The 144,179-nt window shown below is 39.0% G+C and overlaps 1 long non-coding RNA gene and 1 pseudogene across 2 annotated transcripts; one reads left to right on the top strand and one right to left on the bottom strand.

The window, feature by feature from the left end:
- Positions 1–54,376: 54,376 nt before the first annotated feature.
- On the bottom strand, positions 54,377–116,179 carry LOC140501812 (uncharacterized). Of its 2 annotated transcripts, XR_011966364.1 has the most exons (5): positions 116,008–116,112; positions 112,804–112,857; positions 59,437–59,606; positions 58,102–58,141; positions 54,377–54,488 (listed from the first exon to the last, which is right to left on the bottom strand). It is a non-coding gene; the product is annotated as an uncharacterized lncRNA (long non-coding RNA). The 2 variants fall into 2 exon arrangements; XR_011966366.1 differs by lacking the exon at positions 112,804–112,857 and having other exon boundaries at positions 116,008–116,179.
- LOC140498774 (isocitrate dehydrogenase [NAD] subunit alpha, mitochondrial-like) lies at positions 67,003–101,826 on the top strand (annotated as a pseudogene).
- Positions 116,180–144,179: the final 28,000 nt, after the last annotated feature.

Here is a 144,179-nt window from a genome sequence, read left to right on the forward strand (position 1 = left end):
TGTAAGCCATATCTTCTCTTCAGATCGGGATTTTTCCTCAAAAATAACTGAAAGTTCTTTAATTCATTAAATATCCATTTTTTTTCCTATAGAATTGCACTCCACTTTGCTGGGTATATTATTCTTGGTTGTAAGCCCAGCTCCTTTGCTCTTCAGAATATCATATTTCATGCCCTTCAGTTCCTTAATGTAGAAGCTGCTAAATCTTATGTTATCCTGACTGTAGCTCCACAAGAGTTAAACTGCTTCTTTCTATTTTCTTTCTCACCTGAGACTTTGAAACTCAGCTTATAATTTTCTTGTAAGCTTTCATTTTGGGATTTCTTTCAGGAAGTAACTAGTGGATGTTTTTCTATTTCTATTTTTCCCTCTAGGTCTAAAACTTCAGTTGATTTTCCTTAATAATTTCTTGAAATATTCTGGTTTTGGTCAGAACTTTATCTCTCCTAGGTTTATTTTCCAGATCAGTTGTCATTCTAATGTGATATTTCATATTCTTTTCTATTTTTTCATTCTTTTGGTTTTGTTCTGTTATTTTCTGATGTCTTATGAGGTCATCAGCTTCCCTATGACCAATTCTAATTTTTAAAGAGTTATTTTCTTCAGTAAGTTTTTGGATCTCTTTTTCTAATTGGTTGCTTTCTTTTTGTAATTTTCTTACATTACTCATTTCTTTTTCCAGTTTTCCTCAACCTCTCTTGTTTGATTTGTAAAGTCCTTTTTAAATTCTTCTAAGAACTCTTTTTGGGCTTGTGATAATTTTACATTTTTCTTTGAAGCTTTACAGGTAGCTGTTTTTACTTCATTGTTTTCTAAGTTTGAAGACTGATCTCTATCCTCATAATAGTTACCTATGGTCGGTTCTTTCTCTGTTGTTTATTCATTTTTTAAACAGCGTATTTCTTGGTTGTTAACTTTATGTTAGAATTGGACTCTGCTCCTAGGGTGTGGGGCATAACGTTTTGGTCTTTAAGTTTTTTGTACTGTTGTTTTCTGAGCTCTACCTAGGGGCCTTTGACTTTTTGGTTCTTGCAATGTTCTATAATCCAAGGTCAAGTGTGATCACTGTCTTGGTCTATGAGTGATCTCAGGTACTTCTTTACACCCCTGAATCCTGACCAGGACTCCCTGCACCACTGCCACTGAAAGTTTTTATTTCTTATGGTCCCTCAGGCAGCTGCAAGTGTCAGCTCTCCCCTCTGCCCTGAAACTGAAACTAGGGATTCTGATCTCCACAAATGACCATAACCAGCAGGGCCTTTGCCCCTCTGTAACCACACTCACCTTGCTTTGCCTCATTCACAGCCACAAACAGGGCCTGCATCTGGTCAGCACCCCTTGGAGGAACCTGCAATCTTCCCCTGATCAACTTTCTGACCCCCACAATGTGGGGTGAAATTTCCAAAGCTGAGACTGCTGCTAACAGAGTTGTCCTCCCCTCCCCCCAAGACTTGCTGTTTGTTGACTCAGTAATATCTACCCTGAGGTATCTGCATTTCAGTTAGTCTAGACCATCACCTTGGGAGTTCCCATCTTTCCTACTGTTTTCCCAAGTTGTCTTAGGATGGATGACTGTTTTAGGCTTATTTTTAATTATTTCTGCTTTTTAAAATTCACTTTGAGGCATTACTTTATTTGGGAGAACCATCTAATTTCCTACCTTATTCTGCCATCTCTCCTTAATTCCCTCTCCCAATATATTATTTATATATTATATAAATATATTTATATCTTATATTTAAGAAACTTGGACTCAGAGAATTGCCATGATTTGCCTAAGCTAACATTATAGGTGAGAGAATCAGGAGTCAAATTCAGATTTTTCGACTCAAAGTCCAGGTTGGTCACTTTCTATCCCATGAGAAAGGTATGTATACACATTAAGTTTACATCAAAAGCATAATCCCTAGTATTTTATATGTATAGTATCAAGCAGGAAGTCATGGTCCTCTTTAAGAACAAAGTACAAATACAAAGAAATGTTAAATTTCTCTGACAAATGAATAAGCACAAACTTAATCTCCAAGTTCAATAGCCATCTCCACTTGGTTGTCCAACTGTCACCTCATACTTGAAAGTTCCAACTAAATTTGTTATGTTCTTGGAAAGTCATCTTCAATCTTCCCTGTCAATATAAATGACTGTTACTTACTTTTATGGGGTGATCTGCCCCACCCCATGGTACACAGAAGTTTAATTCACAGAAAAACTCAGCAATAAACAGGGTCACGTCTAAACCAAACGAAATAGATGCAAGAAAGCCATCAGTATGTTAGCAAATCTAGATAAGGAAAGGCCGAAAATGAATTTAAATAATACTATGGGATCGTAGTAGCATTATATTCAAAGAACTCGAAATATATGAATCTATATTAGGGTGCTAGGGCATACCATAGTGCACAGAAGACTCACCTTCTTGAGTTCAAATCTGGCCTCAGACACTTACTAGCTATGTGACCATGGACAAGGCTCAGTTGCCTCAGTTTCTTCATCTGTAAAAATGAGGTGGAGAAGGAAATGACAAACTGCCAAGAAAACTCTAAATGGGGTCATGAAGAATCAGATACAACTGAACAACATCAACATTTTGAGTACTGGGTCAAATGATAGAACATTTCTGGGTAAATTCTGGGAAAATGTTATAACTTTAGGTTTCTCCACATGTAGATATTGGAATGACCCTTTTTCTTTTCATAAAAGCATCAACCCCAAAGTGTGACAAGTTAAAACATACCATTGAAAACTGTTAAAGTTTTATTTTCACATTCCTGGTTCAACGAGACAGCTGAACATTAACTCAGGGAGGGAGCTTTATCAGATAAAAAGTCTAAAAAAGATCTGAAAGTCTTCCCTTCTTATGACAAGCAAAGCAGGACTGTGTCCCCCACTTCCACACCCTGTGGCCAACAGAATGCCCTTTTGTGACTTCTGTTCCCTTTCAGGCTGCCCTTGATGTTTATATTAGCATGATTTGGCTTGAACAAAAAATGTTGAGGGGGGTAGTCTCTGAATGGGTTTTAAGCTGATACTACGACCTGCTCAGGAGAGTCCTAAGTCTCATATCCCAGTAGGCATCTCCTAAAGGGAGCCAGGAGTTCCATGAGTCAGACAAGGAAGTGGGAGAACATTCCAGTTTAACTTTGTGATTTTAAACCAGGATGATTGAACAGGTGATGGTGCTGTCCCACAGTGGGCAAGACATTCATGATGAAGCTACATAGCAGACCAAATAGAAAAAGAATCATGGCACAACAGTGTCATAAAAACCCAAAGAATAATAATGATGATAATGGCTAGCATTTATATAGTACCTGCTATATGCCAGGTAATGCACTAAGTGCTTTACAAAATTATCTCATTTAATCCTCACAACAACCTTGGGAGGTAAATGCTATAATTATCCCTGCTTTACATATAAAGAAACTAAGGTAAATAGAGGTTAAGTGACTTGCCCAGGATCACACAGTTAAAATGAGTCTAGAGCTGGGATTTGAACTCAGGTCTTCCTGACTCCAGGCTCAGCATTCTATCCACTGTACTTTCTAGCTACCTCTAAAAAGAAGAGAAAATGTTCAGAGAGTAAGCAGGAGAAGGTGTGGTCAGCAATGTCAGATGGTACATGGAGATCAACACAGATTGAAGTCTGAGAAAAAGACTGTTGAGTTTAGCAGTAAAAAGATATTGGAGAGAGAAGCTTTGGTCATGTGATGGGTTCAGAAGCCAAACTTCAAGGATTGATAGGTTGGTAGGAGGTAAGAGAGAAGAAGCAATGTATATAGATGGCTTTTCCTGAGTTTGGTGGTAAAAAGAAGGAAATATAGGATGATGGCTTGAGGGGATAAAAGGGCAAATGAGGATTTTTAAAGGTTACATCTACCCAGGGGCAGGCTTATGACTGACCCCTAAACTATGACAAAGATGACCTCCTTTCTAGAACACAATGCTTTTTAGGGGATTGGTCCACACAGGAGCTCTGGATGAAACTTATTCATCCATTCTACAATCTCAGGATCACTCTTCGTCAATCAGGAAGCTTCCTAATCACTGGAAGGCTTTTATTGATCCACTTACAGATGTCCTTGGGAATTGAATCACCTCTTTCTCCACCACAGAGAAGAAAGAAAAGACTTCATAGATAGATGTTATTCTTACATATTTCCTATCCTTTTTCCTATTTCCTTTTCAAGGCTACTCATCCACCTTTGCTGTCGACCTGGCACTAAACTCTCACTTGTGGCTCCGAGAAACTGTAGCATGCATAGTAGCCACCTCCTATAAGCTGTTTTAGTCAATGGGCTAAACCAGGGTAAGGGTAACTCATGGATGGTAAATCTACCACAAGCATGTGAAGACTTGCCCCAGTGGAATGGGCGGATGAGAACAATTTGTTCCAAATTTGTTCCATGAAGGCAGCTGAATTAGGGTCTGTGGAGTGCTTACAGCTTGGTCAGATGTTGGAGATGCCAAGGTCATCCACTGCATCTTAGGACATCACCAATCAGTGTGACTTTTGTCTTGCCCCTAGACTTCAATGACTCTGGAAGAAAGAGTAGGGCTGACAACTTTGTGTAGCTCTGCTTCACTTAAATCCATTTGCCCTTAATTGGTCCTCTTTGAAAACAAAGGACAAACAACAACATATTTCCTATCACCTAGAAAAAGAAGTAATTCAGCATATAATCCAATTCATCCTTACAATGAAGTTCACAAAAGATAAGCCTTTTTTTCACAAGCACTCCTCTAGGCATGCCCAGGACCTTAAATTTCTTAGGCAAGGTGCAAGTTTCATATACTTCCTTCTCCCTATATCCAGAAGCCCAGAAATGCCTGAACAATTAAAGGGAAATGAGGAGTGCAGCTATCCCAACTCTTCCTTGGGCAGAGTGAACAACACAATCATTGCTGCTTTCTGTGTTCTCCAACTCCATTTGGGTTTCCTCAGTTCGAATGGCTGATCCGATTTCCTTTCTCTCCTTCATATTTGTCCCTTTGATATGGGTCATCCTGTGAACTCTAGATCAATTCTATATAAAACTGTTTACTCTCCAGGAGCATGAATTAGACCCCAGAATGTCTTTTCCCATGGGTTTTTATTTTTCCCTTCAGGTACTTTGTGAATCCCCTCTACTCACCAATATTCATAGATCCCATTCCTTCTTGGGAATGGGGAATTCCATATACTCTTGGCACTGATAAGAGAAATGAATACCTAGGAACAAAGGGACACCATAAGGGAAGAAAAGGGCAAAAAGACAGTAACATCACAATTTCTTAAGGTCTCTCTCCTCAAATTAGCAAAAAAAAGTCTAGTTAGCCCTAATGGAATGGAAAGAAAACCATTAATGTCCCCTTAAGGTCTTGACCTTGTCAGTATACGTATTCTCAACTTCTCATGCCTTCTTAAAAGGGACAGCTCCAGAATCTGAAAGCATTTTTTTTTTTTACCAAATGTCCAAAATCACAAAATCTTAGAAGTGACCTCAGCAGCCACAGAATCTAACCCATATGTGAAAAGAAGACAGATAACCACTAAAAGTCCTAAAGGCTGCCAGTTCTTTCAGGCTGTTGGTACCATCACCCTAGATTGCAATGGTGTAATAAGATGTAGACTTCCTACATTGATGATTAATAAAGACATTACTTCATTGGACTTTGATGAAGACCCACCTGAGTTTGTGACAAGAGGACAAGTAGACCTCAGGAGGTGGCTTCCTGAACAGAATGTGATGGCAACTCTCTAGACAGAATCACTAGAAATTCTAGGCAGCCTAGGCATATGGAGTCTCCACTATGGCAATAATGCACTGACACTCTGCAGTGGGGGAGCTCCCATGCTATAATTAAGCCAGAAGACATGACCAGCAGGGCATTTCTGAGAGAGTGTTCTTACATGCCTGCTTGATAGTGTAAGGTATGTGGTCAAATTTAGACCAGCTTGAAAGCACCCAAAAAGGTGCAATAATCCTTCCATGTAAATGTCCTGCCCCAAGGGTTTGGCTGCTATTTATAAATCATGTTTAAGAGGAGAAAATGCCCTTACCTTTGTTTTACAGGTCATTTCTGCTCCAAAGGACCTGGCCAATCAGGAGGGCTGCTTCCTGGGTGACCACGATTTTTCTGGCATTTCAGTGTTTGGTCTGCTGTTCTCTTCCCATCAGGACTGAGAGAGAAATCAGGGGAGGGACTGTTTGACTATGTCCATGGCATCAGCTCTTTGCTATGCCCTGATCTCTGATCCAAGGAGAGATTTACAGAGTGGTAAGCCTAGTAGCGCAAGTTGGAAGAACAAGAGGTTTGCTTTGAATTACAACATTGGGTCCTAGAAAGCAATTACAGACTGAAATTTAATGTCTTAAGGCAAGAGAGGCAGAACTACCAAAGAAATAATGATAATTCATAATTATAATAACAATAATAAAAAAGATAACATCTATAGAGTACTTTAAGGTTTGCAAAATGCTTTACATAAATCATCTCATTAAATGCTTTCAATAACCCCATCAGATACTCTTACCTCCATTTTGCAAATGAGGAAACTGAGGCTGAGGGAAGTTAAGTGATTTAAGCAAGTGCTCAAGGTTACACAGCTAGTAAGCTGAGGCAGCATTTGAACTCAGGTCTTTCTGACTCCCAAATTCAGCACCCTATTCACTATAGTCATCTAACTACTCATTCACTTTGTGCTGTACCTCATAAGGGAACCCAGACTGAGCAGGAAGTATCCTCCAACTAGTGAAAAATAATGGTTTAGATTTGCTTTAGAAAAGAAAAAATACCCTTCTGTGGAAAGCTTCCCAGACCACCCCTACTCATCTGTGTCAGAACTACAGGGAGCCATCAGTGTAGAAACTCCCTCTACCAATGCAGGTAAAAATCTCCTCTATAACTTATGGTCCCAGATATTTGTTTAGGGCACTAAGGGGTTAAGGGGCTTACCCAAGGTCACATAATTAGCATTTGTCACAGGCAAAATAGGAAACCATGTTTTCCTAACTTCAAAGCTGGCCCTCTATCCATCAAACCCCTATCTGAAAAAGCCATAGGGGAGAATTAATCATCACAACTGGCCCTGAGAGATGAAGTGGTTTTCCCAAATGTAGCAGGTAGTGAGCAGCAAAGCTTGAATTCTAAGCCAGGTCCACTGATTCCCCACACAGCCCTCTCTGCACTGAACCAAGTCACCTTCAAGCACCACCCAGAAAACTCAATTAGACTTGTTGAGAACCAGAACATACTTATTATTGTTCCAGTGTGGGTTTTCGAAACATGCCTCCAGGAGCATTTTAATTCTTTTCCAAGGACAAAACAGTTGATAAAAGAAAAGAATAAAGCAGAAAGACTGGAATGAGAAACTGGAATTGAACTACAGAGAGAACCTCATGCATGGGACTAGATAAACAACATATTCGAGCTTCTTCTGGTTAAATTGAAAAGAAAGCTCCCATAAAAGGAGGTGAGGATCTTCTGTCTCCTTCCTGAGGTTGACTGGGTCTGTTGTCCAGGGATCCAGGTGAGGTATCTAGGTATCTTAGTAAATAGAGCACTTGACCCTGAGTCAGAAAACCTGAGTTCAAATCTAGCTGCCAACACTCATTAGCAGTGTGACATTGGGCAAGTTGCTTAATCTCAGTTTTGGTGGCAGTGGGTAGAACACTGGACCTGGGATCAAGAAGGCTCACCTTACTGAGTTCAAATCTGGCCTCAGACACTTACTAGCTGTATGATCCTGGGCAAGTCCCTTAATCCTGCTTGCCTCAGTTTCTTCTATAAAACAAACTAGAGAAGGAAATGGCAAACTACTCCTGCAACTTTGCCAAGAAAATCTTAAATGAGGTCATGAAGGGTAAGACATGACTGAAATGATTAAACAACAAAATAGAGATTATAATAACACTTATCTCCCAAGGTTGTTATAAGGATCAAATGAGATAATATTTACAAAGTGTTTAGCACTGTGCCTGGAACATAGCAAGTATTATACAAATGTTAACTCTTGTTATTATTATTAAACCCATGGTACACTTGTAAGCCAATATCTCCGGACTTTCTGTCAGCAGCTGTTCTCAGCCACAGTGGTGAACATTGGGTTAGGGTAGTTTCATTGGTTCAATCACAGTTCAGGTCAAGTCACTGGAATTCTGAACTTTTCTTAAAACCAGAATAAAGTCCTAGTGACAGTAAAATCCCTTCCTTTTCTACCCCCATCATCCCGCTACTCCCCTTCTGCCGCGCCCCCCCCCCCCAATCAAAATTCTACTCCCTCTGTTTCTACATGGGTCTAGAATGGATCTAGAGGGAAGGATTGCTATTTTATTGGGATCTTTTGGTTAGAAAATGTAGACTAGGGAGATGAAGATCTAGACTGGGTCTTGTCATGGCCACCTCTCTTATAGGACCTTCTAACATTTACCTACTCTTACAACCACTCAGTGAGATAAATAATAATAATAAAGATAGGGAAAAGAGCAGGGATTTCATTGATATAGAAGACTCCCAGGGGAGAAAACTCCCTCTACAGATAGGCATATTCTCTCTAACTCAGAGTATGAAAGAATTGACCAGAGAGCTGAGAGGACAAATGAACTGCCCTCAGGCATAGAGTCAGTATGTGGGAGAGAGTATTTGGCCCCAGGATTTCCTGACTCTGAGCCCAGCTCTTCCCTCAACCCTTGGCCTTGATATTTAGTTCTTTAGGATTTGCAAAACACTTTATATATTCTCTACCATTTGATCCTTTCAACAAGCCTATGAGGTAGGTTCTATCATGGTGGTCATTCAGTCATTTCTGACTCTTTGTGACCCTTTTTAGGGTTTTTTTGGCAAAGATATTGGAGTGGTTTGCCATTTTCTTCTCCAACTCATTCTACAGATGAGGAAACTGAGGCAAACGGGGTTAAGTGACTTGCCCAGGGTCATACAGCTAGTAAGTATCTGAAGCCAGATGTGAACTATAAAGATGAGTCTTCCTGACTCCCGGCATTCTTTTGGGGCACTACCTAGCTGCCCAAGGTGCTTTTATGATGTTTATTGAACTGATAAAGAAACTGATTTCACACAACTAGATATTTGAACTCTTTATCTTCTTGATTAGAAGTCTGGCATTCTATTACTAAGGCATGCTATATCCTGTAATTCAATTTCTGTCTTTGTAGGGAGCCAGGTAGCACAATGGATAGCCCAACGTACCTGGAGTCAGAAAGACCCAAACTTAAACCCAGCCTCTGTAATCCTGGACAAGCTACTTAACTTCTTTCTGCCTCAGTTTTCCCATCTGTAAAATGAGTATGATAATAATAATAGCCTCTACCTTTCAGGGTTTTTGTGGGAATATAATGAGACAATAGTTGTGAAATGCTTTGTAAACCTTAAGGTAGTTTACAAATGCTAGCTATAATTATGTAGTTTAGAGTCAGAAGAGACCTAAAGATCATTTAGTGAGAGCCCTTTATTTTATTTATGAGGGAAATGAGACCCAGAGAGGTGACCCAGGAATTCAGTTTCACCAGGTGAAGGAATAGTGTATCCTGCACTTTTTTTCTGGTAGACTGAGACCCAGTTCTTACCACCTTCCCTAAGGCTTGACTTGGAAAGAAGGGTGATAGAGGGTGATACAGGCCAGCCAAGGACCACAAAGTGTGGGGATGGCAGTCTCTGGGCTGTAATGAGAAGAAGTATCTCCCCTCCAATGGAGGAAGAATGTCGCCCAGCTATCAGTGCCTAGAGCTAGTTAGTGCAGCAGATAGAGTGCCACCTGGACAGAAGTTAGGAAGACTAATCCTACGTTCAAATCAGGCTTCAGATACTTACTAGCTGTTTCACTCTGGGCAAATCCCTTAACCCTGTTTGCTTCAGTTTCCTCATCTGTAAAATGAGCTGAAGAAGGAAAGGGCAAACCACTCCAGATACTCTTTGGTCTTTATGTTAATTGCTGAAGACATTCTAGAATTCACATTGCTCAACTTAGATCTTAAATATCCTTCCAGGAGCTAGAAGGAACCAACCTCTTCTGTGTCTAAAAGGCTAATGAGTAATGAAACTAGAAAATGGCAGCACTTCTATCGTTGTGCCCTCCAAAGCTGCTGAATTCTTTGTTCAGCTGAGAGCCATTGGTTACCCTCTTTTTACATACTATCCACTTTGTTCAAATCAATCTGATGATTTTTTGAAGTCTTTTGAAAGTCTCATTTCAAATGATTTCACCATTCATCCAAGTTCCCTTGAGACACTATGTTCCTTTTTATATAACATTTGGACAATTGCTAACATGATTTAATAAAACAGTCCAAGTTCACGAACAGTACTGCAAATGGTAATAATGGATGAAACCGAGCAAAGATTTACACACACAAATGCTTGAGTTTGAGTCAACATTCCCTCCAAAATTCATAAGATCATAGATCTCTAGCTACACATGACTTTAGCCGCTAACTCATCCAACCCCCTCATTTTATATATGAGGAAATTGAGATATAAAATGACTTGCCCAAGATCACAGAGATCATAAGTAGCAGAGTCAAGGTTTGGATTCAAGTCCTATTATTCTAAGGTAATTGTGCCACTTGTACTAATTATCCACAAATAATGGTACCAATTGTACCATTGAGTCATAGGATTCATAGAGCTAGAGTTGGAAGGGGTCTTAGATGTTAGACTTCATCTAATTCTCTTATTTTGTGAATTAAAAAATCAATTCAATCAATAAATATTTATCAAGAGCCTGATATATGCCAGGCCCTATGCTAAGTGCTAGGGATATAAAAAGAAGAAAAGATTGTCCTTTCCCTCAAGGAGCTTTTAATCTAACTGGGGAAGAGAATGTGCAATTACAAGAAATGCAAGCTATATTCAGGATAAATAGGAAATAGGGAGGGCAATGGAGTTCAGAAGGTTGAGGAAGGTTTCCTGGGGGAGGTGGGATTTTAACTGGAACTTAAGGGAAGCTAGGGAACTGAAGATGGGTCAAGTGACTTTCCAAGTTCACCTAGATAATAAGTAGAAAAGCCATAATCTGAATCTAAGTTCTCTGACTCCAAATGTAGTGTATCAATTAACAAGCATTTATTAGGCATTTGCTAAGTTCTCAGGATACAAAGGCAAAAATAAAATGGTCCTCATCCTCTGGAAGTCTGCATTCTGTCAAGGAGGGTACAACGGGTATAGACGCAAGTATTTTCAAAAGTATGTGCTCTTTCCATTGCATTATACAATCCATTACTTAATCAATCAAGTCATGAGCTCTCATAGCTCCCCGGAGAAGAGTTCCTCTAATGTGTGGAGGGGAAGTGAGAAAATAATTGAAGGGAAAAACTTCCAAAGAGTAACTTTTCTCAACTTTTTCAAAAATTATGTAATAGGCTGCTGATTTAGCTTTGGTAACCAAATACAAAAGGTAAAAAATGTGTCTTAAAATTCAAGAAAGCCTCATTAAGTGGACAAAAGGGACCAGTTTAATAACAACCTGATTTTAGTGCTCTGGCCCTAAAGAGCAGGGCAAAGAATTGTAGCAGCTTGCCAGGGAGTGCAGATGCAGGTGTGCATGTATTTTAGCGGTTCCCTTAGGAACCTGTTCTGTACGTTCTAAGCCAGTAGGATTAGGAAAACTAATTTTCAAGCTATAAAAGTAAAATTGAATTCTCAGGATGCTTCAAAAATGCTTATTTCAAGCTAAGAACTGTTTAGTCCCTGAAGACTTCTTTTTTGTAAAATGTAACTTCTTAACATAGCCCCAGTAAGCTTTAAGGATCTTTATTCCAACTCGTCTCCTCATAAAGGAGACTCTAATCCAGAGCAAGGCTTCCCCGCAGGGTTCTAGAGTCAGCTCTGAGGAGTTTGAGGGAGATACTCTAATACCCTTGGCTCAATCCCTCACTGATGTACTTCCTCTAATCATTTAGTAAGAATCATTTTAGTAAGACATCCTTTAGTAGCTTTTAGATTATAGGTGGAGTATAAATAGCAATTGTTTCTGCTCTGGCCAGAAACCCTGAGGGTCTCCCCACCTCCCAGATTGATGTTGGGTTTTTTTTATAATAGACAAAAGAGGCTTTTTTTTGCCTCGTTTCTTACCTAGCCTTAATCACTGAATGGGCTTTGCCTCAAACAAACTAAGACCCAGGAAAGTCTCAGTTTAGCTTAAAAAGATCAAGGCATCCCACTTCATTGGGGGTCATCTCCAATTGTCCTGATCTATATCTTGCCACTGGACCCAGATGGCTCCAGAGGAGAGAGTGAGGCTGGTGACTTTACACAGCCCTGCCTCACTTAGATCCAATTTACTTTCAAGGCATCGCCTTCCTGATGTGTTGGTCTTCTTCAAGAACAAAAGACAAACAACAGATACAAGTGTATGCTAAGAGGTAAAGAAAGGACCATCAGTATCAGCATCTCCCCCCCACACCTCCCTAGTTTGTAATTTACTCTTCTATGAGTCCACAGAGTAGAGGGGAAACTGTCCTCACCCTTGGCAAGTACAAATGGCAAAGGGCTAACTCACAACTCCTGATTTCTGGGAATCTTTCTCTCCCATTAGTGGGGTTCTCGAGAATTTTCCCTTAGGCTTGTTGAAATTCTTTGCTAATCTCCTTGTAAAGTCATGATCGTGATTAATTGATTAGGCATCTTTCAATTACTTCAAATAGACTGGGCAGCTGTGGTCTGGTTGAGTAAATCAACTCCACCCTTGTACTCTTTTGAGAAGAAGAAAACCACTCAAAATCTCCAGACTTGTGTTGATCAAAAGCAGAGTCTAACTCTGGAGCCCAAACTGGGGACTTCACTAAAGCCATAGTGAAGGTGAAGAAGAGCCAGTGCCAGTCAGATGGGATCCCTAGGCACAAGTTTTTCCTATTCCACATGGGATGGGGAGCATGGCTCCCCTGAGAAATGGCTAATTATGATAAGGTAGGGAAAAGCCAGAGGAAACTAATGGAAGTCCTGATGGATACTGATATATGAACTAGTCTTCAGAGCATAGCAACAAGGCAAGCCTAATCAAACACTCTATTAGCTGGTCCCTTAGAAATTTTCTTTAAAATAATTGATGTTCTTCCTCCACTAGAGGCAGAGGGTAGGGATTGACTTGTACTGTCTGTTTCTTCCCCTTACTCAGAGGAGTTGGGATATCCCCCTCACAATCTCCTCACATATGTGCCCCACTCCCAGGAATGAAGGAGATAGCAAGGGGGAAGGGACAGTTGTTCACTCAGAGAGCAGCAAACAGCAAAAAGCCTGGGCCTCCTGATCTCCAGAAGTTTCTTATAGAACGCTTGGAGAAGTCTTATAGAATTTAGAAGGTGTGAGAGATGAGAGGATGCAAGAAAGTTTTTGCCCAGCCAGGAAATCGCTGCTCTTCATCCTACTGGGAAAATGGGTGCCTTTTTCAGTCACCCTCTGAACTAGCATGAAAGAAGAGACTCTCTCTTAGATTCATGCCTCTTTGTTGCTGGGAAATTGTCGCGAGAAAAGTGATTTGCCCAAGGACATATAGTTAGTTAGTGGAAGAGTGAGTCCCTGCCATGACTCTTTCTGCTATAGCATTCTGCTAAATTTCTCTCACTATTACATGAACTTCCTGACTAAGGAACATAAACTGCTCTATCATGCTGGACAACAGGAAACTAACTTTATTGCAGGGGGGATGAACTACTCTTTGTTTCATTAAAATCTTGAAATCACCATTCCTTGGCTTCCCAGAAAACCTTGCAGATAGGGCCAAGGCAGAGAGCAGGAATGATAGAAAAGTGGGTATGATGACTAACACCAATTTGGAGATGGAGCAACAAATACTTCCAAATATACTCTGGGATTCAGCTCCCTGAGCTGGGATATATTTCTTCAGTTTTTTAATTTCACAAACAAGATGAGAGAGATGTGGTAGAAGGCAGCTCCTATGAATAGGATATAAGGGTCTTATATTGGACTACAAGCTCAATATGAGTTAATATTGTACCAACTCAGTCAAAAAAAGCTAACACAGTCTCAAATTACATTTAAGGGAAGCATGGGTATTTAGAACTAAGGTGGTGATAAATGCCCCTATGTTCTGTCCATGCCAGGGCACATTTGGAATACAGCACTTAATTCTGGTCAAAATAATTTTGAAAGAACATTGATAAGCACTGATCAGAGCAACCAGGATGGAGGAGGGCATCAAGATCAGGAGAGGGACACCTTGGTGGCATAGTGGATAGAGTATCACTCCTGAAGTCAGGAGGATCTGAGTTCAAATATGGCCTCAGATACTTACTAGCTGTGTGATGCTGGGCAAGTCACTTAATCCCAGTTGTCTAAGGGAAAAAAAGATCAGGAGATATGAGTTATTTATTGAAGGCAATAGGGATGTTTAACTTGGAGAAAAGAAAGACTTGGGGAACATGATAGTTCTTTTTAAAAATTTGAAGGTCTCTCTTGTGGTAAAGAGGGAGACAGGTGAGGAAGTGAATACAGCACTGGGCCTAAAGTCAGGAAGACCTGAGTTCAAATCTAGCTGTGTGATTTTGAGCAAGTTACTTAACCCTGTTTGCCTCAGTTTCCACATCTATAAAATGAGCTAGAGAAGGAAATGACAAACCATTCCAGTATCCTTGCCAAGAAAATCCCAGATGGGGTTACAAAGAGTTAGACAGGATTGAAACAACTGAACAACATGTGGTAAAGGGATAAGACCTGCTCTGCTTTGCCCCCCAGAGAGAAGAACTAGGAATAATGGGTAGAAGTTGCAGAGAGGTAGGTTGAGGATGACTATTAAGAACTACCTAACCATTTAAGTCAGCCAAGAATGCTATGGGGTTGCCCCAAGAGGTAGTGGTTTGCCCTTCACTGGAGGTTTCCAGGCAGAGGCAAAATATCTTAACCAATAATTAAGTATGATGCAAAGGAGATTCTTCCTCAGGTATAGACTAGATTAGATGGTATTTGATCTCTCTTCCAGCTCTGACCTTCAATGATTCCATGATTCAATAAATCCAAGACTGCATGACTGTGAGTACCCTATACAAACATAAGAGTCACAGCCCATTCATGCCTTCTCATTCTCTGCAGTTTGTGGCCCTGTTTTCTCATAGCCACATATCCCATATTCTACAGAGGATTTACTCAATGTACTGGTAACCTTCCTCCAGGTCTTGTTGCACTGGGGGAGATGTCTATGCAGTGCCAGGGTTTTCTATATATTATTTCTTGATCTAACTATGTGACTGGCCCCCTACTTTCTCTAATAGTATATTTCCCATAGGATATCTTTTACATAGGTGGTACTTAAGTCTTTTTATATTCTTAAATGTTATCTTAAAAGTTTCAGATGGTTTATACTATATTAGAAATGAAAAGATCTTAGCATTATTATGAAAATAGTTTTGACCTTGCAGACTTGATAAAGGAGTTCTCTGGGAATTCTAAGGGTCCTTGGACCACACTTCGAGAACCACTGCTTTATATCATCCCTTGCACTCTAGCCATCATTGGTAATATGTCTTAATCTATTTACAACCACCATGAATCTGTCTATTGTTCTCTGGATCATTTATAACTATGATTTTTTGGAAATTGCGTTGTTTCCTGATTCACAGTCATACATCACTGGGTTAAGGAACAGAGGAAGCAGAGAAATGTTTGGGCATTAATAATATCAAGTCTATGACAGGTATTCACCCCATGGTCCACTCTAAGCTAGACTGGATACGACCCAGGTGTTTTCATGAAAGGAACCGACTACACAAGAAAGATCCAATCAGACATAGAAAAGATTGTTTTGTCTATGGGGGGTACTCAGGTAGAAGGGTGACAAGGAAAGATAAGGAAAGAGCCTTTATTGGCCCTGGACTGTCAAAGTTGCCTTAATTTCCTTATACTTTCAGTACATACAATAGACAAAAGGGCAAAATTTATTCTGAAATGAACATAATCTTGTTGCTGAAATTTGTCATAAAGTTATTATTATTGTTAAAGAGTTAAATTTATTGTTAATGAGAAAATTGGTGTGAGAAATATGGGTTTCTGTGTCAGGGAATAGAGTGATATAATTGAAAAAGCCATACAATCTCTCCATTGGTAGGGCTTGGTTGACCCTCTCTCTTCCTCCTGTTCATTTCTGGGCCCATTTCATTGCCTGTCTTCAGTGGAAGTCCAAGATGAGCTACCTTAATGGGCTGCCCACCCCATTGCATATCATTTTCTGGACAGTAAACATTCATTTCCTGTTTCCTTTTTCCTGCCTGAATTGTAAAACTGATTTCTTTAGAGTGTTCTTGGATCCCTTCTGGGTCTTGATTTGGTCAGTACAAGAATCGCCATAATGAGGAGCACCTGGAGGACCTCATCATCTGCCACCATTCCCTCTTTCACTGGGACACTGTGCAGAGGACCCTCTGCAGCAGTAACTTGTTTGTTACTTTGGCAAGCATCTGTTTGATGCTTTGTTTGATCTCTCTTATTATATCCAACAAAGATTTTTGTCTGATCTTAACATTCACAGGAGAGATCACGTTGAAGATCTTTTAAAGCTGAATTCTGCTTCGTCAAATCAAATGTTTTTTCCTAAACAATAAACACAGCAGAATCTTCTCTTCTCCACACTTTTCAGTCAGTTTTTGAGTAGGTATCTTCAAAATCTTTAACTATAAATTGATTGGAAATATATAGAAGACATTTCCCCTAAAAGGTCAATTTATGAAGAGGTTAAGATCAAGGAGTTCTTATTTTGTGTTATCGACCCTTTAGCAGCCTGGTAAAGCCTATGGGCAGCTAGGTGGCACAGTAGATAGACCACCAGCCCTGGAGTCAGGGGGACCTGAGTTCAAATTCACCCTCAGACACCTATTATAGCTATGTGATCCTAAGTCACTTAATCCTGTTTGCCTCAGTTACGCCATTTCCAAAATGAACTGGAGAAAGAAATGACAAATCACTCCAGTATCTTTGCCAGGAAAACCCCAAATGGAATCACCAAGAGTCAGACAAGACTGAAATGACTGAACAAGAAAGTCTATGGACCTATCTCAGAATAATGTGTTAAATGAATTATCTAAAAATAGGATTGAAAAAAAGGATCATATTGAGATACAGTTCTCAAAATACTTTATAAAAAAGTTCACAAAACCCAGTTAAGAACCCTTGGAATAGATAGGTCCTTTGTAGTTCTTAAATCCTATGATTCTGAATAGCTGAGTAGGCAACACAGTATATAGTAGTGCTAGGCTTAAGAGGCAGGCAGACCTGAGTTCAAATCCCACCTCAGATATTTAATAGCTAGGTGATTTTGCACAAGTTACTTAAACTCTAGGCCTCATCTTCCCCATTGGAAAAATGGAGGGGGTAGAGCCAAGATGGCAGAGTACACATCTACTCTAGCTCTTCCCCCATAGTCCATAAAATACCTGTAAAAAATGACTTTAAACAAATTCTAGAGCAGCAGAAGCCACAAAACAACAGAGTGAAAGAGATTTCCAGCCCAAGGTAGCATGGAAGGCCAACAGGAAAGGTCTATCAGATGGGGCATGGAGCGGAACACAGCCCACAGAGACCAGTCCAGCCTTGGTCATGCGACACTGGCAGGAACAGGACTAGAACAGGCCTTGGGGGTGGAATCCCCAACAGCAGCAGTATCCCTCAACCCACTAATGCCAAAGACAACTTCAAAGGTCAGTGAGAAAGCTTTTTCACCTGAATGAGAAGGAAGCAGTGTCCTCCCTTAGACTCAGCTCCAGGCAGTGGCTGCAACTGCTTTGGAGCCCTCAGCCTAAAATCCCTGGGGGAATTGAGCCCCGGATCTGAGTCTCAGTTGTGAGTTGCAGTCCAGTGGTGAGGAAGAGTGCTGCTTGGCTTGGTGGAACTGGTGGATGGTCTGGAAAGGGAATTCTACTTGCAGATCCTGGGCAGAAAAGCTTTAGTAACTCCCAGACCAAAATGCAAGCCAGGAGAGGAGTAAACTCCTCTCCCTTGATTGTGCCATCTTGGAGGTACTGAAAACTTACAGGTCCCCATTGTATACCCCGCTCTTGACAAAAGATTCAAAAGTCAAGTAATTGACTGGGAAAATGGCCAAAAAGGGGGAAAAAAATATAAGACTATAGAAGGTTACTTTCTTGGGGAATAGGTATCTCATTCCATCCTTTTGGATGAGGAAGAACAATGCTTACCATCAGATGCCTCCAAAATAAATATGCAGTGGTCTCAGGCCAGGGAAGAGCTCAAAAAGGATTTTGAAAATCAAGTAATAGAGGTGGAGGAAAAATTGGGAAGAGAAATGAGAGCAATGTAAGAAAATCATGAAAAGTGAGTCAATAGCTTGCTAAAGGAGACCCAAAAAAATGCTGAAGAAAATAACACCTTGAAAAATAGGCTAACTCAATTGGTAAAAGAGGTCCAAGAAGCCAATGAGGATATGAATGCTTTGAAAAGCCGAATTAGCCAAATGAAAAAGGAGGTTCAAAAATTCACTGAAGAAAATAGTTATTTCAAGATTAGAATGGTACAGATGGAAGCTAATGACTTTATGAGAAACTAAGAAATTACAAAACAAAACCAAAAGAATGAAAAAATGGAAGATAATGTGAAATATCTCATTGGAAAAACAACTGACCTGGAAAATTGATCCAGGAGAGACAATTGAAAAATTATGGGACTACCTGAAAGTCATGATCAGAAAAAGATCCAAGATATTATCTTTCATGAAATTATCAAGGAAAACTGCCCTGATATTCTAGAACCAGTGGGCAAAATAAATATTGAAAGAATGCACTGATCACCTCTTGAAAGAGATCTGAAAAGAGAAACTCCTAGGAATATTGTAGCCAAATTCCAGAGTTCCCAGGTCAAGGAGAAAATATTGCAAGCAATAAGAAAAAAATAATTTGAGTATTGTGGAAATACAATCAGGATAACACAAGATTTACCAGCTTCTACATTAAGAGATCGAAGGGCTTGGAATAGGATGTTCCAGAAGTCAAAGGAACTAGGACTAAAACCAAGAATCACCTACTCAGCAAAACTGAGAAAAAATATTTCAGAGGAAAAAATGGTCATTCAAAGAAATAGAGGACTTTCAAGCATCCTTGATGAAAAGACCAGAGCTCAATAGAAAATTTGACTTTCAAACACAAGAATCAAGAGAAGTATGAAAAGGTAAACAGGAAAGAAAATCTTGAGGGACTTACTAAAGTTGAACTGTTTACATTCCTACATGAAAAGATAATATTTGTAACTCTTGAAACTTTTTTTCAGTATTTAGATAGTTGGAGGGATTACACACACACACACACACACACACACACACACACGCACACACATATACAGAAAGCACAGAATGAATTGAATAGGAAGGGATCATATCTAAACAAATAAAATTAAGGGGTGAGTGAGGAATATATTGGGAGGAGAAAGAGAGAAATGGAATGGGGCAAATTATCTCTCATAAAAGAGGCAAAAAAAAGCTTTTTTTAATGGAGGGGAAAAGGGGGAGGTGAGAGGGAAAAAGTGAAGCTTACTCTCATCACATTTGGCTTAAGGAAAGAATAATATGCACACTCAATTTGCTATGAAAATCTATCTTACACTACAGGAAAGTAGGGGAGAAGGGGATAAGTGGGGTATGGGGGGATGATAGAAGGGAGGGCAAATGGGAGGAGGAAGGAATTAGAAGTAAACACTTTTGGGGAGGGACAAGATCTAAAGAGAGAATAGAATAAGAAGCAGAATAGGATGGAGGGAAATATAGTTAGTCATATACACATGAGTATTATGGAAGTTGTTTGCAAAACTACACATATATAGCCTGTATTGAATTGCTTGCTTTCTCAGTGGGGATGGGTGGGGAGGGAGGAAGGGAAAGAAGTTGGAATTCAAAGTATTAGGAATAAATGTTGAGAACTGTTTTTGCATACAACTTGGAAATAAGAAATACAGGTAATGGGGTATATTTATCTTGCCCTACAAGACAAGAGTGAAGATAGGGATAAGGAAAGAGAGGGGGTGTTAGAAGGGAGGGCAGATTGGGGGAAGGGGTAATCAGAATGCACAGTGTTTGGGGGTGGAGAGGGGAAAGATGGGGAGAAAATTTGGAACTCAAAATTTTGTGGAAATTAATGTTGAAAACTAAAAATAAGCAAATAAACATTTAAAACTGAAGGTGATAATAAGACCTACCTCTCAGGGTTGTTGTGGGAAATCAATGCAATAATATTCATGAAGTGCTTTGCAAAATTTAAATACTATTTAAACTTTAAAACTATTAAATACTAGCTATTATTATATTATAATATGCAAGCTACATGGAATGAAGTAACTCAGTCTAGTTATGGTAACTCCTCCAGAGGACTTAAGCAAGAACACATACCTCACAAGTCGGGAATCAATTACCTTTCTTTCTGAGGAATATACTAGATAAAAGCCCCTCCATCACTATAACATTATGAAAGGAGATTGCTAAATAGATGCTTTGGCATTCCCATCACTATAATTATGTTTGGTGGTTAGGCTACTTCTGAGTCAAGACGTCATAACCACTTTTACGTCTGCTTGGTTATTATCATTGTTAATAGTTGTAAGTACCCATTGAAAAGCAGACGTAGCACTGAGCGTATAAAAATAGAGCTATTCAACACACTGTAAGAAGACAAGACAAATTGACTAAGTAATCCATGCCTGACAGATCCCTTCCGTGGACTATTCTACTCAACGTCTGACTCCAGATGTCAGAAATATTTAAGACCGATATAGTTTGCCATGCTCTTCTATCTGGGCCATTTTTCAAATCTTGAAGAATGTAGAAATTTCAATTTGTCCAGTTAATCTATTGGTATTTCCAAGTTCAAAGGAAATGGTATCTAACCACTAAGTCATAGAACACATGTTGCCTAAAGTCAAGTGCTCTTCCAAAAGGCCATCATTTTAAGCAACTGCTAATCCTTTCTTTCTGGAATCTATCTGGGATTGTATCGGAAGATAACAGCAACACTATTCTTTTGGGATACTGTGCTAGTCCTGGTTTTTTTGTCCAGAATTTTAGAGGACTCTGCAGTTTATATCAACTCTCCAGTTGCTGAACTGAAACTCTGGTGCAGATTTAATCTAAATGAGGCAATTTCATTGTAACTCAATAGAACTCAACAGCTGCTTGTGTTTTCCCTCTTAAAGGTACTTTCCAACTTCCCTGTATATCTTGTACATACCTCTTTATGAGGCAGCTAGTGGTGTAGTGGATAGAGTGCAGCCAGGCCTGGAGTCAAAAAGACCTGAGTTCAAATGTGACCTTCGTCACTTACTAGCTGTGTGACCCCGGGCAAGTCCCTTAATCCCTATTTGCGTCAGTTTCCTCAACTGTAAAAATGAGAATTGTAATAGCACTTACCTCCCAGGGTTCTTGTGAGGATCAAATGAGATAATAACTGTAAAGTGCTTAGCACAGGGCCTGATATGTAAATGCTAGCTACAGTTATTTACATATGTGCTATCTCCTTCATTGGAATAGAAAGTCCTTAAGGACAGTGATTGTCTTATTACTCTTTTATTGTATACTTAGTATATAGTACAGACGCTGGCAATAGGAAGTGCGCAATAAATGCTTGCTCATTGATTACCTTTTGTATGCTGGAAATGCATTGACGAAAGCAAAAATTCTCAATTTGTCCACCAAAGGACACACTTTTTAAAATGTATATGTGTGTATTGCTAAGTATATTCAACAACAGTAACACCTAGAAATATTAGGATTTGAATAAGTCATACATAGCTTTGATTAAATTTTTTTTTGGAGGAGGGAAGGTGAGGCAATTGGGGTTCGGTGACTTGCCCAAAGTCACATAGCTAGTAAGTATGACAAGTGTCTGAGGATGAATTTGAACTCGGGTCCTCCTGACTCCAGGGCTAATACTCTATTCACTGTGCCACCTAGCTGCCCCACTTTGGATTGATATTAAGGTGTGTTGGGGGTGTAAGCTCAGTTCCATGTGGACAGTCTCGGACGGGTAAAGGTGGGAGCTTCTAAATCTTAGAGTTCTCATGAGGCCCCCCAGGAAACAGCAGGGAATTGAGGAGTGAGATCTCGTGTATTTCCGCCTCTTCCCGTGAGAACGTGATGGGAGAGAGCATCCCCGCCCTCGAGACTGGCCCGGATCTGGGCACACCTATTGTTATCTAACAGGCACGGTATTCAGGTGCAAACTACGCGGCAGGAGAGCTTAAGTAGGGTCAGGAAAGCCTGAAGGCTCCCTTAGCGCTGAGGGGCCCTGACAGGACAGAAGGCCCCTTTTCCTCTCTTCGCTCTTCCCTCCCCCCTCTCTCCCCACTTCCACTTCTGCTTTCATTCTCTTACTGTAAGATCTTTGCCTCCTTGGGAGATTTCTCTCTCTCTCCTACGGAAGAGTTCCCCCTGCACATGTAACCAAGACCCTGAATAAAGCCTAACCCTCGTTCGACTCTGGAAAGTCTCTTCTCTCATACGTTTATCTGGTTTGGCCAGCCGAAGACCTGTGATAGGTAAGGTAAGACTCGGGTAGCCCTCAGGCCTCCAGGCCTGGCAAAGGTGCCTCTTTTTTCAAGAGTCTATAAGCAGTAACTAACCAGCCAAGTTCCAACCAGCACCTTTTCTCTTGATAATGTTTCTTTCTAGGGCATGAAAAATTCTGCAGAGAATTTTGATGGGTGATGTAAGGTCATTTAATTCTCACTGGTTAATTTTTCCTGATTAGTCAGAGACAAGTCGTGCCAACTTGGAACCTGTACCCTGGAAGCTCCAAGGCAGGATGCCTTTCAGAATCTTTCTGTCAAGGCTATATCTGAGAGAAAGGCATTGTCAAAGTCAAATTCCACCCTCCAGTATGTGGCTGAAGCTCTAGATTTAAGTCAATGGAACCACACCTCCAGCCCAATGGCAGAGACTTCACTCATTTCTTTGTCATCTTTTTCCTCTCCTTCTACTCTTCTGCTTCCCCAGAATTATATGGATAGAGTATGGGGTCCAGAGTCAGGAAGACCTAGACTTAAATCTGGCCTCAGATACTTCTAGCTGTATGACCTTGGGCAAGTTACTCACCCTCTGATTGCCTCATTTTCCTCAACTTTAAAATAGGGATAATAATAGCACCTATCTCCCAGGGTTGTCATGAGGACCAAAAGAGGGGATTGAAAAGCACTTCACACAGGACCTGGCCTATAAAAGGCACTTAATAAATACTTGTTTCCTTCTTTTCCCCTGTGGCTCTTCATCCAAGCAAAGGACCACTGTCCCTTTCAAGACCCCTGGATTCTCCAGAAAAAGAGAAAGAGTTCTCTAAGTCTCAATGAAACAGAAAGGATAAATAATTCTCAGCATGTATTGAAATTCAGGCCTTGAAGTCTTCACACTAATTTTTCTAAATGTTAATGGGCTCCTCAGACAAAACATAAGCAGACATCTCATTTAGATAGTTAACTCAGCATCTCCCTGCTATATAGTAGCAGACTGGATGAGTGCACACCCAATTGGTCACATTTAGGGGCAGGTAGGTGACTCAGTAGGCAGCTTCAGGCCTTAAGTTAGGAAGACTTAAATTCAAATCCAGCCTCAGACACTTACTAGCTGTGTGACCCTAAGTAAGTCACTTGTCCCCATTTGCCTCAGTTTCCACATCTGTAAAATGAGCTGGAGAAGGAAATGGCAAACCACTCTAGTATCGTTGCCAAAAAACAAAAAACACCTAAACGGTGCGAAGAGTCAGATATGACTGAACGACTGAACAGGTAACTCAGTGGATCAAACAATGAGCCCAAACTCCTTAGGTGGTAGATGAGGAAACTGAGACCCAGAAAAAAATCACTCAAGGAGGAAAGCCAGGATCTTATTTAGGGTAATTTAAAGAAATTGGATTGTTTTCCAGGATCCAAGAATAATCAAAGTAATTTTTATCCCTGTGGAAATACCTAATACTATCCCTCAAGACACATGAGGGTTTGTTGTCCTGCTTTAGATTTTTCAGACTTCTCTCAGAAAGAGGTTCAGTCAAAAAGTCCCTGTCATATGACCTCCAAGAAATCCATCAATACCATATATCCAGGTGAGCCAACTCACATCCCCCAAGACTGAATGCAAATGCTTTTCTTCCTCTGTCCTGTGGCAAAAAGTCAACAAACTCCATCCTGTACTCAATGATTCCGTCCTTTCCAGGATAAAGATAATCTTATTTTAAAAGTCCTGTTTGTAACATGCCTCTGTCTTTTCTTTGCTGGGACACCTTAAAGCTATTTGGCAAACTCCTGCCATTACCTATGAATAAGATATTTCCAATAAACTAAGTACATACTCCTTTTCAAGGGATGTTGCCATGGTAGCTAACTGCGCTGAACTAATCTTCTGGTATTATCTAAACTCTAAGTACCTCTACTCTTAGATATATATATTTTTTTTAAATAAGAGTAATATAAAAATTTAAGAAGCCAGGAGGCGTAAGAACATCATCTATTTTTGTTCAAATGCAGAATTGGTCATCAAGAACTTCCTGTCTCTTCTAGAATCAAATATTTATATATATTTGGCCCTCTTTACAATTTCTCTATGAGCTGGCCCCTTCCTATTTCTCCAGTCATCTTACACATTACTCCTTTCTATACATGCTACAACGCAACTATAACAGTCTGGTTGCTATTTCTCGCACATAACTATCTCCCACTTCTGGGCCTTTGCACTGGTTGGTGCCCCTGCCTAAAATAACCTCACCTCTGCCTCTTAAGATTTCCTGGCTTCCTTCAAGACTCAATTCAAATACTACCCACTCCAAGAGGCCTTTTCTGGTTCCCCAACAGCTTGTGCCTTCCTCTTCAACATTACCTTGCATTCCTGAGCTCTTACTATGCACCAGGCCTTGTCTTATGTTGAGGGTGAAGACAGCCCCTCCCCTCAAGGATCTTACAGGAAGGGAGATAACATGTACCTAAAGAGATTCATACAGGATTCATAATAAAGTAGATGCAAGAAGAAAATTTAGTCTTTGTGTTTGGAAAAACAAAAAAGAAACTAAAAATAAATAAATAAAACTTCGTATTCTTTAGATCTTTTCTGAAATTGAATGGGTTACCTCTAGGAGTTCCTCCTCCTTAGAAGCCCTTGAGTAGAGGCTGGATGACCATTTATTTGGTATATTATAGTGAGGGAGGGGTGGCACCATTGAGCAGAGTATTGGACCTGGAGTTAGGAAGACTCATTTTTCTGAGTTCACATTTGGCCTCAGACACTGACTAGCTGTGTGATCCTGGACAAGTCACTTAACCCCATCTTCTTCATCGGTAAAATGAGCTGGAAGAAAAAAAAATGGCAAACCATCCCAATACCTTCCCCAAGAAAATCCTAAATGGGTCATGAAAAGTTAGACATGACTGAAACAACCAAAAATCAACAAAAACAAGTTTTTATAAAGGAACGTTTAATGAAAAGATATAGCAGGAACTAAAGTACAGAAATATTCCCCCCAAATCAGGGCACACTTTTCCCTCTACCGTTCTCCAAAAACAGAGAGGGTTGAAACTTAAAGTGGTTGTCCCAATGGTAGTCTCACCAAGTTTACCTCCCCATCTCAGGTCTGTAGTGTTTGGTGTCTCTGCTGCCTTGTAGGTTAACTGGTGGCTGAATCCCACAGCTTTGGCTCTGTACCTCTCTCCAGACTTGGCTACCAGAAAACTCTGTCATAGACTCCAGTTCCAGGTCGTTCTTTTGGTGCTTAAAAAAAGACAACAGTTTTGTCTCCTACACTCATTCTCCTAAGAGCAGGAAAAAATGAAATACAGCAGAAACAAAAACTGACAGACATTTGCCAATACCATATAGTAGTTCTAGTTGGAAGGTCCCAAGGCCTCTATCACCACCTGGAGGATTAGAGCATTTTTTTCCCTCAATCATCATCAGAAAAAGAATGAGATTTGGCCTATTTGTGTCCCTTTCTATGCATGCTCAGATCCATTCCATCAGTCAAAGGTTTGTTTTTAACAGGCAGTAAATAGACAGGACCTAGTCACCCCCTCCAGGAAAAAGTCATCATTCATTTTCAGAAACAGGTTTACCAACCCCTTAACAGAGAGTGGCTGCAAACCAGGACCCCTGCATGTAATCCCAGTCCTGAGCCCCCACTGGCCAGTCCTCCCCCCTATTTTCACATCCAATTTAAAAATTTTACTTTCATAGGCAAATTGGCTGGGGTGCATTTTGATCATATGGCCCATCATCCTCATCTAAACCAGTCCTCTGGGTCATGAGACAGAAGCACTGTCCTATCTCTTATTTAGCCCATTGCAAAATAGGAAACAGTCTCAAAATGGTCACCATGGCACCAGTGATGTCCAGATCCACTTGCAGATACAAATCACAATCCCAAGAAGCCCTCTTGTTGATGTCTGAAGGAAAGTCTGCCCTAGTTTATGTAAAGTGGTGAGTAGGCTTTTTGAAGTATACTTCCATTAGCTGAATTTAGCTAGATGGAGCTTCAGGGATTGGATGTCACCATTATCAACATGCATCATTGGCTGGCCATGCCTGATGGGTAGGATCAGAAGTAGATGTAATTAGAACTCATTCAGCACACATTGCTGTCTCATCTCAGGTTGCACACTTGCACATAAAAGACTGAAGGATGGGAATCCTGGGGGGAGGAGGAAAGCTTTAAGATGATATTAGAATGATTAACCTTGGGTATTGTCAAGTGTTAGTGCTCAAAGACAAAGTTATTACTATTCTTATGGAAGTGGAAACATCTCTTGATATTCTGGAAATGTCCACTGTCACATGGAGTTTGCCAGAATTCAGAGAATCCAACCAGCCAGTCAATACCATCTGAACTGTTCCTTGAAGGGAGGTCATATGCCAGTTATGAAAGAAGTGCGAGATTTAGAGTCAGAGGCCTTGGGGTCACATTCTAGCTTTGCTTCAGTTTCCTTATCTATAAAAATATAGATCATTCCTGTGGCCCCTATCTCACAGTTGTAAGGAGCAAATGAGATAAGGGACCAGAGATGGGGGATTGCATCTGTGATTTCATTGATATTAGGAACTCACAATGAGGAAATTTTCCATGTCAAGGCAAGTCAGCACCTTCTCTCCAGTTCATATACTTAGAGTTGCCCAGAGCACTGAGAGGTAAGATGACTTACTGAGAATGACACAGCCTGTGGGCATCAGAGGCATGACTTGAACTCAGATCTTCCTGATTCTGAGGACAGTTTTCCATCCAAACAACTCAGCCTGCCTCTTTTTGAAAGCACCATATAAATATCAGTTAGCATCACTGACACAAGTTAAAGTTGCACTTTTCCTTCTTTAGACTTGAATTAACAACAGAAGAGGTTTATTTTTTTTCCCTCATGCTCAAAGATTTACACAAAACTGAGGTCGACTGCATCCTGCCCTAAAATCTCTTTAAGAACACAAATACACTTGACTTAAAAGGCTTAGGAAAACAGAATGGCTGTTAAATGTGGGGGAATTACCTCTTTGTTTGTTTTCATCTCCTCAGTTTCCCCCAGGAACCAGATTGAAAATTCCCTCCTGAGCCTTGAAACAGTCTGAGCAGTGCCCAATTGTTGACCCAGAATGAGCCGACCACACAATGGAAAGGAAGCTGCTTTGTCCCGGCTGTTCTGTTTACTATCAAGGGTGAGTGGGTAAAATGATACACTTGGAGCTGTGGAACTTGTGCCCTTCTCATTAAAAATCTCTGAGAAATCCTCCTAAGTTAGAGCAAATCCAGCTTCTTTCTGTTTTTCCTCTGGTTGAGTATAGGTTTTGGTGATTATGTATAATTTCCCAAGTCTGTCTTTATGAACCAAGGAGCTAACCAATTTCCACTGAAAGTCTCCACCAAATCAGATGAATATAGGGTCAGCGGAAAGCCAGCAACCTGAAAATATGCAGTTAAGATCTCCATACTTTCATTTCAGCCAAATGATGATCCGATTGCCTCTAAAAAAAAAATTCTATGCTCTGACAAGGCAGTGATAGGAAACCAAGGCATCTTGTGACTCCTTTGAAAATGAAACCATTTCAAAAACGAGTGGGGCAATTGAATTCAACTGGTTTTCAAACAGATAATGGGAAAAGCATATTATGCTAAGTTTGACCTTGTGAGGTTTATGTTTCAAACCAAGCTGAAACTTTTTGGTACCTTTTTAGTCAGCATGAAAAAAATTGTATATGTGTTTATGTGTGTGTATACATACCCATATATATGTCTTTTTAAATATATTTAAATAAATGCATTATATATAATATACATATATGTGTATATATATGTGTGTATATCTATATATCTATAAACATATGTATATAGATATATATCTTAAGAAAAAGAAATTTATTCATTTGGAAAACAACTCTTAAAACGAGACTCCAAAGGCTTTTTGGATGTCAGCCGGCTTTTACAAAACTATGCTAACAAGCTAAGTGTAAATGAATCAGAAACATATGGATTCTATTTCCCTTTAAGTAAATGGGTGTTTGGAAACCAGAGGAAAAAGTACTGGGTAATACACATTGCGTGTAGTATCTAAGCCACAAAGCCATGGGAGCTGGAGAGACATCTGTTGAGTTTCAAATGGGCCCAAGTTCCCAACACTTGACCTAGAGGGAAACTCCCTCAGCCATTTTACCCAAGAACCCATTTACCTATCAGAAACCTGTCCTTAGTGTCCTGCTAGTCTCCTATGCAAAGGAAAAACTCTTCATGACCTTACTGGAAATGACTTCCTTTGAGTAGTTTATTAGAAAAAAAGAAAAAGCCCTTATCAATAGAATAAGCTCCTCCGGGGCCAGGACAGTCTTACTTTGTCTTTGATTTCCTAGGCATTTTGTACAGCATCTGGCATAAAGTGGAAGCTTAAAAAATATTTGTTAGTTGATTGATCAGATTAGAGTGCAGGGGCAGGTGTAATATAATAATTAATAGGCTTATTTGATCAGACTTTTATCATATGGAATTCAGTCAGGGAGAGGATTTGACCTGTGGTCTGTCTGAATACAGGCAATAGCCAGCTGTTTTGCAAGGGTTACAGATGGATAGCAATGTCATTCTTGGCTTGCAGCAAGTAAAAATAAAATAAAAAACCAAATTGGTTAGTATCTACCCATAAATACACCTAAATACAAGTACAACAAAGATATGTGATTTCCTGACTATGAATAAGTCTAAATCCTAGGGATCTGCTTAAGTCACAGAGAGAAGTTGCGACTTGTTCAAGGTGCAGGGTGGGGGATGATGGAGAACACCTTTAATACGTGTGGAAAATGGGATTCTGAGCAGAAAGCCTTCCTGACTCCAATTCCAGCATGCTACCCATTGGACAACACTGCCTCTGCAACTAAAATGAAGAGAAAATACAATGTCACTGAAATGTTATGGATAAAAATCTGTTGTTCGGTCTTCTTAGTCATATCAGACTCTTCATTGTCCCATTTGGGATTTTCTTGGTAAAGATACTGGAGTGGTTTGCCATTTCCTTCTCCAACTCATTTTACAGATGAGGAAACTAAGACAAACAGGGTGAAGTGACTTGCCCAGAGTCACACAACCAGGAAGGGTCTGAGATCCCATTTGAACTCAGGTCTTCTTGTCTCCAGGCCTGGAGTTCTAGCCACTATACCACCTAAGCGTCCCAATACAAGTTTAAGAAGATTCTGTTCCCTAAGAGAATTGGCCTTCTCTGCTTAAATGGGAATAAGTATGTCAAGCTATACTTCTATATGTTCATTTAGACAGTTATTCATAAAAAACCTTCTACGTATAAGGCATAGTGGGGAATATAACGCTAAATAAGACATAGTTCTTGCACTAAAGGAACTCACAATATATTGTATGAATGAGTGAATGAATAAATGAATGAGTGACAAGACACTTGTTAAGCACCTGTTGTCTACTAAGCACTCTGTAGTCTTTACCAAAGTAGGGAACGCCCCTCAAGACCACCTGTGGCCCCTTTGGTCCTTAAGTGCAGCCTTTTGACTGAATCCAAACTTCACATAACAAATCCCCTTAATATAAGGATCTGTTCTGTAAAATAGATCAAAAGGCTGCACCTGAGGACCTAGAAGGCCACATGTGGCCCCTGGTCTATAACATACCACCAGATATTTATTTAGTTAAGGCCTTTTTTTTTTTTTTAAAGCCTTCTGCTACTCTTTATCTTTTCAAGTATACTGACTATTTGCTATTGCCCTGGTGATAAATACCTTCCCTTTCTCCTACTCCCTTAAGAACAGGTTAACATCTCTGAAATACAAGGGGAGGAATGGGACACTTCTGATGGATCTTCATTCACAAAACTGGAGAACTGAAAAAGACCTCAGAGGGACTGGTTAGTCCAATTCCCTCATTCCACAAAACAGCAAAGAAGACAGTGAAGCAAAAGTGAAATGACTTGTTTAATGTCCATCAGTCAAAAGACCTGTGATTAGAGCAGGTCTCTTGCTGTCTTGTGCCTTTCTCCTGAGAAAAGAGGCCACCATGGGAGTAAGGAGGATAAAAGCTGGGTTGGGCATCAAATTAATCAACCCAACAACCTATCGACAAAATGGCGACAAGGCACAGCTTATGAAGAAAATAGCCTAAGAGCCTCCTTGTTGCCTTTGGGTACTCTTCTCTGTCCCAGGATGTCCCTAAGCCAGTTCAGTTGCTTGTTTACTTGTGTCCTTGCTCCTTCAAGTATTTCCTATCTCCAAACCCTGCATCTGAATCCCTCTGTTCTTTGAATGGCATCTCGGTTCAGATTTGACATCAGCAAGCTTGGCTTTCACTTCACCCAAAGTACTTGCAAGACTATCCTCTCTTGTCTCTTCAAGGGAAATTTTAAAAAGCAATAAAGCATAAAACAAAGAAACCCAACTGGGTATTTGACCCCTCCAGCCACTGAGCTACGGCTCAGTAAAATTTCACAGGCCCCAGGAGACTGGCCCCTAAACCTCCCTCCCTTCCCCAGTTCAGCTAAACAAATACTTCCTCCAAGTCTTAGGAATGCAATCAGAAAGGGAGCTTCTCTAGTGAACTCCTTTGAAAATCTGTCCGGAGCTCCTGGAGGGGAAAAGCAGATGAAAGAAAAAAAAAGTTATGGATGACCAATGAGGCGGTCACCCCCAAAGGCCTGCTCTTACCTCCTCAGTTAGCAGGCTCCAGGGACTGATGAGAACCATGAGTTCACAAGGAAGTACTTATCGCACAATTTGTCACCACAATTTCCTAATGGCTTAAGACCAATGTGGAATCTTTCATCTTAGCAGAGCTAAGGAAACACTCTCAAGTTCCTTAATTGGTGGAGGCCAGTATGTTTAGAATTCACTGTTTCCCTGTATTTCCAATATGGGCCAATTTAACCTTCAGGTCACAAGGTAGATTCTAGAAAATAAACAAAGACTAGAAAGATCCTTGGAGGAGGGGAGATGGAGATGAGAAAGGGATAGAATCCTCCTCCTTCAAAGAAAAAAAAAGAAGGTCCATTTAATCTCTGGAAATGTATTTGTTTTCCTTAGCAGCAAGTTTAGTGATCTCTTCCAGCTCATTAGTAGTAACTCCACTCAGACAACAGCTTGACCTAGGAAAAATCAGGGAGTTTGAGGAATGAAGGCTAAGCTGGATTTTGCCCTGCAGTTACTAGTTGGCCTTATTTGCAGGAAGCCCAAGTCTAGACTGTTAAGAAAAGCAATGTTAATATCCTCCCCAATCAGTTGTGTTCTGAACATTGGAAGGCTGGGGCATGCTTGTGTGTGTGTAAGCTCTTAGAGCTCCAAACTCAAAGCAGATATGGGGCCAAGATGAGCTCCAACAACCCTGCTTTCTCTTCAGGGCTCCTGGAGGTCCTCTAGGCTTCCACAGAACAGTTAGCAATCCACCATTCTGGATCTCCTCCTGCCTTGTATTCTCCTGTGGGCCTCCAGGTATTTCACTGAACTCCTTCAGAAAGGGTGAATTTTTTGCAGATAAGAAGTTGGGGGTGGTCATCAAACAAAATGGCTCATCTTAGGGAAATGATCTATTACTTATCTAAAAATAGACCTCCTACATTTCTATCCCCATGGACCTACCCTACAAGAGAAGAAGAAAGGACCCCAACAGGCACTATATCTGAAAGAAAAACAAAGATGACCACATGTTTTATATGTTTTATCAATGACCTTTAAGACCCGTTCTCCCCCCTCTCCCAATTCCCCACTGGCTCCCCCAGTGCTAATAGAACTGTGTCTTGTAACCAAGTAGTACACTTAAGCAAAACAAATCAGCATTGGCTGATTCTGCACCAGTAGTTTACCACCTCTCTTCCAAGAGATAAGTGATTATTTGACTACTATATTAATAACCAATTATTAAATTAGAATTAAGGATTTTTCCTCTCTATTTCCTTATTTAGCAACCAGCCCCAGAAAGTCAGTCATTCTCTGAAGGACATTGCTGATAGATAAGATTGCCTAAGTCTTAAATGCACTTCTTGATCTTGAGCAGGACCCCACCCAATTAGAAGACCTTACTTCTATTTAGAGTGATCTATAGAATCTAATCTAGGTGAATTCTTGCCCTTAGGAAATAAGTCTATGTCATTGTACCCCTCCATTGGAGTCTAGGGGAACCCAGTTTATGAAGGAGAAAACCAAGCAGAGTGATCTTGGTAGAGGTGGATTCCTTTGTCCAGATTGCTGGAAAAAGCTGAGTCTCATCTTTAAGTCATACTCTCAGCAGGAGAAGTTGAGGACTTGTAGCCCACCTCCTCATTAATATGTGCACCCCCTCATTTAATTGTTCACCAATTAGGGTTGATTTTCACCTGTCAGAGGTACCTTCTTTTCTAAAAGGCTTTTAAGTGTTCAGGAGGGATCTCCATGGTTTTGTCTTTGATTACCAAGAGAAACCACTGACCATCAATTCATTGATTATGAGCTAGCCTAATTAATAAATTGATTTTTAATTAACCAGAAATTCTGTTTCTCAGGCTTTTCATTCCTCTCAGAGGCAAGAGGCATATGTCACTATTAGTCATAGAACTTCAACACAAATCACGTGGCATGATAGGATTTGTTTGTTTATTTGTTCTTGGTTTTGGAAGAGGACCAAAATGATATTATGGGTCATGTTTTGATTTGTGGGTGAACTGGATTTATGTGAAGCACAATTACACAAAATTATCAGCCTCACTCTCTCTTCCAGGGTCATCAAAGTCCAGTGTTAGGACAAAAGTCAGGATGACTGGCAATGGCCTGGAACACAGTGGATGAACTTGGTGTCCTCCATGAGTGACTAAGCTTTAAAGTCTCCATAGCATCTGCTTCAGCCACCTTCATGGGCATTGGAAGAAAGTGTTCTCTGGTCATTCCATCAGGGGAAGTCTTCACATGCTTGGGGTAGACACCCCCTCCCCAACTCATTGAGGGTTTCAGATCCACTGGTTACCCTTATCTCATGCCCATCAGAGACTCAGAGCAGGGGAGGATGTAGTTCATGAGAGGCAGTTTGGTCTAAAGGAAAGAAGTAACTTGGGAGTCAGGAGGCATGTGAGGTTGAATATATCCTCTGACACCTACTATTGGAGTCTGACCACAGGTGAAACTGATCCTCAGTTTTCTCATCTGTAAAATGAGCATAATACCCCTCATTTGTGAATGTTGCTGAATGTTTTGAGAAAAAAATGATATGTAAATGACTTGCAAACCTAAAAGTGCTATATCAGCATCAAGTATCATTACTACCCAACATCACACAAGTAATGAGTAACAGCATTGAGACTTGAACCTTCTTCACATTCAGGGCTCTTTCTACAATGTCGACATGTTTGACACGACATGTAGTCTGCACCATATATTGAAGAATAAGAAACCAGTCCCTCAAGATAGATGACCAAATGAAGTCAGTCAGTCAAGATTTGATTGAGGGCTTCTAAGATACCAGACGCTGTGCTAGGTTCTAGTGACATAAAGAAAGATAAAAGCACAGTTCCTGACCTCAAGGGGCTGAGAGAAGTTACTGTATCTATTATGTTAATAATCAATTATTAAATTAGGATTAAGGTTTTTTTTTCCTTTCTATTTCCTTTTTCAGGAGCTGTAAATCATTCAGCCAGTCTCTAAAGGACAAGACTGATAGAAGAGATTGGTCTAATCCTCAGGTACTTGCTCCAAGATCTTGAATGGATCCCACACAACTAGGAGACCTTACTTTTGTTTATAGTTTAAACAGAATCTAATCTAGGTGAATTTCAGCCCTGAAGCCTCAAGTCTATGCCCTTACACCCCTCCAGTGTAGTTTGTGGTAACCCAACTCATAAAGGAGAAAACCAACCCAAGTGGTCCGGGTAGAAATGGATTCCTTTGTCCAGATTCCTGGATGCAGTTGAGTCTCGTGATCAAGCCATGTTCTCAGCAGGAGAGGCTGAGGGATTTCAGCCCACCTCCTCATTAATATGTCTACCCTCTCATTAATTGTTCACCAATCAGGGTTGATTTACACCTGTCAGGAGCACCCCACCCTTTTCTAAAGGTATTTAAGCATTCAGGGATCTCTGCGGTTTTGTTTTTGGTTACCAAGAGAATCCAATGACCATCAATTTATTGATTATCAGCTAGCCTAATTAATAATTTGATTATTAATTACCCTGAAACTCTGTCTCTCAGGTTTTTCATTCATCTCAGGGCTCACATTCTAATGGGGTAGAAAACATGAATACTATTGACTAGAGAAATGCAAATTAAAACAGCTCTGAGGTATCATACACCTCACATCTATCAGATTGACTAATATGATAGAAAAACTGATACATGTTGGGGGGGTAATGGGAAAATTGAGACATTAATGCACTATTGGTGGAATTGTGAACTGATCTAACCATTCTGGAGAGCAATTTGGAAATATACCCAATGGGCTATAAAATTGTATGTACCTTTTGATTCAGTAATACCACCACTAGGTCTCTATCCCAGAGAGATTTTTAAAATGGGGGGAGGGTGGGGGTAGGAGAGAGGACTTATTTGTACAAAAATATTTATAACAGTTCTTTTCTATGGTGCTAAGAATTAGAAACCAAGAGGATGGCTAAACAGGTTGTGATATATGACTGCGATCGAATATTATTGTGCTATAGGAAATGATGAGCAGGATGATTTCAGAAAAACCTAGAAAGACTTACATGAACTGATGCAGAGTGAAGTGAGCAGAACCAGGAGAACATTGTACACAACAGCAACATTATACAATAAACAACTGTGAATAACTTAGCTACTCTCAGCAATACAATGATCTAAGATAATTCTAAAGAACTCATGATGAAGAAAGAGAAAGAACTAATAACATCAGAATGCAGACCAAAACATACTATTTTTCACTTTCTTTTTTAGCTCATTTTCTTCCACAAAATGACTAACATGGAAATATGTTTTACATGATTGCACATGTATAAACTAGATCAGATTTCTTACCATCTCAGAGAGTAGGGAGGGATAGAATTGGAACTCAAAACTTAAAAAAAACAAAGTTAAAAATTATTTTTACATGTAATTGGGTTATAAAAATATTAATCATTTTGTACATACAAACTATAAATATCTATGTACATGCACACACAAACATATACACACATTTATATATGTATGTATGTATATATATACACGTATCTCACAAATGGAAGTTTATCTCAGAGGGAAGGCACTAGCTTGGGGGGGGAAGCAGGGGGAAGGGAAGAGACCAGGACCTGCTCAGAAGTGTTAGCATTGTCAAGAATCTTGGTACTAATTTATTCTCCATTCCTTATGTTTTAGGAGGTTTTAAAACCCAAACAAAAGGAAATTATTTTGGCCCAAATTTAATCTTTGATCATGGCATTTGCTATATAAGGCCAATATTAAGTACATAGAACGAAAGATCCTCAAAAGTAAACTCAGTTTCATTTTCAGCTTTGTATAGAAATTGTCGAGGTAGATGAGTCTGAGCAAACCTTAGGAGTCTGTTTTCTTAAACTCAAGTGACTGATACGAGGAATGAATTTTTTATTTTTTTAAGAAAATTCATTTGCTTTTTTTTATTATTTAAGAAATATTATTTATTCATTATTATTATTTAAGAAAAACTGGTGATCCCTTCAAATGAATGGGAAGAATGCTTCCTCTTGAGTCATGTGAGGACTGGACCAGCAAACATCTCACAAATCAGCCAGAAAATATGCAAACCTAGATGAACATTCAGTAAGCATTTATTAAGTACCTGCTACCCTGTGCTAGGTACTGAGGAATCAGACAAAAGTAAGCCCAGTCCCCGCCTTCCTGTAGATGGTATTCCCCTTATTTTGCATCACTAACTTGCCCACAGAAAGACAGCTAACTTTCAAAGTTTTAAAAATTTATTATTTATTTATGACTTTCTTTTTTAAATTAAATTTTTAATTTCTAATCCTCTTCCTCCCTCTAGCCCCTCTCCTACCCATTAAGAAAGTAAGCAATTTTGTATCAATTACACATGTGAAATCATGTAAAATATATTTCCATATTGGCCATGTCTCCAAGAAAAGGCAAAAGAAAAATAAAGAATATGAAGCGATTATACTTTGTTGTGTACTCAGAGTTCATCAGCTCTTTCTCTGGTGGGGGATCACATTTTTCATCATGAGTCTTTCAGAACTGTCTTGGATCAGTGTTTTGGTCTAAGAGTATTTAAGTCTTCCACAGTTTATCATAGTTACACTATCGCTGTGACTATGTACAAGGTTCTCCTGATTCTGCTTACTTCACTTAGCAACAGTTCATATAAGACTTCCAAGATTTTTCAGGCAAAGAAAAACCTCTAGTCATTTCCTCTAGCACAATAATAGTCCATCACAATCACGTACCACAACTTGTTCAGTCATTTCCCAACTAATGGATGTCCCCTCAATTTCCATTTCTTTGCCACCACACAAAGAACTGCTACAAATAATTTTGTACATACTCGTGCTTCTCTGTTTCTCACATCTCACTTTCAAATTTTTTGAAAGAGAAGAAGCCAGACAGAGATACAACAGTAACAATCAGGCCAGTTGGGGATAATGGGAACACTGCTCCACTTCCCACACAAGTTCAAATTTAAGTTATTCCTCTGCAAACAGGACAATCCTTGAAGGTACAATTGGTTTTTGGTTCTCATACGCATAGACCATAATGGGTCTACAGACTAAGGTCTGGACACATTAGCCAACAGTGATCTTGCTAACACACTGTAAGAAGCTAGATTAAAAACTGAAAGCCCTAAAGCAAACTCTAACAGAAACAATAAGCAAACAAATAAATAAAAGTTTGAGTGAGCCAGAAAAAAAATTGTCTATCTGCAAACTTAGCCAAAATACCTAATATTTCTTAAACACAAATGATATTCAAGTCATTCATGGCAGAAACTCCAAAGAGTTCAATATTGCCGTTCTCAACAAAAAATGAGGAAAGAGGACCAATCAAGCATCCAACAGAGGGTCAGGGAGAGCCAGTCCTAGGAGATGATGTGGCTGATGAGCCCTGTCACGCTATTCAGGAAGATGGCTTTAGTCCTGGCTGGTACCAGTGCATCATTTTCCCCTTGTTCCTCCTTCATCACAAGAATTTATCATGTTCTCTTCTGCTAATTACAGCTCATATGAAAGACAGAATGACAAGTGCTTCTAGATTCTCCCAAAGCCTCTTGAAGTGTTCCAAAATGCTTCAGACCAAACTAGCTTTTTTTCTTCCTCCTGATGTTGTAGAAAGGAGATGCCATGCCTATCCTGCCCAGGAGAAAAGAACAATGTGGTTTCTTCACCCCCTTCTCTTCTTCCTCTCCTCTCCCTTCACACTCTAAGCAAAAATATAAAAATAGTAAAATTCTGTCCTCCATCTATACTACTTTGCACCCACTAGTTGGTAAAGTCTCCCCAAAGTGGGATTATAGTAACAACTCTCATTTATATAATATGTATACAAAACATTGTCCTTACAAGAATGCTATAAGGTGGGTACCACATATTACATTCCCATTTTGTAAATAAACTGACCTTCAGAGAGGTTGTAACTTTCCCATTGTAACAAGGCTGTTAAGAGTCAGAACTAACATTGGAGCCCAGATGTTCTTCATTTCTCTCTGGGATCATTCTTCCAAACCTACACTGGCTGTGGTAGGTTGAATCCCCAGAAAGGCGGCTGCTACTTTTCCCAGGGTTCTAGAAGTATCCTCATGGGTTCTTCTTAGCCTTTAGCTTACAAGTCCCTACTGGTGGCTTTCTCCTTAACAATTAGCCAGTAGATTCTGTTAGTTCTTTAGTAAAGACATTTAGTCATAATAGTTCTATTGTATTTTAAAATGTAAGGAACATTCTTAGCTCAAGGTCTGTATATCCTTCAACGCTTTACCTGCATCTTTGCAAATCTGAAACTAGAGTATTACAATGTTCTTTTCAACTGGAGAGCTACTATGCTCTATCAACAAGGGTCATGACCGTTAGCCTAGAAGCTTTCCTGTTGGTTGAAACCTTTGTATTTTGATGCTCTGTAGTTTGTCATCTCTAGGAAGGGGACTAGAAAGGTCTGGCCTCTCCTATTCAATGATCATTTCAGGGTCAGAACAAATTCGCTTAATGACGGACACCCATCTTTTCTTACAGAGATCATCTCTCATCAGCTATCTATTATTGAAATCTTACACAGATCAGTATGAAAAAATCTATGTCCTAGAGACAAATCTATCATTTCATTTTTTATTGTAACGACAATCATTTTTAGTCCTGTCCAATTCTTCGTGAGCTCATTTGGGGTTTTCTTGGCTAAGATACTTGAGTGGTTTACCACTTCCTTCTCCAGCTAATTTTATAAATGAGGAAATTGAGGCAAACAGAGTTAAGTGACTTGCCCCAGATCATACTGTTAACAATTATCTGAAGCCAGATTTGAACTCAGGAAGATGAGTCTTACTGGCTCTAGGCTTGATACTCTATCCACTGCACTATCCAGTAGGCCCATCATTTTGTTGCTCTTTTCATATATAATTGAGCTATTGAAACACGACACTTTTTAAAGTATGAAATACTTTTCTTACATCTGAAAGACCTTCCCCATTACAAGTTAATGATGGTTTTTGCTTCTGACATTCAACTTTACTAAGTCTTGAGGGGGCAGACTATTACGATTGTTTCTTACCTTTACCAAATGGAATATAAGATCCTTGAAGTCAAGGACCATTTTAATTTTGTCTGTGTATACCCAATGTCTAGCATAGTACTTGGTATATAATAAGCACTTAAGCAGTGCTTGTTGATTGATTTATTACTTACAAACTGCATACCATTCCCTCTCTTGTTTGTGCCCTAGTTTCCAGTCTTTTAGGAATAAGCTATACATGTTTGGCAAGGGGTAAAAGAGGGGGAAAAAATCCACCTTAGCAAGATTCTGGACCTGAATATCCTGCCATCACTTCAAACTATGTCCAAACCTAAACTTATAAACCTCTAATTCCACCTTCCAATTTCTGTTGGAGATGCCACTATCCTCCCAGTTACCCAGAAGTGACGTGTTAGAGACATCTTTGACTCTTGTCTGTCCCTGATGCCAAAATCTAATCCACTTTGAAGTCCTATCAACTCTCCCTGTGTTATATATCTATCATCTGTCCCTCCTTTCTTTTCATATCACCACTACCTTAGCCCAGGTCCTCATTTCTTTTCCCCTACACTAACGTAATAGTTTCCTAACTAATATCTATGACTACAATTTCTCCTCATTTCCAATTTGTTCTTTATGTAAGCAATTTTCCTAATGCAATTCTCTCTTAAAAACCTTCATTGACTTGATGTTATATATGAAATAAAATTCCTTCCAGTTTAAATTCTGTGAATACACAATCTGTAACCTGGTATTCAAGGCTCTCCCCAATTTGACTTCAACCTATCTTTTCAACCTTGTTTCACGGTATTTCCCTGAATACTTTCTATGAGCCACCATGGAATACTTACTTGATCTCAACTCTCTCTCTCTCCAGTCTTCATACCTTTATACATATGGTCTTCCATGCCAAGGATGGTCTTCTTTAATTTCTTCACGTGTTAAAACCATTCCTTTTTTTCAAATCCGAAATCAGATGGCATTTCTTTCATGTGACTTTCAAGAATACCTCTCTAATCATCTGTACCAACTAGGAATGTTCACTTCCTTTTCTAATTTCCCATATCACTCTATTTGAATATCTCCTATACGTTTATCTTATTATAACTTGTATTATAAATATTTGCTACTTCTCTTAACAAGCCTACTCTCAACTGTAGGATCATTGAATTTTTCGTTGAAAGGGACCTTAAAGATCACCTCAGTTTAAGTCTCTCATTTTGCAGATGAGGAAACTGAGGTCCACAGAGTTTGAATAACTTGTTTAATGTCACACAGGTACTAGACTATGAGTTCCTTGTGGGTTAACACCCTGTTATTATCCATCTTTGTAGCCTTAGCACCTCGAACAATGTTTTGGGCACAGGTTTTTAATAAATGTTAGTTAGGTTGGATTGGATTAGACTGGATGACTTGACTCACCACTCATTTTACAATTTGAAAGTATAGCAAGTTCTGCTCTGGTTCTGGTTTTGAAAATACAAATTTGTTCCAACTCGATTGTTATACTTGAGCCTGACTTGAATTTCATGTTTGCTTATGTGAGAATTCTTCCCCCAGAAACAGCGAGAATACAGAAAACTATACAACTTCATAGCAATTCCCAAGCTGCCATCCTTCCAACATTCACTTCCACAACCAAATTTCAGGTCTTTTTCAAGGTAAAGTACTATTGTACTTTATAAATATAAATATATTGTATATCTTCTAATGCAGTAGGCCAATGAGGGCTGGTCCATACACCCCTCTACCACCACCACTACCACCTTTCTCCATGTCTTCAGACTCCAATGACCCCAGAGTTGCCACCAGCCCAACCTGTGGGAGACTTTGCTATCCCAGGCCTATGGGAACTAGGGAACAGGCTTAGCAGCATTTGGAAGCTACAAAGCTGCCTCTATCTGTTGTAGTATTTATGTATTTCTTAAGTATTTAATATGTATTAAAAACTACCATTTTTATTAGGTTTCTATCTTGTTTTTAACATGTCAGTGACTAAGTTTTTGAGGATTGTGCCCCAACCCCCTTTTATCCTAAGCCCTATAGTTTTTATTGAGTGATTTTTACATAGTGTGGTACTTTGAGGGAACCCATCTATAGAGTTATAGCAGAACTGACCTTAGCTCACAAAGGGAGGTAAGATTGGGTAAGATTGGTAAACTCACATGATCTTCTTGGGAGGCTAGGAGACTTAGTGTGGGTGACCACATTTGGCTTTTGTGTAAATTGAGTGTACTTGCATTTATCAAGTGTGCCCAGAAGCACACAGTGGATGTTGTTTATTTAGCGTGACACATGTGGTTGAATTTACTCTCTCCAGTAATTCTGCTTGGGAAAAGGGTGCATATTCAGTTGCAGGCTTTGTTAAAAGTTAATGAAGTCTCGGAAAAGGAATACAATACTCTTCCCGGCTCTCTGGGGCTGGGTATTTGTAAACAGCAGGGCAAAGCTGCCCAGTTGCTGTGAGAATTATAGGAATTGGCAACTGGCAGAGCAAACGTTTGCTTCTGCTCTGGCCTCATAAAGCTGAGTTGATAGTACTGTTCCTCTCTTAAAAGAAAATAAGTTATAGAAAACAGTGAAGGAATGAAAACTGTTTCTTTTTGGTGACAGATTGTCATCCTGATGTAATTTCAAAGCAAGAATGAAAAAAAGATGATTTACCTCTACATGCATTTGGTTCTAGGACAAGGGTAAATTCCTTCAAGCCTCAATTTCCCCATCTGTGAAACAGGGATAATGATATTGCTTTATATACTCCTGAATAAGGAAAGTATTTTTGAAGACTTTAGAATACTGTGAAAGTGTGAATTGCATCAAGGTCCTTATTCTTATACATGGTACAGTTCTAACCCTAATCTGTAAAGTATGCCCTTTGGGATGATTTTCCAGTGGAGCAGATAAAGGTACCCTGTACATCCACATTCTATCATCATTTTTCCTTTGTGACCCAGGGTCTTCACAGAGCAATGGAATGGAAAGGGGAGGTGGGGCAGTCTGTGGCCATAGAACAAAGTTTTCCCTCTGTTCTAAGCTAGCTGGCTAGCAAAGGAATGAAACCCATGACCTTGGACTCATTAGAAAGCTGCTCTAACCAACTGAGTTGACCAAAGTAGTGAGAGCCAGGCTCAGTGACTGAAGAAAATACAGGGATTGTTAAAGGCTTTTTTCTTTAATAAATGCTATTTTGCCAAATAAAGTGTATCATCAACAAAAGAAGAAAACAGGGTCACCAAAGTCCGAAAATTTAGATTGGGCCTTGAGGAGAAGACACAACCAGTAGTGGTTTCAAGGGTCAAAACATTGTGGTGTTCATGTCATTTAACATCCTGGGAATGGAGGTAAGTAATTAAATATACTTAAATATAACAACCGGCGCTACACAGGACTTAAGCAACTGGCTCGTAGCTAGTCATCAGACCACATTCTTCCACAGTTCCTGGGAAGAAGAAGGGAGAAAAAGATGGATAGAGATATGTGCCCACTGAGAACCCTGTTGTACAATCCTTGGAACATGTAAATCTCCAAATCAGTTTACAGGATAAAAGCTACAGCTTCACGGAGTGATCTTTTTTTAGCCAGGCCAGCAGGGAATTGACCCAGAAGCTGTTCCTGCAAGCAACCCATCGAGCAGCCTTACCATACCTAGAAGTGAACGAGGAGTTGAATGTTCATAACAGCCATTTTCAGGTTCAGCCTCCTCTCCACCAGATCCTACATGGTAGAGGGGAGAGTATGTCCCAGGTTCAGGGAATGTACTTGTATTTCTGTTTTTCCTATATCTTCTCATTAGATATCCCCTAGTAAAAGCTGATGAAGATTTTCTGTTTCTCAATGAAATTGAGGAATTCACAACTGTTTAGCTGATACTGGGGAGTTACTAACTGTTATTGGAAAATTGTATTGGGACAGGAATCACTGATGATTGGTATTATGGAATAACTCAAGGCAACAGCATTAGAAGAATCCCATAGCTCCTCAAAAGTACTCCTAGAACTGTAGAGGAAGATGGAGCAGTAGCATGGTTCAAGGGACCTGTCAAGAGATTTTTGGTTGGAAGAGTGAAGCCAGAGCTTATATGTGTATCTATTTTGTGTGGGGGTACCCACATACATACATGCTACACTTCAGTGGATTTCATCAAGGTATGTATTCTCTCCTACAATGCAAACTATACCTGCCTGTACTGTATGAATGAGTCTCATTCATTCTTCACTACAGGGGATATACCCAAACTGCCTACAGCTTTCCTCCAGGAACATACATATATATAAAAGATTTCTTCCTCAAGAAGCTTTCAATCCAGAAGAGGACATAAGTAATTGTGTCTCAGTAAAAATTTACTGATTTGTTAATTTGAGGGTATTTTAATTGGATACCTTGTTTCTAATAATATAAAAAAAAATACTTTGTCCCTGCCAGTTAAATTAATTTTAAGCATCAAGAAAAGAGGATCAGAAGGTTCCTCCTAAGATTCCAATGTCATACCTCGTACTCAGCCTACCTGTTTAACTGGACTTACTATATCTGAGAGTCCTTTCCTTTGTCCAAAAATTAAAAGACAACCTTTTGTGTTACTAGAAAGAAAGGAAATACTCAACAAAATTCTGAAAAGTAAACTCTATTATAGCCTAGAAATCATGAGTCCAACTGTAGAAACACTGATCACAATGGAAATCAATATATTCTGCAATGATGAGTCTCACGACAGCATTTTGTAATCATGGCTAATCTATGGAGAACGTACATTTTTATCTATGCAGGCCCATTCCCACCTCATCTGTGAGGAGACTTTCTTTAGTGGATCAAACAATAAATCAACCAATCAGCAAGCAGGTACTGTGTGCCAGGCACAGGGGATCCAAAGATAAATATAAAACAGGCTCTGCCCACAAGGGAGCTCACAAACTACCCAAGAAGTCAACATGTACATATGTAAGTGCATATGAAATATCAACAAAGTCCCAGGTAATTTGGTACGAAAGATGCCCTGACACCTGGAAGGTAATGAAATGCTTCCTGTCTAAAGAGCACAGGGGCTGTCTTTGAAGGAAACAAGTCTCTTTGGGCCTCACAGGGAAGCAACAGCAGAGATGTGATCAGAATACTGTAGCGCCTTTGTCATTTAATATCCTAGGACTGGAGGTAAGTAATTCAACAGACCTAAATTTAACAACCAACACTCCCTGGGACTGCAATGGAGACCCACACTGGTCTAATCCTTCGACTTTACCCATGGGCACTCCATATATGCTGATTTCCTAACAGGGCCTGTCTAAAAAGAAAAATGTTAAGCTTATAAGCCTATAGATTTGGCTTGGGTATTTAGATGAGTATAAAGGCCTCTTGAGTGTGCCTGCTTCAATGGAATCATGTTTTCTTTAAAAGCTTGAGGGGGTTGGCAGGGACTTTTGGGGAGACTTTAAAAGCAATCTGATGACTTGAAAGGTTTGCACAGTCTCTTAGTAAAAAGAAATTATGAAAGGACTTCTGAACAATTGTACAGGTAAAGCTAAAAATATTTCAGAAGCAAAGTGATTACAGGATGATAGTCCAACTGATGATGAGATTGGAAAGAATGGGAAGGAAAGGAGGCAGCATTCACCAGGAATAGGATTTTGTTTGAAGCAATCAATGAAGCAGCCTGATAGTTCTCGAATCAAGAAGACCTGTGTTCAAGACCTAACCCGATATATAATAGCTTCAAGATTATGGACAAGTGATTAAACCTCTCATTGCCCCACCTAGGCAGTTCTCTGAAACTTTAAATTGGTGATGTGCATCAGTGAAGGGAATTTCTCTACTGGGAGAACCTATATCAAGGGGCCAAAAATAAAGCAAAACAGAAAGAGGAGAGGATGGAGAGGAATAGACATTTTGTCAAACTGGTCATTTGCCTCACCACTAAAAGCTGAAATCTAAAATCTTTCCGCCTGGATCTCATTCATTTGCCCCATCTATGCCTCTCCCAAGGCAGCTGGGTGGGGCAGTGGATAGAGTGATAGGCTTGGAACAAGGAAGACTCATCTTCATGAGTTCACATCCAGCCTCAGACACTTTAGTAGCTATGTAACCCTGGGCAAGTCACTTAACCCCATTTGTCTCAGTTTCCTCATCTGTAAAATGAACTGGAGAAGCAAATGGAAAACCTCTCCAAGATCTTTGCCAAGAAAACTCCAAATGAGGTCATGAAGAGTCAGAAACCACTCAACAACGACAAAATACCTTTTCCACTGTGTTGAAACCAACAAGCTAAGCCAATAATTTACCACCAAAGTAATCCTCTCTATTCGCTTCTGTTCAAGTCACACAGTAGAGAATTTTGCTGAATGAAAGAGTTTGTGTTTTGAGTGTTCCCACCCCCACTCACAACCCCAAAACACACCCAGTTGGATTTTTTTTTTTAATTTAAAACTGATGATTTGTCTCCTTACCCTGTCAGTGTTACAAATGATTATCCTGTAACCGTGTTGGGAAAATGTCAAACTCTGGACAGGGGGAAGAAAAACTTCTGAATTATTCATCTAAATGTATTCTCCATACAAAAGGGCTCCAGTGCAGACTTGTTAGAGTTAGGTTCCAAGGGCCAAATGCTGGCCCTCATCATCGTCGGGACAAAAGCAAGCATACATTACTCCAGCAAAAGCCCCTTGCAAGGCCCCCATCAGGCACACCATTCATACCAAGACTATGGAATTTTCCTGTCATGTAAAGCCATGAGGGGGTCAAGATGCAGATATACTAACAAAGTAACATATAGAACCCTTAGGATGTTCCACCCTCCCTTCCCAGGGAAGGGAAATTGAACTAGTGTCTCTTACTTATTTTAATAGGATGTAAAATCAAGGCAGATTAACTCCACTCCATCTAGTTCCTTCATCTTTCTCCAAAAGAACAATCAATCGACAAATTCACTTTTATTGAATATATATTCTGCTCTAGGCAAGATATCCTATGCCAGCCAAATGGGGCTTCTAAACCCATCCTGTGCTCCCCATGATTGTTCCTCATGCCCCAGAGTATGCTGATACCAGCTCAAACTGGTCAATGTGAGCATTCACACCTTGACATTGGCAAATAGACTTTGTAACTGGCACTTCAGCTGGGTTTTTGAAGAAACAGAGGTATTTCAACAAAACCTGGAAGCAGGGCATGTCTTTTTTTATGAAGTTATCTCATTCAACTTTTCATTTTTTCTATTTCTGTTTTATTTCTCTTATTTAGAGCACAACCTCCTTGAAGGCAGGCACTGTATCTGATCTATTTTTATACTCCCCTTAGTCCTTTTTACCTACTAGTCACTCATTAACTGAGGAAGACTGGCAGAAAAGTAAAGAAGAAAATAGAAAGATATGTAATAGTCCTGCCCTTGAGTGATAACATAAAAATAATTATATATAATTATATACAATAATTAAAAATATATTATTAGGTATCATAATAATATATTATGATACATAATAATATAGAATAATAAATATATAAGATAAAAATAACTCATAAAAATAATTAACATTGATATAGTGTATTTAAATTGCCAAATGAATAGTATAGACAATAGATGTTAAACTCATTCTGAAAGCTCCTTTAGTTCATAATGAAGAAATGGAGTCTGTAGAATTTGAATTAGGTTTTAGAGGATGAGGAGGATTTCAATGGGGGTAAATGGAGGGCATTCCAAGAGAGAGGACATTCCATGGAGGGAAGAAGACCCAAGGGACACCAGTGGTGCACAGGTAGATCAGTTCCACTGGAATAGGTTTGTGTTAAAATTAGGATTAAAACATATCATATCCTAGAATGTTTACATTCCATTTTTCCAGGTAAAGGAACTGAGGTTCAGAGAGAGATGGAAAGACGTAACTAAATCTAGATCACGGTCTTCTGACTCCTGATTCTCAACTTGTCTTAGAGCAAGTTTCAATCGTGGTGGTTGCTATTTAATTCAATGTGTTTGCCATCCTGATTGTATGAATTTAAAACCACCTTATCCCAGTTGTTAGTTTCAGGATTAAAGATATTGAAGAGGGAATGGGGAATTTCCTTCATGTCTTCAAAACACTAAACCAAAACAGTGACAGTTATGACAACACTGAGGTATTCTGACAGAGATATGAAACCAAAAGACGTTTTCTCCATATTCATTATGTTGTGGCCAAATTATGTGGGACCTTAAATAGCAGGCTATGATGTGCTTATCACATGGGCAAATGGGAGGCATTAAAGGGTTTTGATAAGGGGAATCATCTGCTGAGAGAGGTGTTTTAGGAAGATTAATTTAGAGACATCTTGGAAGGTGGATTGGACTGGTGAGACTAGAGACAGAGAGTCTAGTGTTAGGCTACTACAAATGCACAGGAGTCAAAAGTCCCTTCTAGGCTACTGAAGTTCTCATCCCAAAGCCAAGGAATGAGAATAACTAACCACAACGTATTTGCCATAACCCACAATTCCTCTGCCTTGTTGAGGAGAAGATCAGCAAAGTTGCCCTTCAAATTCTATTACCCTGGTCATCTAAACAGTCTACAACAACAAATATTGATTAAGCACCTACTATAAATAAAACCCTGTGCTAAGGATAAAAGTTAAAAAAAAAACCTGCCTTTAAAAATTACATTTTAATAAATAGGGAAGCCAAGAAGGAAATGAATAATTTGTTTACCCAGCAAAGAAAGTATTTACACTGCAATGAAAATTAGGGAACTATTAGATCTTCTTCAGTTTATCAAGCAGAGGATCACATAAACAGTTTCTCTAAAAGTCAAATATCTAGATGAGTAACGGCAGCCAGACTCAGGGCCAGGAGGACAGGACACGTTTGATACACTTGAGAACCCTGCTTTACTATTGCCAGAACTCCAGAAGAAATTGCCTATATCTTGCACCTCTAAAGAACAGACATCATGCCAGAAAATATCACAGGAATACAGGCTGATGAGCATTCCAAATTAAGCAAATTTAAGTGACTTTACTTAGAGTAACAAATGCTGCCATTTTGGATCTTCTCAAGGATGGAGGCCAGCAGGAAGTAGTGGCAAATCGTGGTCCCACTTGAAATTTTCACTTTCTTTGGAATGTTGCTTTATCAAACAAGGAAAAATATCTCACAATCACAGAATGGGAGATTTGGAAAGTCATATAGTGCATGGAGCAGTCATATAGTGCGTGGAACAGTCATATAATGCAATCCATACCGCAAAAGAATCTCTAGTACAACATGACTGACAAGCTTCTGACCAAAGACTTTTCTATGAAGAGGAGGCCAACATTCCTTGAGGCAATCCATTACATTTATGGTCAATTCCAAAGATTAGGAAGGTTATTTTTATTTGCTTTAGCCCTAAAAATGATCTTGATCTTGCTTCTTTGTAACTCATTTTCTCTTGTTCATCCTTCCGAGGGCTATGGAATCAAGCCTGATACCTCTTTTAGATATCTGAAGACAACTGTCACATCCTCTCAAAATCTCCTCTTCTCAAGGCTAGATATATCCCCAGATCCTTAAGATGATGCTAATGTGAGCCAGCTTCGAACAATAGACTTTACAAAATTTCTACTTAGGTCTGTTTCCCCACCCATAATTCATTCTACTCAGATATCATGATGAGAAGCAGCTACATGACTGGCTCCCATAAGGGGACTGGAGTGTATCTGTGGCTTATGGCCACTAGGATTTCCATGATAAGACAGTGTTATAACTCCCGTATCCATCAGTCATTTCCAAAGTAATAAGCCTTATTTTGTCGGTCCCATTTCAGGTGTTCCTCCTTGCTTTTACTCTACCTAATGACACATTCATTTGTATGAAATGCTAAAATTCTGTGTGTTTAACTCTAGGTTTTTACCAGTTGAGTGTTATACCACAGTCACACAGACACAACTAATTAACTACTATGTGCATTTCCTCTAATGTAATCCACTGATCAGTACAGATCACATTTTTCAGGTATTATTCATACAGTCAGGTGGTACAATCAGAATGAGTTCAAATCTTGTCTCTGATAGGACCTGAGCTAGTGACCCTGTACAACTTCAGGCAAATCACTCAGTTTCTCTTCAGCCTTGCTTTTCTTCTCTGTAAAATGGGGACGATAAAATCATCTACCACAAGCAGGTTTATTGTAAATATAAAAGAAATATCAATAGAAAGTACTTCGCAAACCTTCAAGTGCTATATAAACGCCATTATTATTACCATTCAGTTCTTAGGAATGCAGTCAACTTTCAAAATTCATGCTGGTGGAAATAAGCAGTGATCTAAATTAGCCAGTCTTTTACTTGTTTTAAAGATGTATGTGTCTTTCTTAGACTTATGACAGAATTAATTTGTATTTCCTGAATATTTACCAAATGGAAGTAAGAAAAGTTAGCCTGAAAACCTGGTTATAAGTAGCAGGGAAAAGGGCCTGGTACAATAGGAAACATTTGCTCAATAGAACCCACAAAGCAGAAAGGCTCCACATTTGAACACACAGTGACTACCTTCAGAAAAACTGAAGACATTGTCCAACCATGACCCTCTAGAAGTAATAGCCCCTGTATAGTAGGGTTTTGTTTTGGGGGGGGGGGGGGGGTATTAGTCTGGACCTTTCATCATTTCAGGGAAATTCATAGTGAAGAAACTCATTGAAATCCTATTCAGCTGTTGCCTCTGCAACCCTTAGTCAGTGTTTCCTGGGGCACTGAGTCAAAGTCACACAGCCACTATGTGTCAGAGGTGGGACAGAAACCCAAGTTTTCCTGACTCAGAGGACATCTCTCTAGTACCCTTAACCTTCTGTCTCCCATAACAGAAAGTAAAAAGTAGAAAATATAGGCACTGCCTTCCTGGTGAGAGTATTATAAGAAGGAAGGAAGCATTTTTAAGCACCTATGTGTTAGGGAGCATTCTAAGCATTTTACAGTTATGTCAATTAATCCTCACAACAATGTTGGGAGATATATGCTATTGTTACCATCTCTGTTTTACACTTGAGGGAACTGAGGCAGACAGAGTAAGTGATTTGCCCATGACCATACAACTAGTGTGTCAACAACATTTGAACTTGGGTTGTTCTGACTTTAGGCCTAGCACTCCATCCATCAAGTCACCTAGCTGCCATCTAAGAAATAGTAAAGAAGGTTATATATTATGGAAATAAAGGGCACTACTATTATTGAACCTTAACATTTAAAATATTCTAGCAGAATTAAATTTCAATTCAATAAAACCAATCTGGTTTAAAAATATTTTAAATACAATCTTATTAACTGCCCCCAGGGCTCACATTGATTGGGAAATATAATTCTTTTGGTTAAATTATTTCAGCGTGGAAAATAGTTCAAAAATGCAAAGATCTTATACCAATAATTCACTGGGTGACTCTCTGATGTGCCTACCACTGAATGCAGCTGAGAGAAATCGCCAAATGTTAAACTGTTTCCACACTTATGACTATGAGGAAATGGATAAGAAGAGAAGAAACCTAGAAAAAGGGGAAAAAATAAATGGAGAAAAAAGTTTGTTTATAATATGTGGATTCTAAGTTAATTCTATATTCATCTAAGAGTCTGATGTTTTAAAAAAAATAACCTAGTGTTCTTTTCATAGGCTTTAAGAGCTATGACCCAACCTCTTTAATGAGGAAACTGAGGCCTGCAGATAGGAGTAACTTCCATAAGATCACAGCAGAACCAAAGCTACTATGAGATCATATACTTCCATTCATAGACTTCTTTCCACTGCCTCCTGCCCTTAGTAGAAAATACTATGTTCCCTTAGATAATTTTCAGACAAGATGCTATTTTGACAGTGGGAAAATCCCTCTTGGATACTGATGAAAGCATGAGGTACAAATCCAGTAACAAAAACACTACTATCCATCACTGATGTTGAGAACCAAAGCTACACAAAACGATTGGTTGTTTTTCTAATGTATACATTTGGAAATATATGACTTTGCTAATAATTTAGGCTCTTCTACTTAAAATCAGAGCAGGCTCACTTCCGTTTGCATTAAACTTAGTTTTGTTATGGCTGTATCCCATTACCATCATTATCATCAATTAATAGTCTTTCTTTGCACTGAGCTCATCTGTCTTCAGTAGGAATTCCACACTTGGAATGATGGGAGTAATATGATTCCCCCACTCTGATGTTAGAAACAGTTGATACCACCTTGGCAAGCCTACTGACTAGGCCCTCTCCTTGGAGGAGTATCAGGTGCACCTATACTGGTTGCTCCATCCTTTGACTATTTTCAGTGAAAGACCAAGGAACTCTAGCAGCTATCCCTGTCTTACCATAGAATCATAGAATGTTAGAGCTAGAAGAGACCTGAGAAGTAAACTAGTAAAGTTTAACTCCCTTGTTTGACAGATGAGGGAACTGGACATGTACGATTTCAGGGACTTACCCAAGATTACGAAGACAGCATCTCTTGAATTTCAACCTATTGTGCCTTCCTCTCTACCATTGATTAAGAAATAAGTATTTGTGCAGTCTTTCAGTGTACTCAGTTCTGTTTCAGGCTGGAGTGGGAGGATTTGGAGGGTTCAGAGAAAGTACTAAGATATGTATTCCAAGCTCAAGGAGTTTAGAGATGAGGAGAAAAGGTGACAGTGCAAAGAACATTGATTTTGTAGTAAAGGACCCAGGTTGGAAACCTAATTTTCTACCATTTATTCCCTGTGTAACCTTGGGGAATGTCACTTCATTTGTCTAGGCCTTAGTTTCTTGATCTGTTAAATGGAAGACTTGTCCTAGATGACCTCTAAATTCTCTTCCAGTTCTAAATATATGATCTGATGATTAGAGGAAAATGCACAAACTGATAGAAGGACAATTATACAGCCTTGTCCCCAAAGTCTTGGTGCAGATTTAAAATTAAACCTGATCTCTTTTGCTCTAAACCTGTTTGGAGTTGTTGTGGAATCACTTCAGTCATGTCTGACTCTTCATGACCTCATCTGGGGTTTTCTTAGCAGAAATACTGGAGTGGTTCGTCATTTCCTTCTCCAGCTCATTTTACAGATGAGGAAACTGAGGCAAGCCGGGTAAAGTGATTCGCCCAGAGTCACACAGCTAGTAAGTGTCTGAGGCCAGATTTGAACTCAAGTCCTCCTGACGCCAGGGCTGTGACTCTATCCATTGTACCACTTAGCTGTTGCAGCGGATAGAGCATGGGGCATGGAGTCAGGAAGACTCATTTTCATGAGTTCCCATCCAGCCTCAGATATAGCTATGTGACCCTGGGCAAGTTAGTTAAATGTGTTTGCCTCAGTTTTGCATCTATAAAATGAACTAGAGAAGAAAATGGTAAACCACTGCACTATCTTTGCCAAGAAAGCCCCAAAATGGGATCATGAAGAGTCAACTATAACTGAAATCCTTAGAGCAATCCTTAGAGTAAAGAATATACAGGGTGACTTTTGGGACACGCTTGAAATTCCTGACTCTAAGGGTCGCTATATGGATTTAATGAAGGGGAGCTCATTGTGGACAAGAGTTGTGGGAGGCTTTTTATAAGATATAAGAAAAGCTGAGATTTAATGGAATTAAAAAATAACCAGTCTTTATATACTTAGTGCATAGAGGTTTATAAAATGATTTAAATATGTTATCTCTTTAGATTCTCACAACAACCCTGTCAGTTAGGGACTATTATTATCCCCATTTGACAGATGGAGAAACTGAGGCCAGGAGAGGTTAAATGACTTACTCAGCATCACAACGGGTCTGAGACTGGACTCAAACTCAAGGTTTCCTAACTTTAAGTCTAGTGTTCTTTCCACTGAATTCTTTCTCCATTATTTTTTTCCAAGACAAAGGTTTAACCAAATAGCCTATACGTTGGTTTCAGTAGTGTGGATCCTTAGAAGGATCTATGCTCATCAATATGGGTACTCCCACTAAACATGCAGATTTCAACTCATTCATTTTTTTAGCTTTGATCTACTATTCAATTTTTAGCTTTTTAGCTTTGGTTTACTTATGAGAAAACTCTCTGGTTATTTATCTTTGCATGGAATTAGTCTGAAAATCCTTTACTTCTCTTTCTCATCTTCTAATAGGTTTAATCTCAACATGAGCTGAAGGCAGAATTCTATAGGACTTTACTATTCTAGAATAAGTGTGGTATAATGGAAGGAGTCCTAGATTTGAGCCCTGGGTTCCAGTCCTGCCTCCATCCTTTACTTATTATCTGTGCCACCTTAGTCAAGTCACTTCCATTCTTTGTGACTGAGTTTCTTCATCTACAAAATGAGAGGGTTAGACCATATGACCCTAGGAGTCCTTTCCAGCTAGCAATCTATGGTTCTGTGACTAGGCTTCTGTCTGTAATAGACTAGACAGGACTGAGGTCCAAGAGAATACCAAAAATCAGTTCTTCCAAAACTAAGCTAAATATCTTATCAAACTTTCAGAACAGAAACCATGACCAAGTCCTGCCTGGATTGGAATTGAGGAGGGTGGCAGCTGGATCCAATTAATTTTGCACAAAAGACCCCCAGCAAGATTTTGGCCTCTAAAGTGATATGTTACCTGTATTACCTATATTATTTAATTTTCAGAAATCTTATTCTTTGACCCTGTCCAACTCCCTCATCCTGGAAGCTCCTGCCTCTCTAGATTCACAGCCTTGAAAATCTAAAACACATGTCTTGTAATTTCTTCATTGAACTCGACAAGAAATCCTGTTTATTCAAAATTACTCGTCATTTCCAATGATCCCGGCTGTCTACAGTGAGTGAAGCATATTCAAAGCCTGTGAAGTTTAGATGTTGTTTACCCAAGCAGCTCCCTGGAATGTCAGGCCAAGCAAGAAAAATGTCGAAGCTCCCTGCTCCTGTAACTGTACACTGCCCTCACTCACAGGCTGGAACCAAGTATTGCTATTCAATATTACCACAGGGCCTGGGGAAAGTTCTTAAATAACCCTGCTTTGCTGGAAGAGTGCACAAGGAGTGGAGGAAGCAGTAAGGGAAGATGGGTGGTTTGCACATCCTCAAGAATGCTAATTGGGTCATTCGCAAAGGTGGGTCACTTTCAAGGATGTGAAACATCCCTCCATTAGAAACAAAGAAACTAGAAACTTGGAGCCCATAGGTGAAAAAGCCAGAACAAGCCACTGTCCGGGCAACACAGGGAAGAAAATAACCTTTGTTTCTTAGAGAGGGGCCAGACTCATTCTTTGTGTCTACCTAAGAAAAAGTGAATCAAGTTAAGGTTTCACACATTATTTGTTCCATCAGGCCTAGTTGTTTCAGAGGCCTTAAAGGAACACACATCTGTTGTTTCTGGACTGTAATAATAAGGCAAGTTGGCCAGTACCAGGTAAAAGGCTGGCCGACTTTATTCTACGTTGAATTTATTTCCTGCCAACTTCGAGGAGCGTCCACACAGTGAAGCCTTCATTCTGAATTGATTATCCATGTTGGTGCACTGTTGAAAAAGAACATGAAAATGAGGAAATCAAAATTCAATGCAGGTGCAGCGGCAGCAGCTTCTAGGACTGATCCCTGATCCCAACTGTCTACCATGGGATGAGAAATTGAATTAGGCAGCTTCCTGGAAGAGGCAGGTGACTGGCTCCATTAAGCTAGTTGATGGTTTATTGTACTGTTTGACTGATGAGCATTCTTGGTATCCTCCTTCTTCCCTTAGGTTTTACTCACTTAAAAATCCCATTATGCACCATGTGATCAGCCTACATGAAAACAACATGACTTGATTCCCTTTGTATGAAGGAAGATAATTCCTACTGAAATTGATTATATCAGTAACCAGCCTCTAAGTGCACGCTGAGTTTGGAATATTGATCACCTACTTCTGAGGGCTTACATTTGCAAAGTGTTTTTTTTTCCTCAATCATTTAATTATATATTCCTCATAATATTTGAAATGCGCTTGCATGCAATAAAAGAGATGATGACCATGTTTCTACTGTGTGACTTCTAGGACATTTATTACCTGTGTAAGCTAGGTAGAATCAGCTAGTAGAATCAGTGTGGGGTCTAAAATGCTCAGAGAAATAGAGTGACATATCCAGGGTCACACAGTTAGAATATGTCAGAAATTGGATTAGAACTTAGAACTTTGTGATTCCAAGTGAAGCATTCTTTCCACCATGCCTTGCTGTCCTTTTTTCTAAAGCAAATTGTACAAAGGCAATAACTGATATATGGAAAAGGAATATTGACTGGACCCCTCTATGAGGCTGATAGAACTTAAATTGTGGCCAAGATGAACATTGCCAAGAACATTGAAAATTTACTCAACATCACATCAATTGATGCAAGCAAAATAAAGTATCAACTGAGCAGTGCTCAGTCCCTGGTGCTTTTTCTTGCTGAGAATTTGAAGACGTAGCTAGATAGGGCCCTAACATATCCAGTCACTGCAATAGAGAAGACAGCAAAAATAAATCATCTTCAGTGGCTTTTCCTTCCATAAGCAGTCTGCCTATCTATCCTGGGCAAGAAGGGACTTGTCTTCTCTAGAAGGAGCTTCCTCACCCCAGGCAACTAGTTCTTTGAGCTCAAAATCTTCCCTAGAAGCTGATGCCCTTAAGCTTAAATTGGTTACTTGAACGCTGTTAAAGTTTTAGTCTAATAGGATCAGAAAGTCCACCTAACCTAATTCCATGCTTAACTTTTACTTGCTAATTTTACTGGGTCAGAATGTATTGAGATAGCAATCTTTCAATAATCTGTCTAGAGCTCTCAAGGTTTAGTCCCATCTCTCCCAGTTTTTCAATCATTGGCCACATCTTGTTTCAATACTTTTGCATCTCCCATACAAATGAATGGGGAAGGAAAAAGTCCCAGAACTGCTGAACTTAGGCGACAGTCATTTTCACTGCCAAATCTAGTCACATTCTGAGCCTCTCATATGTGCATAGGGCACACAAAATCTTTCCATACTTTGAGCCTTCCCTTTACCCTAAAAATGCCTGCATTATGTGATGGGGAGTCAAGACATAAGGTCATCTAGGGAACTCCAAGTGCCTAAGACCTCTCCATTCAAGCAGCTTCTGGACTTCCACCTTTTCCATAAAGTCATCCCCATATAATTGAAAGAAAAGTAGAAAATTTCTCCTGGACTAACCCTTTCAAAACATGAACAGAGCAAAAATATTTTAAAACTCTTTTAGAATAAGAACTATTTCTTATTTATGTAAACACAGATCTTCAGTCTTAGAATGGACTTAGGAGACCAATCAGTCCAACCCACACCTGAACGGAAATTCTCCCTACAATTTACCAATTAAATGGTCATTCAGTCTTTGTTTGAAGACCTCAAGTGAGAGGGTATGAACTATCTCTAAAGACCTCCTAGATTTCATCTTCGAGTCTCTCTTAGAGTGTAGAACAATACCCTACACACAACAAGTATACCCTACATGTTTACTGATTTGAATTGGCTAATTGAATTAAATTTCTATGACTCTCCCATTTAGCACTGAAAATATTCAATACAAATTGTCACTAAGCTTATATAGGATATAAATATAGTAAGAATATGAAGGTGTTTTAGAGAGGAAGGAATAGGGAAATCATAAAATGTGGATTGATATTCAATCTAGAAAATGGAATGTTACAGAGTGACACATTGTATGTCTCTAGTGCCATGGAGAAATAAATATCCCAGTCTATTTGGCAGCTCTATCCTCCCTCTATAATGGAGAAGGGTGACTCACCAAGCTTACTCAGGTGGATGGAAATATCCCCATCCAAATTCTTCTCATCTGAGTCTCTGTTCACCAAACTACCTTTTGGTCTTAACTAGATTTTTCACAGAGGTTTCCATTTTGTAAAGAAAATAGGCTAGTTGACCAACATGAGAATCCACTTAACACAGTTATATTTATCATTCTGTACTATTACTCTGATTTTCACGTAAGGTGAACAAGTATTCTTAGGACCTGATCATTGAGGTCCTATACATGAGATATATATGAGTTCCTCAGAAACTAGCTCCTGAGGAGGTGAACACCTGTCAAACCTGACCATGATTAACAAACAAGGTTCCTTCTTTGTTGGAGTTGTTAAGACTGACCTGATTTTCAAGAAGATCTTCTTAGAGAAAATGACCAAATTGAAATCCCAGGAGGTTGTCATATCTTGGCAAATGAAGGGGTAGCAAAATTAGAATTCACAGGACCCAAGAAAATGCATTAGAAATGCATGTAGCTATAAAGAACCCAAGTCCATATTATCATAAGGACATTTTATCACAGATCTAAAATTGGAACGGGTCTTAGAGGTCATCTAACTTAACCCCCTCATTTTACAGACAGAAAACTGAGAAAAGCAAGGAAATTAAGTTAATTTGTCAGTGGCATAAAAAGTAGTAGGAATAAGGCCAAGTAGGTGGCATAGTGGATAGAGTGCTGGGCCTGAAATCAGAAAGATTCCTCTTCCTAATTTCAAACCTGGCCTCAGACACTTATCAGCGGTGTGACCCTGGATAAGTCACTTCCTCCTGTTTGCCTCAGTTTCCACATCTGTAAAATGAGACAGAGAAGGAATGGCAAACCACTTCAGTATCTGCCAAGAAAACCCCAAATGGTTGTCAGGAAGAGTTGGATATGACTGAAATGACTGAACCACAACAACATAAAGGTAGCACAAAGATAGCAGGAAAAGTGAAACATGAACCCAGGTCTTACAGTTCTAAAAGCCAGCATTCTTTTCCCTGGGCCAGGTGTGGGGAACCTACAGCCTTCAGGCCACATATGGTCCCCTAGGTCCTCAAGTGCAACCCTTTGACTCCAAATTTCTCTGGATTCAGTCAAAGGGCCACACTTGGGAACTACATACAGCTTCAAGACAGCAGGTTCTCCACCCCTGTGCTGGACTGTGATGCTTTCCTCTGTCTTGCCTAATAAAAATAACAACATTAATTAAAAGAACACTACAAGTTCCTTGCATAAAAAGGGCAAATAATAAGCACTTAAAGATTGCTTGTTAAATGGATGTAGAAGTAAAGAATAAACTAAGTTTCAACAAATAGGAATACACTTTGATCCCTTTATATAGAAATATATACTTACAGGGTGCTTGAGCAGACCCTCTCATTTTATTCTCACAGCCCTGCAAAGACAGATCAGGGATTATTAACTTCATCTTACAGATGGCAAAACAGAGTCTCAAAGAAGTCAAGTCACTTTCTCAAGGTCATGTACCTTGTAAATGGGATCCAAATCTGTCATCTAGCTCTAAGGGACCTTCCATTATGCCATATGGTCTCTCTAACAGAGAATGTGTCAGAACTACTGCCTAGATGTAGCAACCTTAGACCACTTTGGAAATAACCAGATGAGCTGAGGTACAATTCCAACAGCTGTTATTAACAATATACAGTCATACCCAAGGGTAGTACAATGCATTCCTCAATGCCTCCAGAACATTCTATCATTATGCCCCTCTCTGAACAGTTCACTCTCATGTGCTAATTCCTCCCCCAGGTAGATATTAATTATCAAATATTACAATAAATAAACATGCTCTGCCTTTGATCCTGCCCTTGTGCGTTATGAACAGAATGGGGCCACAGTTGGGATGTTCCTTGACTCTCTGAGATCTTTATACCACTACTACATATTGAGCTGGCTGGCACTCAAGCCTGAGATAACTTTCAGACAAATGTTTCCTTTTCTTTAGCGTAAAACCCCAGTCAATCATCCCAAGAGGCTCTCTTCTCTTTCATACAATCTTCTTGTATCACAAGGTTGATGGTAGAGGCCTGTGGCTTCTCCAAGGAGGCATTAGGGGTACTTTTTATCTATTCTTACCCACTCCTCTCCACTCATTCAAGATCTGCAAAGTTACCATAATAGAATTGAGGGATGGTGTCAGAAGCTCTGGGTTTCACTCTCACTTCTGTCACTCTTTGAGTCTGGGCAAATCTCTTAATCTCTCTGAATTTTTTACTCATTTGAAAAGTGAAAATTTCACTGAGACTTCAGAGGGAAAGAATAAAGCAGGTAATATTTGTAATAGATTTTTTGCAATCTTAAATATGAAATATGGTCTAATATTACTATTCTCATAGAATGCACTAAGATGGAGTCTTCGCATCCTTTGGGGACTTGACCATTTACGGAACCTTGTCAGTGTCCAGTTAGCTAGTGAAAAGGAAAGGAGAAGAGGCAGGAGACAAATGCTGAAAGCGATGGAATATTCCTGTCCTTCTCTCTGTCAAGAAAAGATGCCTGTGCACACACATGTATATTATATGTAAAAGCACGTACATACCATCCCAATATATCATGTCACTGGACTTGGAACACACCCAACTTGCCCAGCTGCAGTAATTAAGCACAAATCTCCAAGCAGTCACTTATGGTGGCCATGAAATATGATCAGAGAGGAGTCAAATTCCTTACCTGTTAGATGTTGAAACTGAAATCTTCAAGAAACAAATGGATTTTATCCCCTCATTGTTCATTCAAAGAACAGGTCATTTGAAAGCAGCACACTTTTACACTGTCTGTGTAGGTTCATAAGCCAATGTCAAACTTAAGTTAAACTAGTATCTGTCAGGGATCTATATATTCTGTGGAGAAAAAGAATAAAATTCAGTTTAACAGCTGGTGATATTTCTTCAATGTTTCAGCATTTTCTAGTAAAACAAACCAGCTTGCGCACTGCAGACACTTGATCTCTTGAACAGAGAAAAGAAATAAACCTAATTGAAAGGAATTGAAAAGAATAACCTAATTTGGAGGGTGAAATGAGTTCTCATAACTAGAGGACAGAATTACAGAATTTCAGAAGTGGAAGGATAGAATTCAACTTCTTTTTAAAACCAGATTTGGTTTTGATTGCGTCTACATAGGAAGCTTCTGGTGAAGAACTCCCTCTACCAACGCAAGTCCTCACCTTCACGGCAATTTACAGACTTAGAGAATTGCCTAAGCGCATTAGTACCTTAAGGTTAAGTGACTTTACCAAGGTCACCTGGCAGATAGTGTCAGAGGCAGGACTCATTGAGGCAAACTATCTATCCACTTTGCGAGGCTGCCTGTCCAACCAACGTGTAAACAAAAATCCTCCTGACAACAGACCCAATAAGTATATCTCCTATCTTTCAACTAAGACCTCAAGTGAGGAAAACCCCTTATTCCCAATCCCAGCCCTTGCAGGCAGTCCATTTCACTCTTGGCTGGCTCTAACGGTTAAATTTTTCTTTACATGGATCCTAATTCTGTCTCCCCTTGACTTCTACCTATTATTTCTAGCTTTGCCTTCTGGGAACAACCAGAAGAAACCTAATCCCTTGTCTCCAAGATTTTACCTAAAATATTCAAAATCAACAAACACACACCCATCCCCCAATGCTCTTTTCTCCACATTAAACTTAACCATTTCCTCAAACTTATCTTCATATGAAGAGGCACTTCACTGTACTGGCTGCCTCTTCTGGATACTTGTTTGTAATGTCCTTCCTGATCTTGGTCCAAGAATTGAGCACAGTGTGTACTCCATTTGTGATCAGGGGCTTTGTACAGTTTGTCTTGACTTCCTTAGTCCCATACACTCTTTGGAAGGAGGTCAGACCTGTCATTTCATTAATATAAGGATCTTCTAATGAGAAAGTGCCTTCTGCCAATGCTTATCAATGCCTGGTCTACAGTTTATAGTCTCAGAGAGCTGAGGGCACTGAAAGTGTAAGTCGTAGACACTACGTCTTTCTTCATACAGCCATGTATGACATCGTCTTTTTTGGCTGCCAAATCACACCATTGACTCATATTGACCTCACAGTTTACTGTTAAGCTTATTGATTTGTGCTTATTACACACACATGCACACACACACAGCAGTGGTTAAATTCAAATTCTCTTAACACGTATATATTGTACAGTCACTCTGTGCCTCACCAGACATAGTTAGGAAAGGAACTACAGAAGGAACAGTAAACATAGTTCCCTACTCTCAATAATAAAAGACAATTTGTTATTAGTACCAAAGAAGTGGTAAGGACAAGAAAGGTAGAAGGAAGAGCTTGATGTGGGCTGCAAGAATCCAGGATGGCTCCCCAAAGGAATTAGGACTTGAGCTAGACCTTGAAAGAAGAGCGGGATTGTGTTTTAGGTTTGTCCAGCTAGAGTCCCAAAAGAGTCTTGTAAAGCTGGGGTCAAAGAACCTCTAATCTCCATAGTCTACTATGGAGGACTATCTAGCTCCTCTCTGCTTATATGTAGGGCTCTCTTTTAGATACTGAAAAATATGGGAATAGGAGTCATCCAACTACTAGCCACAAGGATGTAGCTAGTACTTTGGCTCTCCCATTAATTAATCAGTCATTCAGGAAACATTTAAGCTTCTGCTGGGAAATAACAATACAACTATAGAAGTAAGACAACCTTTGTCCTTAAAGGGTGTCCTTAAGGCTGCAGTGGCATAATATATTTGCAGATAAGTAAATATAGGATGAGCACAAAGTAATTTGGGGGGTGGAGATTTAACAGCTGGGAGAATTGGTGAAAGTCTTTTGAAAGCGGTGGCATTGAGCTTAAGTTTAAAGGGAATTAGGGTTAATGAGAATTAAAAGTTAGAAAGGAAATCACTCCAGGCATAGAGGCTTATCTGTGAAAATGTAAAGCTTCAGTAGAAAGAACCATTGTGGTTGGAGTATAAACTTATGTGAGAGGGAAGGAATACATGAAAAGTCTAGAATGATTGACCAGAGCCAGACTATAAAGAGTTTTCAATACTAAGACAAGTTGTTAGATTTTATCCTAGAGATGTCAGAGAACCACTTAGGGAGCAGGGAAGTTCATGTTCAGAGCTTTGCTTTAGGAGTGTCCATTTGGCAGATGCATGGAGGATGGTTGGAGAGTGGAGAGGCTACATCTGAAGGCTCACTAAGTGACTATTGTGATAGTCCAGGTGAATGGGTATGAGGGCAGGGCCCTGGGAACTCTTGGGGATAATAGTCACATTAAATCCTTAAAACTGGATTACAGAAAAATCTTGGAAAGATGGGAGTAAAGGATGGGGTAAAAAAAAAAAAAAGATTTGTAGGCACAAAAGATTCCAGTCTCTCCTTAACTCCTAGGGAATAGCTTTCCCTCAAAGTTCTGTTTTCTCTGGAAAGGATCTAATTGATCAGAATAAATATTACAATTTTGTTTTCCCTTAGCTATCATCTCCTAAGAAATGACAACTCCTCCCACAACCAGGAATTTTAACCAGTTAATCACTAACGTATGTCATAAAAACATATGATCTTATGTTTTTCCTTCAGGGGGCATTTCACGTGTGCAACTGAAATTTCAATTTCCTCCTCCTGACCCTTCATTCACAGCTCTTGGCCCTTACCCAAGGAACATGGAGAAAGGGACCCCAGATTTACCCCCATAGTCTAATTTCCCAGGCACCACTCTACTCTCCTCCCACTGAAATGACCATGGATGCTCAGACAGCCCTCTGTTTCAGAGGTCAAAGTGCTGTGGTTGAGGCACCTGTGACCCAGAGAGCCTTCCATCAGGATAACAGCTTGAAGATGTCATCTCCAAGGTGACTCAACTAGTGAAGGAGACATATCAAAGAATTCTGACATTTTCCATGACTTCTTTAAAGGAAAACTGGGATATCATAGAAGGTTACTCAGGGATACCCATGTATTTAACAGGAACCCATATTTTAAATAGGATGGATACTAAATCCATCCAATTTTTGGAATGTTACTACTCTCTTAGGAGCCCAAGAGAAGTTTCTGATGTTTGCCCATAAATCTCTCAAGTCTAAAATACCCAAAATTAGTTTCTGCTCCATGGGAACATAAAAATCATATGGCTTTCTTCTTTGACATGTCAGTTAATAAAACGTAGGAAGCTGAGCATGGAGATTGCCTGCCATATTTCCAAAGAGACCTCTCATTAGAAATGGGAAGCATTTTAATTACCTGTTTGGGTTTTTGTTTTATGTGTATACGTTGTAAGTTTAAAAAAAAAATGTTGCTGTGAACACTCAGGAAATTGTATCATTAATCATGCCCTTCTGGACACTACATAGACTGACCCCAAGTAACACTATAATTTTAGGGTCTTTTTACTTCAATGTTTCTAGAGAAAATTTAATATGATTTCTATAATTTTTAGCGGATTAAACTATCAACTTTTGATTCATAGAGAAGAACTGTGACATGAGAAGTCCAGTCTACTCATTTTACAGATGAGAAACTGGGGTGTATAGAATTAAAGTCACTTACACAAGGTCACATAGTAAAGGCAGAACACACATTGGAACTCAAATGCTCTGACTAGAACCCACCACTCTTTCCACTGTACCAATCACTTTGCTTGTACTGAGCTTAGTTTCCTGATTTACGAAATACAGTGGTTGAATGTGATGCTCTCTCAGGTCCTTTCTAGCTCTGATGCTCTATGATTCCATGATACAAGAGGACATCTCTCTGGAAGATAAGATCCTTCCACCAATGCCCAGGGAGAGAGAGGCTCTGTTACTACCCACCCAATCTGAGGTTAGTTTGGAAAAGATATTATACTCAGGGCTATAAGTTCATAGATACTCTCCTCTATCTCAGCAACTGAGTGCTCCTATAAGGTAAAAAAAAAAAAATTAATCCTGAGGGAAAGAGTAGGGAAATCAGGTTAACTGAATTTGAGCCCCAGAGATTCTTCTAAGAGCTTTCTAGGAACCATAGAGGAAAAATCACCTCCATATCTCAATGGTCTGCTATCTGCCAGCACTATTGTTCTTTTTCAGAGCATCTGTTCTGTGTGGTCCTATATTCAACGAGTTCTCCATTCACAGATGTGTGGGCTAGACAATAGCACAGTTGCATTCAAAACTGGTTGAATAGCCAGACTCAGAGTAGCCAGTAATGGTTTGATGTCAGCTTGTCTGGTCTCCAGAAGAGTACCCCAGGGGTCTGTACTTTTCTCTGTGCTGTTTAACATTTTTAATAATTACTTGGATAAAAGCACAGACAGTATCATTATCAAATCTACAGATGACACAAAGTTGGGAGGGATACCTAAGCATGTGGGATGACAGATCCAAAAAAGATCTTGGCAAATTAGAAATTCGGGCTGAGACTTTTAAGATGAAATCTACTAGGGATAAATATAAAATCTTACATGTGGGTTCAAGAAATTGACTTCACAGATGCAAGATGAGGGATGCATAGTTAGAAATTGGGGGGGTGGGGGGAGAGGGTTGTAAGAGACTGCAAGCACAACAGTTTTGATAAGGCAACCAGAAAAGGTAAAGGTATTTTTAGCTACATTGAGAGATTCATAGGTTCAAGGAAAAAGGTTAGAGTCCTGCTTTACTCCTTGTCCTGCTCTTACCTGAAATATTGTGTTCAGTGCTGGGCACCAGATTTTAGAAAGGATATCAATAAGTTGTAAGATATTCAAAGGAGGACAACCAGAATGATGAAGGATCTCAAGTCCATGTTATGTGACGAGAGGTTGAAAAAAATAAAGAAATTTAGCTTGGAAAGAAGAGACAAGTTTGGGTGGAGGACATGGGAATTGTCTTCAAGTATTTGAAGGAATGCTCTGTGCAGGAGAGATTAGACTTGTTCTAGCTGGCCCCAGAAAAGAGAATGAGCAACAATGGGTGGGTTACAAGGAGGCAAATTTAATTAAGTTTGAAGTCAGGAAAGGCTTCCAATTAGAGCTAATCAAAAGGAGGGATGAGCTTCCTTGAGAGATAGTGGAGTTCTCCTACTTGAGATCTTCCAGAAAAATTAGATGAACACTTGTTGGGTATATTAAGTATTGGATATATCACTGGACTTTTTTGGAGTATATAGCCCTTCTAACATGAAGATTCTGGGATTCTATATCAAGAAAACATAAACGAGGTCAACATCCTGTAATATACTAATGGCTTGCAAGTAATGACTTAACTGCCTAACTTTCAACCACATCCTTCTGGGAACCCAGTTTTGTTCTACATTACTCAACAATGGATCAACGATTCTTTCCACTTGTCATACGTGGGAGAAAGAATGCTGCATCATTGAGAATGGTAGTTCAGATGCAGTTGACAGTTCTGCCTTTTCTCGTGACCAATTCCAAAGGGACAGCAGGCTTTGGAAATTCCAAACCCCAATAGGCAAAAGTGAGCCATAGCCTAGGCTGTTGGATAGCCTTGGAACTGGGCAGCCAAGTTCAAGGGAGTTAGTTTTTTCTTCAGTTTCCTTTAAGTGTTAGTCTAGCCAGAGTCCTGCAAACCTTGGTAGTGGCCTTGGGCGGAAAGGGCAAGGACACTACTCATTAGGCTCGAGCCAGCTAAGCAACGACGCCACAGGCACCCAGAACACTTGTCGCCAGCGTAATTGGTGTTTCATTTTCCCAGGCCTTCATTCCAGTAAAAATTGTTTGGTTAGGTTTGGGATTTTTGCAAACCACAGTGACCCTCTGAAGACAGTCTAGATCCTTCTTCCTTTTAGTAAACTCAGTCAGTCAGAGATCATAGGATTATAGATTTGGGGCTAGAAAATACCTGAGAGGTCATCTTGTCCATCTCTATCCTTTGACAGATGAGAAAATTGAGACCCAGAAAGTTAAGCGACTTAAAGCCAAACATATCTTTGCAGCAGAGCCTGGGTTTTGAACTCAGATCACCTGATTCCAGTATAGTAATCACAGAATCATAGCTATAGAAGTCATCCACATGCCAGCCATCGAGTTCAATCTATCATTTAATAAATAGAGAGACTGAAACCCAGAGAGGTTAAACGATTATTCCAGGTCATACAGACAGTAAGGGATGAAGGTAGTAAGAGAGGTTCTCCAATTGAAAATCCCAAATCCTTTTCCCTGGACCATATTACCTTGCAAAAGAATGATTTGTAAGGTCCCTTCCAGCACTAAATCTCACGATGCTATTAACTTCATTTTAGTTGATCGTTAAGCATTTTTAAGTAGCTACTATGTGGCCAGCCCTGTGCTAGGCACTGTGGATCTCAAAGCAAAAATGAAGCAATTTTTCCTTTAGGGAGCTTATGTCCAAACTGTTCCCTGCTGCCCCCTGTACTTATATAAGGTATGTGTCTATCATGTCGTGGAAGGACAAGTGGGAGGAAATCAACCTTCTTAAATCTGAAAAAGCTCTCTCTTCAGTTAACTCCCAGAAACTCTTGGTCAGGCTCTTTTCTCCTTGTTTTTAAGTCTACAAGCATTTGAATGGGAAATTTAATCCACATGTTTCTTCTTCTCATATATTCTTAATGCATCAAAATACTATCCCTTTGAAGTCCAAATGGCCTATTTATAAGCCTTTTCCCTGGAAATGGAAAGTCATATTTGGCCAAGAATTAATGAGCATGAACCTTCAAAAGCTTAAATTCCTTTCAAGAGATTTGACTGGGTTTGAATGGATTGTACTCTCCCACTTCCAAAGACACCCTACATGTTTGCAAAACATAAGAGACCCTTCCACACTGTCATCCATGCTTTGATTACATATATTTATATCTAAGCCAAAGCTGTAGCAGCTATCTTGCTTGTGAATCATCACAACAGCACTGTTGTTAAGGAAGAGAGGGGAAGCAGGGAGAGTTCTCTACTTTGCCCAGAAACCTGTGCAAGAGAGATATGCAATTACTCATCAAGAGGGACAATGAGCATTAGTGGAGAGCCAAGAAGTAAATGTGGATTCCTGACTGGTGCTGGGAATGAAAGAGACTTTCCCAGGAAACGCTGAAAGAACAGTGTTTCTGTTCAACCTTTTGGATTTGGATTTCCCACAACTGTCTTCTCATCTGTTCTCAGTTCCACCTCATCTCTGATGCTCAAGCTGAATCATGGCACCTTGAATTCATTCATCTTCAACAATGTCCCCTTCTAGCTTTAAATCTATGGTTCCTATATTCCTCTTCTCTGAGTAGGATTTAATGCTCAACTAAGGACAGTCAAAAGTCAAGTTATCCAGAGAGAGTTATCCCACGGAGGACTGTTTCAGACATGTCCAAGACCCCTCCTTGGGTTGCCAACAGTGGGTCCAAGGTAAGCAACTGTAGGAGTTACCACTAAGGCAGATGAGTTTAGGAATGTCAACAAATAACGAACATGGATCCATGACCCTGGCTTCCTTCCAGTCAAATAGGAAGGATTTTTGGCTGTTCCTTTAAACAATTTACTCTAGGCCTCCTTTTCCTTCCCGTTCACTTAAACTTACTATAGCCGCCTGAGAAATTATCACTGTCACCTTCCCACTAGAGGTTTCCCTAAACACTTATTTAGTAAAATAAATGAAACCCACATCCTAGACAACTGGCCCAGCATAAATCATTATTTACTTTAAGTGGGCAGATAATAATAACTTCCATTTGTAGAGTCTTTCACAGTTTACAAACAACTTTGCACACAACCCCAGTAAGGTATCGTTAGACTGTTATACTCATTTGACAAATGGGGAAACTGAGGTTCAAAAAGCTCAAATGACTTGTCCACAGTAATACAGCTCATAAGTGTCAGAGGCAGAGCATAAACTCACATCTTCATCTTATAAATAATAGCAATTTTTCCATTACCCCATATTATTGGCTAGTTATTTGCAAAGTAGGGCTAAAACCCAGCAAACTAATCTATATTTCCTATAGATTCAGTCAAGCTTTGTATCTCAGAGGAATCCTGGTAAATGCATTTTATCTTTAGTTAATCATCAAGCATTTATGAAATTTATGAAACACTAAGCAGTGAGGCTATAAAAAATGTGAAAAAGCAATCTCTGGCCTCAAGGAACTCACATTCTAATGGGAGAAACAACATGTGAATACTGAGCACACACAAAATATTTACAGAATTGATGAAAGGCAATCTCAGAGGAAAGGTTCTCCCAGCTGGGAGGACCAGACAAGGCTTCTTGCAGTAGATAGGGCTCAAGCTGGGAATGAAGGTTAAAAACCAGCAGGAAGCTTGCATGTACGTCCTCAACCCAGGCTGGGAATAAGGCAGGCCTATCACTTGTTTACTAGAATTCCCGGATTTCACAGAACAGCCCCAGATGTAGCAATAATTACCAGCCCCTTACTGCCCCAAATGAAAACTGAATTCCAACATTCCAATGGCCACTCTGAATATTTGCAAAATTCTGTTTCAAACTTCAGGGAACAAAGCATGTTGACCTTTACCTTTAGGTCCCTTGGCAAAAATCACAGAGTGTGAGGTTTCTCTAAACCAAAAACCAGCAGTAGAAAAACCAGGCCCTCATTTATTTTTGAATACACAGCCATAACCTCCATGTGTTCCACAGAGCCAGAGCACATGCTGCTCCTTCTGTTATCCAAAGAGTAAAAATGGAGACAGGTGGGGATTATATCATTTGCCAAAAGCATTGGCAAAGCTGGTATTCAAATTTCCAGATGCTTATTTCACCTCCCAGATGTATTCTCTTACAAAAGCCATGCCTTTTATCTTAGGATCAATAAAGTTTAGAGTCAGAGGGGACCTTAGAGATTGTCTAGTTCAACCCTTCAACCCCTCTGTGAGACAGAATGTCAGCCCTGTGATCATGAGCACTGGATTTGAATCTTGCCCCAGACATTTATTGTGTGTGACCCTGGTCAAGTCACTTAATTTTTCCTAACCTCTCAGTTTCTTCATCTATAAAATGGAGCTAAAATAGCATCTATGGCTATTCTGGGTTGTTCAAGATAAACTGGGATAACACATGTAAAATGCTTTCTAAACTTTAAAGGTGTTATGTTATTCTAAATAGTATTACTATTATTGATCTATAAAATGGGGATAATACTACTGGTATTGTTAAACAGATGAAAAAATCCTTTGCAAACTCTAATGTACTATTTATTTAAGAGAAAGACATTAAATCTAATTCATGAATTATTTAGTAAGGAGAAATCACGATATGGAAACTCCCTCCAGAAGGAATATAGCCCAGCAATAAACCATTTAAAACTATATTACAAAGCAGTAGTCATCAAAACAATCAAGTACTGACTAAGAAATAGAGTGATGCATCAGTGGGAAAGATTAGGTGAATAATAAGATAAATAACTACAGCGGTGCTTGATAAACCCAAAGATTATAGCTTTGGGGGCAAGAACTTATCATATGACAAGATTTCTAGGAAAATCGGAAAGCAGTTTGGCAGAAACTAGGCATAGACAGTATCTCATACCATACACCAAAAAAAAAAAAAAAAAGTCAAAAGGGGTAAATGATCTGGACATACAGGGTGATAGCATAAGTAAATTAGGAAAGCATGGAAAAATTTGCCTGTCATAGATCTACAAATAAGGGAAGAGTTTATTATCAAACATGAGATAGAGAATCAAGGCAAGTAAAATTGGTATATTTGATTACGTGAAATTTAAAAGTTTTTGCACCAACAAAACAAAATTAAGATCAGGAAACTGGGGTGGGGGGTATTACAGCAATTTTCTCTGACAAAAGCCTCCTTTACTCAAAAATATAAGGAACTGAGCCAAATTTATAAAAATAGGAGCTATTCCCCAATAGATAAATGGTCAAAACATATGAATAGGCAGTTTGCAAAAGAAAAAATCAAAGCTATCAATAGTCACATGAAAAATGCTCTAAATCACTATTGATTAGAGAAAGGCACATTAAAACAGCTCTGAGATACTATCTTATACCTATCAGATTGGCTAACATGATAGAAAAGGAAAATGATAAATACTGCAGGAGATTTGGAAAAATAGACACATTAATGCACATTAATGTTGGTGGAATTGTGAACGAGTCCAACCATTCTGGAGAACAGTTTAAAACTATGCACAAAAGACTATAAAACCATGCATATCTTTTGACATAGCAATATCTCTACTAGGTCTGTACCCCAAAGAGATCAAAAGGAAAAGGAAAAGGTTCTATTTGTACAAAAATGTTTATAGCAGCTCTTTTTTCTGGTGGCAAAGAATTAGAAATTGAGGTGATGTCCATCAACTGAGGAATGGCTGGACAAGTTACGTTAGGTGATTGTGATGGAATGACTAGCAGGATGATTTCAGAAAGACCTGGAAAGACCAACACAAACTGATACAAAGGGAAATAAGGAGAACCAAGAGATCATTGTACACAGTAAACGACAATATTGTAATGATGAACAACCATGAAAGACTTTAGCTACTCTGACCAAGACAATGATCCAAGATAGTTCCAAAGAACCTGTGATGAAAAATGCTATCCACCTTCTAAGAGAGAACTGATGAATTCTTGAAGTACATATTAAAGCATACTTTTTCATTTTATTTTTCTAGATTTTGTTTTTGTGTTTGGCTTTTCTTTGCAACATAGCTAATATGGCAATATGTTTGATATGACCTCACATGTACAACTGATATTGTTTGACTTCTCAGCAGTTAGGGAAGGGGTGGGAGGGAAGGAGACAATTTGGAACTCGAAATTTTTAAAAAATAATCTTAAAAATGAAATTCCTTCTACAGGGATACTGAGAGTTTAATTGTAAATTTAGTAGTAACTAATATATTTATCAAAGGTACTATACATCCAAGATAGGACTTAAACTCAGATCTCCCTGATTCCAATGCACAATGGCCCATAATTTACTTCCTTACTAACCTACTACAGAATGCTGCCACTCAATGAAACCTTGTGGTATATTACCAGAAGTATAGTTTCCAGAATAAGAAAGGCATACAGAAATATTCCTAAGAAACAGCTAGGTGGGCTAGGCATAGAGCATTGGACTTGGGGTCAAGAAAACCTGAGTTGGAAATACTTCAATACTTCAAATACTTACTGGGTGAACCTGGGCAAGTTACTTAACTTCTAGGTACCTCAGTTTTCTCATCTCAGAAATGGGGGTGATAATAATAGCACCTAACTCACAGTGTTGCGGTGAGAATCAACTTATGTAATGTACTTTGCAAAACTTAAAGTGTTGTATAAAGGCTAACTTTAATTATTGCTACTTCTACTAGGAGGAAACTGAGGACCAGTGATATTAAATGACTCGACAGGCTCACACAGCTGGTTATTGGTGACACTAAAACAAAAAGTGAAACCCTGGAGTTCTGACTTGTAGGGCACAACTCTCTTTACCACAGCAAGCTAAGTATTCATGAACGGCAGAAGAGCTAGAAAATGGTCCTTTAATCCAGCTACCCTGCACCCCACTTGCCACGTAATAATCTTTTTATTCAATAGTCAGACTAAAAGTAAACACATTTATGACTTTACAGACTTCTAAAGCATTTTTTCCCCAGATGCACGGTGAAGAATGACTGATCCTCTTAAGTGATGTGCTCAAGGTCATTCAGGGACTAAGTGTTTGAACCTACTTCTTTTGATCCTTCCTGGAAATACTACAATGTCTCAGGCTTGCTTCCCCTTATAGTAGGTACTGTCCTGTAGTGGGAGGAGAAGTAGATTTAGGCTTTGATGACTCCAGGTTCAAATTCCACCCAGCTCTATTACTTACTTCTTTTGTGACCTTGGACAAAGCATCTGGGCCTCAGTTTCCACCCCTGTAATTTTATGACGTTGGACTAGATGAGGGCTTCTTAACTTTGGGTCGATTAACTTTGTGTGTGTGTGTGTGTGTATACACACACACACACACACACACACACACACACATCCATATACACATACATATACATATAGGACAGCTAGGTGGTGCAGTGGATAGAGCACCAGTGCAGGAGTCAGGAAGACCTGAGTTCAAATCTCACCTCAAACACTTGACATTCACTAACTGTGTGACCATGGGCAAGTCACTTGACCCCAGTTGCCTCATCCTGGATCATCTCCAGTCATCCTGATGAATATCTGGTCACTGGATCCAGATGGCTCTGGAGAAGTAAGGCTAGTAACTTGCACAGCCCTCCCTCACTCAAAACAAAGCAAAGTGCAAGTCATGTCATTATTTCTCTGATGGCATGGTCTTCTTCAGCAGTGAAGGATGAACACACACATATAACATATATAGATACATACATATATACATGTATTTATACATATACATATATGTATATGTATAGAGAGAGCTATTTCAGTAAAATTGGATTACTTTGTAATCCTATGTATTTTATGCATTTAAAAAGAATCTGAAGAAGGGGTCCAACACACATACACACATACACACACACAGACACACACACACACACACACACACACACACACCCCTAAGTTCTGTCCAGCACTAGATGTATGCTCCTATAGGAAAAGTAAATATTGATTTCAGACATGGGAACAAAGCCATTTGGATCCACACAGGATCACAAATGATAAGTAAGCCTAGGATAGTAGAAACAACACTGGTTTGGGATCATTAGGCAGCTAACTGAGGCCTTGTCTGATACTGCCTCCTCTCTCCTCTGATTGAAAGACTGGAGAATAGAGAGAGTACCAAAGGCCTCCCAACGCCTTCCTTTACTGAGGGCAAAATGTGGACTTTTTGACTCGCTCCGTTCTGCATCTACTGCTCTGCCTGATTTCAACTCCACAGAAGAAGATTGCCCTCTAGAATCCCCTCTGCACCACGCCTTTCTGCCCCTCTTTGTGTGTTATCTTCCCCCCATTAGATTGTAAGTTCCTTCTCAAGAAAGGACCATCTTTCTTTTCAATAGTTTTATGCCCTGTGCTTTAGACAGGGCCTGATACATAGTAGGCACTTAATAAATGTGTATTAGGTTGAACTGGTTTGAATTGGAGCCAGACAACCTGGGTTCTAGTCTGACACTTGTTGTGTCGTCCTTCATTGCCAAAGAAGACCATGCCATCAGAGGAATGATGACATGACTTGCACTTGACTTTGTTTTGAGCGAGGCAGGACTGTGCAGGTCACCAGCCTCACTTCTCCTCCAGAGCCATCTGAATCTAGTGACCATATATTCATCAGGATGACTGGAGACAGCCCAGGATGCACTGGAAGACCTTGGGCCCCTTAGGCCAAGGTCTTTGCAGGTACTCACTTAGGGTGAGGCAACACCCATTCATTGAATAGGCCTGTTTAAGAAATAGCCAGGGCATGGCCCCTTTAATGAGGTCAAGAAAAAGAATGACATCAGGCTGGGAGGGAAACAGCAACAGTTACTATTGATCATCTCTCTAAAGTCAGGAAAGTTCAAAAGAGCCCTTAGGCCCATTGGTGTCTGAGCTTCAGAGTGCAGTAGGTTTAGGGTTTTGGGAAAAGAAAAGACAGGAAAGAAAAGGGAAAGGAAGGGAACTAGCCAGTAAAATCCAAGTCAACTGGGCATCTTTTGGCCATCCAAATTTACCTTCCTTTGGAGAGAAAGGAGGGGAGGGGGGAAGCAGACAGGACAGGAGGAGCTGAGTTACCCAGTCTGACTCTACTGCTTAATCATCTGTGTGATTTGGTTAGGGTGGCACGGTAGGTGTATACACTAGGTGTAAAAAGGGTTTCAAGTCAGAGGAACTGAGGTCATTGTCACTCGCTACCTGTGTGAGCTAGGCCAAATCATTTGAACCTATCTTGCCCTCCACTTCCTCATGTGTAAAATGAGAATATTGACCCACCAGCCCTAAAGCTATGTTTTAAATTTGCGGGGAGGGGTGAAGAGCTTAAGGGAATCCAGATCCATGAGTCTTTGACCTCCCTCAGCCTCATCTGTAAAAAGGAAAGAATAATAACTTCTACCTAGATGGTACATTGGATGGAACCTTGGGCCTGGTATCAGACAGTCCTGGGTTCAAATCTAGATTTAGTCATTTTCTAGCTGTTGATCTAGAGAAAAGTCATTTAACCTCTGTTTGCCTCAATTGTAAAATGGGGATAATAATAGCAGCTACTTCTTAGGGTTGTTGTGAAGATGAAATCAGATAACATTTACAAAATGCTTTGTGTAGCACCTGGCACACAGAAGGAATTAAATAAATTCTTATTCCCTCCTCTCTTTTCATCTGTATTTTACAGTTTTTATAAGGATCAAAAAAGATCACATCCATAAAGCATTTTGCAAACCTTAAAGCACTTATACAAATGGTGGCTATGATGATGACGTAAGGAATTCCTGATTTGACAACTCCTTCTACCAAGGCAGAACACCAACTTGTATGCAGCTTATACTTCACTTGAAAGTGACTTATGCTATATGTAATATATGTACTATATAGGATTAATATATATGTACATATGTATACCTAGATAGGTAGATTTATAATTGTCCTAAGTAATTTCTAAAAAGAACTAGCCTAAAAAAGAATATAAAGTATTTTGGTTTGTCTAGAACTTGGATATGTATACTCTTGTACAAGGCCCTACAATGTACCGATGAGGTGATGGGAATCCTTGAATCTAAAGAGTGTTCTTTGTAGAATCTGGACTTTTATAATGTACATTTAGTGGAGGGAATTTCTGTACCCAGAGAGGCAAGCGTAGTTCTTGGCTGGCAAGGTCTCAAATGAAATATCTGCCAGTCATCTGTATTTGTGGAAAGTAAGAAAAATGATAAACATCTTTATGTGAGAACTATAGTATAAGCTCTCCCCAAGACAGGTTACCACTGCACAATCTCAAGAACTGGCACATTATTTCAACTTGAAGAAATAATTACTCTTAATAAGCCAGTTACTGTGGAAGGATCAGACTTGGGGAAATCAAGTTGCTCTCATCTAAGGTACAGGGCATACAAATGTGATTTGTTTGGGGTTGAAGAAGCCACAGGGAACCCAAATAACCACATTTTCCATGAAATATTACAACCTAGATGGAAAAATTTAGGGGTCATGACCTTAGTCCATCAAAGTGTATATGATATCTGGCATATCAAAAAATATGTGATGGATTCATTTTGCTCAGGTTTTTTTTCCCGTTCTTTTAGAGTATGCATCTATATGTAAGCCTAAAATAGAGATTTGACAGTTATCTGGTTAATTTAATCCATAGAGACAGATAGATCAAAACTGATTCAAGTCAAATAGTCCACTTCATCATCATATTCATTGGTTCATCCAAGTACTGGAAACTGGCCAGAGAGACATCAAGTCTCCACTTCCCTCTGTGATGCCCTGAGCACCATCTCAGGCTTGGGTTCCAGTCCATGCTTGGACAAAATATGTTCCCCGACCTAAAAAGACAAGGCAGTCTACTCTAACCTTGTAAACAAAATTCTCCCCTCAAAAAAATCCTCATAAACCTGGGAAAAAAATTATTTCCAGCTTTTCCTCCTTTCCTGCGTAACCCAGATGGTAAGGTAAGTGACACAGGAGACAAATATATTCCTTTTAATTTGCCCAGCCCAAATATTTACTCAACCCACAGAGTGGGTGAGTGACTAATCACAATGCTGATCTATGAAGTTGATTTTTGGGCACTTGATGAATGTATCTACTTTTATGTTCAAGAATTTGAATTGACTAAAAGTCTGGTCTTAATTGTATTTGGGATAAGGAAAGATGCTTTTTTTTCTCATGCTGTGTATTATTTCAAGTTAACAGACTATTTATCAATATGACCAGATACTTCAGTAGCATTCCAGGGTGGTAGGGAAGGGCGATGGGGGTGGGGGTGGGGCTTGAAGAGATAGATTGGAAGAATAAAGTTCAAAACATCTAGCCATTGGATTGAATTCAAATAGCTTGGGTTGGGGAGAGGCAAGAGTTTCTCTGAATTAAGCCAGCCAACTTTGTGTGGGCCTCAGATGCATATTGAAAATGCAATAAAACAAAAAAGAAAATATTAATTAAATAATTTAGTTTCAACAAAATCTATCTATATCCAGGCCTGAATTAAAGAAAGCAACAAGGGGCAGCTAGGTGGCACCGTGGATAGTGCACCAGCCCTGGAGTCAGGGGGCAGGAAGTTCAAATCCAGCTTCACTTATTAACAGTGTGACCCTGGGCAAGTCACTTAATCCTGATTGCCTTCACACAAAAAAACCCAAACACATAAAGAAAGCAATGAGCTCCTCAAAAAGTGAAAGTAGACTCTCCATCCTCCCCTTTGCCTCAAGGGCTTTTGCATCTGTTGTCCTCTGAGCATAAAATCCCTCCTCCCCTCTCCCTTTACCTCTTAAGTTCTTGTCCATCCTTGACAAGCTAACTTAAATGTACTTTCTCCATGAGACATAGTATAGAGTGAAGTGAAGGGCCCTGGGTTTGACATAAGAAGCGTTGGTTTTAAATCCCAGCTTCCCCATTGACTACTTGTGTGACTCAGGGCCGGTGGCCTTTAGTGTTCCCATCTGTGAAGTGAGGGAGTTAAGCTAAATGACCTTAGAAGTCCCTTCCTATTCTAATATCCAAAACTTCCTAATTCCCTTCAAGATTCATATCCCATTAATTTTTGCAAATCTTGAATTCACTTAACACGTATTGTTGTGTATTAAAATTGTTGTGTTGTTAATCATTATGGAAGAGGACCAATCACATTGGAAGGGTGGTGTCTTGACTTACTTAAATCCAATTCATTTGTGAGACAGAGATGTACAAAGTCATCAGCCTCACTCTCTCCTCTCAAGCCATCTGGATCCAATGACAAGATATAGGTCAGGATGACTGGAGATGGTCCAGGATGCAGTGGGAGACCTTGACTTTTTAAGCTAGGATAAGAAATGACCCCCCTCTCCCCAAAAAAGGGCCTAGTTTGCCTTCAGAAAAGAATCAGTCTGGGAGAGGAAGACCTCCAAGTTTTTGGCCAGAATAGAAACAGTTGCTGTTTATCTGTTTTATGAGATCACTCCCTCAACACTGCTAAGGATAGGGCTTCTGTGAGTAGGAATTCTGGAATGGACCCAAAGGATAGAGCCTGGGTGCCCCAAAGGAGCCTGTGTGTAACTACAACTACGGCCTGAGGAACCTACATGATGGTGGGTCCCAAGTGAATCCAAGAGGTATCTCAGCTGCTGGGGACCTTCAGCAACCTAAAACCTTAATCTCAGGAAATAGTATTAGACTAGAAATCTCAACTTGTGTTATGAAGATTTTTGATGCTGCCTAAGCACTCGTTCGGTGAGAACATAGGAATGATTGCCATTAAAGAACTTAGAGAAAAGTAAATGATTCCTCCCAAAGCCAAAGAATCCATAGACAAAATAAGATGGGGCTAAAAGGCCCCTTAAAGACACCAATAGCAGCTGGACATACCTTTTTGGAATCTACTGCTTCATAAAACTTTTGACCATGTAAATGTAACCTTCATGTGTCTCCATCGAAGGCTAGGAAACTCCTTACACAGATGTAAATATTGTCACAAAGGCCAATACAACAGATTGAGCATGTGATTACTAATGGTGTTGGGGAGACTATCGAACTCATCACTGAAGAAACAAGTAAACGTATTGCCAAATTTGCTTTTGAGTATGCCAGGAACAATGACCAACAGAACGTAACTTCTGCGCGCAAAGCTAATAGCAAATGCCGGTGTCAGATGGGTTTTTTCTCCAAAAGTGTAGAGGTTACAAAAAACTATAAAGATATTAAATTTAATGGGATTTACTGTGACATAATATATTTGAATATGGTACCAAGATCTGCCTGATGTTCTTGTGATGCCAAGCTCATATGGAGACATCTTAAGTGTGTGCTGGCCTGATAGGGAATCTTGGCATTGCACCAATTGAAAACATTGGCACCAAGGGAATTACAAACCTATGAATCCGTTCATCAAGACATTGTTAGTAAGGACATGACCAGTTCCACTGCCCTGCTTTTGAGTGCTGTGCTGATGCTGTGGCACGCAAAGAGGCGTGACCATGTGGCAAAGATTGAGAAGGCTTTCAATTAAAGACAGAAAAAGTCTAATAAAAGATATGGGAGAAAACATGAAATGCTCAGACTTCACAAGATGAAATTTGCTGCCTAGTAAAAGACTTAAATTCAACGAAAGCTTCTCCCATCAGGCTATTTGCAACAGTCACTCCCAATGTACACACCAGGAAAATCTATTGTTGACTATCATTCGTATTCACTGAGGTTGCATATTTCTTGCCAGAGCAAACATCTAAACCCGGCCTTTCTATGGCCCGATACATTCCGTAGCCAGTGCTGCAAGTGCTTCCAATGGACAGCTTTTTCAAGTGCTTTGTTTGTTTTATTAAATGTCTCTGCTGTGCTTTGTAAGGATGGATTCTGGTCCTGTCATTTTCCACTGTTAATTATTTTACACCAGTCAGAACAGTGGTTTTTTTCCCCAACTGAAAACTTGCTGTAAATATCAAAATATCAAATTAACAGGAGAAGCAGCTAATTTTTAAAAGAAAATCCCTATTTTCCATGAGTATATATAGAAATAAGACAAGATACCAACACAAGACAAGGGTACAAATGATACATTTTAAATTTGTGTAACGAGCTAAGAAAGAAAGAGATTTGCTCTCTAAAAGATTAACAAATATTTTATGCACACATAATAATATAAAAACTATAATGCAAATATAAATATTAAAAAATTAAATAATTTTAAATACATCAAAACAAATAATTATATTATTTATAAATGTTATATTTATAAATAAAATATGTATATAAAAATAAACAATAAAAATAAATTGAAAATTTAAATAAGTAATTAAATTGTTTTATAAGCATTAAAGAAATAAATAAAATTAAAATAATATATAAAATAGGTATGCATGAATAAAGACTGCAATCCCAAGATATATTTAGCCGGGGGTGTATTTTTTTTCATAAAAACTAGATAATAAGTGGAGGCCAGATAGCATTCTAATCCAACGCACTATGTGTGGAGTTATTTTTGTTAAGATAATTTGATACTTCTTTGCTTATAGTAGTGCTTTCAGGGAAGAAAAAAGGGATGACAGTTTCTTGAATCAAACATTTATTGGACGTTTTGAGTGAAAACTTTCTGCAGAGTTATACTAATATCTGGATATCCCTGCCCCTAGAGCTATCGCTGTATTGGATGTGGTGTGTGTCCGGGATCTGTAGCTGTCACCCTGCTAATAAGGCAGCTGTCCCTGCTGGAGAAGGTGCTGCTCATGCTCTGGTGTCATCCAAGAGGGAACAGTCAGCTTTCAGGCTTCAGGTAGGAACCCAAGAAATGGACTCACTCTTTGTTGAACATTTTAGCATTTGTTCATTCAACAGAGAAAACCAAGTTGTTTCTTTCCCTGATCAAATAACAACAACAACAAAAAAAACCAAACAACACAAAAAACCCCTCACTGCCTGGCTGCATATACTGGACTATACATGTATTACACACTAACTCACTAGCAAAACCTTCCCTCATGTTCCTTGTACCATTAAACGTAACTGGTAGGCTTCCTGAGGTTGGAGAGCTTAGATTGATGGGAATAGGGGAGGTTGAACCAGATTTTCAGTCATCTACCATGGAGTTCCCTTCTTAGATAAATCCTCCTCACCACGTTTTGCTTTTGTCCCATAGGTAAGTACCGCTTCTGACCTATAGTTTACCAGTTCCTCTCACAGCTCCTCGAACCCATGGGAACAAAATGGCAGCTATTTCATATCATACCCTCAGTGAAGGTAATTGTGCCTGAGTCACTCCTCAGCCCCGTGTGAAGGGAAAGGGGCTCCCATGATCAGTGCTTCCGCTTGCTCAAGACCGACTTCATTTTATTTATTCTGCTGCTTCTGCATTTTTACTGGGTCATGCTGGTTATGACAGTGCCCGTTGGGTTAAAAACCAATAGTGAACTAATAAAGATTTTAAAAACTGGCTTAAAAAATGAAATCATTCCCTACTCCATGATGATAGGAACTGTCTTATCCAAACTTTGTACTTCTCCCAGCACCTAAAAAGTGTTCTGTACATCATTTGGTACTCTAATAAATGTCTGTTGAATGAATGAATGAATGAATGAATGAATGAATGAATGAATGAATGAATGAAATTCAACAGAAGTCAGACATGTAGAAAGGCAGCTTGTTGGTACAGTGGATAGAAAACTGGGTATGAAGTCAGGAAAACCTCAGTTCAAATGCTGCCTTAGCCATTTACTGTGTGATCATAGGCAAGTTACTGAACCTATGTGTCTTAGTTTCCTGATCTATAAAATCTATAAAATTACTTTAGTAACAAGACTAAATCCACAATATCCTCCAAATAAACCAACCAATACATAAACAAGCTGGCCCATTTGCAGACTGTCAGATAACACCTACCCATACAGTTGGAAAGTCTTGCTTTGGAGTTTGAAAATAACAATAATTCAAATTGCATGAAAAGAAATTTTTTAAATGCAAATAATCTTAAACACTTTAATTCAATTCTAAAATACTTTTCTGTGCTTTGAAAGTATAAAGGGCTCTGTAAGTATAAGGTGTAGCTGTTATTATGTTAACAGTTATGATTATTATTAACCAAAGTAAGTCAGCTACATCTGAACTCTGCTTTTAGTCTCAATAAAGTGTAAGAGTCTTTTAATAGCTTCAATTTTGAAGATCTGCATTGAGTTTTCAAATGCACCAGTTTCTGCAAATGGCTTATAAGGCCTATTGTATTGTTCAAAATATAGGTTGCCCCAAATGTAGGCCACATATCTAAAAGTAGATGTGTTTGAAAAGTAAAATAGACTGTGAAAGGAGTAAATGTATACTGAAAAATAATACCAATTATACTTTGCATTCAAGTTTTATAGAAAGTAGATGGGTTGGCCTGGAAAGCTAATATAGTATGAGCAGCACAGTCCATTATGGCCTATATGTTGAAACAGTCCCATTTGCAAATAGTCATGTTTTTCTCTCTGAATAGGTCAATAAACCTTGATAAGATGCAAAGAAATATTAGTAGAGATGATGGTGAAATGACAACAAAGGACTGAGTTCTTGTATGACCACTAGGCAACAAGAGGACCTTGAATAAATCACTTTCCTCATCTGAAAAATAAGAGAGGTCAGTTAGATGATCATAGTACTTCCTGTATCAGTGGCACAATTTGAGGATAATTTGGAGAGGACAAAGAGGAACAGGATACAGAAGTGTACCTGTCTTCAAAGGATTTATGGTCTAGTGGGAAGTGGAAGGTTTGGGTAGGGAGAAGAGATGACTGAGTCAAGAATACTCTGACCAGATAAACAGGATAAATGAAACTTAGTTCCCAGTAGGAATTTGTTCACCTCTATTTTTCTTTCTTGGGGCAGCACAGTGGAGAGAATGCCAGGTCTAGAGTCAGAAAGAGTTATCTTCCTGACTTCAAATCTGGTCTCACATACTTAATAGCTGTATGACCCTGGGCAAGTCACTTAACCATGTTTGCCTTAGATTACCCATTTGTAGCATAAGTTGGAAAAGAAAATGGCAAACTATTCCAGTGTCTGCTAAGAAAACGCCAAATGGGGCCTTGGAGAGTAGGATATCACTGAACAAGAACACATTTTTCTTTCTTACTCATGAAAACCAAGGTTTTCAAATTAGAATCAAAGTCTTACAACAAGTACCTTCAAATTCTTCAGTTTATTATCTTTATTGCAAATGCAGGTAACTTCATTTTTATATCACTAATAGGCATTTAAGTTGACTTAGAACAAATTGATCACGTAATAATCATTCAATAAAACAAGCACATAATGTTTGAACACCTGCTAGGCCATGTAGGGCAGAAGTGTCAAACAGTGCCCAGATGGCATGTAGAGAGTACAGTCAAACTTGATTAAGATGTAATTAGGAAATATTTAACAAAATAAATAAAAGTATAATAAGACATCAATAATTTTAATATGTGGTTTTCTAAGTCAATATCAGTCCACAGGAATCCTTATGTATGGCTTAGTGGTTCTCATATCTATTTGAGTTTGACACCACTGATGCACAGGGTGCAAAGGGGTGTCAGTCCCAGTAAACAAGGAAATTCCAGTCTAGTCGAAGAGACAAGTCATAAGCACATGAAAAGTTAAATAAACAGAAATACAAGACTTAAATATGATGCAAGATAATAACTGAAGAAATGTTACAGGAACCATTCACTTGCTTTATACACACCAGAGACACCGACAATATATTATTATGTACTAAAATCTAGAGGCTCTTCATTTAAGGAATGAGGAAACTCAGAGAGATTAAGTGATTTGCTTCGGGTCATACAAGTAGTTGGTAGCAGAACTGGGAATGAAATCCAGATCCTTTGACTATAGACTCAGGGTTCTTTCCACTACACTCTGCATACATGAGATAGCCTTTACTGGACTATAAGTTCCATGAGGGCAGGGACCATGTTATACCTAAATCTTATACCAGTGACTAATAGAGTGCCTTGCATTCGGTATATTTTAAATAATTAGTTGCCTAGTTAAATTGAATTGGTCATCAAATTAATTGCGCAGATAGTAATTTCCATGAGAATTGAAGAGAGAGATCACTCTAAGTCAAATATTTGGTGGAGAAAATGGAATTTCATGCAAATCAAAACAATTCTGACGTACTACATCATACCCATCAGATTGGCTAACATGACAAAACAGGAAAATGATAAATGTTGGAGAAGATGTAGTAAAATTGGAACACTAACGCATTGTTGGTGGAGTTAAGAAGTGATCCATCCATTCTGTAGAGCAATTTGGACCTATGCCCAAAGGACTATAAAACTGTGCATACCCTTTGACCAATAATACCACTTCTAGGGCTGTATCCCAAAGAGATGATAAAAATGGGAAAAGGACCCACGTGTACAAAAATATTTATAACAGCTCTTTTTGTGGTGGCAAAGAATTAGAAACTGAGGGGATACCCATCAATTGTGGAATGACTGAACAAGTTGCAGTATTTGATTGTGATGGAACACAATAAGAAATGATGAACAGGTGGACTTCAGAAAAACCTGGAAAGACTTATATGAACAGATGCTGAGTGAGGGGAGCACAACCAGAAGAACACTGTACACAGTAACAACAACATTTTGTAATGACTAATTTTGATAGCTTTAGCTTTTCTCACCAATGCAAGGATCTAAGACAACTCCAAAAGACTTATGATGGAAAATGCCATCCACATCCAAAGAAAGAACTTTGGAGTCTCAGTGAAAAAATAAGTAAAAGTTTAATTAGGAAGAAGCAGAAATAGAGAAGTCAGGATGAAGAGCAAATTTTGTCAAAGGTGAGTTGGGAGGCGGGGTTGGGATATGAATGGTTCACGATTATACATGTTGAATTTCAGATGGTGCCTGGGAATTCAGTAAACAGACAGAGATACAAAACAGACAGAATACAAAAGAGAGGAGACAATAAATAGGAGTTATCCAGATAAAAGAGATAGTTGAATCCATTGGAGTGGAAGAGGTCACCAAGGGAAAGAATATAGTGAATAATGATCTGTAATATTTCCTATCAGCCTCCATGAAGGTAGACTAGCGTCCTTACAAAATGGTACAATCTGAGGCAGATTGGTACAGACAGAACACTGGACTCAGAGTCAAGAAGACTTCAAGTTCTTCCTAGTTGTGTGACCCTGGGCAAGTCACTTATCCTCTCTCAACCTCAATTTCTTCTTCTGTTAATGTTGATAATAGCATCTACCTCACAGGAGCCCTAAGAAAATAAAGCGTCCTTGAAACACTTTGCAAATCTTAAAGCACTGTCAACTACTTATTGTTCTCTCCTCATACTCTCTACTAGCTATGATTCATTTCAAATATGTAATAAAATTTAGAAGCAGCTAGGTGGTGTAGTGGATAGAGGCCTGGGCCTAGAGTCAGGAAGATCTGAGTTAAAATCTGGCCTTGGACACTTACTAACTGTATAACTTTAGGCAAGTCACTTAGCCTCTGGTTACCTCAGTGTTCTCATCTGCAAAATGGGGGTGCTGATAATAAAACCTGCCTCCTAGGGTTGCTGTGAGGATCAAATGAGATAATGTTTGGATACTGATTAGCATAGTTCCCTGCATATAGTAGGTGCTATATGTGTTTATTCCATTCCACCTCCAAATAGGTGAATCCAAATAGAGAAAATTACCTAGAATTATTAATGACTAAAGCAGTAAGAGGGTCACTGAAGTGAGAGGGGGGACATCTGGCTTTGGATCTGGATCAGTTCATGCTAATTCCCAGGAATCTTTGCAAATTAAACAGTGCAGAAGAGGATTAAGCCTTAATAAGTCTCATAAATAAAGGTACGATCACAGAGTAAGACAAGACATTCATTGTACTCCTGACACATGATATGTAGGGCACGAGAGTGTCCCAGCATCAGCAGTTGTGCCATAGAAAGAAGAATCACTACCATAGCCTGCCTGAGTGATCCGAGGGTACCAGATCAGGTTCATTAGGCAGATACATGCCACAATAAGTGACTGCTGATGAACATTTGCAAGGCAGCTAGCTGCCCATGGCTCAAATCCAGTACATATGTACACATCTACACATATACATATATACGTATGTATGTATATATTTATATACATATATGGTCTTTACCTTGGCAAATTAGTAGAGAGACAGGTTGTCATTTAGTTGTAAGGCTGTCATTTCGTACCAAGTTCTAGTTTTCTCAAAGTTACTAGCAGCCAAGAAGCAACCAAGGATCCAGGGAAAACTGAGCCAGTAATGTTCCTAACATTTTGACCTCAGTGTTTCAAAGACTGCCTTTCACCAATTTAAAATGCTTTATGGCACTCATCCATTTGAATATTATTGTCCTGGATGCTCCCCTCTGCCATTAATTTCATCTTTCACACAGCTTACTAATGTTGCCCAGATACACAGCTGTCCCCCCAAGAGGAACTCTTTTTTCTTTAAATGGCCTATCCTCAATCTGTCCTGCAGACAGGCCGAATACTCCATTGCAACAATGCCTAAGTCAGGCCTTTTCTAAGAGGGGCAGAGATACAGCAGACTCTTAAGAGTTCACATTGAATGCTTATATTTCAACATGTAAATAAATGGCTCATGCTAGAGGTCCACTGCACTTTGACATGGATAGCAAAGTTAGTCAGCAGAAACATTAAACGGAGGCCGGAGGGCAAACCACTGTTGCAAGAACCGATAATCACACAGATTGTACCCAAAGAGTCACAGCAACTCCGCTATCAGAAAAGTGACAAAGTCGATTTTGTTGGGCAGGATGGTCCCAGATTTCGTCTTCTTGCCCTTTCCTAACCTGTTCCCTAAAGGGTCCCTCTGACGTTTTTGTTCCTTGGTGGCAAGAAAAAATACAAAGTGTGAAAATTCTACCTCAATTTCCACTCAATTTCTCTCTCTGGATAGCATTTTTTCATCATGGGCATCATTTCATCATCAAGACATCATGAGTCCTCTGGAATTGTCTTGGATCATTAAATCAATCAGAGTAGTCAAGTCTTTCCCAGTTGATCATCTTAACAACATTGATATTATTATGTACAATGATTTCCCCACCCTTGTCATTTCACCGTGCACCAGCTTATATAGGTCTTGCCATAGTTTTCAAAAATACCTCCCTCATCATTTCTTACAGCACAATAGTATCCCATCACAATCATATACTACAACTTGTTCAGCCATTCCCCAGTTAATGAGTATCCTCTTGATTTCTAATCCTTTGCCCACAAAAGGAGCTGCTATAAATATTTTTGTGTGTATAGGTTCTTTCCTTTTTTCTTTCATCTCTTGGCAACCTAGTAGCGGTATTGCTGGGTCAAAGTTTTGTAGCCCTTTGAGCGTTGTTTCAAATTGTTCTCCAGAATGGTCACTGTTCTCCTGGTCTGTACTTTGCTTTTTACCCAGGAAAGGCCCCTGCTCCCCTGTAGCCACAAGCACTAGTGTTCTCTTTGCCTTAAAACTGTGACTGAGGCCCCTATACCTTTGTGACCAACCTCTAGCATTCCTCTCCAGCTGTCAAGTGGGACTCAAAATTGCATATGAACAGCAAAGCTGCCAAGAAGCGCCAGCTATAACTGGGACCAGAAAAGGGTCCTTTTTGTGTCCAGCTGTCTGAGTCTCTTACTGTCTGGGCTGTGAACTCCCAAAGCTACTGCTGCCACCCCAAGCTCTAGACAGGCTTCCACCCTAGTTAAACAGACTTCTCCTGCTGACCTCTGAATTATAGGTTGGAAAAAATTTCTCACCCAAACTTTTTTTGGCTCTGCTGCTCCAAAATTTTATTTTAGACATTATTTTAAAGTTGTTTGCAGGGAAATGTTTAGAGAGTTCAGCTGGGTTTCTTCCCCAATTCACCATTCTTCCTCCTACTATCCCATTTGAACTTGTCCAGAAGTGGTAACCAATTGGAGAATGTCAGTGCCACTGTTTAACCTGCTATTTCTCCATGGTTTTTCCAGAGTGAGTGAAGATCTTTGGGATCCAAGTCTGGGATTTAGTCTGAAGTCTTGATGGCACCAGATTCCATGGTTATTTGACTCGTTTTGTCTGTCCTAAGTATCTACCCAAGTCCCCCTACTCTTCCCATCAGTCTGAATTCAAGGACAAGAGTTACAATATATGACCTAAAGCCAAGTGTCAATGCAACTTCTCCTCAATCTCCTCTTTTCAAATCAGCTTTTAAAATGATGAAAAATAAGTGAAGCCTAGATTCCAAAGATCAAAATTACCATCTGCTTTTACCATTGGATGTAAGTATAGCTGGAAAATAAAATCTTTCCATGCTTTTATAGATTTGTTTTCTATATAAAAGTTCTGGTCAAATGTTTCTTTGTATCCTGCAAAAGGAGGACTTATAATATACACAGCATACACACACACAAACACACACACACACACAATCATCTGGGAAAATACTGTTTTCTTCTCTAGCAAATGTGAGATGTAAAAAAAAAAAAATCACCAACCTCATTCCATTTCAGCAAATGCATTGGGGGATGGGAGCCAATGGGAGACTAGGTAAGGGAAAACTCAACATCAGCCAACAGAGCAAAATAAAAATTGACCTTTTTCGTCCATTACTCTAATGTGGTAAATGAGAACCTTTAGCAAAAAGCATTCCATTGATGGAATACATTGAAATCTTCAAATAAGCGTGTTTCAACCAATTTATTACAGCCAAGGAACAAGTGGTTCACAACAGGTTAAATGTTTATATTAGTATTCCTTTTTATTTCTGATGAGAGAGACAAATCCACTTGTGGAGGCAGGGATAGATTTCAGGTTTTGCTAAATCCACAAGGCCCTTAAAAATTCACTTTTGGAACAAAAGAAGAGAAGTAAAATACTCTACAGAGATAACATTTAGGACTCAATATTCAAAAGTTTATAACTGGGCCTCCCTTTTATGAGCATACATGGATCCTAGCAGTATTAAGCTATAGTTCAAATATTTCAGGTTGTAGTGAAATTTCAACATATTTACCCTTGCTGTCAGAATATAATACAGCTGTGAGCAAAAAATGTCACTTCCTCTGCCTATGTGACAACATGACTACATCCTAATACAAATGGGAGTGAACCAATAGTAGTCTAATGGGAAGAGCCAGGATATGGTTTTGGAAGAGCTTGGGCAAGATCACTTAAACTTCTTAAGTCTCAATCCCATCTCTGTAAAGTTTGCTCTACTTGCCACATCTTATAGACAATGTCAGTGCCATATTTTCAAATTTAAAGCATGCAACCTCCCTTTCTATTAATCCTCAGGAAACTATGAAAAGGAGAATTAAAATGTGATCAATCACAATCACCCCATTAGAAAGTACTTTCAACTGGTTTTCAGCCAAAATGTACTTTGTGCAGGGAATTTTTGAGCATTTGTTGGGAAGTATCCAATGTTGCATCCAAACAACATTTATCAAGGTCAAAGGAAAAGCATTTTATAAACAATAAAGCATTACATGAAAGACGGTGCCAAGTAGTGGCTAGAGAGCTGTTGTCAGAGTCAGGAAAACCTGAGTTCAAGTTCTACCTTTGACCCAGTGGCTGAGTGACTTTAGGCACTTAAAGTCACTTAACTTTTAAAGGCACAGGCAACTAATATTATAAATTGCCAATAGTTTCTGATTTGCTTTGGTAGAGGGAGAATATCCCTTTACATCAATTAAATCCCAAGTCAGGACCAAGGGAGAAAAAAGGATTTTACAAATGTAACCTATTGTTACATAATCAGAAACCCAGAGACATCTTTCATTCACAATGTCACAAAAAATGAGGGATATCTTAGTGCCTGTATAATGGCTTCTGTAATGGTCTTTTCTCCCCTTTCTCTTTCTTCTTAATAGATTGGACCATATTTTTTTCTGTAATAGAAGAAAGTTTTCTGTGGAGGGCTTGAATCTCATACTGCTTTGAAAAACGTTTCATGGATTTATTAGCGTAATCCACATAGTCTCTGCCCTTTCAGACAACAGACTAATATCATTTTCTTCCATTTGATACAAAGTTCTTCCTTCCCCAGTTGCCACCATGGTTCCTGCTTTGTTTTGTCTTTCCCTTCGGTAAACTCTACACCCAGGTAATTGAATCTCCTTCTCAATGTCACGGTTGAATCAAATCTCTGTCACTCAAAATCTAACCCGACGTTTGCCCCATAGCATGGTTGAGTGATCAGTGCAAATATCCACAAATCTGGAATTCCTGTGTTCTTGGAATGTCTCTGCTGCTGAGCTGCTAAATGACTTCAGAAAATATCTTCCCATTCCCTCTGGAGAACAAGTCAAAAACTGTTTGAACCAGGATTTTATCCTATCAAAAATTGCCCAAAAGAAGTGGAGTAGTTTTGGAGCCTTAGAAATCTCTTTGTTACACAGGGAATTTGTTGTAATGGGATTTGTGCTATGAAAGTTGATGTCTTAACTAATTGACCTTCAGAATTGGCAAACAACAAAAAGAACTGCCAAACAATTAGTTACACCCAGGAGTAGAAAATGCAGGAGACCTAAGGAAATTTCAGGGAGATGGGCTGAGAGGCAAAGGAGTACAGTGCAAATCCAAGCCTTGCCACTGGTACCTCAGTGATTTGGGCCGAATCACTGAATGTCTGTAGGCCACACAGTCTTTTCATCTGTAAAATGAAGGAGCTGGATTGGATAAGGTTTGAGGTTGCTTCCAGCTTTAAATTTACAGCCCTATGTAAATAAGCAGGGCTCTAAAAGTAAATAGTTTCCATTTTCACTACTAGATATTCTTAAACAAGACTGAAAGCTAATAAAAATTTACTATCTGGTCTTAGTTCGTTAGAGTTAAAGAAACTAAGAAAGTTTGATAGATCTTCCTTAAGTTTATAAGTTTAAGGAGAAGTTCCCAGGATTGGAAAAAGTGACAATTTATATTGATTTAAAAAGCAAAAAAAATCTAAGACACAAAGCAGGCCCAAACATATTTAACATCTGTTATTAAAGAGACCTTAGAAACTAGGTTAAGGCCTGTGGTGGGAGAACACCTGGCTTAATATAGCTTAATTATAGCAAGAAAATATGGTTATAAACACACACACACACACACACACACACACACACACACATGCCTCTGGTTATCTAACCTACTGGCCCTATTACTGAGCACAAGGGGAGTGTTGAAAGGAACTCAGCGGAGTCAAATTTGGTATTGGAATATTTTACAAGATTTCCCAGCCAAAACTCACTGCTTTAGTTAAAAAGCTAAGGGAAAAGGTTGGGGGTATGGGGGTGACACTTGGCTTGGAAGAAAACTACATAGGGCACACATGCAAATCCTAATATGGTGCCAGACTCAATAAATATTTGTCAAATTTGAAATTTGGAAATGAAACATATCCAAAAAGAATAACTTGGATTTTTTTCAAATAAGATTAAGGTGCATCACCCACATAAAAGAGAGAAGATCTGAAGTGGTCTGGACATGGAAAATGAAATCATGTCATTTACAGATGATAGTAAAATTAGAGGAGAGGCAAATCATAAGAGACCACATAACTAAAATCCAATTGATTTAGTTCGTTTAAGTAATTGGACCAAGGGACAGTAGAAAAGCACAACTCAATCTAGCAAAATGTAAAATAAATTACTCCAGGAAGTAATCTAGGGAATACAGGTCAAATGGAACAACCATGTAGGTGATTGATCAGGAGGTCTCCATAAAGAAAATCGTTGAAACCAACAATCAGTACATGAGCAGCATTAGTGGAAAAGGCCAACTAATAGCTAAAATGCAAATAGCTCCACACTTACATGCACACCAGCTGTCCCTGTTCAAGAGCTATTCTCTGCTTTCTATGCTCTAGTGAAAGGCTAAACATTTTTCATCTCTCCAAATCCAACGTATTTTAAAATTGTTAAGGGCTTTCCCTAATATCTCTCCAAATATCCTTATTAGCTTTCAAGAGTTGGCAGCTACACTCACAGATGAAATGAACATGTTGCAAATGTTCCCAACCATTTGTCAAATTTCAGCTAGGAATATGAGGGACCATGCTGTCACACTGAGATAGCGAGAATATCCTTGCCTTGGAGAAGGTGCAGCGTGTAATTAAAATGATGCAAAGCCTAAAGGTAGGAGCAAAGACCAAAAATAAACCAAGTTTCTTTTCCCCCTAGGAAAAAGAGAGAGTTGGAAATAACTTAATTGGCATTTTTATAATTAAAGTTGAACTTGTCTTTGGTTGAGGGCATCAAACACCAGGGGACCAAGACAAAGAATGCTCCAGCTGATTACAAAATAGTCACACACTGTACTCTGTACATCTGGCCCAGGCATAATCTGGGAACAAGTTTTCCAAACCTCAGAAAGAAGAAAAAATACAAATGCTTTCTTGATTCCAATAAAGTCCGACTGAAGGATAAAAGAGTGACTGTTCATTCAGTCATCAGCCATATTTGATTCTTCACGACCCCATTTTGAGTTTTCTTGACAAGGATACTGGAGTGATTTTCCATTTCCTTCTCCAGTTCACTTCACACATGAGGAAACTGAGGCAAACAGGGTTAAGTAACTTGCAAAGGGTCATACAGCAAGTAAATATCTGAGGCTGGGTTTAAATTCAGGTCTTACTAACTCCAGACCTGGTGCTCTATCCACTACACCACCTAGTTGCCCAAAATAATGACTACCTACACCCAAAACAAAAGCTATGTGTTGTGGTATTGTCCAACATTAGAATTAGTCCCTTTCAATAACAGGCCAACTTTATACATCAGCCCACAATGAAAAGAGGATTCCAGCTAAATGTTTCCCTCTTAATTCACATCTTTTCTACCTCATTTGGTCCTGGAATCTTTTTCTCCCTACTTTTGAGGGAATTCATTATCTGAGACATGATCTTATACTTCTTTTTGTAAAAATTTATTGATTTTTAAATATCTTTGTCTTTCCAATGACTCAGCCCCTAAACCTCTCAATAGAACTCTTCCTTGTAACAAAGAAATAGTCCTACATAAAACAGATCAACACATCAGTCATCTCTGCCAATGGTTGTATCTCTGACAAGGAGGGGTGGGCATGCTTCATTGTTGGTCTCCTGAAGTCATGCCTAGTATGACATTCTCCTTAAGGAATTCAGATGCCAAAACAACTATATTAGTTCACTAACTGTAAGCAGATTCCACAGTTTCTCAGGAGAGGTTTTAGCTTTGCTTTTTCTAAAGTCTGGGGAAAATGTTTTCCCATGCTCCATTTGACATGGTTTTTGGAAAGTAGTAGACAAGGAGAAAGACTTCATTTATAGTTGAATTTCATGAAGAAAGGGATGAAGGACTGAAAGGTAGCACCAAACCCACTTCCGATTACTCTTTCCTGAGCCAGCCTTCTCAAATTGGCCATCTTGTCTTAGGATGTACATTTTTTGGGGGGAGTTTGTAGTTTAATCTAGTTGGTGACTGAGTCAGAATTTTTCACCTGTTTTGTAGGCAGTGTGATATCCTAGAAAGAATACTGGACTTGACCTAAGAAGTTCAAATCATAACTCTGACAATTTGCCAGCTATAAGATGCTGGGAAATTCATTAACTCTCAGCTTCTTTACCTGTGAAATATGGATAATAACACCTCTACTATCTACCTCACAGAGTTATGGTCCAAAAAAAAAAATGCTTTGAAAATGTGATGCTGATAAGAGCTAGCATTATGTTACAGTTATCTGCTGGCAACAACCAGAAGTGAGGGAAGAGGGGGAGCACATGGTAAAGAGGGAAAGGTTAATGTCATTACTATTCTTGTTTTGTCAATGAGGAAACTGGCAACATAAAAAGGTTAAATAATTTGTCTTAAAACTCACAGATTCAAGGATAGAGCTAACTGTTGGCACATAAAGGAATTTTTTTTTCTGGTTTCACAGTTTGCCTAATGCTGACTAGCTATTAGCATTCCATTCTCAAAACTGACTCTCCAACTAGGACACTCTCCAACATGATTCAAACTTACAACATCATCTAGCAAGGAAAACACAAAAATGGAAAGTTGAGACTAGAGATGCCAGACAACCAAACACATGTGTTCTTCCTTCTCTTTCCTACCTCTCCAAAAGGAGTGATTAATGGGGTATTAGAGGGATATCCTGATTCTTGCTGAAATGACTGATTGATTTAGAGGATCCCTAAGCCAAATAATAATCATGTCCGTACCTTGATTCACTGACCAAGATCCAGAACTGGATGCTGATCATTATATGAATATAGAACACCCGTAGCCAAGATCACTTTTCTCACAGCTCTAAAGCTTTTCCTGAGCTCATGAATCTGGGTACCCCAATTTCCCTTTGCTTCTGTCATGGGTAGAGTTCTACTTTAATATATTGCTATTCTCAGTCATTGCTACCATTTTATCCTGCACCTGGGGTATCCTCCTTCTCTTTCTTTGCCTGCTGAACTTCTAGCCATATTTTAAAACCTAAATCAAATGCTTCCTCCTACAGGAAATTTTCTGTGATGTTCCCAGGTGGTAATAGCCTCCCACAGAACCCCATCACTAGACCTCAAATTGGACTTTGTTTTCAGATGTCTAACGTATTTTTATGGAATGTTGTGTTGTTGTTGTGTTTGTCCTTCATTTTTGAAGAGGACTATCACATCAGAGAAATGATGACATGACTTGCACTTGACTTTGTTTTGAGTGAGGGAGGGCTGTGCAAGGTCATCAACCTCACTTTCTCCTCCTGAGTCATCTGGATCCAGTGACCAAATATTCATCTGGATGATGGGAGACAGCCCAAGATGCAGTGGGAGACCTCAGTCTTCTTGGGCTAAGGCCTATTCAGATACTCACTTTTTAAAAAAATTTATTTAAGTTTTCAACATTCATTTCCACAAAATTTTGAGTTCCAAATTTTCTCCCCATCTCTCCCCTCCCTCCACCCCAAATGTCAAGCATTCTGATTACCCCTTCCCCCAATCTGATTTCCCTTCCCTTATACCCATTTTCTCTTTTGTCCTGTAGGGCAAGATAAATTTCTATACCCCGTTACCTGTATTTCTTATTTCCCAATTGTATACAAGAACAATACTCAACATTTGTTCCTAAAACTTTGAGTTCCAACTTCTCTTTCTTCCTCCCTCCCCACCTATTCCCACTGAGAAGGCAAGCAATTCAATATAGGCTATATATGTGTAGTTTTGCAAATGACTTCCATAATAGTCATGTTGTGTAAGACTAACTATATCTCCCTCCATCCTATCCTGCCCCCCATTTCTTCTGGTCTCTCTTTTGACCTTGTCCCTCCCCATGAGTGTTTACTTCTAATTGCTCCCTCTTCCCATTTGCCCTACCTTCCATCATCTCCCCCATCCTGCTTATCCCCTTCTCCCCCACTTTCCTGTATTGTAAGATAGGTTTTCATACCAAATTGATTGTGCACTTTATTCCTTCCTTGAGCTAAATATGATGAGAGTAAGCTTCACTTTTTCCCTCTCACCTCCCCCCTTTTCCCCTGCTTTGAAAACGTTTTTTCTTGCCTCTTTTATGAGAGATAATTTGCCCTATTCCATTTCTCCCTATCTCCTCCCAATATATTCCTCTCTCACCCCTTCATTTTATTCTTTAAAATATGATCCCTTCCTATTCAACTCACCCTGTGCTCTGTGTGCATGTGTGTGTGTGTGTGTGTGTGTGTGTGTGTAATCCCACCAACTACCCAGATGTTGAGAAAAGTTTCAAGAGTTACAAATATTGTCTTTCCATATCAGAATATAAACTCAGATACTCACTTAGGCTGAGGTCTTAAATGTCTGAGGCCTGATTTGAACTCAGGGAGATGAATCTTCAGGCCTGCCACTCTATGCCCTATGGCGCCACCTAGCTACTTGGCAAGATGATATAGTCAATAGAGCACAGGACATGGAGTCAGGAAGATGTAGGTTCAAATTCTGCCTTAGACATTTGCTAACTTTGTGACCCTGGACAAATCATTTCATCTCTCTTTGCCTCTGTTTTCTCATATGTTAAAAAAATAAAAAGGGATAAGAAGGGGTTCAGACATAGTCTCTGGGCTCCCTCCTAGCTTTGGGTCTATAGTAACCCTAATTCATTCCAACTCTAAATCTCTGATCCTATCTGTGTTCTACACCCCTATTAGACTATCAAATGAATAAAGGCAAGAAATGTCTTATCTATACTTTATGTCATTCTCCTCCATCTCCTCACCGAAGGCACCTAGGAAGGGGTTTCCAAAAAGAGAATGTTTAATTTGCTGTTGAATAAAGGGCTAGGTCGATGACTCTTTAGAGTTCCTAAAGAACCATGGATTTGGAGTCCAGAGTCCTGGTCAGAATCCTGACTCTGCTACCTACTAACAGGAAAATCATATGCAAGTCATATATTCACTGACAGGACCTCAATTTGTTAATGTATAAAATAATAGGGTCAGACTAAATCTCCTTTAACAGACCTCCCAATTCAAACTTCTATAAGCCTATGACCTCTATATTTGGAGGTTAGAGATTCTCTCTCTGTATCTACTTTCTGTACTTGGAGAAAAAGAATTTATCTGTCTTTATTTTTTCCCATGATGCCTCCCAAATGGCCCTGGGCCCTCAGTATCCAAATTGCTTTTTTTCCTGTTCCTTAGGGAAAAGATAGAATTTCTACTGCCTTTATAATCCCCCATATGAAGGAAATTAACTGAAGAAGAGAATATTTTGGGAGCTACATGGATCAAGCATTAAATATTTCTTATCACCATCCTATATATAATTAGGCATTGATAGCCTAAGAAGAATGTGAAAACCATGTCAGCTGAGGACCAACTGAGATAACGTATCAACAAGAACCAACATATATAGGAGGACCTGCTGTACAGGTTCTTAGATCTGCTTTTCTAAAAGGGAAGCAACTTTTGAGGGGTTAACAATCTACTTTAATCAAGCACACATGTCATTCACTTAGTTCTGGGGGGAAAGCCAGCACCTGAACTTCAGAGAAAATACAAACAGAGAAATAAAGATCAACAGATAGGGTTTCCAACTTTCTGACCATAAGCAATACAAATCAATAGGCTGATCCAACTGTCTGACCGTACATACATAGTTACCAGAGAGAGAAGCACCAACATCTGGGTTTTCAAAGCCAGGGGGGCTCCTTAGCAGCTACCCAGAGTCTCATCTGGCCAAACAAACACTTCCAATGAGTAAGGCCCAAAGTAAAACCTTACTTCAGTGTATGTATACACTTTTCAGAGCCAGAGGCCAGAGACCTCTCCTAATCAAGCTTCCCTTAATGGGCAGGCCCATCAATGGGTGGGGATGATCTTTACCTGTCTAATTGACATTACAGACAAGAAGATGTATTTAGCCCAGAACATTTTTGGAAGGGACATAAAAACTCTCTTCAAAGATATGACAGAGAAAGTAAATTTGTTCCACTTGACCGCAGAGAATAGAATGAGGAGCAAGAGGATGAACTGAGGGTAAGAGCGTGGTATGGTAGCATTCCCATAGTCCTTGCTACCAGGGAAGCTGAGGCTATTGGAGTGTTTGAGCCCATCGAGAGCTCTGAGGTGAATTAAGACTAAACCAATTTGGTGTCCATGCTAAGACCAATTCCAATAACCAGGAGACAGGAACTCCTCTGGGATGGGTAAGGGTTGACCAGGCTGCCTAAGGAGAGACAAACTGGCCCAGATCAGAAACAGAGGTCAAAGCTTCCATGCCAATCAGTCAGTGGTGGATTTGAGCCCAGAAGTGGCCAATGTACTTCCAGTCTGAGTGAGGTAGGGAGATGCAGTCTTCAAAAATAAATAAATAATGGGAATAAACTTGGAGATAAAGAAAACAAACTTTTTAACAGTTAGAGCTATTCAGAGGTAGAATTGACTGCCTTGAGAAGTAATGAAGTCCCTGGAGGACTTCAGGGAAAAGTTGGACATTGTGTCTAATGTGTTGCAGTGAGGGTTTTTGTTTAGATACCAGTTGATCTCAATGGTCCCTGAAGCTCCTTCCAACTCTGAGGTTTAGTGACTGGAATTTTTATCACTAATGTTCATTAATGAACAACTTCAAAGTCTCTGACCAGACTGATAGTTCTTGTCTCAGCTTAGTGTTTTGTTTCCTAAGGGACACAGAGGGGCATAATAGAAAGAACAGGGGACTTGGAATCAGCAGTGGCTTGACCAGCATTCTCAAATTGCCTATTACTTGAATAGTTCCCATGTGGATTTCATTCCTGATTCTGCTATTGACCAACTGAGTTGTTCACATGTTATAGAGGCAATATAGAGGAAGTGAAGGAATGTTAGATCTGAATATAGAAGACTTGGGTTGGAATGCTTGTAGGCGAGATGCCTTTTCAGCTAGAACTTGGACTACATGGCTGCTGAGGTCCCTTCTAATGATGGAATTCTGTGATCCCAGCTGTGGGCCTCTGGGAAAGTCACTCAACCTCCTGAGCCTCAGTTTTTCATTTGAAAATAGGAGTAGTGACTTTACTATGTTGCAGAGTTTTTAATGAGGGGAGTACTTTGCAGAACCCCTACAGAAACGTGACACTGTTGGTTTAATTGATGATTGCTGTCTTTATCAAGGACACTTGATATTAAGGACAGAAGAACATTGTATATTGAACCTGGCAAAGTAGTAAGAAGCTGAACTCAGTTATCCTTTTTTCCTCAAGATAAACTTGGTTTTTCTTAGCAATATTTTGGTGTGCCAAAACTTCCGGCAAGGACAGTTAAATACATGAAATAATCTTATTGATGTGTGATGATATTTTCCCCACCCTTAAGTCCCGAAATTTTATCATGTTAGTACATTGGTAAGAAGAAAAAAGAAAAGAAGGCCAGAGCCTGGGGACAAGAAATCTTTGCTGCTACTGAGGAAAAAAGAAGAGTTGCTTATTACATGGCATGACTGTGAAACAATGAGACTGGCCTCCAGGTGTGGCTTGTGGAATCACTACTGTCACAAAATCAGAGTTAGAAAGAATCTCAGAGGGCATCCAATCCAACCAATACCAAATCAAACATCTCCTCAATGGTTGATCATTGATTATTATCTAGTTGATAATTATGAATGAATGAATAAAAAGAATTAAATGAATTAAAAAGCATGTATTTAGTACTTACTGTGTGGTAGGCACTGTACTAAACACAGGTTACAAATACAAAAAAAAGCAAACGTAGCAAGTATATTCTGGTTCATTATTCAGAGCAAGGTTAGCTATACATCTTCTTCAGGGTCCTAGGTACCATGAACAGTTGGGAGATGGGTGTGTGGGGAACATGTCTCATCTTTGTTACACAAGGCCCCACAGGCTGCTTTCTCTCACTATTAGGTGTCAATAAATGGCGCCCTAAATCCATTTAACCACTTAATAGCAATTCAATTTTACAAATGAATATTTACTTCAAAGATATGACAGGAACAAAAATCAAAATATTTCTCCCCTATGCCTTGGGAGCATACCCTTGGCCCAGTTCTCACATAACATTGACCCCACTCAATTTGCATCTAAATGTAGCATTAATGCTAAATGAATCCTTGTCTTGGCTACACCTGGAATGGTCCCTGAAAAATCAATCTGAAGATTACTTCTTGATGCTGAAATGACTGAAAAACCCTCTGTGATTTCTTCACCTAGACCTGAAAAACAATGACAGAGGGCAGGGACCAAGGGTCATTTTCATCAGGCCATATGGTCTCAAGGAGAATGCCCAAGGATTCTTTCTTGAAACCACCATTTTCTCCATTCACCAAAGGACCAAACCATCAGCAAATACCTAAAGACAAAATGGCCTAGGAGCCTAAACTGAGGCTGATTCAGACCTTTTGGAAGGTATCTCTTTCCTAATCCTATGGTTAGCAGACTGGAACCAGTCACAGAATATTTACATATGTTCCATATTCTCATCATGACTCAACATCTAGAGGGGAGTGGGTGACCATGGTGTTTTGGTCTGGAAGTCACAGGGGATTGAGGCATTCCATTTAAGTTCTGGACATCCATCAAAGGGAGAGTTTTTCCTAGTCAGAATCTGTTCCTTGTTACTAGTTCTGAGACTAAGGGAAACACAAAGGTCTCTACTTCCACAGTTTAGCCCTTTCACACTACTGGTATTACTAATGGCCTGTTGGGTTCATCCTGGGCCCTAGGGCCAGTTCTCCAAGTGAGAAGTCTATGAGTCAGGTTCTCAGTAAAAACCACTAGAAACTGACTCAGTGGTTTATAGAACCCTCCAGGTATATGAGAAAGATCGGGTGAATGTGAATCAAACAAATTCACATCCTGGCACATGGGAAATGCTGAATATACAGGAAATTTACATTCATGAATGCTTTATCTCCCATCAGAGCCTAAGAATTGTTTCCTCAACAGAAGTATAAATTCTCTTCAAGTAAGCCCAGTTTCATGGGAAACAAGAAAAGGAGAGCTGGAACACTAACCACTGGAGAGATATTGTTTTACACTCTTAGATCTCAGATCATCAGACCATGTTTCACATACAATCAAGTCATCCACTTAGGTCAGTTAGCTCCTTCCTACCCACCCACCACCCCCACTCCTCAGCTAATTTTCACTTTTTCCTCTTAGAACTGTAATCAAATTGATACTCTCTTTGTTTTAGGAAAGGGTATGTCAAAAGAGATAAAGAGAAATTGTTGGTAGGGCTGTGGAAAGACAGTAATTCTAATGAACCAGTGGTGGAGGCATAAATTGGTCAAACCATTCTGCAAAGCAATTAGGAATTATGCCACAAAGTCACCTGACTGACTATAGGATAGTCAACAATACCACTACTCAGTATATGCCCCCAAAAGTTTGAAGATAGATGAAAAGGACCCACATGTGCCAAAATACACATAGCAACACTCTTTGTGGTATCAAAGAATTGGAAACAAAGTATGTGCTCATGAATTGGAGAAGCGTTGAAAGAATTATGCTCTATGAGAATGTAATGGAAAATTATTGTGTTATAAGAATTGATTAACATTATGTATTCAGAAAATCCTGAGATTTGTACTAACTGATGTAAAGTGAACATAACCAGAAGAAAAAATTATTCAATGACTATAATAATGCAAAGGACAACAACTTTGAAGAATTCTAGTCAATCCATGACTTCAGAAGACTGATAATGAAGCATGTCTCCTGCCTCTTAGCAAAGAGGTTTAGAATGAGATGTTCATTTTCAGAGATTGTCAATTCTTTTGTTTGACTCTATCGTTTGTTACAAAGAAGGGCATTTATTTGTAGAGCAGGGAAAATGTACAATTAATAAGTAATGATGGGATGCAAAAAAAGAATAAAATAGTGGTGAAACATTTAAAAATAATGAGAGAAAAGCAGGAGAAATCTCAGAAAGTGACATAAACAAACAAGTAGGGCACTTCTGTTACAATCGTGTTCATTTTAATATGTACTTTTGAAAAACAAAGTTTATGTAAAAGAAGTTCACTCTTACAGAGAATTTCCTTTTTCTGTTCTTCTAAGTATATTGAAATGTTTTTGATGATGTTTGTTAAGTTCATAATTTAAAAAAGGAAAATTACTCCACCTGTCATTCTTGCCATCTTTATTCATTTAAATTTCAGAAAACATGACTTTTCCCTCCTCAAAATGTTATGCTTTCTTGAAAGGAATGTGTACTTTGGAATGTCTCTGCTCAATGAGGAATAACATAGAGAGGTAATAAATTTGCCATTATCGAACGTGTTCTAATAGAAATTGAATCACCCCCTTTTCATGGGTTGGACAAGGTATAGAGATTTTGTGTCCTGTTTAGGATACCCCAATCCTTTGATGTACTATGGTTTTGTTAGTATGGGTACCCTGTCCCTTGACAGCACAGTCTTCCACATTTTGGTTAATGGTTTGATTTGCAAAGGCCCAAGACAGAGACACACACAGACAGACAGACAGAGAGAAACAGACAGACAGAGACAGACAGAGACAGAGACAAAGACAGACAGAGAGACAGAAATAGAGAAGTGTATTAGAGCTAATTTAATTTTCTGGTGATGAACAGCTCTAAACTAAACTCATCTTGTTCTTGAACAACACACACATAGCCATTTGTGCAGCCTGTATTTCAATCAACAAAGATTTATTAAATACCCTATGTATAGTCACCTAGGTACATTCCAGGTATGAGGGGACAACCTGTTCAAAGTAATGCTCTCCTATACGAGATGAGTCTGTCTGTTCTCAGATCCTTGGCTATAAGAGGCTTTTACTATCCAAAACAAAAACCCCTTCCATGCATATGGGGGCTAACCTCTTTTGGAACATAGACAGTTCTGCCAACTAAGTAACAACTGTAGTTATTATGGCTAATCAGGAACAGTCTCCATTCTGAGCTTCTATCTGACTTAAAATCAGAAAATCTTTACAACTCCTACTTAATTCCCTTATGGGAATCCTATGTCTCTAATTCCATCTCAGAGGTGGGGGTGGAGCTCCCCTCAAAAAAACCCACAGAACTATTTGAGTCTCTATTTGAGTCTGACCAAAAGAAAAATTTTCCCAGTCCCCCAAATCCTTGAAATTTTGCCATTTGAATGAATGTGATCGATCATGAAAACCAAGCCCAGAGAGCAAGGTCAATGTCTTACTCCTGCCTGGCCACATTTCTGCCTTTATTTTCCATGTGCCACCAGCAACAACACTAGAGAGGGTGGTTAGAGAATCAGAACATTCCAAGCCCGGGGTGTTTCTTCCTATGCTGTGATGCCTAATCCAACTAGAATATCAACAATTAAGGAGATTTTTCTAAAATTTTATATGGATTTTTATAATTGAAACTTATGCCACCATGTCCCAGGCAATCTGAAGTCTCATCCACCACTTTCTGATGATATCAACCAATTGACCACATGTAAAGGAAAACAAATTCTCTTAGACTAGATTTCCTTTGATCAATGTTAGCACCAGCTACAAGTCAATTACTTTCATTTCTCTTATGAATCAGTCACTCAATAAACTTTTCCCAGAGCACATTTAGCAAAGAAGAATTCTTTCTGAATCAGAAACATGAGAAATGGATTCTTTGTTGCTAGCTATTCTCTCTGTCTCTATCTCTGTCTCTCTGTCTCTGAATTTCTCTGTCTCTCTCTCTGTCTCTCTGTCTCTCTGTCTCTCTGTCTCTCTCTCTCTGTCTCTCTCTCTCTCTCTCTCTCTCTGTCTCTCTCTCTCTCTCTCTCTTCCTCCCTTCCACCTCTCTCCCCTTTCCCCTTCTCTCTCTCTTCTTCTCTTCTCTCTCTCTTTCTCCTTCCCTCCCTCTCTCTTCCTCCCTTTCACCTTCTCTCTCCCCTTTCCCCTTCTCTCTCTCTTCCTCTCTTCTCCCTCTCTCTCCTTCTTCCCCCCTTATTTCTGTCTTTAATCTTTAATCTGTCTCTCCCTCCATCTTATTCCCCTCTGACTACATACATATTTAGTTCTTGTCTGCTCTTTAAAAATATAATAAAACCATCCCTGACTACTACCACCCTCTCAAGTTCTTTTTCTCTCTTGCCCTTCTCTGCCAAACTTACACTTGTTCCATTTCCTCAATACCCATTCATTTCTAGGCCCCCTGCAATCTGGCTTTCAATGTCACAATTCTGCTGAAACGATCCTCTCCTAATGATATTGATGATCCCCAATGACCAAATATTCTGATCTTTTTTCCTTTCAGTCCTCATCTCTTTTTTTCCTTTATGAAGCATTTAAAACCACTGATCAACCCTTTCTTGGTACTTTTTTCTCCCTTGGCTTCTGTGACAGTGGTCTCCCTTGTTTTCCTTCTGCCTGTTGACTGTACTTTCTCCCCCTCCTTCAAGTGTCATCTTCTTTACCCACTGTTGTGGTATAGATGTCTTCCAAGGTTCTGCCTTCATCATTCTTCCCTTCTTTCTCCACGCTCTCTTCCTTGGTGATCCCATGGCTACTTTTGTTTCAGTTATAACCTGCATCTAGATGACTTCAAAATCTTTTCCTCTAATCCTGATGACTCAGAAGTCCACATTTCCAGATTCATAATGAACACCCCCAACTGGATGTACCAAGGACACATCGATCGGATGAATTTGGTTGAAGATAAAGTCATAATCTTTCCCCTAGACACTGTCTTGTTTTCCTGTTTCTGTTAATAACACTATTATCCCTCTAGGTTCAAAATCTTAGAGATATCTTTGACTCTTTTGCTTCCTTAACTATCTGCATGCAATTAATTGCTAAATCCTGTTGATTCCACCTTCATAATATATTTGATACCCACTCACTCTTCTGGACTCACAGAGCTGATGCCTCTCAGATATTTATCACTTCTGGCCTAGACTATTTTAATAGCCTTCTATTTACTCACCAGTGTACTCTTTTCTCATAATCACAAATTTTCATGGTTCCCAATTGCTTAAATTGGCACTTAAAAATGTCCACCATCTGCTTCCTACTTATATTTCCAATCAATTAACACGCACTTATCAAATATCTATTATGTTCCAAGCACTTTTTCAGGTTCTGAAGATAAAAGACAAAAATAAAGATTCCCTGCCCTAAAGGAGCTGACTTATTACTGGGGAGATATTTACATAACAAAGTATATTCAAAATAAATGCATTGTGGTTTTTTAAAGGTAAAGCATTAGTATCTCTGGGGGTCAGGAAAGGGTTCCTATGGAAAGTCATGCTCAAGCTAAACTTTGAAGGAAAGTAGAAATTCTAAAAGGCAAAGATGAGGAAGGAGGGCTTTTTCAGATAGATAGGCTGTGCAAAAATACAGAGAAGGGAGGTCATCTGTCAAGATGGTAAATGGCTAAATACTGAGTTTGGTTGAAGAGAGTGTGGGGAGAGGAATAAATGGAAGGGAAAAAGGCTGGAAAAAATGGATTTAGCCAGGTTGTAAGTTAGATGAAACAGATGAATTTGTTTTCATCCTTGAAGTAATAGGAAGTCACTTGTGTTTATTGACTAAGGAAACCACATGGTCAGACCTGTCTCTTAGGCATTGGTATGGAGGATATATTGGAGAAGGGAGAGACAAAGCAGGGAGAACAATTAGGAGACCAACAGTGAAGGTGATGAAGGCCAGAGCAAGGGTGTTGACTGTGAATGAAGGGAAGGAAATAGACTAAAGTGGTGTCAGAGAGCTAGAACTGACAAGACTTGGCAACTAATCCAATATGTGGGATGAGGGGGAATGAGGAAAAAAAAGATAGCTGTCAGGTTGAGAACCTGAATGACTTGAAGAATGGCGTGTTCTTGACAAAAAATAAAGGAAGTCTGAAAGAGCATAGGACTGGGGGCAGGGAAGGACAGGAAATAAAAAGCATTTCAGACTGGCATAAATTAAGTTTAGACCACCACCTACCACAATAACCTCAAAATGTATACATGATTCAAATATAGTCATTTAATTTAAAAATAGAGGAGGGAAAGATTTGCCTTTTTCATATCCTAGGGGGAAAATCTTCACAGCAAATACCTCTGATAAAAGTCCAAAATTCAGTGTACATAGGAAATTGTGATCCATAGGGAGAAACAAGTTGGTATAATGGGTAGAGAGCTGGCAATGGTATCAGAAAAACACAGTTTCAAGTCCTGACTCTGGGATATACTGATTGTATGACCCTTGGCAAATTACTTAACCTTTCATATATGCGTATATGTGTATGTAGACACATATTAATAAGAGCCATTCAGTGCCATATACACACACATAATAATATTAATAAAAGCCATTCAAAGGATAAACAGGTAGTTCAAAATGCAAGCTATTAACAATGATATGAAAAAAAGTGCTCCAGACCACTAATAACAAGAGAAATTCAAATTAAAACAATGCTAAGGACAATATATTGGCAAAAATAACGAAAAATGACAATGCTTATTGTTGAAGGGGCTGTATGAAGAAAGACTTATTAATTCGTTGGTGGTAGAGATGTGAAGTAACCCAATGTTTCTAGAAAACAATTAGAAACTATACGCAAAAGTCACTAAACTTTGATCCAACAATACTGCTATTAGGTATATATCCCCAAAAGGTCAAAGACAAATTACGTAAAAAAGAAATGCTAGAATGTTTTTGCACAAGAAAATTTTTCTCATCTTGGTCTATTCTCATCTTTACATTGAAAAGTACTATGTATCAAAGAATATGCTGATTTAATTTGGAGGGGCTTACTTTCTCCATCTCTTCATCTTCTGCAACATATACTGGTCCTTAAGTTGCAAATACTTTCAGGGTGTCCTTCTGCAAATACTTGCCATAAACACAGCCAAAAAGGTGACCAAATACCCCATGAAGTGATGTTTCTTGTTGCCTTTCATTGTTTGGTAGAACTCACTCAGTCAGTTCTTTGATTTTGTCTGTCTAAAGAGAATCTATGGGTCATCCTTATATTTAGCAAACAATCAACAAGCATTTATTAAGCACTTTCTACATGTCTGCCACCATGCTAAGTGCTGGGGATACAAAATCAGACAGAAAGACAGTCATTGTTCTCAAAAAGCTGACATTCTAATGGAGAAAGAACAACACATGAAAGGAATGTGAAGAAGGAAAAAGGGTATCCTCATGGGGGCATGGTGGGAAAGTCAGTAGAGGAGTAAGAAGCATGGCTTCTTCACAGAGGGATGAGGCATGACCAGCCTAGGACCATTCCCAAATGGAGGACCTCCAAAAAAGAACTAACCAATGGAAGAAGGGGGCCAACAGAGTGAGAAGGACCCAGGCACTCAGAGTGAGAAGGCAGTTGAGATCTGGAGGGGAATGAAACAAGAACAGACTGGGCTCTTCTCCAAAATGGAGGCCCTGAAAAGAACTTACTAATGGGGAAGGGGACCAGAATGGGACATTAGGATGGGGCTGGCAGAAGGCCGTTCTAGGGTAAGAAGGCAATTTATTAATGGCAGCAAAGTCCTCTTAGAACAACTTTAGCTACAACTCTTTACTATATTTTGATTTCATTGTGATAAAAATGTGAAGCTTGATATGATTCGATACCTTCAGTAGTATGTCCACTGATTGGTCATTGGACAAGGAACTCACACGTAAGACTACCAAAAGCCAAGTGAATAGATAATTCTTAGAACCCCCTTTTTGCCACTTGCCCCCACGATCACTGCAAAAGCAGAAGAGGACTTCACAGGACTTAGAGTCATTTTGTATTTTTATTTGTCTCCTGGACTGCCCTGGCCAAAGAATCCATCACTAAGTACCAAGTTTACTGGTAATGGGTCTTTCTGTCTCTTCATAAATTAGGCTTGGAGAATGGGCAAAAATCTGTTCTCAGAACCATCTGCAAGCCTTTCCAAGGTGGCTGAATCCATCAGAGTTTGTGTTCTATTAATATAGCCTTTGAAGGAGTACCCAGTATCACCTCCATGTTGTGATGAAGCATCAAGACACTATGGAGATTGCACACAGTGCTAACTGATACTGTGGGTTTTTTAATTTTTTTATTACATCATAAGATACATTTCAATATATTATGCCACTATATATGACATGGAATACAATAGCGTGTATGATATTTTGGGATATATAATATAAATAGAATATGTTCCTATGATATTGATATTATATATTTAATGCTATATAATAATGAATTATCTATTATTTTAATATATATCATGTCTTTTATTCATTTTTTCCATTTGGACACTGATTTGCTTTATTTACCACTATTAGTAAATTATTTCACATCTGATCTTCTGATTTTTCCTTAGTGAATATGGAAAATAGCATATTGGAGTCAAAGGTCCTGAGGCTAAGATGACATCACTGCCAACCCCTTCCAAGTGGTCTCAATGCTCAAATTTGAGCAGGACTTCTATTAATCCTATCTCACCTAAAGCATAACACTGAAGCATAATTTGGTCAGCACCAGACAGGACTTAATCCCCAGCTGAGATGTCAGCCTAAGCCAACTGACATTGGTTCGGTTGACCCTGACATTCTAAGTGTTCTTTGATTTCAGACAATACAGATTGGAGTCTACCTGTGATTTCATTAGTACAGAGAAATACTGGGTTAGGAAATTTCCTCTGACAAAGCAGGACATAAATCTCTCTATAACCTTTAGTTCTGATAGTTACTGAGATGACTGAGAGATCAAGTGACTGGTCAATTTCACACAGCAGGTATGTGTCAGATAGGAAGTGAACCCAGATCTTCCTAGTTCTGAAGCTATCTGTGTGTCTACTCTGCCACCTTGCTTTAATAGCTGTTGCTATTAAGGGTAACAGTGATAGGATAGTAGATTCCTTTATTTGAAAGGCAGTACAGCATAGTGGGAAGGAGTGGCTGACCTGGAAGTGAGAGACACCTGAAATTAGCTCTTGCCTCTAGTGCTCAATAGCACATGTAATGAGTGATGGGTCATGACTTCTTTGAATCTCAATTTTCTCATCTGTAAAATGGATAGAATACCCACAGCGTATTGTTACAAATATGAATTAAGCATGTAGGACAAGGGCTAAATAAATGTCATCTGTGATTATTTAAGCCATGTCATAATTTGGCATAATCTGTAAGAAAATATGGGTCCCTATCTTTTCTAACAATCCAAGCATTAGACCAGCCTTGGGATGCTAAGGGTTATTTCAGTTTGCAGCTTAATTTGGAGAAGAGCTTATTGTAAGAATTAGCGTCCTTAAGAGAATCTGCTCACTCACTTCCCTCTGGAGAAGTCCTTGATTCCTGGTGATGTGAAATGTATATGACCTGCCCCTCACCTGAGCTACATATGTCTTCTGTGAACCTAGGATTGTGGGTCTCTTTCTGGTGTTCAGTTGCTCCGTGCATAATATCAGGGGATGGAGAGGACCAGAAACTAGTTCTGCCTTAGTTAAGTTTCCAGCAAACCAGAGAGTCGTCTAGAGTAACAGTTGGCTAGATGTCCAAATGAGCTATGTTCTGAGGCTTACATCATCCCTCAGTAGAGGGAGGAAATGTAGTAAGGGGACAGGTAGGAAGAAGGTACCAACCATAATATGTGAACTCTAAGGATGGCATTGGCAGTGGCAGGAGGGAGGATATGGGAATGGAAGTAAGTATTTAAATAGCACCTACTGTCATACATTGCACTAAGTGCTTTACAAATATTATCACTGAGATGTAAGTGCTAGTATTATCCCAATTTTAGAGTTGAGGAAACTGAGGCAACCAGAGGTTAAGTGACTTGCCCAGAGTCACATAGCTATCAAATATCTGAGACCAGAATTGAACTCTGATCTTCCTGACTCCAGGGCCACAGAGTAGAAATAGCAAATATCTGTCAAGCAACCTAAGCTCTTGGTAGCTCCACTCCTAAATGTATTATCAACTAATTGGACCCAGTGCCTGGCTCAGGGTAAACACTTACCAAATGCTTGTTGACTGACTTGCTGACAACACCATCTGAAAGAGAATATTTGCTTCTGGAGGAAACCCACGAATATGCTTTCTGACAAAGCCAGCTTCACTGAGGCTCCAGCTTGGCTGATTCTGGGCTCATCTGTCATGCTAGTTCATTGATGCAGGATGGAAGAGCACATTTCCTGGGTAAATCCATCTGATTTCTCCAATGAAGCAAAGGCAGCATTTTCCAGCTGATGTATGGGGCATCCTTCCGTTTTTCTTTGTTCTCTGATTGTGAGCAGATGTTAGACTTCTTCTCATTATCTCAGGATACTGTATAATATTATTATGGTGTCAGGCTATTAGAGACAGTGAATGCTACCCAGTAACAGCCATAATTGAGGCTTAGAGCTGTGCTGTAAGTATGTAACCTTACTTAAGAGTGTTTGCAAATGCTTTCTGCAAACAGTTAAAGATGTTTTCAATTGTATGAGCAGCCACTTGCCCAGCCAAGATCACATAAAAGTCACTAGAGATATGGGCACAATCAACATATTTCTTAAGACTTCAATATTTTTTTCAGCTAGAGCATAGGGTCAATATGTGAGCCAGAAAGCTAGATGTACCTCACTTTCCATATTGTTCCAGGGAGAAAATTAATCAAATGCTGCAAAGCTGTACTCACATCTACCGTGATCTCAGAGTCCCAGAATTTAATCTGTCTTTGAAGTCACTTTACTATGCTAACAATTATCTGTCCAAGAGCCCATATTTGCAGCACAGAAACAACTAATGACAGATTCCTTCCACCCTGCCTGGAAAGAAAAAAAAAAAACCACTCAGCCAGCCCCTCAGGAAGTCCTCTGTCAATCCAAGGAAGGAGACACTCGCCACCTTGCAAATGGAGTTACTGGTCTTACTCTCCCTTAGATCTAAGCAGTTCTCCAAACATTTGGTGCAGGCACGTGGACCAAATCTGATGCTAGCAATACAGGACAGTAAGGAAAATTTAGTTTATGAGAGATTGTTTCCAGGCATAAACTATTAAAAGCCTGACTACTCTGAAAGTTTGGACTGAGGAAAGGAAAACTGAAATCAGACACTTTGAAAAGTACATACAGACCACTCTCCATCATTCAAAGAAGTATTCACTCAATCTACAGATTCTCTAGACCTCCCATTTCTCCCTATATTTCCCACAGACTACTCAGACAGTGCAACAGTTTGAAAATACTACAAAAGGTCATTCATTTAGACTCCACTAATCCAGAATTTGTGACAATTCTTCCAGTCTGGGCTGGAGTTGACTGCTGCATTATCTGGGGGGAAAAGATTTGCTAAGTAAATTAACAGCATAAACAATTTTTCAAGGCCAGCATAAGCTTCTATAAATGGACAAAATTTCCTAGTTCTTTAGCAGCGTGTGTTTGCATACAAAAAAAAAATCAGTGAACTAATGTTAGTGAATGTTTCATTCACTAAAGCAGGACCACTATGTAACAGATTTACTTAAAAGTTATTGCATTTCTTTGAAAAAGATTTTCAGACTTTTACAAAATAATTCCCCTCTTCAGTTGGAGTTAATAATAGTCCCATTTTGTTGGTTTAATATGAGGTTGGGGGGGGGTGATCTGTTGCTTTCTCCTTACTTTTCACTGTACAAAGCAGCATAGGTAATTAGAACTTAATTGTAGAGAAACTGGAGACACAATTTGGAGGACAGCCAGGTGGATAGAGTGCTGGACCTGGAGTCAGGAAGATGAGTGTTCCTGAGTTCAAATCTGGCTTTAGGCATAATAGCTGTGTGACCCTGGGCAAAGTCACTTAAGCCTGTTTGCCTCAGTTTTCTCATCTGTAAAAATGAGGAAATGGAAAACCAGTATCTTTGCCAAAAAAACCCCAAATGGGGTCAAGAAGAGTCTGACATGACTGAGCAATAATTTAGAGGACTTGAAATTAACACACACTAACTGTTGTACTCTCTCCTATTTCACCACTGGGTTGTTGTTTTAACTGTTCAAGCTAAGAAATCCTTTTATGGGAGAATGTCACTATATAAATTTGGTCTGGCTAAACGGTCCTACTTGTTCCTTCTCATGTGCAACATTCCATTTCCTGTCCCTGTGCCTGTGTACAGGCTGTCCCCCATGCCTGGAATACTTCCCCTCCTTACCTCTGCCTCTTAAAATCCCTGTCCTGCTTCAGGGCTCAGTTCAAATGCTACCTCTTATACACAGTCTCTGTCACAATCCGTTAAGTTGCTAGCGTTCCCTTCCCTTATGTTACTTTGTGTGTGTATGTGTATAACTTACTTATTTCTATGCCTGTTCTTTCCACCATGCCATTTCAATAGAATATATGCTTTTTAATAATATTTTCTTTTTTCTAATTTACATGTAAAGAAAAATTTTAACATCCATTTAAAAAAACGTCAGTATCAAATATTGTTTTTCCTCCTCCTCCCCCCTCTCTAAGACAGTAACTAATTTGCTACAGGTTACATATAGACAATCATGTAAAACATTTCCAAATTAGTATGTTTTGAAAAAAGAAATAGACCAAAAGAAAAAAACCACAAAATAATAAAATGAAAATAATATGCTTCAATCTGCATTCAGATGCCATCAGTTTTTTCTCTGGATGTAAATAGCATTTTTTCTTCATGAGTCTTTTGGAATTTTCTTCAATCATTATATTGCAGGGAATAGCTAACTCATTCATAATTCGCCATCATACACTGTTGCTGTTATTGTGTACATTGTTCTCCTGGTTGTGTTCATTTCACGTTGTATACATTCATGTAAGTCTTTCCAAGTTTTTCTGAAATTCTACCGGCTTGTCATTTCTTACAGTGCACTAAGTATTCTGTCGCCTTCATATGCCACAACTTGCTCAGTCATTCCCCAATGGATAAGCCTCCCCTCAATTTCTAATTCTTTGCCACCACAAAAAGAGCTGCTATAAATATTTTTGTACAAGTAGGCACTTATCCCTTTTCTTAAAATCTCTTTGGGATACAGACCTAGCGGTGATATTGTTGGATCAAAGGGTATGCACAGGTTTTTTAAAGCCCATAGGGCATAGTTCCACATTACTCTCCAGAATGATTGGACTAGTTCACAACTCTACCAACTGCATTAGTGTCCCAATTTTACCACAGCTCCTCCAACAGAATGTATGCTTCTTGAGGCTAAGGGCTATTTCCTTACTATCGTTGTATCCCTTGAGATTAGTCCAGTTCCTAAGTGTAATAGAATATTACTATGCTAAAAGAAACGACATACAAGATGAATGCAGATGAAATGATGCAAAGTGAATAAAACAGAGCCAGACAAACAATGTACACATTGACTACAACAATGCAAATGTAAAGAACAACAACCCAAAACACAAGAAAATGAATACTGCAAAATAACGAAGAAAAATCTTGACCCCAAGAAAAGTTATATATGAGAAGACATCTCTCCCCAACAGTTTTCAGAGGTGCTAGGGGGTTCAGTTGTGAAACACTGAATATTTCATTGATTCTTTTTAATATATCGATTAGTTGTGTTGAATTTTTTTTCTCCTGTCTTTTTTTAAATTCTTTTTTAAAAGGAATGACTTTCTGGGAGGAGATGGGGATGAATATGACAGGAAATAAAGCAATATTAAAACAAAAGATATTCCTTCAAAAATTATTTTAAAAATAGATAGGAGTGTAGGCAATTAAAAGTTTCATCCAAGTATAAGAATGTTGCACTGAATAAATCAGAGGCATCATTTAGATATGAACAAGTGGTAGACAAGGCCTACTGAATCAACCAATTTATCAAGGCCTACCAACTCACGAACCAACCAACTAAAGATATTAAACTAAATATTAAAAACCTACTAATCAAGCTGTGAAAGGATGAGAGCCATTAGATAACGTGAAATGACATTGTTGAGTTAGGGAGAGATTTAAGGTTGGCAATTGTCTGAGGACACTCTGTCACATCTTGTGGATTTTGTATAAAAGATGGAGCTAGTTCAGCTCAGATTATCTGGCAACCTAGAGAAGAAAGCCAGTTTCAGTCAAGCTTCTGAGAAGGAATTTCTGGGAGAAGGAAAGCTTCCATATACCCCTGAACCAGAGTAAACTTCATGAACTTTTAGATTTAGATTTCTCATTCATTTTTTTGGATTTGTGCTTCTCATTAACATGTTGACAGTAATGTCTATATTCAGAACCAAGGACAGCTAGACATGCTGAGAAAAGGTAACTTCAGGATTCCATGAGTCCAACAGAAATCTACATCATGCTTAAGGGGAACTTTATGAGGATCTCACAAAGGGGAAATAAGAACTTTCAGGAAAAAAGACTTCTAGTAGCTGTGAATGCTATAACATTGTCTACATTTGAGCATGTTTTCCCTAGTTCTGCATGTATTTGTAAAAGAGTGTGCTCCTGGTTTGGGGTGGGAGTGGTTTGGAGGAGGAAGGGAGAATAATGTTTTATATTAACTGATAATAGTATTACAAAATACTTGTTTTTAGAAGCTAATCAAGTTTGGTTGGCTAATTGATATCCACTGAAAAACATTGGGGGAGGCACAGCAGAGGTAACTGTGAGCTATAGTACTAGATAATTACCTTCTTCAAGGTCCCTTATAATCCTTAGGGAACAAATGGCAAGTCACCTTTTGGGGACCCAGCCTGCCAATGCCAGTGGGGGTTGAGAGAGTGACCTGAGAGCCTATCATACTACAAGAAATGTTTATTGAGGGCCTGTTATATGCAACATACTTAGGGGGATACAAAGATGTATAAAACATTGTCTCTAACATCCAGGAGGTACAATGTGGTTGAGAAGATGAAATATGAAGACAAATAATTACTATACCAAGAAGTCACCATTGTTGACCATCATCTCTTGGAACTGTTCTCTTGTTCATCTTAGTCTTTCTCTACATATAGGGCCAGCTGCCCGTTTCATCTAGTATCCATCAAGATGATCTTGGTCACAAGGACCAGAGTAAAATTAAGGCTCACTTCAAATCAAATTCAAAATTTTTAAAACCAGCTTGGAATAAAAATTTAGAGGAAAAACAAGATATTTTTGTAATATTGAGATAGGCTTTGGTACTTTGGGGTATTAAATTTAATAATCTTGGGATCACTAAATTCCTTGACCAGTGTTACCTCTAAACAAGGCAATCTGCCTCTTTGCAAGTGTTCATGACATTTTAATAATTCCATCAGGACAGCTAAGTGGTACAGTGATAAAATTCTGGCTCTGGAGTCAGGAGGACCTGAATTCAAATTGAGCCCCAGATACTTACTGGCTATGTGGTCCTGGACAAGTCACTTAACCCTGTTTGCCTGCATTTTCTCATCTGTAAAATGAGTTAGAAAAGTAAATGGCAAACCATTTCAATATCTTTGCCAAGAAAAACCCAAATGGGGTTATAATAAGTTGGACATTACTAAAATGACTCAACAATGACAATAGTTACATCAGCTAATCTGTGACTTCATCAACATGGGTGTTGAATGGTACAAATTCTAAGTCATTTATCCCTGCCCATCCCTGTACCTTTATGTCCTCTCCTCCCTATATGTCCTCTCCTTCCTCCATGGAGGGTCCCATTAGTAGAGTGGGGACATTGCATGGACGCCAATGGGGCATGTAGGTGGTTCATCAGTTCCTCATTCTTACAATATAAATAGATTATCTTTTTTTAAAAAAAAATCAGCCATACATTTCTGGAATGACATCCTTACAATGTTTATCTTACATAATCCCTTATTAGAATGTTATAAAATTTATACTCATTAGATATAGTTTAGAAATAAATGTATCACTCCACAGCATATAAATGCACTCTGAGGAAACTTGAATGGAAATGCATTCTAAAAGGCTCTATCTTAATCAGATGGCTACCCGCCCACCATGAGCCTCTCTTTTGCCTACGGGATGACCTTCAATTCATTTCTTAGGAAACTGAGCTATTGCATGACTTGCAGCCATAAAACAGCACCAGGAGAATACTGGTATTAAAAAGATGGGCCTTTGTTTCAGAGAGAAGCTTGGGTTCACGAAAAGGACTGCATAATTTCCCAAAGGCGATCTATCCCACTCATTCCCTTCCTGTCCATTTGCAATGTGTGTCCTAGATATATGTGCTGATGGAGAAGCTTTATGAGTTGTCTATCCAGCTATATATCACAGCCCCAAAAAGGGAATTCTTTATCTACTGGGTTTTTTTTCCTCATTGGAGAGTTAGATGATTTCTTATATTTCTGATTTCTAATAAATAAATCTAGACATGGATATAGAGAGGAATAGAAATACGTATATATCTGCCTTTATCAGATAAACTTAAAATGTAGAATTTTAAGTAACAGGAGTGATAAAGAGAATATTAATTTTACTCTACTTGTAGCCTCAATATAATGAACTATCAAGATAACATTAATAGCAATTGCAATCAGAGTAGCTGGTATTTATTTTTCACCTCCTATGAGCCAGGCACTACACTAAGCACTTCCCAAACATTATTTCATTTGCTCCTCAGGAGGACCAAGAGGCAGGTGCTATTATTGTCACCATTTTACAGTTGAGGGAAGTGAGGCAAACAGAGGTGAAGTGATTTACCCAAAGTAAGTGCCTGAGGTGGGATTTGAACTTGACTCTATCCATTGCACCACCCAGCTGCCTCTATGAAGTGCATCAAACACCAGGGAGTGACTGCTCTTTGTTGTTGTTCAGTCATGTCCAACTCTTCATGGCCCTGTTTGGGGTTTTCTTGGCAAAGATCCTGGAGTGGTTTGCCACTTCCTTCTCCAACTCGTCTCACAGATAAGAGAACAAAGGCAAACAGTTAAGTGAGTTGCCCAGGGTCACACAGCTAGAAAGTATTTGAGGTTGGATTTGAACTCAGATCTTCCTGACTGCAGTCCTGGTGCTCGATCTGCTACACGAGCCAGCTAGTTGTCTTGCTCTAAGAAACACTAAGTACCTGAAACAAATCGTCAGAGCAGTGAATATCAAATCAAGAAATCCCTGGCTGTGGGATAAATACCTGAGATATAAAAGGTGATAAGAAAAAAATCAACAGTGAAAAAAAAATGTCAAAGGAGGAGAAATACTACCATGTCCTACAAAGGACAAAAGGACTTCTAGGGTAGAGGCAATGACAACACTAATTTAGGCAGAGGACTCGCATCTGGTCTGGTTCTGAAATTTGTTGGCTGTGTGACCTTGGGCAAAAGACAGCTCTTTGGCATTGCAGTTTCCAAGGAGAGGAATTGAACTTAGATGATATCTAAGTTTCCTCCCACTTTGAAATCCAGATCCAATAACTATAGATACTACCAAGAATAATGCTTCTCTCCAGGAGCGTGACAGTATATGATTAACAATCAGCTTGGGGTTGTGGGGAGATGTAGTCAGAACACACTTTTAAGTTTAATGTACATTATTAATATTTTCCACATCACTTTATTAAGACTAGACATTCAGCAAAACAAATCAAGTCCCAAGCTATAATGTGTGATGATTTTGCGGGGTAAGAGCTCACAATGAAAATTTAACAATCAGCTCTCAGTAGCCACTAGAAGCAGTCTCCAGCATCAAACCTCTTATGTCAGGGTGGAGCACTATTTCAATACCTTTTTTGCAAATTTTTTTCAACTCATTCCATAGATGAATTCCTTCCATGGGAACATAAAATGAAGCCAATTTACTGGGATGTATTTATTTTTGTAAAGTGAGGTGTACCTGTTGTCAAGAGGCTCCATGTTCCCACAGGTGCTCAAAAAGACCCACGTGCTACAAGGGTTCTTTCTCAGAGAGCATTACAACCTAGAGCTGGAAAGGACATTAGAGGCCATCTGGTTGCACCCCCTCATGTGATTAATGTGAGAACTGGAGCCTAGAGAAGCTAAGTCTCTTATCCAAGTCCATGTGCCTCCTAAGTGGTAGAGCTGGGCTTTCACCCTAGATCCTTCCACCGATCCTTCCACATTTACCCTCCATTGCACTGCTCCAAGATATACAGTCACCATGTGATGGTGAAAGTTAGTATGATTACCAGTTGTTTAAATCAGAGTAGTAAACATGTCAGCAAGCAATTAAGAGAAAGTACTACTGAAATGCCATTTGTCTCTGAACAGTTGCTCTCACATGAAAAACACCACAAAGGAAAACTAGAACCTTCTAAGTTGTTTCTATTAGAGCACTGGATGTGTGTCAGAGAACCTGGTCCAAATCCTGCCTCTAACACTTATTGCCTGTGTGATCTTGGGCAAATCACTTAATCTTCCTGTATCTCCATTCTCTTCATCTCAGAAATGAGGGGTTTGAGTTAGATGGCCTCTGATCTTCCTCTAAGCGCTAGGCTATGAACCTAGCTTTGGAGAATTTTAACCAAGTTAAAGGAGCATAGGATCATAACTTCCAAGTTGAAAAGGACCATTGAAGTCATCTTTCATTTTACAGATAAAGAAACTGAGACTCCCCCCAAAAAAGTTAAACAACTTACCTAAGGCAATATAGCAATTAAGCAGGGATGGAGTAAGTGAAGATCTCTGTTGGTCTCTTTAATTCATACCAACTAGGGAGAGGAAGAGGAAAGAGTGGCCGAAATCAGCGATGTCTAAAATAGAGATTATCATTGTTTGTCTTTCGTTTTGAAAGAGGACCCATGACATCATGGGGTGATGTCCTGACTCTCTCTTTTCCAGAGTTGTTAAAGTCCAGAGGTAGGATTTATTCTTAAAGAAACAGTTGTCAAAGCTTTCCTAAATAGAAACTTTGACATATCTAAACATACTAACCATTTCTTCAGAGCTTTATAGCTACTAAGTGCTTTCCTTATAGTGATCCTATGTTGTAGGGTATGGTAAATATTCTCATTTTATAGACAAGGAAACTGAGGCTTAGAGTGTTTAAATGACTTAAATGAGCTGATAAGTTTCTCCTGACCATAGTTATAACTAGCAGTTCTAGCACTCAGGGCAACCTTCACAAAATGGGGACAACAGGTCCTGGTCAACTAAGATAAATTTTGTTAAGATTTGTAGACACTTAAGGACATATAATCTTGGATGGGGAGAGACCCTAGGATACCACCTCATGGGAGGAAGACAGAGACCCTGCCTCATGGACAGAGTGAAGTCAGTTCAGGGAAGGAATTCCCCTGCAGGGGAGAGGAGAAAGGTCAGAGAGTAGGAGGTTGGCTGAAGTTGAATTCAGCTGGAATGGGAATACCAGGAAAGGAAATGGGCCACTCAGTAGCTTCCTATTTTAATTAATTATTCTTCATAACTAAAGGCTATGCTCAGTTATTTCTAACTGTTCATGGAATGTAAGTGCTGCCTGCCCTCTCTAAATTTCATTGTCCTCAAACAAAGCTATGATCATCCCACCCTAGATACATCTTTGTTCCCCACTCCAAGTCCAGTGTTCTCTCAAGCAGCCTCTTCAAACTGGGTGGATAACTTATTATTCTGCCTAAATAATAGTCATTTATAATTATTTTCATGAAAAGGGAGGCTTCTGTGGTCATTTTAAGCATGCTGGGAAACAGTTTGTTTTCTCAAGTAGGCTAACGTGAACTTATTTGTATTCTCATTTGTTTAGCAAACCTTTCTGCCTCCTCAGATGTGAGGTTTAATCCTCAACTGAGTCCTGGTCTGAATTTTGAATTCTGTATCAATGGGATTGAATAAATAGCATTTTACTGTATATTCAGCTTGTGTTGGCTAATCACCACTGACCTCCAGTAATAATCTCACATGGAGGCAAACCCAGACTCAGGTGTGGTTCCAGATGGAGCCAAGTCTCTAGCAGAGGCAGGAGAGAGAAGAGGTAAAAAGAAAGGAGAAAGAGCCATCCGACTCAGCACTGCCCTGGGAGATCTAACCTAGGTCTCGGTTATTCTGTGTGCAAGAAGCCCAGGGATGACTGCCACAGAGACTTTCCCAAGACTGAGAGATTGACCTTAGTAGACCTCACCTTTCATAGACACAGACAGCAAAGGACAGAAACAAATCTCCCCAATGGTTGGTGTAAATGCTTCTACCTAGTCTCAGATGAAACAGTCACTGTGCCAGAGGAGTAATAATTTAACAGCTCACTGAATAGACTTATATTTGTATTCGCTTGTGGCTAAAACATTGGGTGCACATTTGTTTACCACAGGGTTTGGCAGTAGGCCAGGACTGGGAGTCAGATGCTATAGGTTTGCTGTTACACTATGCTGACATCCTTTGTGGCCACTTAGCTTACAAACCTAGAAATTCATTTCCCTTTTTTTTTCTTTAAGAAGAGTGAAGGCGGGGAGATTCCCAAAATATACTCCAGTCAGATTTTATAAGAAATCCTGTGTGGTCTCCTAGTATACATGAGAAATTGATCCAAAAAGATAGGGAGCTCATCCAGTCCATGTAAATATATGCCACATGCTTTCCCACTAGTTTACTCTCTTGCTTTTTCTGGAGATGTGTTTTTCTTTATTTCCATTCTTCATTGTACTGTGTTTTTGGTTCTGTTTTCTCCCTCACCACAAAAAAATATCCTATTTCCTTCTGAACTGTCAAAGGGCAGGATGTGTTTTCCAGTGGTGTTCTGAACATGGAGCAATCTTATCTTTGTTTAGCCCCTAAAAATTAAAATGGTCATTTGAACCCAAATCTAGCAATAGCACTTGGGGAACAGCTCACTGGAACACACCTGCCCAGGCCATAATACCACAGTGAGGGCAGGAACAGAAAATAAACAAATCTTCCAGCAGGAATGGATTTCCTGCCATCAGACAAGACTTTAATTCCAAGTAATGAGTCAGAATACTTGGTGATACCATGTATGTGCCTTACGATGGCTGGGGTTCTTGACTTTCTTTGTCAGTTTTTCATGAGTGAGGTGGAAGGCAAGGAGGAATCACAGTAAAGAGAATAACCAATCTCTTAAGTGTTTAGGTGATTCACTTTTGGAAATCCTTTGCCAAAATTCATAAGTGGGCTGGAAGGTAGAAGTAGTTGTAAACATGTTGGGGAAGGGAAGGAGCCACAAGGGTGGGTGGGAAGTAAAAGTCAGACGAGTGAATGGTGAAGAAGGTTGTTCAAACTCTTTGTTGGAGTTCTATCTCCTTTCTTTTTCCTTATCATTACCCAAGTATATATCAGAGAGTTGATAGTTGGGTCACTGATATGTAAGATTAAAACAATCTGAAAAGCAGAGGGTCTAAATAAACCCTCTGACTCTAGATATGTCTACATAAGTGACAAAAATCAACCTGACCAATTATTCAGCAGCTGGAAAAGGGGTATTGATAATGTATTGATATTTTGATATACCCATGAATTATTTTAAATTCAATAAAAATATGTAAGTTTCATGATCTACCCCACCCCACCCCCATCGATGGAATGGGGCCCAAGCAGACTGAATGGTATGGTGGAAAGAACACTGACTCTGGAGTCAAAGGTCCAGAATTCCAAACTTGGCTCTGGCATTTATTACCTCTATAACCCTTGACAAGTAATGTAACCTCCCTGGATCTCAATTTCCTCATAAATGAAGGAACTGACTTAGATGGACTCTGAAGTTCCTTCCAGTTCCAACAATTCTATGACCCTGAGGGAGGAAGGAAAGAAGGAAGAGAAGAAAAAGGAAGGAAAAGAGAATGGAAGGAAAAGGGAAAGAAAAAGGAAGGGAAAAGGAAGAAAAAGAAAAGAGGAAAGAAGGAAGGAAGGAAGGAAGGAAGGAAGGAAGGAAGGAAGGAAGGAAGGAAGGAAGGAAGGAAGGAAGGAAGGAAGGAAGGAAGGAGGGAAGGAGGGAAGGAGGGAGGAAGGGAAGAGCTTCCTTTCAAACAAAAATTTGCTCCCACCTTTATAAATGGATGGAATTTCTTGTCTACTATCCAAAGATGAAAATGTCAGGGAATCCTCCAAATATAGGTCAATCACAGTGAGTTCTGTTATAATATTACATATTCACTCCCTAAAAGCTGACTTATGGAAAATCACACAATAAAAACCACAGTGCTTATGGGGAAAATGGGATTAGGAGCTCAGTGTTCAAAAACTCTATCAGTGACATTAAAAAAAAAGATAGGAACCTAATAAAAACAGTAGACAGTTTTATGTACATTAAATGATTAAGAAATATATAAATACTACAATAAATAAATGAGGCAGTCCAAGACCTCAGGCTGCTGCTTGGGTGGGCAGGCAAAATTTTCTGAAAGTTGGACAGGATGAAACTCTGGGCCTGGGGCCAGAGACCATGGAGAAAGCGACTTGGAATGGTTCAGTCCAACCCTCCCCTGGTCATATCCCCTATTATACCAGAAGATAGACAATAAATATGGTACTTTACCTGAAAAAAAAAACCTGAATTTTACTTGCAGAAGTGGGAGTCAAAAGGATATTAGCTTGTGAGTTATTGTGAAGTGGTACAGTTTTCTGCATTCTCACTATTTCTTGTAGAAAAAAATCTCACATAAGCAAACTCAAAATTCTAGTTATGCTCAAATTGTTTCCTAATATATCAATCAACTTGGAACAAATTCTCATTTTCAAAACAAGTGTTACAGCAAAAGTGACTTGTATGATTCTGCTTTTTTGTACAAAGCATTCAGAGTTTACATAAATGAATAAAACATAAACACAAAAATACAGAAGCTAAGGGGAAAAAAGGAAGGGGAGGGGAGGGGAGGGGAGGGGAAGGAAAGGGAGGGGGAGGGGAGAGGAGGGGAGGGGAGAGGAGGGGAGGGGAGGGGAGGGGAGGGGAGGGAAGGGGAGGGGAGGGAAGGGAAGGGAAGGGAAGGGAAGGGAAGGGAAGGGAAGGGAAGGGAAGGGAAGGGAAGGGAAGGGAAGGGAAGGGAAGGGAAGGGAAGGGGGAAAAACAGGGCCACCAAAGGGTCCTGGGATGTAAAAAGCAACTTATTATCAATTAGGTCATTATTGAATAAGCCACCAGAAAGTCCCATACTCTTTATTCTGCCTTTATAGAATGTTGCAAAGACTCTGCCTCATATTTATGTTCATGACTTATTCATGCACAGCAAATATATACAACAGACTTGAGTTAAACTTCCCTGGTATTTGATGTCCCCATGAAAACTGTTCTGTCTTGAACATATACCACCACACAATAATGTCAAGAACAATTTATTTCAGGGAGAAATTTTAAGTCCTTTGTGATTCTGCCTGGCTTTAGATTCATTATAGATTTATTATTATTTCTCCTAAATAGTTGCTTTGGCTTCCCAATTAAAGAAGAAGTCATATCAAAAAATTTTATTAATCCTTCAGTGTACATAAATGAAGTCAAGTCATATGGCACCACAAAAAAACACATTAAGCAGCTTGCTCTTGTCATGGAAGCTTCCTCCCATAGTATCGGAATGTGATCTAAATTTGAAGAATATAAAATTCTTAAAGTTTGCCAAGAAAGAATAAACACTGAAGGCTTCCAGTTTTAATCTGGTGATCAAATTAAACCAAAGAATGAAGGCAATGCTTATAAATGCCACCTCTAGGCAAAGCACACTGACCATTTAGTTATTGAGGTAAAAGTTGTACTTAAACATGTTAAGAGGCATGACCAGGTGCCAAAGGTCAGTGATGGACTTCTTTCATCTGGCCAGGAAGGGAGAGGGGCCTTCCCATAGCTCTGGCCTCAGGCAATGGCCCGCAGAGGCCACATCAGGCAAGAAGCAGCAGTTCCCATCTCAGCCCCTACAGCAGCCCACATCCATTGTTGGATTGTAAAACTCCTGGGGGCACTGAGGAGCTGAATATTACCTCAGCCCTGTGTAGAGGCCCTGAGGGAGCTAGTCCTTGTCTCACACTGAATGGTGGCCCTGCCACCACAGCTTGACTGAATCCCAGCCCCCTAGTGCTGGCTTGGCAGAACTGGAGGCCAGGTGGCTGTGGAGAGGTAACTGTTAAGATTCTGGGCACAAAAATCTCTCTCTGCTCCCAGATGCTTGATTGTGTCACCTTGGAGAAACTGAGATTTTACAGATTCTCACAGTATACCCTACTCTTGACAAAGGACCCAAAAGTCAAGTAACTGGTTGGGAAAATGCCAAAAAGGGGGAAAAAAAATAAGACCATAGAAGGTTACTTTCTTGATGAACAGATATCTCCTCCCTTCCTTTCTGATGAGGAAGAACAATGCTTACCATTAGGGAAAGACATAAAAGTCAAGGCTTCTGTATCCCAAACATCCAAAATAAATATCCAATGGTCTCAAGACATTGAAGAGCTCAAAAAGGATTTTAAAAATCAAGTAAGAGAGATGGAGGAAAAACTGGAAATAGAAATGAGAAATGAAAGAAAAGCATGAAAAGCAGGTCAACACCTTGCTAAAGGAAATTCAAAAAAATTCTGAAGAAAATAACATCTTTAAAAATAGGCTAACTCAATTGGCAAAAGAGGTTCAAAAAGCCAATGAGGAGAAGAATGCTTTAAGGAGCAGAATTAGCCAAATGGAAAAGGAGGTTGAAAAGCTCACTGAAGAAAATAGTTCTTTCAAAATGAGAATGGAACAGATGAAGGCTAATGGCTTTATGAGAAACTAAGAAATCACAAAACAAAACCAAAAGAATGAAAAATTGGAAGATAATGTGAAATATCTCATTGGAAAAACAACTGACCTGGAAAATAGAGCCAGGAGAGACAATTTAAAAATTATGGGACTACCTGAAAGCCATGATCAAAAAAAGAACTTAGACATCATCTTTCATGAAATTTTCAAGGAAAACTGCCCTGATATTCTAGAACCAGGGGGCAAAATAATATTGAAAGAATCCACTGATCACCTCCTGAAAGAGATCCAAAAAGAGAAACTCCTAGGAACATTGTGGCCAAATTCTAGAGTTCCCAGGTCAAGGAGAAAATATTGCAAGCAGCTAGAAAGAAACAATTCAAGTATTGTGGAAATACAATGAGAATAACACAAGATCTAGTAACTTTTACATTAAGGGACTGGAAGGCATGGAATATGATATTCCAGAAGTCGAAGGAACTAGGACTAAAACCAAGAATCACCTACCCAGCAAAACTGAGTATAATACTTCAGGGGAAAAAATGGCCTTTCAATGAAATCGAGGGCTTTCAAGCATTCTTGATGAAAAGACCAGAGCTGAAAAGAAAATTTGACCGTCAAACACAAGAATGAAGAGAAGCATGAAAAGGTAAACAGCAAAGAGAAGTCATACGGGACTTACTAAAGTTGAACTATTTACATTCCTATAGGGAAAGACAATATTTGTAACTCTTGAAACTTTTTTCAGTATCTGGTGGGTAGCTGGTGGGATTACACACACACATACACATACAGAGAGAGAGAGAATGCGCGCACAGGGTGAATTGAATAGGATGGGATCATATCTTTAAAAAAATGAAATTAAGTGGTGAGAGAGAAATATATTGGGAGGAGAAAGAGAGAAATGGAATGGAGCAAATTATCTCTCATTAAGGAGGCAAATAAAAGACTTTTCAGGGGAGGGAAAAAGGGGGGAGGTTAGAGAAAAAACGAAGCTTATTCTCATCACATTTGAGTAAAGGAAGAAACAAAATACACACTCATTTTGGTATGAAAACTTATATTACAATACAGAAAAGTAGGGGAGAAGGAGATAAGAGGGTTGGGGGATGATGGAAGGGAGGGCAGTGGGAGGAGGGAGAAATTTGAAGTCAACACTCTTGGGGAGGGACAGGATCAAAAGAGAGAATAGAAGCAATGGGGGGCAGGATAGGATGGAGGGAAATATAGTTAGTCTTACACAACACGACTATTATGGAAGTCATTTACAAAACTACACAGATATGGTCTATATTGAATTGCTTGCTTTCCCAAAGGGAATGGGTGGGGAGGGAGAGATGAAGAGAAGGTCGAACTCAAAGTTTTAGGAACAACTGTTGAGTATTGTTCTTGCAACTAGGAAATAAGAAATATAGGTAATGGAATATAGAAAGTTATCTTGCCCTACAGGACAAAAGAGAAGATGGGGATAAGGGAAGGGAAGGATATTAGAAGGGAGGGCAGATTGGTGATAGGGGCAATTAGAATGCTTAATGTTTTGGGGTGGGGGGAGGGAAATGGGGAGAAAATTTGGAACCCAAAATTTTGTGGAAATGAATGTTGAAAACTTAAATAAATAAATTTAAATAAAAAATACACTATGCATTAATAGGTCAGTCCATCCAATGCCCCTTCAACAATTATCATTTTCAATTCTGGTCATTTTTTTAATATTGCATTACATTTTCACTTATCTTGTTAAATATTTCCCAATTACATTTTTTAAAAATTTTCTTTTTAGTTTCAAATTCTCTCCAATATTAATGAAATACACTGCCCATTATCCAAAGGTAGCAAAATTAATATTTCTGCAATAAAAAATGGTGAAGACAATTGATAGGCATTCTCAAGGCACGTGAGAAAGATCAAAAACTTACAGAATTACTTTTAAAACAAGCAGTCATTTCATAAGCCATAGTAAAAACTGAAAACAAATAAGCACCAATAGATTTATCAAATATAATTATAAATGGTTTACCTCTGTGTAGTAGAGGCTGAACTTGCTTACAGTTTCATGGAGGCATGCTTCAAGTTGTTCTTGGCAATTGCATGGGAGATCTGGGTCCTACTTCCAGCCATGTGGTGGTCCAACACTGAAAGGACTTTGCGTTTTGGTATGATATAATAAACCCTGAATGGTCTCTTGGTCTGCCTCTGTCCTATAAAGGTTTGCAGAATATTGCATCAGTTAAAAGAAAAGAGAAGGTAAAGCTTAAGATCTCTTTCTTCCACACTCCAAATGGCATCTAGTAACTTTGATGCTTACAGTGAGGGGTAGGAAAGGGCAGACCTTTCTCCATACCAACATTATGTTGATCATGGTCATCTGGCAGTTAGTGCAGGTATACTCAATTAGGCAAAGATACCAGGTCCCTGACTGCCTTTTCCATCATTGTGTTCCACCTTTCTGATCAAAGATGAATTATTACCTGTCCTGAGATAAATGTGTCCAGGCTTGGGGATGACCTCATGAGTTCATGGTACCTAGAGACCCTGGGTTCTATCTGGCTGGTGGCAAGGGTTGAGTCTGACAAGTAAACCAAGCATTCTCAGAGAGGATAGATGCTCTTAAGAAAATTGACCCAAGATTACTTCTTTTACCCACAGACATGTGCAAGGAGGAGTTTGCACAGTATAGAGCCAAAATGAAATGTAAAATGCTTAATTAGCAGTCCCACAAATTGCTTTATACTCTGATGAGCTTTGAATATCAGCCTCTCAGCAGATTGTAACTGCAGGTATAAGTTGTTACTGAATTCTATTTTAAGTTTTTCTGTTAATGTGCACTGAGTCTTTTATGCTTAGCATCTCTTTTAGATAGAACAAATTATCTTCTGTTGCCAGATTTATATTGTATGAAGAATAGTTTTTTTACTCCTACTTTTTGAGGAAACCCTAGATTTGACAATAACAAAAGCTATAAGGATATTTTCCCCAAGGTGTTAGAATTGGGGTTTAACAAGTCAAAGAGTATGAGAAAGGAGATTCTAGCTCGACTCACTAAAGACAAAGTTCCCACAGGACTGAAACCATACCAAATATATGCTTGAGTCCATAGTAGAGAGTGTCTTGGTGGCAAAGGAAATGACATAATATCCCATTCCCTAGGGATCCAGAATTACTTAACATTAGATGTGGATGGTGACTGCAAAAAGGTTAAGATCTGAAAGTGGAATCAAACAGTTCTCTGTAAGTAAGATCCACATGACCCCAACCAATGATATATTCAGACAAAGAAATATTCAATGGCTAAGTTAGGTGTATTTAATAAGAATAATAAGTACAATTTCTATAGAATCTAGCATGTATCAGGTACTGTGCTTAGCATTTTACAAATAGCATCTCATTTGATCTTCACAACAACTCTGAGATAACAATAATAGTATTTTTATCCCTGTTTCGCATTTTAGGAAATTGAAAGAAACAGTGGCTAAATGATTTGCTCAAAATCATACGGATAGTAAATATCTGGGGCCAGATCTGAATTCAGGTCTTCTTGACCACAGACCTAGAACTCTATCTACTGAACCATGTAGCTGCCTCTATTTGAATAGAGAAATAGAGACTTTTTTGGAGTAATTCAGTACCAAGTCACTGCCATCAAAAATTACAGAAAGATTATCCTTAAGGCTCCTAGAACTATGATTAATCAATGTAAATCTTGAGAGTAAAAAAAAGTAGAAATTTTGCCATACATCATTGCTAGTTGTAAAAATTTAACACCTACAAACACCTAGTAAGATATGAACTATTCACTAGAATTCTATGTTCAGTGCTCAATACTTTCATACACTGTCAGATGATAAATCCCTGCATTATAAATACAGGCCTCAAAATAGAGAACTGAACCAGTAAACTGTATGAAACCTGATCATTATTACAATCTGAACTATTGCCCATGGTTGGCTAGACATAACATTGATCTATCAAAACTTAAGGGGAATGTTTTACAGGATAGATCTTCTGTAGGAAGCCTTTTCCAACCCTTCTTAATTCTGAAACTTTTCTTTTAATTAATTCCTATTTATAGTGTACATAGTTTACTATATACATATAAATACATGCATATATAAGTATATATATATATATATATATACATATAAATATATGTACATATATATTGCATATTGGTGCTACCATTAGACTATAGGCTCCCTGAAGGCAGAGACTGTCTTTTTCCTCTTTGTATATACCCAGATCTTAGCACAGTGACTGCCACACTGTAGTATTTATTAATACTGACTAATCTTGTCATGCTAAATACTCATAATATCTCAATTAGATAGAATGAAAAGCTTTCCAAATACAGACCAAATGGAAGAAATTAAAATCGTGGGAAAAAAAACAAGGTGAGGTACACATCAAGGACCCATCATCCTATCTGCTACAAGAACTATATTGAAGATCCCTCCAATCAGCCTAGAGAAGCTGAGTTTACATCCTACCACTTTTATTCAACTACAAAAAGCATTTATTTCATTCACTTGCAAAATAACCTACAGAACATTACATATCAAAGGACAATGGAAAGAGTAAAGCCAAGATGGTGGAGGCAATACAGTGAGCTCCCCCACTACCCTCCCCCCCAAAAAACTCCAAACAGATCTAGAAAATGGATCAGACTAAATTCTAATGGAGAAATTCTAGGCAAAGCCAGAATAAGTCAATTTTTCCAGCCCAGGTCAGCATAGAGAGATAGACAGAGAAGTTTGTAGAAACTATTGACTGGCTCTGGCTTGAAATGCTGCACAGGGAGCATTCCAGCACAAGACATTCACTGGAATGTGCAGAGGCCCCAGATCAATACTCGGGAACTTCAATGGGAACAGATGCCGACTGGTAGCTTCTTCACCCACTCTTTACTTCTGGGTCATAGACGCAAGGTGTTCTAAGGAGGGAAGCTGTGCTCAAGGAAAGTGTTCCTGGGTAGAGAGGACATGGGTGGTGAAAGAAAGAAATTGTTTCAAAATCAAGCAGTGTTAGCGTGGCTCTGAAGCCTGAAGAGTAACCAAACTCAGACTTGGGTCAGGAACTTGCAGAACTCAGAACAGAACAGCAATCACACTTTATCCTGTCAGACCACTTTGACTGAAAGCTTTTGTGCCCCTAATACCTAAAGCAACATAATACTTGATACCCCAAGAAAGGAGCAACAAGATCATCCCAAATATTCTCTATAGAAGTACATAGAGCCTGACTTTTACATCGTCTGAAGTCAGAAAGTAGGCTAGAAAATGAGCAAAAAAGAGAACAAAAAAATACCAACATAAAAGCTATTGTGGTAACAGGGATGCTCGAGACACAAACTCAAAAGAAGAGAATGACTCCAAAACATCTACAGATAAAACCTAAAAACATAGTATGGACATAAATTCAATTTCAATTTCTGGAAGGTAAGAAGCAAGAGTTTTTAAAAGTTCAAAAAATGATGGTTGTTTTTTGTCAATGAAATGAGAGTGGTATGGGGAAAAATGGAAAAGAAATTACAAATGTGAAGAATTGGAAAGGGAACTGACAGCTTGGTACAAGAGGTACAAAAACAAATTTCCCAAGCAACAACCTTCCTGAAATTCAGAATGGACCAAATAGAAGCCAATGATCCCATGAGACAATGAGAAATGTTAAAATGAAAAATAGAAGAAAATATAAGGTGTTTCATAGCTAAAACAACTGACCTGGAAAAAATTGAGGATAAAAAAATTTAAGAATCATCGAATTGCCAAAACAAGAGCTTTAATATCAAATTTCAAGAAATCTTAAAAAATAAAACTTCCCAGAGCTTTTAGAATCAGAAAACAAGGTGGAAATAGAAAAATCCACCAGTTTGCCTTCTGAAAGAGAACCCAAAATGAAAATACCCAGGAATATTATAGACAAAATTCTGAGTTTCCAAGTCAAAGGAAGAATGCTGTGAGCAGCCAGAAAGCAAGAATTCAAATATTATGAAACCACAATCAGGATCATACACAATTTAACAATCACCACTATCAAGGAGTGAAGAGCTTAGAATACCTATTCCAGAAGCAAAGGGATATAAACTTATAGCCAAGAATAACTAACCCAACAAAAATCAATATAAACCTAAAGAAGAAAAAAAAATGACCTTTAATGAAATAGAATGTTTTCAGACATTCCTAATAAAAAAGGCTAGAACTATAAGAAATTTGAAGTGCAAGCACAGGAATGAAGAGACATATAAAAGGGTAAACTAAACAAGGATAAACTGCTTGGATTTTAATCTGAGTATATCATACATGTGTCTCTCTTTCGTTATCATGAGGATTATCATCATGAGGAATCAGAACTTTGCAGGTGACTGCATTTTCCATCAGCAACTCTGCTTGATTTCTACTCCATGGAACATCAAGCTTCTCCCAGGATAAGCTGATTACTTGAATTCTCAGCACCATGCTGATTGACTCTGGTTTTCGGATAAACAGCTTCTCAACTTTTCAGTTGCCTCTCCACTCTGATTGGAGGATTGAAGGGTGGAACAACAGAGTCTAATGACTTCTGGTATAGAGGGCTCAGAACTTTGGAAGTAACTCTGCATTTTCCATCCACAGTTCTTGGTTTCCATTCAAGGAATATCATGCCCCTATGCTGGTATCTCCTGCTGTCCCAGGGCCCCACACCATGCCACTTTTTAATCTTCCTTTTATGTGTTGTCTTCCTCCCATCTTATTGTAAGTTCCTTAAGGGCAGGGACTGTCTTTCTTTTTCTTATTTGCATTCCCAGCACTTGTCACAGTGCCAGGAACATAGTATGTACTTAACAAATATTTATTGAATTGAATTAAAAATCATTCTAGAGAAAGTTCAATCAGATAGAAGGTAGTTCTATTATGTCTTGATGATCTTAAAGGAGGAATAGGAAGAAAGGGAAAGAGGAATACATTAGAGGGAGAAGAGAAAAGAAGGTTAGGTGGAATTATCTCATATAATCAAGGTTAAAAATAGAAGACATCTACACAAAGAGGAAGATGTAGGAGTACATTTGAACCTTACTCTCATCTGTACTGGTCAATTGAGGGGAGAATACATACACACACAGTTAGTTACAAAAACATCTTACTCAACCAGGACATGGGAGAAAGAAAGAAGAGGAAATGAGTGAAAGAGTAGTTTAAAACTCTAAGGATCTGCAAATATATTTATAGTTCTTTTTTGATATGTCAAAGAATAGGAATGTGAGATGGTGCCCATAAATTAAGAAAAAATTAGACAATTTATGACATATAAACATGATGGAATATTATCAAGCTGTAAGAAATAATGAAGATAGTTTCAGAGAAACCTGGGAAAACTTATACAAACTGATGCAGAGTACACTGAATAGAACCATGAGAAAGCTTATACAGGGACTGCTGTAAGGCAAAGACAAACAATTTGAAAAAAAAAATAGGAACTTTGATCAGTGTAATCACCAATTATGGTTCCAGAGGACTGATATAGATATGGAGAGGACTCCATATAGAAAAGTGAAGAAAAGTGTATAGAACAAGACATCTTTTGGACATGGCCAATGTGGAATTTTTTTCTTTGACAATATATGTTTATAATAGCAATTTTGTTTTTATTTTGTTCCCATTCAAGGGAGGGAGGTGTTAAAGTAGAAGAGAGAAAAGGAAGATTTTTGCTGATTTGAAAATATATGTACATGAAACTTTAAAAAATAAAGCAAATAATATAAGAATCAGAATTTGTCCCAGGACCATTTCTACCTGAATCACATGAAACAAGATGAAAATTATTTTCCTATCATAAAAATGATAATATCAAAAGATATTAAAACCATCTGGGAATAGAATGAGGTACATATCGCTCCTGTCATCTTCTTTTCTACTGGAATTGTCCAAAAGATTCTTTCAGCGAGTATAAGACATGAGTTTACAACCCTAAATTCTAATTCAGTTACAAAAAAAGTAATTATTTTTTCCACCTTTTCAATAGTCCACAGAATATTAAAAACAAAAAGGGAAATTGCAGGATGGTGATTTGCCCTAGGATCATGTCTTTCTGAATGTCATAAAAAAGGAATAAGATTGATGGTGATGATTGGTGGTGGTGGTGGTGGTAGCAGTAGTGGTTATAAGAAGCAGAGATCAAAAAGGTGGATTCAAGTTCCATCTATGACATACATTGGTTGTATCACCCTGAACACATCACTTTATCTTTCAAAGTCATTTCTTTTTACCATGTCCATTGGCTGACATCTCACATCTCTCTTCCCCTTCTCACCTAAACTCCTTAAGAAAACCATCTATACTAGGTGCTTCTACTTCCTCTCCTCTCACTCTTCTTCTGAAAACTCCTATGCATATCCTTTGACCATTTACCAATTAGAGAATGGTTCTTATTTTTACAAATTTGAATCAGTCCATATTTATCCATCTATGTAGACAGAAATGTGAACTGATTTGTAGATATGTATGAACTTACATTTACATATATAATATATAATATTACATGAGACTTCTATAAAAAAAATCTTGCAATGATTTTTTCCAATTTACCTGCTTTCTCTTGTAATTTTAGTTGCATTGATTTTGTTGTGTAAAAACTTTTAAATTTTACTTAATCAAAACTGTCTATTTCCTGTTCTGTGATTCCTATCTATCTCTTGTTCAGTCACAAACTCATCCTCTGTACATAAATCTGAAAGGTAATTTCTTTACTAATTTGTTTGTATTGCTACCATTTTATCTGTCAATTTCCTATTTCAATATTGTTTTTGTAAGAGTGGAAGATGTCCACCTGTGTCTACTTTCTCCCAGACTGCTTTCCAGTTTTCCAAAGGTTTTTGTTTTGTTTTTTTAATGATGAGTTCTTGCTCCCGTTGCTGGGATCTTTGAGTTTATTGAACACTGGACTATAGTGTTCATTTGCTTCTGTGTATTATGTACCTAATCTGTTCCACTGATCAACCTTTATTTCTTAACCTATAACAAATTGTTTTGATGCTCATTGCTTTGAAGTGTAGCGTGTGATATGGTACTGCTGGAATCCCTTCCTTGCCATTTTTTTTAAAGAATTCCCTTCATTTCCAGTTCCAGGAGCCAAGATGGTAGAGTGATTAGTAATTGCTATCTCCCTCCCCTTGTTGACCTTGATGAGCCCAGAGAACATCTCTGCAGGAAAAACCCTGGAACAGTGGGAGCAGCAGAAGGGGCAAACAGACTCTCAGCCTGGGTGGCTAGAAAGATCTCTAAGGAGGTTTCCTCTTGCTGTGACCAAAGGAGATCAGTGCAGGATCAGAGCTGTCCGAGATAACCCCACCTCAGCAACCTGGGAGAAGATCCTGAATCTCATGGGGGTGAAGCCAGCAACTGCCAACTGCAGGACCCCAGGCATGCCTCAGTACCCCAGTGGAATCGGGAAGACACTAGCACAGACAGCTGAGTTTGCCTATGCTCTAGCTCAGCAGAGAAGCCTCTGGCATCCAGACCACCCCTCCCCCTCACTTAACAAGCTAGCTCCAGGGTAACTGCAGGGGAAAAGCCAAAAAGACCTCACCTGACCTTTGCTTTCAAATACTAGCCACCTCAACCCAGGTAAACTGCAGCATTTTAGTTTCTAGCTGGAAGAACCAGAGGTCACAACACAAAGCCTCGAGTTTTAGGCACAAGAACTATAGGACAGAGCTCCCTGTACCACAGATGCAGAAATCTACTTTAAAAGCCAGGAAAAGTTTTATTATCATAAGTAAGAAGCAAAGCAGAAAAGAAAAGACCATAGAATCTTTGTATGGGGACAAGGACCAAAATACAAATACCAAAGAGGTCAGCATTGAGGCTGTACTCTGAAGTTTCAGAAGGGAATATGAACTGATCTGAAGCACAAAGAGACTTCTTGGAAGAGCTCTGGAAGGATTTTAAAACACAAATTAGAGGAATAGAAGAAAAACTGGCCAATGATTTTAAAAATATGAAAAAAAAATTCACTAAAGAGAACAGCTCCTTAAAAATGAACTTGGACAAATGAAAAAGGAAGTACAAAACCTAACTGGTGAAAATAACTTCTTCAAAGGAATAATTGGACATATGGAAAAGGAGATGCAAAAGTTAACAGAAGAAAACAATTTGATAAAAATTAGAATTGGCCAAGTAGAAGCTAATGAACCTATGAGACATCAAGAATCAAATAGATTCTAAAGAATGAAGAGATAGAAGAAAATGTAAAATATCTAATTGGAAAAACAACTGACCTGGAAAATAGACCCAGGAGAGAAAAATCTAAGGATTATTGGTCTACCAGAAAGCCATGATAAAAAAAAAAAGAGCCTGGACAGTAACTTTCAAGAAATCATCAAGGAAAATTGTGCAGAAGTCCTAGACCTATAGGCCAAAACAGTCATTGAAAGAATCCACCATTCACTTCCTGAAAGGCACCACAAACTAAAACCATCAAGGAATGAATATTGTTGCCAAATTCCAGAACTATTAAGTGTAGGAGAAAATACTGCAGGCAGTCAGAAAGAAACAATTCAAATATTGAGGAGCTGCAGTCAGGATCACACAGGACCTTGCAGCTTCTATGTTAAAAGAGCAAAGGAATTGAAATATGATATTCTGTAAGGCAAAGGAACTGGGACTACAACCAAGGATTAATTACCCAGCAAAGTTAAACATATTTCAGGCAAAGATATGGACGTTCAATGAAATAAGGGATTTCCAGACCTTCCTGATGAAAAGACCAGAACTCAATAGAGAATTTGATCTTTAAACGCAGGTCCCAAGAGAGGCATAAAAAGGTAAACAGGGGACAAAAAAAAACTTATTACACAATATGGGCAAACTGTTTACAACCCTATAAGGGAAGATGATACTTGTTAATCTTGAGAATTGCATATTTATTATGAAATGTAAAAGGGATATACATAGATAGAGGAAGTGGATATAAATTAAATGATGTGATGATAACAAATGTGATTGAAGGGTGTGAAGGGATTGTAATAGGAGATGTGAAAAAGAGGAGACAGAAAAAAATAAATTCCATCACAGAAAGAGGCACAAAAATATATTACAGTAGAGGGAAAGAGGGGAGGGAGATGAGCATTGTTTGAGAGGCACTCTTATCTGATTGGATTCAAAGACAGTACAACAAACTCAGTGAAATATAGAAATACAATTAGCTCTATAAGCAGTAGGAGGGGGAAGGGGGAAAGAAAAGGGAGGGGAGGCTAAAAGGGAGGGAAGAAGTAGTAAGGGAAAAGGGGATTAAAAGGGAGGGGGCACAGAAAGAACAGAGGGAAGACTGAGGGAGGTGGTGGTCAAAAATTAAAACTCTGTTGTGGAGGGGAAGGGAGAAGGGAGAACTAAAAACATAAACAAGGGGGAAGGGGATGGAAAGACACAGATAGTAAAAATAACTGTGTATGTGAATGGGATCAACTCTCCCATAAAGTGCAGATGGATAGTAGAATGGATTAAAAACCAAAATCCAACAATATGTTGTTTACAAGAAACACATTTGAAATGGGGAGATACACATAGAGAAAAGGTAAAAAGCTGGAGCAGAATCATGCTTCAGCTGATGTAAAAAAAGCAGGGGCAGCAATCCTAATCTCAGCCAAAGCAAAAGCAGAAATACATCTAATCAAAAGAGGTAAGGAGGAAAACTATATCCTGCTAAAAAGCACCATAGACAATGAAGCAATTTCATTACTAAACATTTATGCTCCAAGTGGTATAACATCCAAATTCTTAGAGGAGAAGTTAAGGGAGTTACAAGAAGAAATAGAGAGCAAAACTATACTAGTGGGGGACCTCAACCTCCCCCTCTCTGAACTTGATAAATCTAACCTCAAAATAAACAAGAAAGAAGTTAAGGAGGTGAATACAACTCTGGATATGGTAGATATGATAGATCTCTGGAGAAAATTGAATGGAAATAGAAAGGAATATACCTTTTCCTCAGTGGTACATGGCACATATACAAAAACTGACCACGTACTAGGCCATGAAAACCTCATAATCCATGCAGAAAGGCAGGAATAGTCAATGCATCCTTCTCGGATCATAATGCAATAAAACTTATATGTAATCAAAGGCCATGGAAACATAAACCAAAAACTAATTGGAAATTAAACAATCTAATCCTAAAGAATGAAAGGATTAAACAACAAATTATAGAAACAATCAACAACTTCACTCAAGAGAAGGACAATAATGAGACAACCTAGCAAATTTTATGGGATACTGCAAAAGCAGTTCTTAGGGAAAGTTTAATAAAAGTTGAATAAAATAGAGAAAGAGGAGATCAATGAATTGGGCATGCCACTGAAAATGCTCGAAAAAGAACAAATTGAAAATCCCGAAGTAAATACCAAATTAGAAATACTGAAAACCAAAGGAGAGAAATTATTAAAAACCACTTGGTACTGGCTAAGAAACAGAAGGGTAGACCAATGGAATAGGTTAGGTACCCAAGGAACAGCAGTCAGTTACCATAGCAATCTACTGTTTGATAAACTCAAGGACCCCAGCTTCTGGGATAAGAACTCACTGTTTGACAAAAATTGCTTGGAAAACTGGATAACAGTGTGGTGAAAACTAGGTATAGACCAATGCCTGACACCATACATAAGAATGAAGTCCAAATGGGTACACAATCTAGATATAAAGATTGATACCATGGACAAACTAGAGAAGCAAGGAATAGTGTATTTATCAGATTTATGGAGAAGGGAAGAATTTTTAACTAAACAAGATATAGAAAACATTATGAAGTACAAAATGGATAATTTTGATTACATTAAATTGAAAAGTTTTTGCAAAGCCAAATCCAATGCAACCAAGATTAGGAGGGAAACAGAAAACTGGGAAAGAATTTTTGCCACTAGTGTCTGTGATAAAGGCCTCATTTCTAAAATATATAGAGAACTGAGTGGGCAGCTAGGTGGTGCAGCAGATAGAGCACCAGTGCAGGAGTCAGGAGGACCTGAGTTCAAATCTCACTTCAGACACTTGACACTCACTAGCTACGTGACCTTGGGCAAGTCACTTAACCCCAATTGCCTCATCCTGGGTCATCTCTAGTCATCCAGATGAATATCTGGTCACTGGATTCAGATGGCTCTGGAGGAGAAGTGAGGCTGCTGTCATCATTTCTCTGATAGCATGATCTTCTTTGGCAACGAAGGATGAACACATCAAAGAACTGAGTCAAATGTACAAGAATGCAAGTCATTACCCAATTGATAAATGTTCAAAGGAAATGAACAGGCAGTTTTCAGAGGAGAAAATCAAAGCTGTCTATAATCATATGAAAAAATGCTCTAAATCACTATTGATTAGAGAGATGCAAATCAAAACAACTCTAAGATACCACATCACACCTATCAGATTGGCTAACATGACAAAACAGGAAGATGTTAAAAGTTGGAGAAGATGTGGGAGAGGTGGAACACTAATTCATTGTTGGTGGAGCTGTGAGCTGATCCAATCATTCTGGAGAGCAATATGAAACTATGCCCAAAGGGCTACAAAAATGGACATACCCCCTTGACCCAGCAATACCATTTCTAGGACTGTATCCCCAAGAGATCATAAAAATCACAAGGGTCCCATATGTATAAAAATATTTATAGCACCATTTTTTGTGGTGGCCAAAAACTGGACATCAAGGGGATGCCCATCAACTGGGAAATGGCTGAATAAATATATTGTGCTATAAGAAATGATGAACAGGAAGACTTCAGAGAAGCCTGGAAAAACTTATATGAACTGATGTTGACTGAAAGGAGCAGAACCAAGAGAACTTTATACACAGCAACAATCACAGTGTGCAGGGATTTTTTCTGGTAGACTTAGTTAGAACTTCATTGCAATGCAAGGACTTAAAAAATTCCCAATAGTCTCTTAAGGCAAAATGCCTTCTACATCCAGAGAAAGAACTATGGAATTCGATCACAAAATGTAGCAGATCATTTTCTTTTGTAATATATTTTGGTTTGTTTTATGATTTCTCCCATTCATTTTAATTCTTCTATGCAATATGACTAAGCTGAAAATGTATTTAATAGGAATGCATGTGTAGAACCTATATAAAAGTGCATGTCATCTCAAGGAGGGAGGGGGAAGAAGTGGACGGGAGGGGAAAAAAAATCTAAGTTATGTGGAAGTGACTGTAGAACACTGAAAACAAATAAAATACTGAAAAAAAATAGCATTCCCTTGAGATTCTTGACCTTTTGCTCATCCAGATGCATTTTTTACTTTTTTTCTAACTCTACACAGTAATATTCTGGTAGTTTGCTTGGTATGGCACTGAATAAGTAAATTAATTTAGATAGTTTTTTTCATTTGTATTATGTTGGCTCACCCTACCCAAGATCAATGAATATTTCTCCAATTATTTCAATCTGTCTTCATTTGAACAAAGAATTTTCTGCCTATTCATATAGTTCCTGTGTGTGTCTTGACAAATAGGCTCTCAAGCATTTTATATTGTCTGTAATGATTTTAAATGGAATTTCATTTTCTATCTTTTCCTGTGAATTTTGTTGGTAATAAAAAAATCTGATGACTTATGTGGGATTTTTTTTATATCCTGCCATCTTGCCAAAGTTGTTAATTGTCTCAATTATATTTAGTTGACTCTCTAGGGTTCCTTAAGTAAACCATTGTATCATTGCAAAAAGTGACTATCTTGTTTTCTCTTTGTCTATACTTAACTCTTTCAACTTCTTTTTATTTGTCTTTTTGCTATAGGGAGAGATTTTAGCACTACATTGAATAGTAATGGTGATTCTGGATATCCTTGATTCAATTCTGATCTTATAGGAAAACCTTCAGGCTTGCTCCATCATAAATAATGATGATTGTTGGTTTTAGGTAGATATTATTTACTATATTGAGGAAACGTCTTTATTTTAATGTTTTCTAGTGTTTTCTATTAAACATGAATGACTGTCATCTCTTTCCAAAAGCTTTTACTCCATACATTGATATACTCATGTGATTTTTGTTGCTCATGTTTTGAACATAGTCAGTTATGTTTAAAGTTTTCCAAATATTGAACCAGTCATGTATTCCTGGTATATAAATCCACCCAAGTTACAAAGTAAAATATTTGTGAATTGTTACTATAGCCACCTTGCTATTATTTATTTAAAGTTTTTGCACCTAAGCTCATTAGGAATGTTGATTTATCATTTCTTTTCTCTATTTTGACTCTCCATGGTTTAGGTATCAAGATCAACCATGTATTAGAAACAATATGGAAGGACCCCTTCTTTTCCTATTTTTTCAAACAGTTTATGTAATATTATCATTAATTTTTCTTTAAATGTTTGGCAGGTGGTAGAGCTGGTAGAGGCTCTGGAGAGGGAATCCTGCTCACAGACCAGAGTACAGGGCAGGAGATGAATAAACTCCTCTCCCGTCATTGTGCCACCTTGGAGGGCCTGAGAACTTGTAGGTCCCCAGAGTATACCCTCCTCTTGACAAAGAACTCAAAAGTCAAGTAACTTTTTCTCAAAAATGGAAAAAGAATAAGACAATAGAAGGTTACTTTCTTGGTGAACAGGTATTTTCTTCCATCCTTTTGGATGAAGAGGAACAACTTAGGTCTTCAGAGAAAGACCTAAAAGTCAAAGTTTCTGCATCCAAAACCTCCAAAATAAATATGCAATAGTCTCAGGCCATGGAAGAGCTCAAAAAGGATTGTGAAAATCAAGTAAGAGAGGTGGAGGAAAAATTGGGAAGAGAAATGAGAGCAATGCAAGAAAATCATCAAAAGCAAGTCAACAGCTTGCTAAAGGAGACTCAAAAGAATGCTGAAAAAATTAACACCTTTACAAATAGACTAACTCAAATGGCAAAAGAGATCCAAAAAGCCAATGAGGAGAAGAATGCTTTAAAGAGCAAATTAGCCAAATGGAAAAGGAGGTTCAAAAGCTCACTGAAGAAAATAGTTCTTTAAAAATTACAGTGGAGCAGATGGAGGCTAGTGACTTTATGAGAAACCAAGAAATTACAAAACAAAACCAAATGAATGAAAAAATAGAAGACAATGTGAAATATCTCATTGGAAAAACAACTGACCTGGAAAATAGATCCAGAAGAGACAATTTAAAAATTATGGGGCTACCTGAAAGCCATGATCAAAAAAAAGAGCCTAGACATCATCATTCATGAAATTATCAAGGATCATTCCAGCAGTATCACCCACTTTGGGAACCTCTGGACTCTGAGATACCTATCCAGGTTATTGCACCATCAACTTCAGACCAGGGTGGAGGCTGGAGCTGTGACCCTGTTCTGCTCTTGTGGTCAGTTACATAGATACTGTTTGCTGCAGAAATTATTCCTCTGTCAGTAGGCAGTTTTCATGATCACTCCTCACCCTCAAATGCCAACTCTAGGCACAGGTTCCCTCCTCAATGTGCCATGGCTTTGTGACTCAGAACTGGGTAGTAAGTGACAGAGTTATAGTTCTCACCTGTTCCTGCAACCTGAACAAGGTCATGATTCCAGTACAAGTCTGGGGTTTCTGCTTCCCCTTGTGCATGTCCCTAGTACTCTTTATGTACTATAGTGTTCCATGAAGGACACTTCTGGCCAGACCATCCCCAGTGTTCACAGACCTTTCTGTCTCTCTATGATGACCTGTATTTGAAAAGCAACTCACTGATTTTTTTTTAATTTCCTCATTAGGACTCTGTCTGGTGCATTTTCTAGATCTTTGTGCAGAAATGATGGGGAAAACTCAGCAGCCATCAACCTTGAGGCAAAATCCTCTATCAGCAAAAAAGATTACAAGCTACTGAAGGCTCAGATGATGTTTAGCAGTTTTTAGCAATAAAGTATTTTTAATTAAAATATATATATATATATATATATTTTAAGATAATACTAGTGCACACTTTAATAGGCTACAAAATATTGTAAACATAACTTTTATATGCACTGGAAAACCAAAAATTTCATGTGACTTGCTTTAATGTGATACTTGCTTTATTACAGTGGTAGTCTGGAATTGAACCTACATCTCTGAAGTTTGCCTGCCCATTTAAGGCATTCATATTTTCACAAGCATTAGGGACAGTTACTGGGGCATTCAAAGTTGAAACATGGCAACCTTGTACACCAAAAAGATAGTGGGGAAGAGTTGTCACTTTTTCCCCACATAAAATAAAGCATCATTTATTTGGCATCACTGGAGAATAAGGATTTTACATGAATTAACAATTTTCTAAATAACTGAAGTTGGACACTTCAAACATTTTAACTAATTTTATCCAGCCAAAATTTAAGTAATTTAGGATAGAAATATTTCTTAAATAGGTCACATATTCCTCTGCCTTCTTGAACTGAGTATACTGAACACATGTATTGTGATTCAGGGTTATCATGATGAATAAACTATTTACTTTGGAGATAGAGGGCATGTCAAAAGACCGAATCACTATTGTAAAAGTTGATAGATGAAATTTGATAGGAATAAATATTGTATTACACTAGAGTTCAAAAAAACAACATCACCATTACAAGATGGGAGAGTTGTGGCTAAAGAGCAATACATTTGATAAAGGTCTTGTGATTTTAGTGGATTGAAAGTTTGATGAGTCAAAGGTGTGGTATGGCGGCCAGTAAAACCAATGTAATCTTAGCCTGCATTGAGAAGTACAGAGTGTAGGATGGGAAGGGATAGTCTTGCTGTTTTCTGTCCTAAGTGGAACACATCTGGACTCTTGTGAGAAGTTCTAAGTACCACTTTTAGGAAGGATATTGAGAAACTGGAGAGTATCCAGAGGAAAACACTGGGGCAATGAAAGGTTTCAAGATGATGCCATATGAGAACTGGATGAAAAACCTAGGACCATTTAATCCAGAGACAAAATGATTTGGTGGGGCATGGGGGTGGGGAGATGGATATTAGAGTTGTTTTCAAATATTTGAAAGAGGGATTAGACTTTCTCCTTTTGACTCCATAGGTGATAGATAAATAGGAGTAATGCAAATACACTGTAAAGACATAAAAGGTTTATCATAAAGGAATACAGAATGAACCACTATCAGAAGTAGTGGGGTCCTTCCTATTCAAGGACCACTTGTCAGAAATGCCATGGGTAGGATGCTCCTTCAGGTATGGGTTGGCCTAGATGGTTCTGAGGTCCCTTCCTGTTTGAGAGCCTGTGATTCTGAACTTAAAGGTCATTGGGTCCAACCTGCTAATTTTACAAACAAGGGAACTAAAACCAAAAGAGGTCGTGACTTCCTTTAATTCCCACAATGAGGTAATAACACAAAAGACAAGAATTCTGGTCTCCCAAGTCCCAGCCTAGGATTCTTACCTCCAAACCAAGGTTCTTATCTCAGTTACTGTACCACACTATAATATATTGGAACAGCATGGTGGCTCAGTGAATAGCACCCTGGAGTCAGGAGACCTGAGAGTTCAAATCAGTCCTCAGACATTTACTAGCTGTGTCACCCTGGGCAAGTCACTTAACCCTGCTTGCCTCAGTTTCTCCATCTGTAAAATGAGCTGGAGAAGGAAATAGCAAACCACTTCCGTATCTTTGCCAAGAAAATCCCAAATGAGGTCATGAAAAGTCAGACAGAAATGAACAACAAATGATATATCAATGTCTTTAGAAGCTAGTTGGGTGTGTTGGACTGTTTATCCTTACACAAAAAGCTGTACTTTTTAAAATCTTGTCTTTGTTTTTATAGTTTTTCTGTCTCCTCCCTCACTGTCAGCTATCACTTTTTGCTGTTTTCAATGAAACTTCCTCTAACATTCTCACCCCCTTCTAATTTGGAACTTTTACTTTGCTTTTTCAACAACACTGGATTGAGAAACCAGATAACTAAGCTTGATTTAGTATCCAAAGTGAAAATAGGGTCCAGCTGAGACAGAGAAAGTCTGAAAGGCTCTTCTATGCATAAAGCATATGGTCTTCATAATGTTAAGTTCAGCTTTTTGATCCTTTCTGTTATCCCTGCCATGTTCTGGATAATTGAGGTTGCCAAGTAATCGAGGAGTTACTGCCATTCAACAAGGATTTATTTATGAAAAACTTTCTTTGGTTGCCTAAGGGATAGAGAAGTGGCTTCAGAGTGAGGAAGATAGGTGCTTCCAGTCTTGTTTTTGCTACATAGAGACTATGTAATAGTGGTCAAGTAATTTAACTTCTTAGTACTCTAAGAAGATACCCTATTACTTTAGTATCCTAAGGCTAATCTATAAGACTAGACTAGACCTCCTCCAAGGGGTTAGTGGATAGATATCTATGAACTTGAATAGGATACACACACACACACACACACACACACACACACACACACACACATCTTTATTTTCACTAACCTCTAACTGAAAATTAGCATTTCCTTCACTTATTTCAAGACATCATTTTGAGAAGGGAGCTGTAGATTTTACCAAACTGTCAAAGGGTATGATGTCACAAAAAAGAAAAGATGGAGAAGCCCTGGGCTAGGCTGATTTGCTTTAGAAGAGGTAGTGCTGTACCAGGAACTCATATGCTGATGAAATCATGGGTCCAATCATTTACTGTTACATTTATAGTCACTGAGATACCAGAGAGAAGAGCTGAATATGAAGGAATTTGGATTTTCAAGAGCCCTTAGATTACGGTTGGAAGGGTAGGAGCTTGGGCAGAAATAGATGTTGTTGAAAAGAGGTGTGAATATCCAGGTCAAATTCAATCACAACAATTAAACCCAAAGGGCTAAAACTAATCCAGATTTCCTAGAGTTACCACCACAGTTTGACCCATGGTTCTGGCATTGACTTTCCCAGCTATTCTAGGTCTAATTTCAGTCCTCCTAACCCCATTGACCTCCATTTCCACCCTAAATCTACCACATCTCCCCCCCCATTCCCAACCACTTCTCCAGCTTCTGCCTTGTCTCTCTCGCAAACCTTTACTGTTCCATTACTGATCAGCTTGGATCTTTGACAGAGGCCTCAAAATGATGTGCACAGACAAGCTAGGTCTGAAAGAGCTGAAATTAGGTTAGTGAGGTCCCATGGGCAGTGTCTATTTTCTTGTAGAGCAGCATTCTCTCATTCTCTCCTTCCAGAGCTCCCACCATTGAGAATATTTTTGTCCTATTCCCCATCCATCCTAAAACTCACCTAGAAACAAAGAATTTTAGAGTTGATAAGACATTTAAGGATGTTCTCTGAGATCTCCTACGGAACATATGTTCTTTGAGGAAAAGGTTTGTTTTGTTTAGAGATGTATATTTGCAGCTTAAGAGGTAATTTGTAGTTGTGAATAGAGGTCATTTGTAGTTGGAACCAAGGAAACTTCTAGAACATCGGGGGCGGAGCCAAGATGGCGGAGTGAAAGCAACAACTCACCTAAGCTCCTGGAAAAACTCCTCTGGATATCTCCGGGGGGAGAGTCTGACCAGACTTTGGAGGTGTAGAATCCAGTGGGTGACGGACTTTGACGGATTCGGAGCCCAGGCTGGACCGGAGGGTCCACGGGAGGGATCTGTTCCGCGGGGGTAAGACCCCGGCGCACAGCGCAGCGCAGTCGGTGCGGCAGGGCGGAGGGGACCAGAGGAGCCCGAGAGTGGCGGGCGAGACCAGCGGAGCAGGAGATAAGCCAGGCCGAGCTGGTGAGAGCCGCTGAGTGCCAGACATCAGCTCAGCAGCCCTTGAAATCTTCAGCCTGAAGACGGACTTCGGTGGGTCACTACTTGAACTTCCAGGAACTGGGATGGCAGAGTGATCAGTAAATGCTCTCTCCTCCCCCCTGATGATCGTGAGGGAACCATAAAATTCTTCCCCAGATTAATCCTGGATCAACTGGAACAGCAGAAGGGGGCGGGTGGTCTCATAACACCAGAGGCTGGAAAAGTGGCAAAGGGGGATTCTTCCTATGGTGGCGGAGACGGCTGGAGGGACAGACTACCCAGGGCAGAGAAAATTCGCATTGAGACCCAGGCAAGCCTCAGAGCCGGGAGACGAGCCCCAGGAGGGGCGGGAACACGCGTTAGCTTCTAGGTGTGCCCCAGCCCTCCAGGGGAAAAGGGAAGACAATAGGGAAGCTGGGATCACCATTCCCTGACCTTGCCTTTGCCTCAAGTCAGCTGAGGAGATATCCTGAGACCAGACCACCCCTCCCACACACCTAACAAGCTAACCCCAGGGTTGATCAGGGAAACAAAAAACAAAAGCCTGCTTTTAGCCTAGACACACATCAGCTCAACTTAAAGATCTGTACCTTCTGACTGAAAGAACCAAAAGCTACAACACTCAGCCAACATCATGAATCGGAAAAAGCAGACGAAAAGTGAAAAAACCATAGAATCTTTCTATGGGGATAAGGACCAAAACACAAACACCAAAGAGGTTAGAGCTGAGACTGTACTTCCATCTGAAACCTCAGATGGGACTATGAATTTCTTGCAAGCACAACTAGATTACCTGGAACGTCTGAAGAAGGATATAAAAGAAAAACTGGCCAATGATTTTAAAACTATAAAAAAAGAATTCACTGATGAGAACATCACCCTGAAAAAGAAAATTGAAGAAATGGAAAAGGAAGTTCAAAAATTAAATGGAGAGAATAATTCCCTAAAAGGAAGAGCTAATCAAATGGAAAAGGAAACCCAAAACCTAATTGGGAAAATTGATCAGATGGAAAAGGAAACCCAAAACCTAACTGGGAAAATTGGTCGAATGGAAAAAGAAGTACAAAAATTAAATGGAGAAAATAGCTCCTTAAAGGGAAAAATTGGTCAGATGGAAAAGGAGATGGAAAAGCTAACTGAAGAAAACACTATGATGAAGATTAGAATTGGGCAAGTAGAAACTGACTCAATGAGGCAACAAGAATCAGTCAAACAAAATCTAAAGAATGAAAAGATAGAAGAAAATGTAAAATATTTAATTGGAAACTTCTAACATATATTCAACTGTGTGGCCCTGGGCAAGTTACTTAACGTCTCAGTGGCCCTAAGCAACTAAGACATAAATTGCAAAGAAGGTTCAAACCTTTCTTTGTGTAAAGGGAGTTTCTTCATCAGGGAATTCCCTATACAATGAGACCATAGGTCTAGTCCCAATCTCTGCCCCTAGCTCCTAGCGAACAGTAGATGCTTAATAAATGTTTGGTGATGTTTGATT

This window comes from Notamacropus eugenii, chromosome 4, assembly GCF_028372415.1.
Source record: "Notamacropus eugenii isolate mMacEug1 chromosome 4, mMacEug1.pri_v2, whole genome shotgun sequence".
NCBI lineage: Eukaryota > Metazoa > Chordata > Mammalia > Diprotodontia > Macropodidae > Notamacropus > Notamacropus eugenii.